This window comes from Trachurus japonicus, chromosome 1 (genome assembly GCF_045865225.1).
Source record: "Trachurus japonicus isolate A0001 chromosome 1, Traja_1.0".
NCBI lineage: Eukaryota > Metazoa > Chordata > Actinopteri > Carangiformes > Carangidae > Trachurus > Trachurus japonicus.
In genome coordinates this window covers 4,415,826-4,548,654 of record NC_140907.1, presented here as the reverse complement: position 1 = coordinate 4,548,654, position 132,829 = coordinate 4,415,826, and the positions used below count along the sequence as shown (strand labels likewise).

Sequence of the window (132,829 nt, the reverse complement as noted above, 5' to 3'; positions counted from 1 at the left end):
ATTACCACAACAAATGGACCAAAAGCATCACAAAACTGTTTTTTTTGTGTGAATTATATATTGACTGTTAATGATTATTGATATTTTTTAAATATTTCCTCTTCAATTGTCGGTAATTAAAAGTATCTAACTGACTCCATTTCCCATATGTTAAAGACCTGAGTCCAGAGGCGGTGCTACAGGGCAGGTAACCCAGGCAATTGCCAATTCTATTCAATTCAAAAAACTTTATTTATCCCAGAGGAGCAATTTAAGAGCCTAGGTAAGGCAAGGCAAGGCAATTTTATTTGTATAGGCCGTTTTTACAGTTTGTCTCAAAGGGCTTTACATGGCATCACAACAACATCCTCTGCCCTTAGACCCTCACATCCACTGAGGAAAAACTCCATGGAAAACCCTTTTAACAGGGAAAAATTGGAGAAACCTCAGGGTGAGCAACAGAGGAGGGATCCCTCACCAGTGTAAAGTATGCAGAATTGATTGGTTTTGGATTTTGGGATTCATTAACAGTTAATGTTTGTGGTCCTGGTTGAGGGGGTGGGGGGCCTCAAGTTGCCTCTTGTCTGGGGCCTCCATAGTCTCTAGAAACACCCCTGCCTGAGTCAGTTAAATGTTCAAGTCATGAGACAAGTCCTCAAACCTGACTCAACATTTAACGCGAGCAATGTATTTAATAATAAAAAAATATAATAATAAATAAAATAATATTGTTGTGTAGAATTCAACAAATGAATCACATTGATTGTTTGTTGTATTTGTGCACATGTGATCAATATGGATTCAGATTGGATTGACTGTAGGCTATGGTAGTTCAACCATTTGTCCATGTTTCATTACATTAAATAGAGATATTGCAGTATTAACACAATTCGACACCCATTTTACCTTGTAGGAGATCCAGTGGTGTCATCAGCCAGAGGTAGCACCAACATCAACAATGAGAAGATAAAAGGCTCGAAAGGTGTTTTCACACTGAAAATGTCTTTAGAGAAAAACACCTGAAGTCAGAAATAGATGTGAGGAGCCTCCCCTCGTTCTTCTAAACCTCTCAGTGTTTGCTGCTTGAACACAATATGCCACTGTACATCTGTGGACCGGGGTCCAGAGCCTGGCAGCCTCCAATATGTCTCTCCACCAGATGTCAGCTGCATCCCTCAGATATCCCTGAAGGGTTTAAAGCACAACTGTGGAGGAGAAGGGGAGATGGTGCAGCTCGCAAAACAAATAGAATACATTAATAAAGAAACAAGAGGTCTGTTGTTTGGCCCGCTTTGATATGGAGCGCCAGAGGCAGGGGAGGCGGGGGTGCAACTTGGTGGTGTCTCTGCGAAACCTTTTGTTGAACGTGTGAGACTCAAAATATCGTGGGCTACGTACGAAAACATGATGACACACGATGACATGCTCGTGTGTTGAATCTCGAGGATCTCAAAATCAAAGCCGATTGAACCGTTTGACCTGCTGCTGCAATAAAAGAGAGACTCTACTCACAGAAATATAATCATTGGCTCTTACAACTTAAACAATAATTTAAACTGGGTTTAAACCACATTTAGCTACATTTTAAAACAATTTAACCCTCCTGTTGTCCTTCTGGGTCAAAGTGACCCAATCTGTTCCCTTCCTCCATCCTTCCTTCCTTCCTTCCTTCCTTCCTTCCTTCCTTCCTTCCTTCCTTCCTTCCTTCCTTCCTTCCTTCCTTCCTTCCTTCTTCTTCCTCCCTCTTTTGATTCAATTGACCTGATCTGTTCCCTCCCTCCATCTTTCTTTCCTTCCCTTTCCCTTCCTTCTTTCCTCCCCTCTTTCCCTTCTTCCTTCCTTGAATGAATCTGTTCCTTCCCTCCAGTGTCCTTTTTTCCTTCCTTCTTTCCACAATGCTTCCTTCCTTCCTTCCTTCCTTCCTTTTTGACCCAATCTGTTCCTTCCCTCCTTCTATCTTTCCTTCCCTTTTCCCTTCCTTCTTTCCTCCCCTCTTTCCCTTCTTCCTTCCTTGAATGAATCTGTTCCTTCCCTCCAGTGTCCTTTTTTCTTTCCTTCTTTCCATAATCCTTTTTCCCTTCCTTCCTTCCTTCCTTCCTTCCTTCCTTCCTTCCTTCCTTCCTTCCTTCCTTCCTTCCTTCCTTCCTTCCTTCCTTCCTTCCTTCCTTTTTGATTGACCCAATCTGTTCCCTCCCTCCTTCTATCTTTCCTTCCTTTTTCCCTTCCTTCTTTCCTCCCTTCCTTCCTTCCCTCCTTTCTTCCTTCCTTCCTTCCTTGACCCAGGAGGGCAACAGGAAGACATAAAAAAGAAGAAGCATTAGTGTGATGTTCTGTTTTTTCCAGTGTTTTCCTCTTGTTAGAAAGTAGTCTCCATGCTAAACCAATATACAACTGTGGCCTGTTAATCTACTGCATATCATTAAAAGTAAATTATTATTATTATTATTATTACATTTTTAAAGTCTGGGGTAAATAGGGACACAACTAATGTGTTTCCCAGCTCTACTCAATTCACATTGATGTTTGCTCAGTCTGTGGACATAATCTCAGCCCCTCCAGTGATTCTCCTTGTGGCTGAGAAAGGAGCGAGCTGTGAGATGCTTTGCTCGCTCTCAGTGATCTTTCCCAGTGTGACGCCGATGGAGTTGGAGCAAAGCAATTCACTGCTGCAAATTCCTGGCAAGAAGAAAACATTTTGCAGTTGACGCCGAGGTGCTTGTGCAAACATCGCACCCATTACCACGGGAACAACTGAGGGACTGGCCATCAGAGTCTGGAAACTTATTAGCTTCTTGCCAGGGCGGCGGGTTCTTTTTTAAAAAATTTTTTTTTAGAGCGCCCACATTTTCAGACGGCGTGTGTGAGTGTGGGTCACAGATGGTGTTGTAAGGTCACCAGCAGCTTTTCTGCCTCCTCCGGCCCTGCAGTTCCTCTGGCCACCACTTGAGGGCAGTAGAAACATGTCTCATGTTGCATCCTCCCGCCCCCCCCCTCCTCTCCTCCGGTCCTGGTCCTCATACTGCATTCAGGCCAGAATGGTTGGCAAGCACCAAGACTAATTATGATTGATTCAGAGATAACAGAATTAATATTGGAATAGCAGTAAATGCATGAAACGTAGATTCATCCAAAAGAAATAAATTTATTTTTACCCCGCTGTACATTGTCGTCGGCTGCCATTAATCACTTAGTGGGTCACAGTGAAATGAGGGCGAAAACAAAGACAATTGGACAAGGAGGAGGGAATGTGCACGAGTGAATTGAGGCAATTTTTCGCCTATAAATTTATACATTAAATATACTTTTAATTACAAGATTCAAACAGAGTGGGGAACAAAGACTTGGATATTAAATCTGACTCGCTGACAGAATCTTTACAAAAGCTTTTTGAAGAAACAATACAGTTCATCAGAAAAGTCAGCGCTTTTTTCTTCAATTCAAAGGAGAGGAATTATTTCAACTTTGATCAACACCATCCTCTGTCACAACAAATCTGTGTTTACAGTGAGACTCAGAGAAATAAATAAGCATCAGGAACCAGAATAAAAAAAAATTACCCAACAACAACAACAACAACAACAACAAAAAACAACCTTTGAGTGTAAACAACAACATAAAAAGTGATTTTCGGTTTATAAGGTTACAGAGTTGGAGGCGAAGCTCCTTCTGCACAAACACATCTTGTTTATGTTAGCGTACTGGTGTTACAAGAGATCATATTCTGCATTCTACTTCCAGCCATGTGATTTATTCCACCACCCAACACGGCTCCAACAGACACCGTATCTACAAAGACCCGAGGAAATGCTGAAATAAATGGTGACCAGCTGAGAAGAAGATATGAAAATGTATCTTTTGTAGAGAGAAAGGGAGAGTTGGGGGGGGGGGGGTGTGCTGTCGTCCCCACCCCAATATGAATGAATGCACACATTCCAAGGAGAAATAGAGGGCTGTGCATTGTCATATGGTCATTTCACTGATACACTTATCTGGTGTTTTTCACTCTCTGCCCTATCTCTGTCTGTATGCCTTATTTACTAGGGCGAAGCGGGGACGTAGGAGTGGTGGTGCTGGTGCATTGGCGGCGCGGAGGAGTCTGGTGTGCATATGATGAATGAGATAGTTAGGAAACAGTGAATTTATGGCTGTGAATGCAGCCATCCATTCTGCCCTGCAGTCCCCGGCTGTCCCCAAGGGCATTCTGCTCCTCAGGGTCCCATCGTCAGCGCCTCACAGGGGGTCCCACAGCCACAGCCACAGCCACCACCACCACCACCAGTGCTGCTGCTGCTGCTGCTGCTGCTGTTGCTGTGGTGACGATGCCAGGGTCGTCCAAGTAAACGCCACGGCACTGCAGCCTCCTCCCCTCGTTCTATGTTAAGCAACGGTTAATTAGCAGGTAATAAACACAAGCTGCTAATGTACATATAATAACATGGAGGCCGAAAGGTGCCAGCCAGAGACTGTTATTAATTAGGCCTCTCATTTACCTGCTATAGATCACCTTGAGCATTATGGTACAGTTTTGTCTCATATGTGGACGATGCCCCGCAGTGTAGGAAGTGGTTACTGTTCAGGCTTAATAATTAATGATGAGTGAGTATGCAATGTTACTTAAAGGTTAAATATATATTATATATTTGAATCTTATATATATACAGCTCTGGAAAAAATTAAGAGACCACTCCCAAAATGATCAGTTTCTCTGGTTTTACTATTTATAGGTATGTGTTTGAGTAAAATTCATTTTTTGTTTTGTTTTATTCTATCAACTACCGACAACATTTCTCCCAAAATTGAAAAAAAAATATTGTCATTTAGAGCTTTTATTGGCTAATGACTAAACTAGTCTAAATAACAAAAATATCAAGTCTTTTCAGACCTTGAATAATAATAATAATGCAAAGAAAACATGTTCATATTTATTCCTAAAGAACACAGCAAGAATATTTTAACTCAGGAAAAGAAAAGAATGACTGTCATACATGTAGAGATGCTTTTAAGAAACATTTTGTGAAAGTGGTCTCTTATTTCGGAAAAAAAACAAGAGACCACTTATACAAATGTTTCTTAAAAGCATCTCTACATGTATGACAGTCATTCTTTTCTTTTCTTTTTTAAATACCAACACAAACACAACTCATTCTACTTAATGAGACACTGATGAGGTCATCACCTGAACCACATCTGATTTCATAGGAAGATTATAAAAACCACTGCTGGGATTAAACATTGACATTATCCCACAAAAACTGATTTATAAACTCTTCATGAGTTAAAATATTCTTGCTGTGTTCTTTAGGAATAAATATGAACATGTTTTCTTTGCATTATTATTATTATTCAAGGTCTGAAAAGACTTGATATTTTTGTTATTTAGACTAGTTTAGTCATTAGCCAATAAAAGCTCTAAATGACCTTTTTTTTTTTCTCAATTTTGGGAGAAATGTTGTCGGTAGGCTAGTTGATAGAATAAAAAAAAAAAATAAAAAAAAATAATTTTACTCAAACACATACCTATAATTAGTAAAACCAGAGAAACTGATCATTTTGGAAGTGGTCTCTTAATTTTTTCCAGAGCTGTATATATGTGTGTATTTATACATTTATGTAGCTTGTTATTTTTAGTTGTGGTTGCCAGGCAGGTCATGTGTACATATTAGTGTGTGAGTCCTGACCGTTGCCCATATGTAAGATGGCGCAGTGCAGCACACAATTTCCAGAATCACCTCCTCTGAAGGAATCACACTGAAACCATCACCAATGGTGTCGTTCCTTTGTATGAAGACAGTCTCATGATCTGATTGCATCCCCATTCCCTTTGTGTCTTATAGTCATAGTGTACTGAATCACACACACAGTGCCACCTCGTACGGCAACGCATCACATCATGTCATCGTTGCATATCGTTACATTGCCAAATAACATCGAACCAGTTTATTGTATTTTTTATTAATCTCATTATTATCTTCTTCATCTGTTCCTTACACCTCCTGTATGTGTCCTGAGCTCTGACTTGCATCGTGTACTTGACAGACATTCTCTGTGCAGTCACAGCTCCAGGCTCCATCTGCCAACATCCCAGTCAGTTTATTATTCGCAGGTGGTGAATCATCCTCTTTAAGGTTGTGTATTCCGTGTATCTCCAAAATAAAACACTTTTTTCTATTATGCCCCCCGAACATGAGCGTTTCCTTTACAAAGATTATGAGAATACGTATCGAAATAAAACAGAGCTGTGTGAAAGCCAAGGATTTTTACTAAACGTGTTAACAGTTTCAACGTGCCTCCAAGCATTTGGAGGATTCAGGGCCATTACAGAGTAAAATCCTCACTCAACATTCAGTCTTATCTTCAAATGCAAAGATAGGCAAATTCTTTTTTAGCTTGGCACCACTCGTTTATTTCACCAGGCTGTCTTATGTTTGCTTCAGAACAATCTGCCGTGGGTGCACTTGTTGCAGTTTTGGCATTTCCTGTATTCAGCAACAGTTAACTGTGAAATTAGTTTGTGTTTTTTTTGTCAACACTAAGTTATAGTGGTGTTCACTTTGATCATCGTCAGGCAGCTGATGGATATACATGATCTGTCTCAGTTTGGATGCTGCATGGCCTCTGCTCACTGACACGACACCCTCTCATCACCAAAGACTTTGTCCTCCCCCAGTTACATCATCACATCTTTGCAGGAGAGAGGAACACCAGAAACACCAAAGAAAAACTTTGACTTTTGGCTTAAAGTGAGATGACGTGTGACAGGATGCGTGCCGTGCACAAAACTGGAACTGGAAGGATCTTAGTGTTCTAGGGCGCATGTGATTCTTTGTACTTTTTGTGCGTGTGTGTTTTTTATTTTGCTTCATGCGAGTACATTTGAGTGTTTATGTATCTGTGTGTGTTTGACAAAGAGAGGGAGAGAGGTAGCAGCTGTAGGAGCCGTGGGGCCCCCCGGGCTCCAGAAGACGTCAGACCCAGCTGGGCGCCTGCGGGGGGGTCAGGGTGTGCTGACAGCTTCCCCAGGCAGATGAGAGAGCAGAAGTGGCTGTGCCTTTCATCTCCGGCGTACAGTATGTGGATGTTTCGGAAGATGGCACAACGCATCACATCAGGTTTCTCTGTAATTAACGCTTTTCAAGGGGGTTCGTTGTTGGAGGTTAAAGGACAATTCCGGGCAAATTCAACTTGGGGCTGTATTTTCCTAACATTTTAGGTCTAAAAGAAAGAATCTGAAGATTTTCAGTTTAATTGCTCCTGTTTTGCGGTAGTTGTGCCTGTCCCCGCATCGCCACGGCAGCGATGAATGGAAGCGGATGGAAGTTCCGCTGCTTAGCCTGTTTACATCCCTCAAAGCCGCAATTTTTTTCCACAGACAGTGTCAGATGGCAACTCAAACATGTACCCAGAAGTTTATTTATTTCAAGCAAGCCGACATACTGACTAGATGCCGCGTTCTGCTTCTCAGCGTATGTCAATAGCGCCGCCATCTTGGTCCGGGGTTCTGACCATAGACATAATATATGTCTGACAAGCAGTCAGACCCGGTCAGACCATTGTAGAACAAATTTCAGTGTATTTATGCATGTGGGTGTGTGTCTGAGTATCTACATAAAAAAAGAAAAATTATAAAAAAATTTCAAACATTTTTTTTGTTGTTGTTGTATCATAAATATATGTCTGACATTTATAATAAACCAAACGGCTTGAAAATCGGTTGAATATTCGGTGAGTTATGGCGATTTTAATGGTTGATAGACGTCTGCCTCTGTTGACTGATGCAGTAAGTAGACACGGCTTCCCCCGGAACAAGATGAGGGCCGCGTTGACGTATTCCACTCAATAGAGTTGCCTGGGAACGCGGCATCTAGTCAGTATATATATATCTATGGCAAGCCGACAAACATTGCGGCTTTGAGGGATGTAGCCCAAGCAGCGGAACTTGCATCCGCTCCATTGTGGGGACAGACACAACTACCGCAAAACAGGAGCAATTAAACAGAAAATCTTCAGATTCCTTCTTTTAGACCTAAAATTTTAGGAAAATACAGCCCTGAGTTGAATTTGCCCGGACTTGTCCTTTAAGTGCGCCCCGTGGAGGACAGAAAAGTGCGTGTGTGTGGCTGTGTGTCATCGATTCCCATGAAAAACAGCAGAATTTATTTGCAAAACTTGTGTGTATCCAGAGCAGATGTGCGTTCCTTACACTCTCCTCTCTGACGCCTCATTCGATTAGGAGCGCCCGTGGCGTTTATGCTCGCATGTGAAAAGTTACCAGTTGGACGCAGCTGCTATCAAAAAAAATCTTTTTCAACTCCACAGTTCCCCCTCATGCAAATGGACGCAAAAAGACAACATTTCTCAGCTCACAGGTTTTCCCTCTGTGTAGGCAGCTGGGTAATGCCAGATATCATTACCTCGACTGTCTCTGCATCGCTTCATCCTTCTCACACAAAAAAATATCTATAACCCTCCATTAGCAACTCAGGCCCTCATCACTTACAGCCTTGGAAAAAAAAAAGAAAAACAGGTGCAAAGGTCGGGGGCAGCTGTGATCCAGGCAGCCATCCTGCAATCTAGGTGCCTTCCTCTTCGCTTGGCAGCCTCCATATTGATTTGATTAGTTGCTAATTAAAACTTGGCAGGCTGGGCCGGGCACAAAGGAGATCGCTCAATTAGCAGGGTGTCAGAGAATCTAATTCTCTCTCTTTCACCCTCTCCCTCTGTCTTTCTGTCCCACTCTCCCTCCCTGCTCTATCACACATCTCCATTCTGTTTAATGAGTATAAAGGATGAGTGAAAAGGGAGGGAGGATAATTCTCGGAGGAAAGAGATCGAGCGCTCTCAAGGAGCTAAAAGCATCCGGCCCTGTAATCCTTAAGCTAATCTTTGCTTAAAGATGCAGTTTGTAAGTTGTAAAGAAAGCGCCGGCTGCCAGTGGACGTTTGTTGGGGCATGTTGCCTCCAGCACGCCTTGACGCTCGCTACCTTCCCCTTCTCCTGGCAAGACAACCAAGCAAACACACACAAGCCGCTGCAGTTTTTAGTGGCGCGCCTCTGGGAGAGGGAGTTATGAGCTTTAAGATCCTCTTTTTGTTGTTTGTCAAGACACCAGATTTTCAAAGCTCTGTAGATCAGAATAGTCGTCTATTATGAAGGCTGTTTCCGCAGAGGAGTTTTTTTTTTTTTTTTTCTCTCGCTGCTCATTTCATGGTGACATTTGAGATATTTCTCTCAACGTACATCTCGCAAACTGTGTCTTTGAGGAAACATCTGTGTTAGAATAACAAGCTGCTGCTGCCCCAGGTCCTTTGGGGTTGAATGTGCTCCTTGCTGAATTCATCCTTTTATCCAAAATGACTGCCTGCCTGCTCTCTTAGATCCTTGTCTGCCTCTGTCTGCAGCCTACAGAGAGGAGGAGGTAAACACTGTAATACCATTTTCATCAGAGAGATTCCTTCAAGGCAAATAAATCTGGTCAATTCAAAGCTGCTGCAGGTGGAGGCATTTCAGCATGTGTGGACGCTTTTGCATCGCTTCAAATACGCGTCCCATAATTTGCCCAATTTGTAAAAAACCACATACAGTGGCACATATGATGCAGAGAGGAAGTCAAGGGGGATGTTTAACTGGGACTATTTGTTTATGTTGTTATCAGTTAGCAGCAGGAGTCTTGGCTTTTCTGATTCTTCTTTGCTTCCAGCGACTGCATCTCCAGAGTCGGCTCCCACATGGACCCCGGCTTTTCAGTCAGCTCCCCACCAGCTTAACGGGGGGGAAAGTTATCACTGCCAAAAATGGATTTAGATACTGTATGTCACTGTTATGTATGTTGACAAATACAGTCGTACAGACTCGCCGGGGACGTCTTCTTCTATAGGAGCAGGAGCTGTTGGAGATTTCAAGAGGGATAAGGAGAAATTTTTGTGGCTGACGTCAAAAGCAATAAAAGAATCAGAGAGCAAAGGGCAGATGGATTTTTATAAATCATTCAACATATCTTGTTTATATAACACATGAACTTAGTTTTGCTCATTTTATAAGCCTGTAAGGCGGTAAATGAAGAACACCTCCCAAACTCACACCCACACGCACACAAATACATAACAGCTCTCCTAAATGTCTGTATTGTTAAGCCTGGCTGTCATCATCCTCCTGCTCCTGGCAAACTGGACAAGGCCTGCATTCATTAGTCAACTTCATACTCTTATATAATATTTACAAGCAGCAGTTTATGTGACTGCAGAGACCGGGCGCTTCCAGTGAAGCCCATGGTCGGGCCACGGCTGCAGGAGAGCTGGCTCACCTCGGACCCGATCGGCTGCAGGTTTTTTTTATACAGATCCTCCATTTTGCAGAGCAGCAGCGCAGTGTAGAATATCAGCAGTCGCCAGTTGCTTGTGCCAGTGACAATTGCTCATAGGCTGGCACAGATTACCTTTGAATAAGCCTGAATATCAACCTGGCCTGTGGTATACATAGTAGGCTATTGTGTGATGACTGGATGCACACTAGGAGGATATACCCCAGACATGCATGGATAATGTGGACAGATTAGTCCTATCATACACACAAAGGTATCCCTACAGATTATATTACTGCCATGAAGAGCCGAGAACAATATACTGCTAAAATGAGGAAACTGACTAATCTAGATTCCTCATTATTACTGTATGATATTGTGATGTAGTTTAAAGGGACAACGTGGAGTTTCTCCATCGGCAGAACAAAAAATTCCGCGACAATAAAAAAGTCTCATATTAATGTGGATGAATCTCCGCTACCCACACTTGTTAATGGCTCCATTTTCGATAAATATATAGTTTTGTCTCTATCGTTATTTTGTTATTATTAGCGGTGGCGGAAATGCTGTGCGAGCCGACCAGCGTTTCTTTACTTTCGGTTTCGCGGCGAGTCATGAGAATAACGCTGCCGAATCGCCGTTTATGGTCGGAACTACGACGGTATCTGATTGTCTTCGAACCTCTGACTTTAATTCTTGATGAATGAAAACATGAGTCTGTTTTGCGCCGGTCAAAGAATTTCACGGTGCGCGCGGAGGCTCATAAATGTAGTGTGAAAACGCTTTGCTTTTCCAAAACTCCTCGTTGTCCCTTTAAATTCAGCAGTTTATCCTTCTGTGTCTCTCTTTGGCTTATGACTCCAATGTGAAATTTGAACTGTTTTGGTCATTTCAGATGAGAGATTTGTGAATGAATTGAATGAATGAATGAATTTATATTTATTTACGTGTCGTGCACCAATTAAGGCGCCCAGCCTATGAGGGCTTACAAGACACATTATCATCATATTTAGACACCAAACAAAATCATCAGAGCACTGACAAAACCAAACAAAAACCACATGGAATTCACATAAATAATTCACTTTTTCTTTTTGACCAGGCACTTTTTATGAAAGTAGCTATAGTAAAGAATTCTTTTCTGAAGAACCATTCCAACTTTACCTCGTCATCAACCCAAAACAACTCAGGTTTCACATTTTGCATTTTCTGAAACAAAAACTTCCTGGCTTCGTCATATAATGGACAATGAAACACAAAATGCAGTTCGTCCTCAATTACATTTAAATTACATAATGTGCATAGTCTTTCATCTTCAGGTACTGAGTTAAACCTACTTCTATTGCCAGAGGGAGAATCCCAGCCCTCAACTGGGCACATAAAGATCTCTTGGATCTATCCAATGGCAAAGTCACATAGGGTTCTGACCAATATACATTTTTCAATTGGCAATAGGTTCTGAGCTTTGGTTTAAACCAGATATCATTAGCCCATTTTTCTTTATACTCAAGAAATAACTTATGTTTCACAAAATAAACATTACAACGCAAACCATTAGTGAAAATATGTTGTAGATCAGCCTCACTAAAAATAGCTTTCATGTCACGATACCAAGGATAGTTATGCGTTTTATCCCAGTTAAAGACTTTTTTGGCTATTCTATCCTCTGGCATAGAAGACAACCGATTCCAAAGCCTAAGCATTTCCCCTTTCTGTTTAATCAAACATGGTTCCCAGCCCATGTCACCCTGGAGAGCCAGAGCAGGAGTAAATTTATGCACACCTAGAAAACAACGAATAGCTCGACTTTGAATAGCATTCACCCTGGATGATTCCTTACTTCCCCATATTCCTGCTGCATATAGAAGAATCGGAGAAACACAGGCATCATAGAGCTTTGAGAAAGTAGCATACCCAAGGTTTTTACACTTCTTCATTTTCTGTGTTTTTTTGTCTGGTTTCTTGATGGTTGAGGGAGGGCGAGGCTCATTTGGAAAAAGGTGATGTCAGATTTCAGCATGGATATAGGAGCTGGATACCTGACACTAAAGATGGCACCTACCCAACCATCCTGCTCTGCCAAAAGACTGCACTCAAATGTTGTTGCGCACACACAAGTAGTTTCTTTCGGTGCTTTGCTGCTGTGAAAAATACTTTTATAATCTTAATTAGTTATAATCCTTATAATTTCCCCCCATCTTTAACTCTGATTGTTGCTTATTTGCTCCTGAATCATAAAGAAATACTTGAACAATGCTGTCAAATCCAGATTAATTAATTAGAAGCTGCCTCTTAATAATTTATTGCCTGAAATATCTCCTGAATCATCACCAAAAGATAAATACTTCACCATAACATTAAATGAACAGCCAAAGTTATTATTACTGTGACAATGTTGTCCATGTTGGCCAATCTGTATTACAACAGTTCAGTTCACCCAAGTTTAAATGAATAAAATGATCCATTAGTAACTATTATTTTAAAATAACAACCCTATTGAAATAAATGTCATCATCATTATGAAATAATAATGAAAAATAAATTAGTGGTTTAATCTCCTCATTAGAAACAATTTACCCAGGCTTTGGGATTTATGCTGTTAACCAATATGTAGTTTAGATGGAAAAAAAAGAAAATAAAAAAATACACTGAAACATTATCTCCACTCAGGAATTTCCCCAGAAAGCTATTTCAAGAAATTTCACTGGAACTCTGTTATCTGATCCAATGAAACCATAGACAGTGAGGACTTTTCTCTGGTCTGTTTTAGGTCAGCTGCATGTGTATAAATGTAACAGATCATAAAAACACAGATGAGAACACTGGAGCTGTAATGTTACTCTTGGTGCTCATCATCTTATTTGAAAAAGAGGATCTCATATAAAAAAAAGCCAGTGTGTGTGATAGAGACACGTGGAAGTGATTAAGAATAAGACCGTCTTTGTGTGTGTGCCGGAGATGACACGTGAAACAGCCATATACGAAAAGGGAAACTGAAAATGGACATGAAGCGAGACCCGTGTGTTTGTATGTGTGTGTGCGTGTGTCAGGTGACAGAGAGGGATGGGGACATGGGCAGGTCCTGGTAATGAAGGACTGATAAGTCCCTATTTCCTGGGCCTGGGTTAATTGTGCCCACAGATAAAGGGTAATAAATTGTCACAGGGTAATGGCAGGAGCCTGGGCTGGGCCCTGCTCCACATTCATCATGACTGACTGGGCCTGGAGCCTGGAGAGCAGCACTGAAAGACTGGTGCAGTCTGGGAGGCAGGGACAGCAGACAAGAGGGAGCAGAAACCTCACAGGGCTGAAAGCAGGCGGCGTTGTGATGGAGCAGAGACAGGAGACGACCCGGTAATGGAGCTCAGAGGAAAAGTGAGAGGAAGATATAACAAATACTGAGGCAGATCTGTGAAATATTCTGCCGTGAAAGGTTTAATAAAACCAAGTCTGAACTCTTATCCCAATGCCTACATTCACTAAGCACTCATTATTTTCTCAAGAAAACAATTACTAATTGTTAATTACTAATCAACTACATTAGTGTTAAAGGGATAGTTCAACCTTTTGGCAAATTGGCCCATTGCCATATAGTTTTAGCAGTAGGTTCGTTACCTTTAATTGTCAGTGCAAGCTATTTTTAGAACGGCGGAGCAGAGCTGTGAGCTGCTCAGAGCTACGCTATACGGAGGCTCATGGGATTTCTTGGTTTCCCTCATCAAACTCATCAAATACACAATCCAACAACTCCAAAACGCTCTGGTGGACAAGTTGTGACCTGCACATTCACCACGCTATGAAATAATAACAAAACGTTCCAGACAGAGTTGTTTTTAAGGCCAGGTCACAACTTGTCCACCAGAGCGTTTTGGAGTTGTTGGATTGTGTATTTGATGAGTTTGATGAGGGAAACCAAGAAATCCCATTAGCCTCTGTAGCGTAGGTCTGAGCAGCTCACGGCTCTGTTCTGCCGTTCTAAAAATAGCTTGCACCGACAATTAAAGGTAACAAACCTACTCATAAAACTATAGGGATTATGGCAATGGGCCAATTTGCCAAAAGGCTGAACTATCCTTTTAAAATAGAAAGGGTTGGGAGAAAGCAAGAAAATATGTTATATATCATTTTATTTTTTAAAGAGTTTATTCAGATCTACAACGTACTGTGATATAGGCCTACTGCTGCTGTGTATGCTCAGTACACTGTGACATGGTGACACACACAGATAAAGATGATGTGGCAATACTGTTTTATGATATTCAGCCAATATTATTTTCATTGAGCATGTTTTTTGGTATGTGCATTTAAATTGTTGTGGTGCATGCTGTTTTGTGTGTGTGTGTGTGTGTGCGCGTGTGTGTTTAGAGTATAAACCACAAAGATGCCGTCAGCTGAAAACCTTGTGCTTCCCAGTATCCATAATTGTTTTCAGATTTCCAGCTGTTGTAGGATTATGTGTGAGGAAATCATGTCACCCACTGGACTCATAAATGGATTTCCAAAAATTGATAGGATAACGCCAAACATGCATTTTCATTTTTTAATCAACTAACATCAAGCCAGATTCAACACACCCACACTCATGCATACACAGATACAAACTGCACACTGTATACACCAATCATCTAAAACCAATTAGTGGTTTTAATTGGTGTTTATTCAGAGCAAACAGCCACACGACATCGGTGAGATGTAGTTCATTACATAGAGAAACAACTTGACAGTGTAGGCTTCAGTGGGACTCAGTGTGCCACCTTGCCAGCATGACATATCACTTCTTCACACTGAGAGATTGTGGTGTTTGGAGGTTGGTGCAGCGGCTGATGAATGATGCATCCCACACATCATACAGCCGAGCTGCTCCCACAGAGGAAGTTGATGTCCCCTCCATGCGATGATGGCACTCGGTGCATCATGACATATGATGTGTGTACAAACAGTAAGCACATAGGCCGGAGCTATCGTTCCTTTTATGTGGGTCACACCCAGTATACCGGGGTGCAGTGAGGGAGAAAGGACGTTTTTCATGCATCCCATAAAGGAAGGAAAAACAATGCCCTTGAGACGTGACTTCATGTCTCTCAGGAGATCACCACACAGAGTTATGTGGTACACGTCCGTGACACTGAGCCACCAGAAAAGTTGTGCTTTTACGTTGTGCTCCTTCTTCTACCCTGCATTTAGTCACGTTTTCCCCCTGACTATTCCTTCCTCGTCCAATCTCATGTTGCTAACCAGGAATGTTAAAGAGGCATTTAATGAGGAGTAAAACTGTGTGTAAAACAAAGTGAATTTGCATTGCAAGTGCAAGCTTTGGATCGCCTGTCATGGTTTGTGTATCTCCCCAGGGGATAAATCAGGATTGGGAGAAACTGTAATTTGAGACAAGCTGTTGTCACAGCATCACTTTCATCGCTTGGAGTGAATCTCTTTAAAATGATGATGACCAGGAAAATTTTGGTGATTCATGAGAGACTAGCTTTTGAAAGAAAAAAAACATGGAGTGAAGCTAAAATTAAGAATAGAATCAGGTAAAAAGAACAAAAGCTGCTGAAATCCAAATTATAGTGCAGAGGGGGGAAAAACATGAGCAGAATGACTGTAAAATGAAGAGTGAGGGTGGACAGAGAGCTAGAGAGTCCGAAATGGAAAAAGCTTATTGACAGTGTGTCATCATCTAGTTTTCTACGACCATCTTCTGTCAGAGAATCCACTTCTCCATAGACGTCAAAGGTGTTGCAGTTGCCATCTTGGCACTGTCTGACTCTGCCTACCTACCAGCTAATCCATAATGCTCAAGAGGGTGGCGTGTGTGGAGCTGAGACCTCGGTGCTTGTTTTAATACCTGTGGTGAGCATATGCTCCTGTTAGCATCGATAGCACAACTGGGCATCGTCCTCAAAGGCTAACCCAGGGCTATTGCATTTAGAAGCCTACCTAATTAGCTAGGTGACAAGCTAAGCTAAGGTTTGGCCAGTGCAGTGCAGACACGAATACCGGTACATCTTAAATATTGCTAACATACATGATGATAAATAGAAAAATAGAAAAAATCCCCAAAATATGAAGAAAAAAAATAATATTGAAAAATATTGCTAGAATGTCTCTCACCAAAGGAAAGTAGAAAATTGCACCTTAGCAAAAAAAACCCCCAAAAACCTAACAGTTCAACGTAACTTGGTCCTTTTTTTCAGCAGCAATTAAGGGGGAAAACAAAAAAAAGCAACTTTTTTCTTACTTAGACTAAATAAAAACAAGGAGATACTGAGAAGAAAATAGAAAAAAGAGGGAAAAAACCTGAAACATAAGAAGAGGCAGAAAAAAAGACTTGAGAATTTCACAGTACAGAGGAGATGACAGTGGATATCTAGGGAAAGAGGAGGAGATGAAAGTAAAAGAAAAAAAGAAAAAAGGAAAGCGAGAAGATGGAGAGCCGATGAATGCTCAAATTCATTTGTTCTCCGCTTCTCTCTACCTGGTTGCACATACCTTCTCTCCGCTCCACCAGTCAGTGTTCACAGCTATAAATCTTGGAGTGACATCTTGGCCGGCGAGTCCCACGTAAACACGGCCGGCGAAATGTCAGTGCAGAAGGCAGACAAGCCTGACTTAGGAAGAGGGAGAGTAGAGGCAGTAATGTCACCACACTTTAACACACCCTCCATCAGTCTTCATGACATTTAAGAGATCTATCCCTCCATCCCTCTGGCCACGGCGCACAGAGGGAAAGTTTGGAGAGGAGGTTGTGAGGACCATGAGCCGGGGGCTTTAATGGGTAGATCTGATCAACAACAGGTTCTTGCCCTCACTCCGTCTATTGTTTCTTTACCAGTCAGCAGCTTTCCCAGCGCCACAACTTTCCCAGAGTTCCTAGTGTTTTCTCCTCCTCTTACAATGGTTTAAAATGTTTGATGAAAAGGACTTTTACAATTTTTTTAATCTAATCTAATCTTATTAATAGGCTATATTATATTATTATCTTATCTAATCTAATTAAAGTTATTTCTCAGTAGTTGTTTTTCTTACTGAACAAGCTAACCACAATAATGAGTTGATACAGATTTTTTGGTTGCACTGACTCCGGCAATCTTTTTCCTTGTCCACCTGTCTTTTGACACATTTTGAAGAAGGGGGTCTTTGTGTGAACTGGATATGGGTTAGGGTTAATAACACTGAATTTTTTTTTTTTTTTTTTTGTTTTAAATTATATTGTATTACACTAAACAATCTAGTGTTGAAACACAGAGAAACTTTCCTCTGATCCAGGAGAAAGTCAATCTCCATTAAAATACAGCAGCCAGACTCATTCAGACCCATTTTAGCATCTGTTCATTGACTTCCAGTAAATTTTTAAGATTTTATGGATGACTTTTAAGGCTCGCCCTGGAGTTGCACTTGAGTATATCTCAGACTTAATGACACCACATGTGCCCACTTGCAATCTGAGGTCCCCAGCCATGTCTGTCTGGAACAACCTCCCTGAGGAGATTGCACTGCCTCTGTTAAGGACATGTATTTATAGGTGTGCTTTCTCTGGGCTTGGAGGTCTGAATCCATCCATATTTTCATTCTATTATTATATTAAGTCATCATCCTCTTTCCTATCAAATAATTTAATTACTGTTTTATCTCATTTTTCCTGAACTTCATTGTCCTTGTCACTTGTTTAAACAGTTTTTGATAGATAAATAAAGCTTATCATTATGATTAGTATTATAAAATTAAACAATCAGGCTAGTCAGTGTACTGATATTTGTTTGGTGTATTTGTTCTGGAAATAGCAGTTGTTATCTTTATCATTTCACCATCATTGTGCACATGCAGAATAAGCCTCAACTCGACTGCATGTGAAAACTGGACTGTGGTGTTTTCCTTCTCTTGCTGCTGTTTGTTCCTTTCACCATGTGAAGTTGCCTGAAGCTGCTGTGAAAGCTGCCCTCAGGTTCACATGTTGTCATTTTGTTTTGTCCTTTTCTCCACTGCTTTGATCCTCTTTTCCTTCAAGATCACATCTGGACAAGTGACCCTGACGTTGCAGCTGCACTGGACAAAGACGATGACCACAACAAGATCCTAAATGACGAGCAAGAGAACTGGAGTAAGAACAGAGAAAAAACTGAAGCCTAAATAAACTATAGTTTTAGTCAGGATGTCTCTTCACACAGCTGGAGTCTGGAGACAATAAGAAGGAACTGAGTTCACTTTATTTTCTGCGTGTGAGAGATTCTGACATTTTGATGTCAAGTCTAACTTCATTTTGTGAGAATGTATTGAACTAAACAGATCTAACCTTTCTTTCCTCCTTCCCCCCACTCAAACTTAAAGTTTGGTATAATGTTTGTACATCTGGATGTGTTTTGGAACCACAAATAGTTCCTTCTTTCTGGTTATATTTCTTTTAGCATGCATGCACTATGAGAATGCAGACCATGGTGAAGCTCCAACCGCAGATGGAGAGGTCAAGGTGAAGGTCTGGTACCCCAAGTACAAAACTGTAAAGTACTCCCTCACCTTTGCAAAGAATAATCCCACATTAAACTCCATTTTTAAATACAGTTGGGTCAAAATATCCTCGACCACTTTCTCACTAATAAAATTTACACTAAAACACATGTAGCTTTCTGAACAGAACAAACAGCTGGCACTTGCAAATGCAAATGCAAAAGAAAGAAGAAAATCTGATGTTGAGGAGCAGCTTGTGAAATTTAGATGAGTGAGCCATCCCAAATGATCACTATACAGCAATCCTTTCTCCTTTGAGGATTCCTTGGGACTCCTTAACATGCTGCTGCTGCACCACAGTATTGTGGCGTACTCCAGCTGAAGGACCCATATGTTGAGGCACTCAGCTTCAAAACCAGGGTGCGATGAGTCCACCTCACACTTCCAGTACCTGTTTGAGAGCAGACAGACCGGCCGTTGACAACTCTTATGCACTTTTGCTCCGAGTGTTGGTTTCTAACCCTGACAGGGATGTTGAATGATGGATGCTGCTTTAAAGCTGCCATTCTAGGTCAACACAGATGAACACAAGAACACTACAAAGACCAACAGTTCAGGGAGATTTGTCAAACTCATACCAATCCGCCTAACCTCCCTATGGCACCAGCTCTTAGACCTTTAGGCAGAGACAGACGTTGTTATGACAGAGTGCAGGTTACATCTACAGTGAGTTACCTCCACATTAAAGGAGAATTCCGGCCATTTTCGTGATACGTGACAAAAACACACATTAACACTGCTCTCTCATATCAACAGAGTTATTCACACTAAGTGTTGTGTGGTAAGGAACTGGTGGATGTTGTAAAGCATTTGTAGTGATATTTTGAGCATCATATAGAGGCCAAAGTGGCAGTTAGAAGAACTGCCCCTCGGATATTTTCCTATGGTCACACTCAGCTGTAGAGCGTTACTTAAAGCAGAAGTAAGCGATCTGGTCGTTTTGGCTAATGCTGCGTTCCAGGCAGGCTTTTGAAACCGTAAATTACAGCTTCAAGTCACAACTTACGACTTTGTAGCGTTCCAGGCAACCCACTTGTGTTTTTCCGACCTGTTTTACCTGTGAAAGTCACTATAACGGCCACTCGTAACTTCCGACCCGTGAACTTGTACCAGATCGGACTGGTACGAGTTCACAGGTCGGAAATACACAAGTTACGAGTTGCCTTGAATGCACCACAACAGTCCTCGTCCCTACGTCACCGCATTCACGCGCATCCCTTGGCTGCACACACAGCCCTTCATGCCGTTCTCTCTCCTCATTGGATAAGAATTGTAGGATACGAGAAAAGTTTTCTCCTAGGCTCAGAACAGAGCAGAGTGACTGACAGACCCATGTTTCGGTCCAAACACTCTATGTAAGTGATTGCTGTCGGAAGATATAACTATTTAAGACTTATATTAACACAAAAATATCGCTTACTTCTGCTTTAAAGCAGCTTTAAAGCAGAAGTAAGCGATCCAGTCGTTTTGGCTAACTTCCTGTCAGCAGATGGAGTTAGCAGTCCCCGCCCTCGTCCCTACGTCACCACATTCACAAACATCCCTTGACTGCACACACAGAGAGGACCGCCCCTTTATGCCGTTCTCTCTCCTCATTGGATAAAGGTTGTAGGATACAAGGACAGTTTTCTCCTCGGCTTACAGCAGAGCAGAGTGACTGACAGACCCGTGTTTCGGACCAAACACTCTATATAAGTGATTGCTGTCGGAAGATATAACTATTTAAGACTTATATTAACACAAACATTCCGCTAACTTCTGCTTTAAAACAGCACTGAGCACAGCCTGACCTCTCAGGCCACAATATTCACACCCTTTATCTCATAACCCCATGGCTGTTTGGGAATCACAAACATCCAGAGATAAATAATTGATCACAAATTAAAAACAAAATCACTTGAAATCCTATCATCTAGCTCTTTCTCCTCTGACGTTTGTTTCTTTAACTTCCCTTGCTGCTGCACACGGGGTTGTATTGATTCCTAAATGAATAATTGAGAAAGTAGGCTTAACTGCCCTTTTCAGATCTCCCTGGCCTCCTTCTCTGATTCACTGCGCTCTGTGCCTCTCGTCTTTCCTCCCCTCTGATCTACAGTACGTCCTCCCCTTATCATGCCATCTCCTCCCTTCTCACCTATTCCTTTTATACCCTTTTCTCTCCTCCTCTGACCTTCGCCTTGCCTCCTTCTCCCTTTCTCATCTCTCTTTCCTTCCCTCTCCTCTCCTCCTCTTGCACTGCTGATGTGGATCCTATTCTGTGACAGGTTGTCCAGGAGGGAATGGGTTGCTCGCATGGCTGGCCAGCCGGCCTCTGCGTATCATCCGTCAGCAAGACACGTTGTTGTTTTAGAGTTCTGCTGGGAGCTGTCTCCTTGTCTCTGTCTCTTTCTCAGTTGCTTCCCTCCCCAAACACACACACACACACACGCACACATGCACACACACCCTTGTCTCTCTTTGTCTCCATCTCCACCTCCTTCTGAGACTCCCTCTGTTTCCCCTCCTGAGTTTTTTTCCACTGTACATCTTAACTAAAATATACAGCTGATCAGCATTTTAAAATCGACCTCAGGCTCTTTGCTCCCAGTGAATCAATGGCTGTGTTAGACTGAGACTGAATAAAACTAATATGTTAATTCAACAGAGTGGGCATGGGGAAATAGCTGTTTGGTGTTTGGATAAAAGCTGTTCAAAAAACAGGTGAACAGGTGTTTCAGCTTAATAAATGGCAGGATCTTTTACAAGTGAATTGATTCTTTTCAGCGTAATATTGTGTTGTTTTTGTGTTATCTACAGTACAGGAGGTTCAGACAACTTCCTCTGCCTCTCCTTTCAGTTATGGACTATAGTCTCTGGTCCACGATTAGGGACCAACTTAGATCTAGTGAGCTAAATATAACAAGTAGAACCTGAGTAAATCTGAACCTAAGATAACAGACTGTACTGATGTTAGAGGGCATCAAATCCTTCATGTAATATAAAAACCAAACCAAACCACATCACAACAAAATCTCATTACGGGGGCCAGTTGTACTTTGCAAAAATGACTGACTGGAGTGTGGCTGTTCTAGTACTGTTCAAGGGGGGAAGTCATATGAATGATTCAATTCAGAGTGAATAAAGCTTTGCATCTGTAGGACATCAGTGCGTCACTGTTGAAGAGGTCTATGATCTTTCTAATCCCTTTTTGTGACCACTGTTGGAACCCTATGTCATTCTTACCAGGTCTGAACTCTGTGTGTCCTCAGATTGGTGCAAGGCGAGACAAAGGTGGGACATCACCTACAACATTGTGCGCCCCATGCCATATGATCAAAGTGTTTCTAACAAATGGATTTAGAGTTTTTCATAGATTAGATTTATATTTACATTAAATTTCACTAATTAACTTTTTATTTTTGTCTCCATAAGCATACAGTAGTATTCCTAAAATAAGCATTGTTTTACAATAATACTATATTAAGTAATATTGATCAAAGAACAGTTGGAGTTTTGTTTTGCATAGAACATAGGCCTTACAGAAGTTACAAACTCAATAGCTTAGTGTGAGACAATAAGAATGGAACAATTTGCAATGCAATAACTTTGATTAAACATGTACTCTACTTTTGGATGATTTATTCACTGTATGACATCAAATAAATAATAAAACTGTACAACCATAGTTGATTATTTCTTTATCAATAAGTTATTGGGGAATTATTTTGTTTTTAGCATAGTCTCTCGTGGTTTTATATAATTGTTCTGTTCATCATGAGGAATAATAGATAAATTGTGCCTATTTTAAGCTAAAATGTTCAATTTTATACATTTGTGTTTACAGATATGCACCATATTCACATGGCAGTTGCAACAAGTTGTTGCATCTGTCCCCACTTGATAAGCCATGACAAAACATTATGTAATAGCTTCACACAACACTGACACATGCTAACCATGTCACCTCATAGCCAACAAAGCAGTGATTTAAACTAGATACGTTTGGATTCATTCATACAAACGTTCAGGACAGTACTGTATGACAAATATACAGCTCATGAAAAAAGCTACTTTCATGCCTCCAAAACAACTTTGTCTCAATACAAGCAACAGCAAATTCATAACCCCACCCCTCCAGACGCCTTGGACGAGACGTGAAGTGAAAGTGGACATGTCTGGGTAAAAGAGGACATTTGGTCACCCTACTTTACAGTAAACAGCCACTGTAGTTAACTGTATCCAGTGTGTTCCTGTCCTAAAAACTAAGGAAGAGTCATGAAGTCTCAAACTGACTCAGTACTTCCAGTTACACAATAATGTCCATGTGATGTTTGTTAACATTAGGTAATATTACCCACTCATGGCTTTAGGACACTTACCATTAGTATGTGGCTAGCTAGCTAATGATAAACCACAAAGCTGGATCACTTGGCTTTATAATTTTAGCAGTTATACTTACTGGAAATGGACTGTCAGTTTTCAGTATGGATATTTTTTTCCCATGTTAAAGAGTGACACAATTTTTCCAAGCCTGGAAATAACCCAAATACAACAGCTCCTAAAATAGCTCAGCAAAATATCACGTTGTGCATCAGTTGCTGTCCAGAGACATTTTTGTTCTTCTTAATGCAGCTTGCCATTACCCTTTAAAGTTGCACCATTAAATTAACCATTAAAGTTAACTGGCTTGATTCAAACCCAAGACCATTATGAAAGGAAGACTGTTCCTTATACTCTTAAGATGTACTGTGCTACAAGATGGCCTCCTTGAAATACTATGATGACAATCCAGCATCAGCTTTTAATCTATATTTAAGTGAGTGTGGGGCTAACACAGTTGAACCCTTATGGACACACAGAACTAACTCTGGTTGAAAGAAGAGGAAGTTAGAAAACAGAGGGAATCAAACTTCAATACTTGTGTTTTTATACTGGTTTCCCCACTGGTTTTACTGATTGAGGTCAGACTCTGAAATGTATGACTAGCACTGAACCAACCAGCATGATAATAAATGACAGTTGCTTGTATTTCTTCAGAGAAAATGGGATCTTTGTCCAACATCCATAAACCTTTGTGTGTGTGTATGTGTGTGTGTGTTTCGTGTCTGCTTGATGTACAGCAGATCTCTGCAGACACTTCCCATTCTTCTTCTCCATACATAAATTTATGAACACCGTGTATGAACTCACATTATTCTCAGCTGGGTATCCTTGCCTGTGGTCATGTTGTCTGTGAGAGTAAAAGCTTGTCTCTTCCTGCCTCTCTCCCGCTCACACGCACCTTGTACCAGCAGGTGTATAAGTGGATGCTCGGCGGATTCCTTCCCGCAGCCTCTCTGATCAATGTGCCATATGGCCTTGGCCCACTTCGCGCTCTCTTACCGTTCCTGGGGGTTGTAAAGCGTCCGATCGCTGATGTTTTCAGACACATCCTCATGTAACACTGGCACCGACCTGTCACCTCTCACTGTTGCTCCCACAGCGTCTGGCACCAAAGCCCTGCTGCATCTCCTGCTCCCTCACTCTATTTTTCACTGTCTGTGAGCTGTTATTGAAATATTTAGCACCCACTCCAGCTCACAAGCATGTACTGTCTTTCTTCTCCCTGGCTGGAAATATATTGGCTTGGCTGTCGAAGTTGGGGCTGTGTAGTGTGGAGGTGCTTCAAATCAGATTTGACTGTTAAGTATCATTTTCTCACGTTCATGCGGATGTGCCGCAGCTCTCCACAGAGTAGCAGGAGCATGATGGCCCTGAAAGATGATGTCATTATTTTGTCCACTGGAAAGAAGAGACGAGAGATAAGTGTCATTACCTACCAGCTGGTGATCAGAATCTAACCATTTCCATTTCGTTTAAATCTCTCGGTGGCTTGGGATAGTGGCTTCAGATGGTAGTTTCCCCAACCCACGGTTTCAGATCGATTCTCATTTCAACTTGAGTGTTTCACTGGCTCCTGTGTAGAAAAAGTAACGGGGAAACAACATTTTTTAGTGGTGGTGGTTGAAGAAGGAGCTGTTCATAAAGGCGTAACAGTGGGTAGAGACCATAACAAGCATGCAGAGAGAAAATCTGTGAAGCTCTTTGCATATAGAGTGTAGCTGATGAAATACATGCTGCTCCAGTCACAGATTCTTCAAACTGAATAAATGTCAGGGTCAGAGCGCATCAAGTGCCCCGAGAAAAGGAACCAGAGTTTGTTTGTTTGTTTGTTTTGGTGGAAAATCTGATTGGCAGCTTAATACAAAGTGTTGTTTCTGTGATTGGTCTACAATCACCATAGGGCTGATAAATGTTCATGTAGCCTATAGTGGAAAAACGATGTTAGTCAGGGGTGGACTGGCCATCTGTCCCGGTGGTGGCCGATGTCTAATATGGGCTGGTCAGCAGGGTCAGCGCCCCTGACCAAAGGCACTGGCTCATAATCTGGAGTTGGTCCCCGGGCGCTGCACTGCGGCTGCCCACTGCTCCTCAGGGATGGGTTAAATGCAGAGAAAGAATTTCACTGTACTAGCTGTATATGTGACTAATAAAGTACCTTTACCTTTACCTTACCTGTTATGTGGCTGACTGGCAAATCGACACATCCCATTGGTTCAGCGTCATTCGGTCAGGGATTGTCGTACTGGCTGGGCCGGGCTAATGACAGTGTCACGGTAAGGCTAATTAGCGAGCTAGGTGTCAGATGACGACATGGATAAACTGAAAAAACGCTCTGGTGGCGCTGAAAAGCAACGAATAAAAAAAAAAAATTAAGGGATAGTTCACCCAAAATTGAAATTTCACTCATTATCTACTCAGCCTCATGTCGACAAAGGGCTGGGAGAAGTTTCAGAGTTATCCGTGGCTTCTCTGAGTTACAGGGGGTCTCGGCGTAGCAGTGCATAATAACGTTTGCAAATGGATACCAACTGTCTTCGTAACAAAAAGACACACCAAAAAACATCCAAATACCTCCATGCTGCTCGTATGTAATGTCCGTCTTGTACTGAAGCCCCGAAATGCGAAATTGTCCGGAAAAAAATTAAATAAGTATATATTTCAAGCTTGTTTGTAGCGGAAGCTTCTCGAAGCTCCTCTTCCCGGTTTGTCCAATTCTGACGAACTGGGAAGAGGACGGACCCTCGTTTGTCCCGGGAAGAGGAGCTTCCGCTAAAAAATATATAAAATATAGACTTACGGACATTACATACGAACAGCATGGAGGTATTTGGATCTTTTTGTTACGAAGACAGTTGGTATCCATTTGCAACCGTTATGTGGACATGCACTGCTATGTCGAGACCCCCTGTAACTCAGAGAAGCCATGGATAACTCTGAAACTTCTCCTAGCCCTTAGTCGACATGAGGGTGAGTAGATAATAAGTGAAATTTCAATTTTGGGTGAACTATCCCTTTAAAGCATTGGTAGCGGTCAGAGGATAGTGTTGTGGACCAAAAATGCTGGGGCTGGTTTTTTCTCCAGTTCACACCTGATGTTATAGACCAGCATTTTCAAATATGAAACTGCCTTTTATTCTAAAAACATTGTATATTGTTTGCATTTGCATTTGTGTGTGTGTGTGTGTGTGTGTGTGTGTGTGTGTGTGTGTGTGTGTGTGTCAGTATATGTTAACCCTAACGTATTAGATACTACTTAATGTCATACATCTAGATTCCATGCAGTCCATGACCAAGGCTGTTGAATCACTGCAGCTAAATGCTAAAACCCCATAGTAACCTTTTGGTGAACAAATGACTTGAGTCACCAGCACAGAGTGCATACAGTATCCCTGCATGTTCACCTGCAACTGAACTGAGAATGGATTGTTTTAAGGAACTGGTTCAGTTGAGAACAAAATGTTCTTGAAAGCCAACACAAAGAGAGATCAACTCCTTTTCACATTTTTGAAAAAAAAAATCCCTCCAGAGCTCTTTACATAATACTCTGACCTGAATGTGTTCAGGATGTCGAAGCATGACCGAAGGCTCAATTCACAGGTTTGTTTAATTGTGTTAAAAGCTTTATGTATAAAAATGATAACATAACTGTAGCTGTTAGACCCGGTTAATAAGGTAGCGCTTATGTGCTTAAATGAAAGATTTAGAGCTTATTTTACATATTTACAGGCTGCAGACATTATGGTTCACTGCCGAGGAAAACACCAGTGCAAGATTCCTTAGGAGAGGCAGTTCAAACAACCAAACATCACTCAGATGGCTAGATGCTCAGCAGGAGCCAGAGTTGGAAGTGGGAATAAATAGTCCAAAGCTAATGTAATCAATCCACTAATGGGGCTGAAGGCAGGTCTTTAGATCACTGCAGTCCAGTCAGTCAGATAGGTACACCTACCCAGTGCTTTAAGGTGACTATGATGCAGCCTCAGAAAACAAATGCAAATGGATAAACATCATCATTGTGACAACACGCACGCTGTAAATAAACACAATTAAATAATGAGATACAGAAACAAACTCTTCTTCTCTTCTTTCGCCTTTACACTTCCCTCTCTCCGTTTCCTCCACCTACATTCTCAGTTTGGCTTTTCTGGCAGGTGAGGAGAGGAGTCTGAAGTTGTATCCTTCATCATGTAGGTCCTCCTCCGTCCTCATCACCTTCATCAACCTCCTCCTGCCCCCACTCTTCCTCCTCCACCTTCCAGTGTCCTGGCCCTGTGAATAGCAGGCGCTGCTTAAACAGTGTGTGGGAGAATAGAGTGAGTGCAGCATCAAAAAAAGTTTTCACAATAAGGTTGAAGCATTTCATAGAAACCCAGTCTGAACAGAAAGACAATGAACTCGCCTGTCAGTGTCAACTGGCTTTATTGCTGGTTTCTGCATGTTTTTTTTTTTAAACAGCTTATTTTCTCATCCTCAGTGTTTTCTTTGTTCATTCTTGGTATCGCTTTAGTGTTCCTGCATGTTCTTTTGGATTATCTGTGAGTAAAAAAAAACAAACTTTTTTCATTCTGTGATCTAAAATAGCTGCTTAAAAATTCAACAAATTTGATATTGGGGACATTCTTGCAACACATACAGTATAGCTGATAAAAATACAAATTACATTTATGAAGAAGAGAAGGGATGAGCCTCTGTGTCAGTGACCGATTCCCCCCCAATGCATCCTTCATGCCGGTCGGCTGCCATGTTCAGCATCACAATCCAAAATCAGTCACTTTTCTTGGCCCGCGGAGCTTAACTCTTGAAACCCGAAGCAATAAGATTTAGTGCAAAAATATATCCCAGGGGAAAAACTTAAACCAACTTAAAAGCTGTACTGGCTGAGTAAATAGATAAAGTAAACACCTACCTGTAGTAAAAGAGCATATTCGCTTCAAAGGCCAAGGTGCACTAGCCAGGCTAGCGCCGCCTACTGGTTCCGGCTAATTTCATTTGCCTCAACAATGTAGTCAGGACACTAGCAATACGTTTCGGTTACCAATCAGCGAACAGACGGGTAAGTGAAGGCGATGACGTTGAACTCAAGCGCTCAAGATTAACCTATGAGCTTAACCGGTGTATAGCACACGTGACCACCAAGCAGCAGCGATTAGTTGAAGCAAATGTAAGCAACCGCCTCCCGGAAGCAAACGAATCCCTATGGCTCGTGTTCAGACGCTATATGAAATGTAATGAAATAAGCGGCTGATGCATCAGGCTAAAGGTGCACATCCTTGTCCAACCTTGTTTGAGTGCAGATACTTAAAAGATGCTATTTAAAAGTTTTTTTTCTATTGCTGCATAACCTGTGTTAGCATTAACTGCCATCTGTATGACAGTCTTAGCAAGTGCTTTAGCCGTTACACAGGTTATAATACACCAGCAGCACTATTTCTATTAAAGTTTTACAGTCTTAGACAAAATATAAGGAACCATGACCAGCTTCAACAGCTGAGCATCAGCAATGATTTTTGAAGACAGTGTCAAATTCTTAATGTAAGCACAAAAAAAAAAGAAATTTTACATCACATCTTCATTTCATCTTTTCTGCTTTGACCAGACTTTCTGCACTATCCAAAGAGTCAGTCTGAACACAAAGAAAGAAGTCTCTCTCTCCCTCTCTCTCACCCAAAGGCTCCACTGCTAACAGGCTTGACTGTGTCAAAGTCACTCTTTCTCTGGTTTTCTCTGAGGAGAACTGCAGGCTGTGTGGGTCTAAATCAGACCCATGAAAGACAGAAAATATGTTATGTAATAAATGAATATATACACAACACAGAAAAGTATATAAAACAGGATTATAAAAAGGTGAGAGTGAAGTGAAGAAAAGCCTTGTTTTTAGCTTGCCAGCTCTGTTTTTCTCGCCTCATCTAATAGGTCTGAAAGGTTTTTACAGAGCACTGTGTGATACATTCAATTTAGGTTTGGCAACCTCCTTCAGTTACAAACAATATAACAACTGTAAAATTATGGGTTAGGGTGAGTCAACAATCCCAGAAAAATCACAGGGTGGATCAAAGCAAGTCCTTGTCCTAGAATATAGGGTAAGTATGTAAGTATATGTGTCTTAATAATTAATTAAAGTCAATTAGGACTAACACTTCATCGAAACGTCATTAAGATAATAATAATCTAATACTCGCTGTCCACATCACAGGCACTCTTAAAGACACCTAAAATGCTGTGGGAATAAAATCACATTTTCGTTTCCATCCATTAGGTCCCTATTTTTTTTTTACTAAATAAAAAAATAAAAAACATTGAATAAAACAGTGCAAGTGTTCAAAGAGTGGCGAGAGGATCCAAACCGTCTGACAGATAAACACCTACTGTGTACCTTGTGGAGAAGCTTTTTCAGTTTAGTTGGCAAATCCACAAAGTAGTGGGAGTTGACTAGTGGGAGCGTTGTTACATACGACCACTGACAGCATCTTTGAAGGTCGCAGTTGCTTTCAGAACAAACAGTGAAAAAAAAGAAGAACCTTTTAGTGCAGTCAAGGACTTAAAAGTCCAGTGTTTCAAACACCTATGAAGACAGGCTATGACTTTTTCCATCACATGACAGTCTGAGGAAATATTAACACATTAGTCTCTGCTTGTATTCTTCTAAAAATCACCTTTAAATGTTAGGCCTAATCTAAAAAACTCAAGTTTGTATGATAATTAGAGACTCTGAACAGAACATCTGAATCTTCTCTCTATGAATCACTTTACTTTTCCAACAAATTATGCACCCATATTTCACTTGACATTTTCAACAGTCGAAACTTTCAAATGTTCATCTCATGACTACAAAAGAGCTGATGCACTATTTTTTTTATAGTAAAGTAAAAGAGCTGTGTTCTAATCTGGAGAACATACTGTATACCTAAAAAGATGCAGAAGCAGAAAGAAAAGGCACTTTCCCCGATTCTGCATGTCTATGTATATTCAGACATCCCATCATGCGTTGACCTTGGAAAATCAGATTAACTCTAGAAAAGGTTGACGTCCTCTCTTCAGGATCTAGAAGCAGAGACAAAACTTTTTCTCTGTACTGTCTGTGAAGGTTCTCAGTCATCCAGGTCATTGTAGTTGACTATGTAAGAGTCCAAAAATGACTAAAACTCCAAATCTAATGCTTAAATCTTTCTGCCCAATATAATTAAAGGTCACATAAGGGGGCGAAGTTAGGTTTCAGTTTTCAAAATCACCAATAATGATTTTGAGTTTTAGTCATTGCAGGATTTCTTCGTTGTGCTGTTATAAGATACTCACACATTCAGTCATTTCAGTGAACACTTTTTTCACTCTCTATCGCACACCCACACTCTGTGGTATTCAATAATATCTCGCCCAAGGACAACTGGACATGTGGACTGGAGGAGGTGAACCATCCACCATAAATTAGTGGACAGGACAACTTACGGTACTCTACATCCTGAGCCACAGTCACCCCATATAATCTGTAGAGTCAGTAGGCAAGGCAAGGGCAAGGCAATTTTATTTGTGTAGCCCGTTTTTACAAACAGTTTGTCTCAAAGGGCTTTACATGGCATCTCAACAACATCCTCTGTCCTTAGACCCTCACATCCACTGAGGGAAAACTCCATAGAAAACCCTTTTAACAGGGAAAAATTGGAGAAACAGTAGAGATGTGCCTCCACTTGCACATTTTTAGTACGCCATTAGTCTGCATTTAAATCAATGAGTTATTGACTCTTCAAACACGGAAAAGCATCAGAAATTGGCCATCTGTGTTTTGGCACGCTGACCGGCACTGGTGGCCAGATGGACACTTGATGGTTTCTTGGATTGACACTTGACTGTGAGCGTCACTGTGAAATGGCCGAAAGCTCCTCTGATCAAGCCTTCATTGTTTCCAAATGCAAAGTGTCTTTTCAAAACGTGGACATCATGTAGAGCACAAGTCTGTAATGTAGTAGAGTCTGAGCACTGCCAGCCTCTCTTTTCTGTAAGTACATGCTTTTACAATTCACTGTGACATTCAGCTTGCAATGGTTTGTACAAGCTGCTGAACAATACATTTAACAAAAAAAAAAAAAAGTCCTCTGCAGACACTGTACTGTATACCTTTTAAGTGACATTCGTCTACTTTTTCATTTGCATCCGTTCATTTTTTTGTCTTTGTCTGGGCCTTGGAAATGCAATTTGTAATTGTCATGAGTTTTTGATATTTTGCACTCTGTTTACCAGGAGGACGCTGAGTTGGTTTGAAGATGGGTTTAACTGCAGAACAGCTTTACCAGCTGGAACGTGAAATGTTGACGCTCAGTATCTCAAAACTGCAGGCTGTACAGATAGAGGATGAGAGGTGAAATCAATCACAAGTATCTTTCTATTAGATGGAGAGTTTGTGACATTAAGTATAACCGAATGAATACTTATTACATTGTATTTTTTAAGTGTATTTCATATTATTAAAAGGAAAAGGAGTGATGCATCGGGGAGATAAATCTTCATGTAATGCAGTTGCTGAGACAAAAATCTTCAAGAGAGAATATATATATATATATAGATTATATAAAAGAGAAGGAAGAGAGGAGACATTGTCAGGTGTATACGTGACACTTTAAACTGATGTGCTTCATTCAGATCTACATGACGTGTTATTATTATACAAGTAATGCGTATGTTTTCATGTTAAATTGAAGTTGCACTTTCTTTTTGATAGGAAGATGTTACTTCAATGAGCTTACTGTTAAATCCCAATATCTGAGATCTTCACACACTGATAATTATAAGACCAAACAGAATACTCTGAGAGAGTATGCATTAAAAAAAATGAAATTTGAGAGCGTCAGGGGGTCTCCCACGAGTTATTACACAGTAGATTTAAAAAAATTAAAGACTGCTGATATATTTAGACTCATCCTTTAACCAGTTTGGAGAGAATCATAGCTTTTCTTTTCTTTTTTTTATGAATAAATGAATTGGCATTTTATTTTCACAGAGATAACATTTTAGCACTCAAATCCTTAAGGCTGTTAATATGATAAGTAAAATCATTTAATAAAGGTGCATTAATTTGACTGTGTGTGTATTCAGTGGAGACAAACATGCCTCCCCCTGCTCTGTGTGTGCAGATGGTCATGTCATAGTAGTGAGAAGCCAAATATCCCTGTTATTACAGTCTCTCTCTGTTTCAGAGGTGCTAATTAATCAAGCAGCATGTGTGTGTTGATGTGCTACAGTTAAAAGCTGAAAATGATCATCACAGTGGTGTTTATCTGCCATTAATCCGAGTCATTTCCTCCAAACATCAGTAGGATAGCTTACAGTCGTTCACCTCAAAGACGAACAAACACAACGCCAGTCGGCCTGCTGCAGGGAACGTTTCCCTTCATGTCCTCCTTAAAGTGCGCAAACCTGTGAGTTATGTGTTTTTTCTTTATTTTTTTTTGGCTTTCTCACTTTGTGACTCATGCAGTTGCTTATTAAGGAAACACACACACATAAATGTATAGCAGGACTAATTAGGCTGCCTGTTCCAAGTCTTATGGGACAGTAGATGAGATCTGTTGGCACAGTGCTGCCTTGTGAGAGAGAGAGCCTCTGGGGAACACACACACACACACACACACACACACACACACACACACACACACACACACACACACACACACACACACACACACACACACACACACACACACACATTTACTTTATCTATTGACAGTTCTCTGCCTTTGTTATCTGATGCTACAAGCAGAGCGAGTGTAACTCCACTTCAAAGCCGTATTTATGGGAACACAGTAGGATTTGGATTGTCCTGTATATAGGAGGCCATCATTCATTTGAAATGCTTCCACTTTTCCCATTAGAGAGCTCTGTTAAGATGTGGGTGTTGGGTGAGAATCTCAGCGAGAGGACAATTGTTGAAGCTAATTTGGTGGAAAACATATGGGAGCAACTAGCTGTACCCGCAGTTAATGATTCAACTGCCTCAGTTCGACTGAGGAAAATACTTAAGGCATGAAGTGATGGTTAAAGCCCCAAATGATTTCCAACTGTGAGGCGTACAGAGATCGGACTTCAGGGAACATCTCTCAAGTGTTAAGTTGAATAGAAATTGCTTTTGGCCATAATCCTCTGTGGAGTCATCACTCCAAGTTGCCAATTTCATGTTTAATGTAGGCATCTGATTAATTGTTAATACAAAAATGATGATTTGTGCGGCTTTTATCTATTTTGAGACATACAGTATAGAGCTAAAACTCCATTTCTTCAAAGTAATAACACGGGTGTTTATCTGAATTTAAAGGGACAACGAGGAGTTTTGGAAAAGCGAAGCGTTTTCACACTACATTTATGAGCCTCCGCGCGCACCGTGAAATTCTTTGACCGGCGCAAGACAGACTCATGTTTTCATTCATCAAGAATTAAAGTCAGAGGTTCGAAGACGATCACATACCGTCGTAGTTCCGACCGTAAACGGCGATTCGGCGGCGTTATTCTCATGACTCGCCGTGAAACCGAAAGTAAGGAAACGCTGGTCGGCTCACCCAGCATTTCCGCCACCACTAATAATAACAAAATAACGATAGAGACAAAACGATATATTTATCGAAAATGGGCCCATTAACAAGTGTGGGTAACGTAGATTCATCCACATTAATATGAAACTTTTTTATTGTCGCGGAATTTTTCGTTCTGCCAATGGAGAAACTCCTCGTTGTCCCTTTAAATGATTGGATAATATGATGGTTTTAATACAGTACATTTCTATTCATTCAAGTTTCATCTTATTCTGTTGAATGGACCAGTGCTACATTTGCAAAGCTACATGTATTTAATAAGCAACAGTGTAATGGTGGAAAGGTACTTCGGCAGGCTTATTGTTTTGTTATCAGCCACAACACACTCTGTAGTATATCACCGCTGTGGCAGAGAGTTCTCATGAGCTGTTTTCCAAAGAATTTTATTTCCAAAAAGCAGTCAGAGAAAAGTAAAACAAGCCAGTCAAGTACATCAAAACGTATCCCCCAATGGGAAGAAAAAATAAAAGGTAAAAGCTGATAAAGACAGAAGGCCTGATGATATATACAACAGCAGACATCTTTTTTGGTGTTGCAGTACCAGTGAATCACGTGACAGACTCATGGTATTCTTCACATCATGTCAAAACAAAATAACAAAGTAAGGGCTTTTCCTTTAATGGGCAGAGAAGGTTCTAAAAGTCAGCTAAGGCACACAGAGCCTCCCCGGAAACAAAATAAAAATAAAAATAACAGGGGAAACATCAGTCAGAGAAATTTGTGCAACAGTTGCTCGACAATACATTCCAGCAAGAACAACAACAATCTGGCATGTGATTTTCTCTGAGGCAAACAGGACAAGGCTGTTGTCCAAAAACACTGAAACAAGTTATGTACTTTGATCAATAAACACCATCGATTCACTCTTTGTGCCCAATTATTGACATTTTAAAAACTCTTAATAATTCAATGTAATTTTTTTTTTTACCACATCTGTATTTACATGTACAATACCTTTTTAAACAACATTTCAATACAAAATACCTATGTACATCTTCTTCATTTGTTAATCATTTTGTTACAAAATAGGACTTTCACATTGAGTTACATTTACTTAATTCACCGTTTTCCGAAACTGTCATTGAACTTACATAATAATATGTATTGTGTGAAGTAATTGTTCAGAGCACGGTGGCACTTTTAAGTTAAAAGATGGCAGCAGAAGTTGGCCAGTGGAAAACAAATTGTCCTTTACAAGCTAACCCCAGAAACAGTGTGGATTTGAGAGGGAAGGAGTGACAGCAATTATAATAGACACATCCGACAGAGAGGCAAGGTGAACTTGACATTAATGACCAGTAATGTCTCTTCATTAGCCAGTGCAAAAACACTCACTTAGCTTGTGTGATGGCTAAACAATGTTGACAATCACAGCTTGAACCCCTAATTGGCTTCAAATGAAACGCATTTCAAAGTAAGACAAATATGCGGTCCGTACCTCTTGTAGAAGACGTGTGGTGGTGGTACAGTGCTATCCTCAGTGGAATTACAACTTGTCTTAAATGTCCAGAGATTGTCGTGGTGGCAGAAAAAGGTACTTCAAATGTAGATCAGAGTTGAAAAGGTGCCATAGACCCGATCTCATAAATTACGCATTTTGCAATCAAGACACAATATAATATTCACTTGAAATTGTACATTATTGTCACAGCATGAAGATCACTACCACTCACTATCATCCAGAAACTGACAGGAACCATAGAACACCAAAAAAGTACAGTTTCTCCTTCGATCCAGACGTTGTCCAATGTGTTGGCTTGTGAGGAGTGTTTCTGTTCTCCTTCTCTGTTTGGTGAGGTTGTTAGGCAGCTGACCTCCGACCTCCGAGGTCAGGGAGGCTTTCTCTCGTGATGCACTTGGCAAACAGCCATATAGGAAACCAAGACAGGAAGATCTATTCAGACAGGACAACACTAACTAACACACAGGTGCGGGCCATAAAAAGGTACAGTATAAGTTTGGGGTGTTGGCCTTTGTAAATAAAGGCGGCTTTCTTTACAAAAAAATATTTATCATGCTGCCCAGGCAGCGTCGCAGTTATTTAGTCACTGACTAAAAATATCAGTATTAATATAAACTTATAAATAAATAGTGACTCATGGACTCACCCCCCACCCCCCATTCACACAATTTTTTGAGACTTCTTGTATAATTATGTACAACATAAAGTGTCACTGAAATGACTAAAAAAAAAAAGGATGACAAGGAATGCAAGGATGAGAATTTTAAGGTCAGCTTGAGATAAATGTATTTCAAGTTTGAGGCAGTTTGGTAAAAAAAAAAAGAAAGAAAGAAAGAAAGAAAGAAAGAAAGAAAATAGAAAAAAATGGACAAAACAGTTCTCTCTTTGTCCTCTGCCTGTCACAACATCTGGGTTTTGTTAAAGAAAACTACTCTATGTCAATGTTAAGTCTTAAAGTACTATTGTACAACAACCGCAAATGAATCATTTATGAATTTAGAACACTAATAAGTCTACATTGAATTTTCATTATAATCCAAATAGTTGTAGGCTAATTATGATGAGAAGGCCTCTGTATTTGCATTTCTCTTTTTTTCCCCCATATTTACCAAATGCGACTGCAGCAGATGGTGAGCCCAGCCACGACAGTTCCACATCCTGATCAGGCACTGAACTAAAGGAAGTTGTGCTGCTGTTACTGATTTACTTTGCTGATTTACAAACCGAGTCACTAAACTACCAGAAACTCGGGGCTTTGAAGTAATTGGCTAAAATATTAAAAGTTTGGGGAATTTGCTTTCAATGATGCTGCATTTGAGTGATATCAAAATAATCTTTATGCCTGTTCGGGGTTTATCTGAGCACTCAGATATCATCTCATTTTGTTTATGCTGACATAAACTTAAAGGAGGCACATTTAACTCAGTATCAGGCTACCTCCTCTAGTATTTCTTACAGCTAAGGCCTTAAATGCAGCAGATCTGGGTCTGCTACCAGTGTCGACAATCCGCACTCACATGACTGCTGTGCCCTTAGCAGGGCTTTAAAAGCTGACTTCATAATTCATTCAGCAGCAAAATAGATGCTCGAAAATTGCAACGTTTGATCACAGTAAAACTCAGCCATGAGAAGAAAAATAAATACACTGAGAAACTGAAATAGCAAAGCCAGCATAATCCCCTACAAGGAGGAACCCCGTGGGAGGATCTGAAAATCATTCTCCTTGCTTTCTGTCCAGACGCCCTCACCAACCTCCCCAAAAAATCCACTTCCTCTTTTCTTTTCTTCTCCTCCCGAGACAGAGGAAGAATACTTTTCCTTCCTCTCTCTGTAACAAACGCCTTAAATAAATAAAAATCGACAGTGACTCTCCTGTGCCGCGGCCTCCCGTCCAGCTGGAGGCCTCGCTGCTACCTGATGCGGCCGTCGGCGCGCGGCTCGCCCAGCTGGGACTTGGGGTCGGGGCTCAGGGAGCTCCAGGGGTTCTTGGAGCAGGCCTGCATGACGGGACAGGCGGTGGGGCCCACGGCGCAGACGTCGGCCGCCTCCCACAGCTCGCCCACCAGGCCGTCCACCCAGTGCTCCAGCTCCAGGCCGCTCAGCGCCGCGTTCCTCTTGGCCTGCTCCACGTAGCCCAGGCTGACCGGGATGTTGAGCACCGGGTTGAGGCCGTGGAAACTCTGCTCCATATAGCTGTTCTTGGCCGGCCCGTTGTGCAGCTTCAGGGCGTCCTCTGGGGAGGGAGGAAACAAAGAGAGACGGGAAGAGAGAGATGATGTGTGAAGAGTTGATAAGCAGTGGTCAGAGAGAGAAAGGGGGGGGGGAGAAGTTGACGGGAAAGGAAGAACAGGAAAAAAACAGACATGAATGGAAAAATATCAAAGCTGAACGTGATTTGCTTGATTACTATCTGAAAAGCTTAAACTGCTTGCTAATTTGCCTGGATTGATTCTTTTCTTTTTTTTCATTGGACGCCTAAAATCCCCGTCTTTGATGTGGTATGTCAAGTCACTGCAATGCTGACTTTTTCGGAAACAATCAGAAATACTCAGACGTGCCCTCATTCTTTCTTCCCATGACGGTCAAGCTCTGCAGGATGACAGAAAATGTAGACACAACTTTTTTTCTTAAGACTCCTTCTCCGCCCTGAACTCCAGTGAAGCTGTAAATTCCTCACAGGTCCTCTAACTGGGGCGCGAGCCATCCCTTCTAAAGCGTGGCTGTGGAACACTAACTCCCTCACACCCAGATGTTTTCAGACATCAGCGCTTTTCATGCGCTGGTGACAGAAAGATGCAGTCAGACATGAGGTGCTCCACCAGGCAGAGGCCATGTTCAACTCACGCCAGCGAGGTTCGCTCGGTAGCGGTGCGTGTTATGAAATCATCATGCATCACAGTTGTGCATGTGTTTGTGTATGCACGTGTCTGCTGCTGCCAGTGCTGGTGGATGGCCACGCCGTTAAGTTTTACTGGCACTGCATGTAGGAGGGAAACCTGGTGCCAGACATGCCAGTAAATTACGAGCGGCTGGTTGGAACAACAATGATTAAAGCGCACACAGACACACACACACTTGGCCGAGCACACATAACATTATTATATAATCATGTGGCCATACATTGTAAAATATGCTAAATGGATGTGATTTAACGTCAAGTCAGCCATTTCTTATGATGTGTGAATTAAAGGAAAGCGTTGCCCTAGCAGCCGAGGCTACAACCACACAAGGGTGTTCAAAAACATCAATAGGCCTACACTAAAATATTGCAATATCCATGAGGTAATATTGTATCAATTCTTTGAAGTGCTATCATCGATATTTTATCATGGTAACAGTGGTTTTACAGTATGTATGTATCTAAGCCTCTGACTGATGGTAATTCCTTTGCTCAGATTGCATGAAAAATAGTGTTACTGTATGTTGGATGTTGCAGCAACTATTAATAACATCACAAATGTAATTCTCAATGTTTATCTTACCCTTCCTGTATGCATGTTTTTTTTTTAGAGCAAATGTTAATTCTCTGTTCAGACTGCACAAAAATTACAGTATTTTCTATGATGTAGGATGTTATAGAGAATGAATGCATAAAAATAAACTGTGCATGTAACAGTATCTTTATTTATATAATAAGAGATTTTCTAAAAGTGCATTTAATATAGTGCTCATAGTGCCCAAGAATATCGCAATATCATCACCCCTCCTTTGTAGCGCCAAATTCTTGCCAATATACATAATAATCTAATAAATCTAATGTACGTAAGACTATATAACTTTGGCTTTCTGCAGATTCAAGCTATGTATTACTTTTAGTGTTATTGTAGCTGCTCCTAAAGACAGTGAACTGCCAGTCATAAAATAATATCTATATACTACTTGTATGTACTGTAGATATAGCCTACTCTCTGCTTTCTGCATAAGGCCTGGTCCAGAATTACAGGTGGATTAGCTTCCGGACCCAGTTTTTTCCTTTTTTCACTGAATACTGGGAAGCTAAAAATATTAACCATATCAGAGAATGAGTATATTGGACACTGATAATCTTATACCTGAGCTGTAACACTGCAGGGAGGACAGATTACAACAGAAAATCATGTGTTGGGTTGACACACAGTCTTTCCAACTATACCTTTAAAAGAGGCGAATCACAATTATGTATCGCAAACAAACCTCGGCAACCATAAACTAGTGATTAATATTTAATTCAGTGTTTCTCCCTCCCTCCACAGCCCCCACCCCTGAGACTCAGGTTAAAGACAAAAGCTGTAACTTTATGTGTTGTTCCTCCTCGTCATTAAAACGGCTCAGGGAGATTATTAAACAGAGAGAAAGACGTAATTATGCTGAAGCTAGCGCCTCAACTCTCATGTGACTTTCAGAGCAAACTGGCTGCTTATGGACTAGAACAATGCAGTCTTGCCCCTTATCCATGCTGGCTGATTGATTTAATTGTGTCATTGTTTTTGGAAGGCTAAGTGCGCTGTTGTTTAACACTCTGTTTAGTATGTATGAACAGCTCACTGGGTTATTAGGGGTGACTTGATGACAAACAAGCAGGGTCTGTTGAGGCCCAGAGGCTTGATTAGAAAGGGCATCACTGCAAATACAGGGCTGTGTGTGTGTGTGTGTGTGCAGACATTTTGGAACACCTAAACTGGCAATTGCTACTTCACAGTGAATGTTTCTCTGGCTGCTCGATAGCAAAATGTTGGTGTCAAACAGAAAACACAGAGAATGTAAAGTGAATATAGACTTTCTCTCAGTCTGTCAAACACAACCACGGCGAGTAGTCAAGCTCTGCATTTTCATTTTCAACATCCTGCGCATGAACTACTGCTAGATAAGGGGGGAACAGTTTTATGTGATTCAAAGCTAAAATGAACCCGACCATCATGAATCTATTACAAGTACTGGTCACCATGCAGTGGCTTACACTCTGCAATTATGAAACAAATCTCATCGTTTTATAAAGCTTAACATTTGAGCTGACAATGTGTCAGACAGATGTGTATTTGGGTCTCACTTTGCACAAACTTTACACATGTGCTGGAAGAAAAAGATATTATGCTCTCTGTAAAACAGTCCAATGCAATTCCAAGTTCTTCCACTTTTTTTGAAAATAATATAAACTGTCATCTAAATATAGTTTTGTAAAAGTCAGCATCAGAAAAGAGCAGCCACCTTCTCTGTGTAAAACACAGAGTCAACAAAGACAGGATTTATTGCAGGACCTTTGTATTAAATTGCTCTGTGCAGGTGTGTGTGTGTGTGTGTATGCAGCGAGGGGCTTCCACTAATCTAAGATGATTCATGACAGTGTTTGTTATTTAGAGCAACACCTGAGATACTTGTTTGACAAATGATGATCTGTTGTTAAGGAACAATGCAGCAGTGCAATAAGTCTGCCATGGCTATTTGTAGCTACAAAGAACACAATCAATAGTCATTTTGTGTTATGGTAAAAAAAAAAAAAAAAATGAAACAAATGGAAAGTTCTTGTCATATGTGAGCCTCGTGACAAGACAACCGGCTGTGTTAAAGGAATACGCCAACATTTTTTTTTTCGTGTCTTGCCTCACTCCCGAGTCCATGACAAGCAGATAGACACCATCTTTTCGACTGTGCGTGCAGTAACAAGGGAGATACGGACAGAGCTGGCGCAAATTAATTAGCCTAGCTCAAACGCTGGAAGAGCATAGGTAGTGTTAGCCTGCCTCCACCTAAAGTCATCAGAGAAACTCTTCAGCAACTCTAAACGGAAACCGGCGGGCCGATCTTCGTCTCAGAGCTGACAAAACTCTCCGGTAAGGCATCTTGAGCGGTCAAATGTCGGTAACGGGACGAGATCGGTCAAAACGCAGGGTTCAAGCAAAGATGGTTTATTTTGGTTCAAGCTAGCTACATCGAGGGTAGGCTAGCTTCCTATTTCAAAGTAAAAGCACAAATTCTATGTCATTGTTTTCTGTATGTAAAGGGCAACGGGTGTTTTATTTTGTGAAAATAACCGGAAGTGCGTTGGTCACAACGGCTAGCTTGAGTAGCGCCAAATTCGTCCGAACAAAATTGTAAACAGCTGGTATTTAGACAAATTAATGACACACTGCTGATCTAAACGGCTACTTTCTTGCCTAAAATGTTTGAAATGTCGATAAAGTGATATATTTACAGAGTTTAGAGCTAAAATGAAATCAGCTTCTGACTGCTGATTTCGGCTCGGGTAGGAGGCAGGCTAACACTACCCATACACTTCGAGCATTTGAGCTAAGCTAATTAGCGGTGCGCCTGCTCTGCCCGTATCTCCCTTGTTACTGCACGCACAGTGGAAAGGATGCTGTCTATCTGCTTGTCATGGACTCGGGAGTAAGGCAAGACACGAAAAAAAAAAAGTTGGAGTATCCCTTTAAGGAACAATGCAGCAGTGCAATAAGTCTAGCATGGCTATTTGTACAAAGAACAAATGGAAAGTTCTTGTCACATGTGAGCCTCGTGACAAACAGCCAGCTGTGTTAACGCTCTGTCTCACCTTGTCGTATGGGCTGGTGTTTATTGTAGGACAGCGGGGCGATGAGGAACTTCATCTCAGCCACGGGGCTCCAGTGGTGCAGGATGCGGACGCTCCACACCCCGGGTCGCAGGGGCTGGTTCAGCGGCGGGCGGTAATGGGTGAACTCGGCACTGGCATCGATCAGAATGTCGTAGGTGGCGGCGATGACGTTGGTGGGGTCGATCCACACGACCGTGACGGTGATGTTGGGCCCCTTGCTCCACTTCTGCATGCCCACCGTCTCCTCCATGGGGCCCATCAAGCCGCCAAAGTTTCTGAACATACGCTCTTTGGCATCCCACTCTGTGCCGATCTGACGGTGCGGGAGGAAGAATAGGGACGAGGAGAGAGAAGTGAGTGACAGAATGGGGTAAGAACCGAGACGAGAAGCAACACAAGAGATGAGCGTATATAAATCCAGTGCTGCTGCTGCACATGGCGCGCAGAGATCATAAATAAGTAACACAGTGTGTGCATGCACCAACATTTGACCATACTGTTAAGATAAGCCAATATGTACACTGAATTATCATGGGAAATCATCTTCAGTATGCATTTTTCATCAAAACCGCAGCACACTCCCAAGCCCAGCCCTCTACGCAGGCGTTATATAACACGATGAAGGAAGCCTGATTGTTTCGTCCTGCACCTTTGAGTCAATTTGTCCTGTTACTGGTGTTTCTTTAACAAGGATAATGAGAGCCAGGCTTATGACTAAAAAAAACAACCATATCCCCGTGGGGTGAGGATCAAATGCATCTCTGTTTGCTCTCCGGACACATTTCAGAGCGATGGGAAGAAGAGAGGTGGAAGCCAATGAACACCAGTATCCAGTGTGAGCTGAATTTGTCCTTAACTGGAGTGGAGAAGATAACAACCTGACATCTGTTAGGAAAAAAACCCAATAAGAGGAAGACGGTGATTATGTCTGACCACAGTTTTTATCAAAATAAAAAGGAGAAGACATACAAATGAGGCTCAAGTCTTTCATAAACACAGAGAAAGCTGCATTCTCTATGACAATTTTGAGATAAATAAACTGAATATAAAATTCTAACAGATAATACCAGAGTCAAATATATCTCTTGGTGTATTATGTGACATAAAGTGGAGTGCTGCTGGCTGCAGAACATGGACCTATCAGCCAGCCTGTAACACACTGGAGGACTGCCAGTGCAACAAGGAGCCTATTTAAGATCATTATATCTTGTAAGCTTACATAATAAACATTTAGTGGACTCTGGTTTGTTTGTTTGCCTGAGCTGAGAGTTTCAGGTCATGTTTCTGAACTTGTGAGCTGACAAACAGAAGACTGATTGGATCACAGAAAAAAAGAGAAAGAAGAGAGAAAGGGAATAAACGACAAGAACAGGGAAAGCTACAGTACCAGAGTTAAACTGCTCTTAATGTCGTCAATGTGGTCAAGACTGTGTAGACTGAAGAGGTGTGATTTCTTTGTGTGTGTGTTTAAATGCAGAGACTGCAAACCCGTGTGGGATGCAAAATAAGAGAGACCTGGAGAGATCAAGATTGATGGCAGAGAGAGGGTGATAAGGAGACACACACACACACACACACACACACACACACAAACACACACACGCGCCTATACACTGACAGTGAAAGATGTCTGGGTGAAAGAAATGTGAGAGGGACGGTGGCTTGAGGAAGCGCTCATCCTTACAATGGTAGCTGATTAACACAGCCTCACCCTGCTGGACGATCAATGGCTGACTGGAACTGACTCTGTATTACATCCTTTGAGGATTGAGATTGCGATGAACAGTATAAATAGACACAACTTGCATAAATGAGACACTCGGAGAAAGAGCGCGGGTGTCTCAGCCATCCGTAAAAGACACCTCCCTTTCATCTCAATTATTGGAATGACCTCTGCCATTTCAGCCCCTTGGACCTTGGTACTTTTCTCTTGAAATTACTAATCAACTCTCTTGTCTGGCACCTCGGTAGCTCATTACTTTATTCAAGGCTAACTTGCTGGAACACATTACATCCCCAATTGATTGGCAGCCAGCTCGTTCTAAGCCCCAGAAAGAAATGAAGGGAGTATTGACAGAGGAGTCTCACTGTAATCCACAGGGAGGGAGAGGCTGCAGACTGAAGTTAGAGTTGTGAGAGGGAGATTCAGACTATGTTCACATGTGGTGGGTAGGAGGGGACCAACCGCCTCTCTTCTGGTTCATGCAAGTCGTTTTTTCGGCAACATGCACCAACTAAGTGCAATATAAATTATGCACTGGTGCAGCTTTCCAAGTTCTTCTAACAGTTTCAGGCCAGATGAGTGGGCAGTTTCCACAGGCCCTTGGCTCTCTGCAACCAACACACGCATATGGTGCGCACACACAGGTTAATAAGGTGCACACACAACTTATTAAGCGGCTGTTTGTCTCACAATAATGATGATGATGAGTAATAATAACTTCAAGAAAAGCTATAAAAACACAATGAAATACAGGATATAAATAATAAAGAGGTTTTCATACCAGTAAATTATATGACAGCATAAAAAGCTGGACCAGTGAAACAGAATGCAGCTCCTCCATATGGTTTAGTGCTTCTCTGGGAAATATTTAAGAAATCAGAGTTAAAGGATCTGCACGATCTAGGAGGGGCATACCTCTCCACCATATCAGATAAATAGTCAGGAGCAGGTCCATTAAGAGATTTAGAAACAGTTTTATAGGCAATAAAACTGGAGTGACATGTTATCTACGTTTAGTTTGGTAAACAGAGATAAGATAAGATGGTGCTGCTGTATTTTAGATCATCTAAAGTTTGTTGTTTTCTTTAGGAAGCCTGAGAAGAGGGGAATATAAAAGTCAATTCTCCTTGAGAAAACCACATAAATGAGTCTGTTGGAAACTTCCTTCCAGAGGAGAGATATTAGTTTTGGAGATGGTAAAATGCATGGCCAAAGCTAAAACCTGGCCCTGGTCACTATAGAAATACTGGGTGGGAGAAGGTGCCATAAAGATGGAAGTTAAACACTTCCACTATATCACCCACACAAAGACTTCACACTGCATTGTTTTCTCATTGGCTAAAAGTTTGCTGGAATATTTTAACTACCCTTCACAAAGTTTAACACTTTTCTATGACTAAGTCTTATGGTAAAACTCAAGATGTATGTGGAGGAAACAAAGGGAGCCAGGAGTAGCAAGAAACTCTTTCTTCCAGTATGAAAGTGGGTCAAACACGGATTAACTTCTGGCCCATTTCAGCCTCAGCCTATAGCTTACCATGACCTCCACACTCAACCTGTCCCTTGCTGCTTCTACCCAATAAGCTTTGGCTTAAGACCTACACTCAATCAAGCCTTATGGTCGCTCACCGAGTCGGAAGCTTGACCTTCCTTTGCTTATAGCTATACTTAGAAGAACATGTTTTTGTGGAACTAATGCTGCCCGGCCCTCTCGTCTCACTGTGACCTCTACCTTCCACTTTTTTTTCAATTACCCCCCTTCTCTGTATTGTTCTGGCACTCGCATTGTTTACCAACTTTCCACTCACTTGAGTTAATTATTTAGATTTTCCATTCATCACCGACAATTACCAACAACTACCGTTTAATTCAGCAGATCAAATTAACCCTCACTTTGCTGTTGACCTGAAAAAACAAAAAGAAACTGGTAGGCCTACATCATTTCACACAGATTACTTTTTCCCACATGCACCTCATCATTCACGTCTTTTACCCATAATACTTTTTTTCATTCTGCTCAATCCGACATAATAGGAAACATTAAATGCTCACATCCATCTCATAATCCACCTCTAGGCTATTCCCTTTCTTCTTTCTGACCGAGTGACCCTACAAAACTTGTCTCTGTGTCACTGGCTTGCCGGCGCCGACAGTCTGACACCTCCATTAAATAAGATAGGTCAGTTTTATCAGGCAGTGGCGTGGACAGTCTCCGTCTCCATCTGGCCCCGCTTAAAACCACAGGACACGAATGCCCCTCAAAGCTCTGTTCAGAGGCTTATTAGTGCCACTTTTTGTGAGGGGTAATCAAACACAGGTGTTCATCACCATCATCTGAGGACTCCCCCGAGGCAGCAGTTACGCTACTGAGGGACTGTGGCTAAGACGGATGGATGGATGGATGCTTCCTAATAAAGATACACTGTGGAGCGATGGAACAAGGAAGGGAGGGAGGAGAGTGTTCAAGAACATTTTGTGCTAAACAGATAAAACACCATGTGGTAAAAGGTGAGAGATGTGTGATGCATCAAAACAGACATAAATAGTCTGAAAAATACAGCCTGGAGACTGGGAAATACATTCATTTGGTTCCTTGTCAAGAGTTTCATGAGAAGATTAATATCACTTTCGTATCTGTAGGATGCTGAGAGGCTAGAAGCAGCCTGTTAGCTTAGCTCAAGCCTGGAAAGAGGGAAGGAAGGAAGGAAGGGAGGAAGGAAGGAAGCTGCCTACTAACAAGCTCATTATTTAACCTCTTGTTTGTTTCATCAGTAAAAAAAAAAAGAAAAAAAAAAGCAAGAGATTGAATCCCCTTGATTCCTTGATTTCCAGTTTCTTCAGCTAAGCAAACTGGCTGTTAGCTTATCTACCGTACCAGCTAAAACAGGAGTATTTATTAAGCTATTGATAGAAATAATGGTAGCCTAAATGATCAGCATGTCTGTCAGTATTCTACCATGCATTAACCATACAGGACATAAGAAAGCCTATTTTCAAATAGAATAGAAGTGAGGTGATGACCCCCCAGTGCTCTTTTCTGCAAGGTTTATAAGAGACATGTGGGCGTCAGGTATCATATTTAAACTATGCTAATAAAACCGTCCTTTGAGGCTCAGCTCGATATTATGAGTCACATGAGAGTGCAATTTTTAGGCTTCCATTTTCTTAGTAAAGGAAACTATTACTTAGAAATAAAAGACTGTGGGGTGCCACAACTGTTTAAAAAACAATGACAAGTAGGGATGTCCCCAATCCGATCATATGATTGGAAATCTGGGTCGATCACGTAATTTTCAAAGGATCGGAATCAGGAGGAAAAGATCTGGATCACTTATGTATCAAAAATGTAATGTTACATTGTCCATAGGTCCATGTTGTAAATGCTACACATTTGTGGAAAGCGGAGAGTGGGCCCATAGAAATATACAGTTGACTAGTGCTAGTCGCATCATTAAGGCTCTATGGCGCATATTCAATGTCAACGAGTAGGTGACAAGGCTTCTAGTACTGTATACTATTTCTATGAGTGGATGTACCATTCAGGCAACGTGAGTGGCAGTGTGCTGAACTGTGAGCCAGTAGCTATAGTTTTTTTTACTGCATAGCCAAAGTATCAGATCAGGCCTCTATCGGCAGATACTCAAAATCAAATGACTTGGGGGCAATAAAATGTGATTGGGACATCCCTAATGACAATAAACCCGAAACATGTGGGAGCCTTGAAGTCGTCTCACAGGTCACGTATCTGGACACAGCACATGACCTCTTAAAATACAAAGGCTGGACAAACAGAGCAGCATGTAGCCTAGTATGAAAGAAAACATGCAGTGCTGTAATGGCTCTCTGAAGATGACAGTGTATTGCCTCTTCATTCTGTTCATTCAGACTGTTGACTCCACTTTTCTCTTTCTTTTCTCACTTCTGATGTTTCAGTTTGTGAAGCCGATGTACTGAACTAGATTATATGATCATGTGCTGCTGTTGTATACCCACAACCACAATATGCTAGTGTGTACTAAGCATTGTGGTAGAGCGAGGACTAAACCATCAGTCAAAGTCAGTCATCCTACTGTATAAGATTTATCCGACACCGTGTAATATACCTCTCAATGTCAAATCTGACTTGAGGTGAAATACTAATTTTAACTGTGCAGGCTGTAAGTGGTCCTACACTAAATCATGCTGTTAAAAGGCCTATAAAGCCAGCTGGGAGGCTGCGGTAGAAGAGTGAAAAGAAAGACATATCTGTCTTCCTTTATATCTAAAGGAGGACAGGGAACACATTGTTAAGCCAACCATATGGTTTATCTAGCAAACTCCAGCGTATAGCTTTAGTATAATGGGTCATATCTGCTAAGTTGACAAAAAGCACAGAGCTACTGCGGCTACGCTGCGCTGTCTTATTTAAGCTCTTTCTGCTCTCGTTTTAAATGACAGATGGACAGACTGACTGACTGACAGCCACTGCACAGCGCCAGGCAGTGAATGCTTTCTCGGGCTGAGCATCCAGATAAAAGCCACAGCTCACATCACTTCTCTGTCACTCACAGGTTTCATAGGCTAGACACACAAACGGGGGTTTTAGCGAGAGGGAGATGCACGGTGTCTACATGGCTCTGAGTTCACTGCCTGCAGTCAGGGTCAGACAGGTTCAAGGTGTGTGACTGTGGTCCACAAGCACAGACAAAGCAAACGTATTCACAAATTTGTTTGACATTTCTGCCTGCTGCAAAGCTGTGCATGATAAACCGGAGTGAAAAAAGGTCAATTTACATTCACTCAGTTAATTTTGTCCTTTTTAAAAAGACACTCTGTGGCTGTCACATCACAGCCGAGCGCCTGTGTCCTAAACAGGCATTGTGGTAAACAGAAACACTGATTAACATAACAAGACAATCAAGGGAAGCATTCCAGTGTGAAGGTGAGAAGACGTTCTATTAGGAAACAACAAATAAGCAGCACACGAAGCGCTCATCCCTATAAACTTAGATTAATTCAATCAATTTACATTTTACAAGGCCATTACAGGCACCAAAATGTGTGGCGATGCAGTGCTATGAGTCTTGGCAAGGTCGCCATAGCAATGAATATAAGGTCACCATGGCAATGAGCTGTATATCTCACCTCTAATTATACACTGAATAGCTGTGTTTTTCCTGTGTGGTGCTCAGGGTTTTAATGGAACTCATTTCCTGACACTGGCAACCGCTGACTGATTTGTGACTCATGCCAAACGAGTGACTTAGATGTAAATTAAAACTAAACGCTATACACCACATGAGCCAATATGCTGACTCACCTCTGCGAACTGCAACCTGCTGAATGTGCTGCTGGGAGGGGTGGTGAGCTTGAAGTTCTTCTTGGGCGCCACCCACGTCTCCATGGTCTCCAGCTTGCTGGTGGCCAGATTGGTGGCGTGGTGCTTGACCAGGTAGCCCTGGAACTGGTCTGACTGGAAGTAGAGATGCACTGACACCGGGTGGCCCATGGGGAAGTATCTGGCAGAGCACAGGGCGCAGAGAGAATCCATTAGTGAACCTGATAGCTGCTGACCTACCTGTTCTCATGGCCGGCGGTGTAAGAGGAGAAGAATATCTGGACTCATCTGGATGCTGATTGGAGGGGACCGGCCTTGGACATGCTAATGTGGCTTGATGCTAATGTATGCTTGCAGTGAAGGTTAGTGGGGAGTCAATGTGCTCTGCAAGTGTGTGACACACTAGACATTAATTCAATGACCTTTAACAGAAAACCAATTGGTCAAAGACACGTGGTGACCATGCTGATGATTCCCATTAGGAAGAGGTGGATTTTTTTATGCTTTTTATGCCTGCACATGACTTTACAGTACTCAGACCAGTAATGGTGCCAGTCAACACTTAATTAAAGAGCAAGTACATTTGAAAACTTTTACGTAAGTAAATAACACACCTCTTCCATACTAATTAGTCCCTTACAATGTGTTGGTTGTTACTAGGGCACTGGAAAAGAGAGTAACGACACGCATTGGTTCAATGGAAGCGCCTCCTGATGGTGGAATATGGGTATTGCAAAAGCGCCCAAGAACTGACAACTCTGCATTGGTGGTGAATGAGCAAGTGTGGTATTTTCAATAATTTAAGGACATTTATAGATCACTCACGTTAATAGCATCATTGAGGACCCTTTACAGATAAACATTAACACATAGGCGAGTAAAAAAAAAAAAAAATAGTTGTCTACATTAATTTTTCAATCTACATTTTGTAATAAACAAATTATAAGTATAATTTGATATGACCAAGACACCTAAAAACAAAAACACGGCCGTTTTCATCAATTTACAAGCAAGTGGGCAACACACACATACATTGGAGTGAATGGGTTTTCTTTTGCAATACCCATATCCTGCCACTAGGGGCACAAAACCCTTACCACGAGAGTCAATGGTGGTGTTGTTACTCTCTTTTCCAGTGCTCTAGTTGTTACAACATTTGCTCTGGAAGTTAAAGGGGAACTACAAGTCCGCTCGCTTTTCCTCTGTTTCGGCTACGCTCCTCTCGCCCATGTGCATCTGTTTACAACGAAGCCGGCGAAAAATCAATAAATGGAGCGGTGGATAACGTTACATAACATATACGATGTTACGGCGTGTGTTTGTGTAGTCTTAACGGTCATGAACAAAACATTACGGGTTACGGAGCGCGCTTGTGTGGCGGTGTGCAGAGAGAAGAGCTGGGACGACCAGGTACTACACTGATGTTGCAAGGTTGGTTTTCAGCCGTGAGACGCCAGGTGAAGACATAGAGCCTCCGTTCTCACTTGTAACAAGTCACAAGTCATGTAGTTAACTATCGCAATTACTCCAGAGCTTTTTAAATGTAGCATAGCCACAGGAGAAATCCTGCTTAGTTCCTCTTTAAAGAACAAGTACATTTGAAAACTTTTACGCAAGTAAATAACACACCTCTTCCATACTAATTAGTCCCTTACAATGTGTTGCTTGTGACAACATTTGCTCTGGAAGTTAAAGAAGACACGTGACAGTCAAGACCACAGCAGTGTGTGTGACAGAATAGTCATGGGCTGTACTGGCAGCAGATTCAGATTAGACAGAGCTCTGAACACACACACACACACACACACACACACACACACACACACACACACGATCAGACTAAACACATTACAAGTCTACATAACAAAGTTGAACTGGGTCATCTAGTCAGCTGAAGCCGAATGAAGGTCTTGCCCCTCTGATTAGTCTGTTGTTTGTTTGTGTGTGTCTCCATACGTGGCAGAGGGCCGGCCCTTGGGGCCTCGGGGCCCGCCAGCCCCAGTGACTTCTGGAAAAACAAAACATGGGCCAGGGTGGGCACTGCTGGGGAACACTCCACAGCTGCTCTCTGCACACTCCTTCTCGCCCACATTTGCCATCCTTTGTCTCTTCTGCTTCCTTAAACTGTTTTTTTTTCTTTTTTTTTTTACATGTGCCAGGGTGCACGCACACACGCACACATCCAGGGTGCACACAAGCACAGATTAACAGACACACACACCGTCTCTCCCTGCTCCCCTGTGCCCACGGCCTCATCAGTATTCTACTAAAGGACCAGGAGTCAACCCGTCCCAGTAAATGCTACCCTGACAAGCAGAACAGCAAATATTTACACCCACAAGGATAGCAGCACGCACTCCCCCCTCCCCTGCTCGCTCTCTCCCCCTCTCTATTCTCCCAACTGCCTTTTCCTCTCTGCTCCTCTTTCATCTTGCTTTCTGTCCGTGTCTCTCGGCTCTCACTCCTCTCTGCCCTGTCTTTCCCAAAAGAGTTGTGGTGTGGTGTGGATGCCAGTGTGAGAGCCAGTGAGAAGGGGCCGGGGCGTAGCCTGCACAGAAGCTCCATTCAGGCTTTTTACTCCACAGTCTCTCCAGTTGAGTCACAGCAGGCTTCTCAAAGAGCCAAATGCCTCTCTGTGGCCTTTTTTCCTCTCTACTGCTTCAGTCTCACACTGAGGCTGACCCATCCATCTGTTGGTAACACATCTGAATTCCACGTGCATGCTGAGCACACTCACTTGTTAGTTCATTAGGAACACCTAACTAACGCTGATTCAGTCTAATGCAACAGTCCTGCAGTAAATCCTCCTTCATGAAGGTTAGAATGTTTACACTCTGTCGACACTGTGTTGAATATGTTTGATCATTATAGAGGCTGCAGTGCGTGGTGCTGTTAAACTATATTGCATTATACGGTTAGGTGTGACTACCCTCATTGCCTTGAATGGGATAGACAAAATAATGGGAACATCTGTCAAAATAACACAGTAAAGTTTGACAGCACCCGAGACTACACCCTCGAAAATCATCACACAGTCGAATCAGCACCACTTTAATGCAGTTTCAACAATAACTGAGCAATATAACCTTCACAAAGGAACGATTTACTGCAGCACTGTTGGATTAGGCTGCATTTACTTTGGACAGGTGTTCCTAAAAAATACACACACCATATCAGGGCAGCCATGACACACCAGACACAAGAGCATGGGCTTCAGGCTGCAAAATGTTGACTCATTTTCTGTCGCTTGCTTTAATCTTGAAAGTAAAAAAACAAAACAAAAAAACTTGATTGGTTTTAATTTCTTGGCTTCATCTGTAAAATTCCAGATCAATAAAACATAAATAAGAAAGCTCCAGGCGCGTCTAGTGCAGTCACGCCACACAGAATGTATTCAATTATTAGGCTATAAACCAGAGTGTGGCTGAATTAAGAGAAAATCAACAGGCTCATTTCAGTTTTTATTTCTTTTTGTTCAGCCCAGTCTGAGCTCACTGCAGCAACGTGACTCACTGTTGATCATATACTTCATTAAGTAGAATAATACACTTGCTTAGAAACACATAGCACATTGTGTTTGTATCTCACACAGATGAATGAGAATTCATCACGTGATCAGGACAAAGCACACCATAATACTATATTATGACAGTGTAGCCTACCTAATGTTAGACAGCATTAAAAGATATGGAGCTTGGTTTGGGCCTCTCGTGTGTGTTTTTTCAACTCAGCAAAGTATCTCATTCTCTGAAGAACAAACACCTGACACTGTTTGTCACTTAGCTACATTTACTAGATCAGGGGTTCTCAACTAGTCTCACTCTGGGACCCACATTTTCCCATGGTCATTAAGTTGCGACCCACTTTTAGAGAATTCAAACCAAGATTTTTTTTTAAAGCCTTTAAAAACTCATTTTGCTTTTTATTGAGCAAAGTGCATTTCAAGACACATGAATGAAACTGAGGAGGACCATGACAACTGCATGTACGGAAGTGAATAAAATAATATCAAACTGCACAAAATGGAGACCAACAAAACAATATATTTGACTTCTAATGCATCTCTGCATTCAGAGCACATTCACAAAAGTGAATAAATATCAAATTGCACAAAATAAAGACCCACAAAACAAAACAAGGTATTTTCACTGCTTTCAGGCCACATTAATAATAAACCGATATCTTTGCATTCAGAGCAAATGGAGCAAATAATAAGAAACTGAGGAGGACCATTACAACTGCATGTGTTCACGTGTCTCGTGTGCCTTTCAAAATAAGTTATTTTTCAAAATAAAATACATGTCCAACATCAGATGTGCATTAAACAGAAGTAAGTGGAATATTTGTGTTAATATAAGTCTTAAATAGTTATATCTTCCGACAGCAATCACTTATATAGAGTGTTGGTCCGAAACACGGGTCTGTCAGTCACTCTGCTCTGCTGTAAGCTGAGGAGAAAACTTTCCTTGTATCCTACAACCTTTATCCAATGAGGAGAGAGAACGGCATAAAGGGGCGGTCCTCTCTGTGTGTTCAGCCAAGGGATGCGCGTGAATGTGGTGACGTAGGGACGAGGGCGGGGACTGCTCCGGGTGAGGGATCCCTCCTCTGTTGCTCACCCTGAGGTTTCTCCGATTTTTCCCTGTTAAAAGGGTTTCCATGGAGTTTTTCCTCAGTCGATGTGAGGGTCTAAGGACAGAGGATGTTGTTACGATGCCATGTAAAGCCCTTTGAGACAAACTGTTTGTAAAAACGGGCTATACAAATAAAATTGCCTTGCCTTGCCTTGCCTTGCCTTGCTAACTCCATCGGCTGACAGGAAGTTAGCCAAAACAACCGGATCGCTTACTTCTGCTTTAAATATTATTTACTTTTTTGACCAGCTGTCCGCGACCCATCCAGAACGGGTCTGCGACCCACTTTTGGGTCCTGACCCACCAATTGAGAACCACTGTACTAGATGGTATCTGAAGAATCCACTAGAAAAAGCGGTGTGAATGAGGTGTGAATGCTGAAAGCAGCTGAACACCATTGCTGAAGCAATGCTGAATGAGCTGAAGAAATTGTTGAAACAATGCTGATTTAGCTGAAGAAACTGCTGAAGCAATATGAGAAATGTTAGCCTGACAAGCCAGACTATATCATTAAAATGTCTAGTCTGGCAACGACCGGTAGACCTTGGCTCAATCCAGGGGGCGGGATGAAGGCTGTCTTTCAAACTGCCTCTGCACCAATAGGGTAGCGCTACGTCCAATCAGAGCAAAGAGCAGGATGACGTTAGCCTGAAAAGCCAATTAAAATGTATGTCGTCATTGCGTTAAGCCCGCCCAACGACTCTCTAAACAGACAGAGCGCTGTGATTGGTGAACACAAACGGTGTTCGAGACTCAAAAAGTTCCTATGGCTCGTTTCTAGACCCACCTACGGAGCAAATATATTTGCTGCCACTAGGGTGCAGCTAGATTTCTAGGCTAGAGAAATTTGTGTTTGTACCAGAATTCTATAGTGTTATGTATAAAAATATAAAATACTGGATGGAAACATCAGTATTCATCAGCTGATGTACAACTCAAATATATCTTTGAATTAGGAACAAGAGTAACTATTACAAGGAATGGGTTAAAGATGTTCACCTGGCACTTATTATTTTTGTTCAACAATCAGAATATTTTCTTTTTAAACGGTTGGAGAAAGGTAATTAATGTTAAAAACCAGGAACTTAGCTGAATGACTCAAATGTGTTGTTAATTGATGACTAATCAGCCAATTCATTTTCATATTGCTCAGTTAATCTTTTCCCATAGGCTCTGGTGACATCCTCACAGGTCTTGTTTCGACTGATGAACCATCAAAAATCTAAAATATTCAGTTTACTCTCATGTGTGATGCTGAAAAACATCAAATCTTCATATTAGAGATCTATTTTGAGAGAAAAGTAAGTAAAGTGAAAAAAGTTGCAGATTCAGTTGTTTGTTTTCAGTGATTTTACAAAATGCTGTTCTAAAGGTAACACAGTCACTGTTGAAGTATTACAGGTTTAAGTAAAAAAAAAAAAAAAAAAGAAGCATAAAGTAATAAGCATTTATTTAGTCCTAGGACTGTGTACTATTAAGCAATATCTATTTTTCATGTCATTCTGTGCTATTGATTTTATCATAAATCTCCAACCCAGATAAAATGCAATCAAAGCTTTTGGACTCAGCTAAGTAAAAGACTATAAACCAGTTTTGAAGGGAAACACTGAACTGCAGTAAAGGGGCCATCATTCAAGCCTGACTTGCAGTTTGTGTAGGACGACTTCACACTTGACCTGAACTTGACCCAAAAAGCTTAATATAACTCACACACATATGGTGATACTGTTAAAAGGAAGGAGCACACACGCATGTACACATCAACATGATCACTCATGAGTCACTTGCATAAACACACATGTACATAACTTACACTGCATACACACACATGCACATTTCTGTAGTTGTGTGTTTTCTTTCTCTGTGGCCTTTGCCCTCTCAGCCATTTCAAATGGTTACATGTAAATGTTAAATGCTGGTTCTGCTTATTTGCCCAGAGGAAATGCTTCTTTTCACAGGCTCATTTCCTGGCAGCGACAGAGGTCTAGAGACCCCCACTTTACATCTATCTTACACATGCAAATACACACACACACGCTCACACACACACACACACACACACACACACACACACACACACACACACACACACACACACACACACACACACACACACATGCAGCCACCTTGGTCTGCTCTTGATCTCTCTTTTAGCAGATGCAGTGTGTGAGTAGAAACAGCTGTGGATAGATGTTGCTGAGGTTTGACAGATGGAAACATGCTTTCTTTTTCTGCTTGGCTTTTACCGGCAGGACTCCCACAGAACACCCACAATGCAGCAGGGGGGGAAGGCAAGTGCGGACGTTATCAGTCACCCGAGGATTCGTGAAAATTTCCTGAGAAGAACAATTAGACTCAGCATGCTGGATCATTACCGAGAAAAAAACCTATAGCCCATCAGTACACGGTGTGTCATCACGTGTTGTTTAACAACTGTTTTTCTTCACACTGTGCTCAATTAAAATCGTCTCATCTTGTCTCACGAGGGCAAAAGTCACTATACTGTTTGTTGATGACATTAAGAAGAACATAAAGACGCCGTCTTACTGTAATGTTATTTCATGAGTGTACGTAGGTGTTGCATTTGTTTCCTTTATCTTTTGTTTCCAAGGAACGCTGCTTTTCATGAGATACAAAGAACTTTCTGTCACACAAATTGGCAATTTACACTTCTGCCTTCTGCTTTGATTCAACATTTTCAATTTGTCTTTTGTTTTTTTACACATTGTGTCTGGGTTTTATCACTGTACAACTAAACCAAAGGGACATTAACCTAAAAATGCTCATATACCAGATGGTACTGAAAGCATATGATGTCAAAATCCTACTGAAGTTCTGTTTGGCCATTAAATGAAATGAAAACACTCCCTTTTCATTTTAACCACATGTTTAACAGCGTTGTGGAATCCATACATGTCCACCACCAATACAAATACAGTGGCTTGAAGGGACAGCTTTCAATTCTATGACCTACATAGCCTCATTATCTCAGGGATAAATTGACAGAGTGAAAGATCGTGTTACAAAATGAAAAGCATTACCCAGAATTCTGAGCTACTGATTGGAACTATTCATTGTTGTCCTATTTCCAAGACATGTGATACCACACAGAGACAACAGAGAAACAAAAGCTTTTTTATGCATGTTGTGGTTTCTCATGCTAACATGGGTGTGGGTGGATTTCCAGAGCATAATTGAACGGCAGTGCACCTGTGGAAGCGGCTGCAGGTGCGCGATGATGCTGCGACGACGACGACGGGGTGTGTGTAGATGATGGAGCAGAACAAAAATAAAAACACCTATTTGCATAGGATGAATCTGCATGTGTTTGCAAAACAAACCTGCAGCTGTGATCCTTGGGGTTGCCCTGCAGCGAGGTGGCCGCCCTGGCCAGGCCCAGGCGTGAGAAGGAATGGTAGTACGTGAGCTGCGTGTCCGACAGGCTGGCCACGCCGTCTGGCTCGTCGTACACGTTCTCCCAGTAGGAGTTCAGCGCCGGCGTTCCTTGGGGAAGCGATCCAAACAGGTAGGCGTCCAGTTGATTCACTATCTCCTGGTTGACGCTGGCTTCAAACTTCCTGGCAAAGAAGGTGGGCCGCACCGTTTGCTGCAGAGGGAACAGGAGGGAGGGAGGGAAGGAGGGAGGGAGGGGAGCAGAACAGCAAAGCAGGGAGGGACGAGATAAAGAGGAGAAAAAAGGAGAAGATTAAGCCATTGTGGTGCGCCAGGATGGCAGGGGAACAGATGTGATGTGTGAGATGTATGTGAAAGTGACGTGTGGGCCCAGAAGAAAGGAGGTAAAGATAGAAGAGGGGTGGCAAAAAGGTTGACGAGAGAAAGGAGGGAAATCTTTTCTCAATGGTATAGTGAATTCATTTTCTTTACACATCAAATTAAAACTACTCTCTTCAGCCGCCCTCAAAGAGCCACAAGGAAAATCTGAGGTGATTAAAACAGGTACTCCTCGGATTTCACACTGCACTACTACGAATGGAAAGATAGACAGCTCAACAACAAAAAAAGAAACACAAAAAAAACACATATTTTTTATTTTCACACATTCCCCCTCCTCCATCAACTCTTCTGTAGGAGATTCAGGTTTCTTTTGGTGCTAGAAGAAGCTTATACTTCAGTATATATACAGTATATTTTTTAAAGATGTTTTATCTTTTTTTTTAAGTGGCTTTCTTTTTAGATTTTCACTGTTTCATTTTTTTCATTTTGAATTCAATATATTAAAAAATGTGTTTGTTATTCTACATAAAACATGAGAAACAAAATCCAACATGGTTGACATTACTCTGTTTTACGGTTTCAGTTTCTTAAAGACCACTGCACTGTGTAGTTCCCCTGGGGAATTAAGCATTATTCCAGTGACTCAACACAGTCACTGTTATATTTGAATTAACAAGGAAACTACCCATCTTAAATACCCTGTCTTAGGGAGGGGGAAGCACAGAGCAGAATTAAATGCTATTAAATGCTATTAAATGCTATTCTGGACACAGGGCAAATCTTGGGAGAAAACTTTTGGGAGCAAACAAATTATGTGGTGGGAGAGGTCTTTAAAACATAATGACATAACAATGCAGTTATTGATGAAGGGATTTGAGCTGAACTGGAGCGGCCAGTCACTGAGTATCCGTGTCCAACAGCCAGGCCAGCTACTGATGTAAGGCGTCTTCAGACAATGAAGAAAGGGAAGAAGACGCCTTACATCAGCAGCCGTATGGTTTCTCAGACTTTTCCTTTTCTGTATTTTTCCATCCATTCATCATCCACTCCATCAACAGTTCTTTGTACATGTCGCTCCCACTGGCCTCCTCCACTCCACCCATCTCTTTCTCACCCTCTCTGTCCCTGCCGCACTGTTGCTTGTGTGGTTGATGGTGCATCATGAAATCTTCCACCCCCACAGCTTGGCTTCCACACAAAGACATCTTTTCAGTCCCAGTCGCAAAACTATTTACTGATAGTTACCCAGCACCAAACACCTCGGTGCTACCTGCTAAAAAAAAAAAAAAAAAAAAGGAGAGCTAATGAAGCTGTGGCACATTTCTCAGACTTTGCCTTTTTTCTCAGGCTGCAGCGGCGACTGTGGGATGTTGCTGCTGTTTCACACGGAACCAGACGATTGGCCAGAGATATCAAATGCAACATGAAAGGGGGGGGGGGGGGATTGTGGTGTATCTACTCTTTCTCAGATCTTGTGCGTTCTGACATGCCCTCTGTGCAGTCATCTGAGAGTGCCAGCCTGTCACAGCCTGTCTTTCCAACAGACTTCCCAAACGCACCTCATTCTGAAACACATTACTAAACAATGATGCTCTAAGACAAAAGGCACAGCAGCGCACTCCTTCTCTCCAGAACAACTCCTCCCCCGGTGAGCGCGCCTCAAAAATCACGGTGTGAGAAACTCAACAGTTGTACCTTGAATTATTCCTCCTCTCATCTGCAAACCAAATTCAAGCCTACTTTAACTGTCATTATCTTCCCCTCTGCTGAGGTTCAAAGGGAAACTTGGATTGTGCGCTCAATGGGATATTAAGTCCCATTAATACCGGGCCTGGCTTCCTTATGGAAAGGCTGCTTTGTTCCCAGGGTTGGACTTGACTGATACCAGGGTGCCAACCAGACCCGGCAGCAGAGCCAAGGACCTGTGGTAATGCGCTGGCACCGGACTGCCAGAGTCTGAGGCCAGACAGACGGCAGTCGGGTCTGGTGGAGGGATAACTGAGGTCAGTGCGATGGCTCCGACTGCTACGTGAAGGACAGGAGAGATGAAGTGAGTCACAGTGTTTAAAGGATATTTAACCATGGCAGAGTGTTTTCACTTTGTACTGCGGTTTTTACTTTGTAGGATCACATTACAAGTCAAACTGTGGCACAGACTCTCTCCGGGGTCCCAGGGTTTACTGCCACTCATTCACTTTCATTTTAAAAAGCTAACTAACCCTCATACCCGATGCAGAGGAGGATCTAATTACTATTAATTTTTTTTCCCCCACTCCCTGGGTCACACTAATAAAGATGTCATTTTGCACATATTGATTGTGAAAGCTATGGGAGCCGGCTGGATGCTGAGGGCGAGAGGACAGACCTTGAGGGCAGAGAATTTGCAGATCGACTGCTGCTGATTTCCCACGATGCACTGAGGTGTGTGTGTGTGTGCTGAAAACATCCACCGCTGTGACGTATTCTTTTCATCCTCACTTTAGATTGACCAGATGTCTCTTATGAACTTCAGCGTGAAGTTAGGACCTTTTACATACAGTATAGCACTTAAAGCCTAAGGAATGTATCTGTATCTTAAAGCTGCTAAAAGTAAAAATATTACTCTCACATCAGAGACATCAGACCTTGGAATAAGAGCTATGTTTCAAATTTATTTTGACTTGAAATACTTGTAGGTTTGAAAGAGTTCAACACTTCATTGTAGTTGCTTAAGTGTAACTTTTTATGGTGCTAGATGGCTGTGACACACAGAGACAGTGAAGAAGCATATTTTACAGAATAGTAGAATTCTTTGGTAAATATGTTTTGACCCACCAGATGCAGATTCTAGTTGAATGTTATCCCCAAATTCACTTCTGTTTGTAGAAATTGTAAAAGTTTAAAGTAAAAGCACTTTAGCACATAGCACTTTAACTAGCACTGTAGCACTTTATAACTTCTCAGTAATCTTTTGGTCCCCTTACCCACTTTTTAACCGTCTATGGTCAGTTAACTGGTGGTTTATGTATGTCGTTCATATATGTTTTGTGTAAGATGTCAAGGTGTTTTGTTGTCCTAGTCCTGCCTCTTGTACTTTTTACCTTTTGTACTTTTTATTGTCATTGTTTTTTATGTCTAACATCAACCTGCCAATGGGACTGGGGATGGAAATTAGCCATTTGGCTATAATCCCACATATTTACATGTCAATGTCCATCAATATGTACTGTTCCCATTTTAAAAAAATAAAAAATAAATCTGAAATCTGAAATCTGAAAAGTACCAGAGCTACTGATAAACTTTTACAATCTAACTAAAAGTGTGTGTTGACATGGGCAACACAATACATAGATCTCAAAGTTTATACCTTATAAGCACACATACTTCTCCATTCATTTACAGTTGCTGTTCACTCATCCTTGGTTGGGATTACAGGCAAAAAAAAGAAGAATTCCTCTACATCGGTGCCGTGTGGTGCTGTTACCTGGAAACGATGGAAGTCTGCAGGCTTGAAATCATTTGGAGAACATCCGCACCAGTCCACGATGTGCTTGTACTGGCACTTACAGCCCAGTTTGCGATTCCAGTTGGTGATGCGCAGGTTGTTATCCACCATGCTCTCACAATGGGCGCTGTTCTCCAGCACTGTGTGGAAGAATGACTGGGAAGTGGGAAGGAGGATTGGACAGGCAGGGTGGGTGTAGGAGATAACATTTGGAAATTAGATTGATTTTGTTTCACTTTCCAACTCACTAACTCATGATAAACATCTGATCTGCAAATGAACTTTTTACACTTTCTTTTTATTTCATGTGCATCTTTTTCTTCTCCTGCACATCTAACACATGAAAGAGAACGAGCTCTGCTTCTGTAAACAACACAGTGTTTAGTGTACAAAGCAGCGCTCGCCTGTCAGTCAAAAGTTGGGAAACACTTGTGTGTGTGTGTTACCTCAGCGGGCAGCAGAGTGTAGGCGTAGAAGCGTTTCATGTTGGTGACCAGGTCATCCTTCGAGTTGATGACATATTCCACAAACATGCGGTTGAGAAGGAACCAGTCGGAGCCTCCGTCCACTGAGATCCCCTCTGGGATTTTACGATCGCCCAGTCTCCACATGTGGGTGTCACACTCGAAGAAGAGACGGTCCAGACCCTGCTTACGGATAAACCTGATAAACACGCAGAGAAGTGTGGTTAAACCTCCGACTGCTCACAAAATACGCAAACACTTAAGTCCAATTTAAGTGATTTACAAAAATGCCAAAATCCAGGTGAAAATCAGCCTTTCAAAAACACCATTTCCATAAAAACAAGCCCTCTGTGGCTTTTTGTTTTTCTACCCTTTGTGCTTCATCAGCAGCTTTTGCATTTTCTGCCTTTACTTCTCTTTACTTTCCATCAGTGGGAGATTTTTTCTGGGATGTGCTTGTAGCAAAAAGAACATTGTTTACTGTTAACTGAAGTGAGCACCATCTTTGCACAGGAGAAAACAACTTTTGGTTGCTTGTTACCACATACAGTACAGTACTGTAGGGGTGGGTGTGTGCATTATGTGCTCCGGGTATGTTCCCTTCCTTGGTGAATATAGGTAACACTGAAAGAGATGAGCTAAAAAGACCCGAGCACAGAGGGACAGTACACTCAGGAGGATGTAGAGCCTTAAAGGGATAGTTCACCCAAAATTCAAATTTCACTCATTATTTACTCACCCTCATGTCAACTAAGAGCTGTGAGAATTTTCAATACAAGAGGGACATTACAGACGAGCAGTATGGAGGTATTTGGATGTTTTTTGGTGTGTCTTTTTGGACAAAGAAAGTTGGTATCCATTGACAACCATTATAGACCACCTCAAAATTTGTGAGCTGTTTTCTTACTGTAAAATAGTCTCATATGTTTTTCACTTCTGAATTAATGGTAAAGATAAGAGTCACCCTCGCTCAGGCTATTGACTATCTTAACCATTCATTTCAATATTGGGACCAGTACAGGATCTGTGAATCTGTCTAGAACATGTAGGGTAACACACCTGCCATTGTCCTTGACATGTTGATAGTGTGTTTGGTTGTGGTTCAGCATTGTGTGGATCTGTGTTTGAGCAGAAATGAGGGTTTTCTATGGGTTGTGCAGTAGGTCTGACATGGTGGCAGGTTAGATCTAGGAAATTTTGTCGGTGACTGCAAAAGTTGTTAGTGTGGTACATTATGTGCCGCATGAACTGTAAAATTGTGCAGATTGTAAGAGTGATAAGGCTTCTGTTAACCCCCACCCTCGTAATTCGCACTCTGGCCTTAACTCCTACACTAGTTAAAGCTACAGTAGTGCTATAGCTAAACATTACATTTCCTTCGCATTATTGCAAAATGTGTCCCCTATCTTTGGCCTTAAATGACTTAAATGACATGTTGTTCACACTTGTCACTACACACTTTTATCAACAGCGAGAGAAATGACAGTCTGCATACATAATGGACGGTGTTACTCCTGCGAGTGTATCGAGTGTTAGACGGACGGAGTCAAATTGCGGGCAACCAGGTCAAATTGTTCCCTCTGTTCTCTGAACGGTGACAAAGACTGTTGACGTAATGACCTTGCGGCTCACAGGCACACGACGCACGCATCCGCTTAGATGACATTTTGGGAAACGTGCTCGGGCATTTTTGGAGCGTTTTAGTTTGTTTAAGCAGACTGAACGTATGCACATACTGGTGGATTACCCAGATCATTGCTGTTGTGAATAAAGAATTAAATCAGGCACAAAACCCATTCCATCAAACAGCACCGAATAAAATACTGTGACTGCAAACACAAAAAGGTACTGCTGAGTCACGCTGACTCATGCATCCATGCGGGGTGATTGTTATTTTTATTTTTTTTCTCATGTGTTTTGTTTTGTTTTGTTTTGTTTTTTTGGGGGGGTATTTTTGCTCACAGTGTCTGGCGGTGACTTGTTTGGCACCAGGGTGTGAATCGGCGGAAAGCAGAGACGGGCGTCCTGGCAGCGACCTCACAAGCTCAACCCATCAAGAAGGTTAATTAATGAAGCCACAGATGGGAGCTAATTGTATTATGATTCGGTGACCTCGCTGTGCTAGTTACTGTGTGTGTGTGTGTGTGTGTGTGTGTGTGAGAGAGAGAGAGACAGTAAGAAAGAGAAACAGAGACATCTAACCAGAGAGAGAGGGTGTGGTGCTGTGAGAAGAGCAAAATGAAGTTTGAGAAATCTGCACTTCACCTGGCGTTGTCCCTGCCGTGGGACTTGATGAAGTTCATGTCTCTGTATTTGGATAGGAAGGCCACCAGCTGGTTATTGGTCCTGGAATGAAAGAAAGTGACTTAATTTTGACAGCCAAACAAATGGTCGGCCTCAGCTAGAGGAGGAACATTGATTTAGCACAGCGGCTCCCAAACCCACTTCTACATCCCGATCAACATGACACACAAGAACAATAATGTGCAATAATACTGTAGGCCTATTGAGCGCTCACATTTAAAAAAAAAAAATAGGGAGAATAATGATATGAAAGTAAAAAGTACGCTTACTGCCCACAATTAACCAGCCTACAGGATACCCATCACCGCAGCAGTTATTAAAGGAAAATATAACAACAGCCATTTTAATCAAATTGCAACAAATACAGTACTAAACCACACAAATGAGAATGATAGTTTCCCTATTTTTTTAACCACTTCTGCTTCTTTGCACGCTAGCTGTCACAATGAGCTACTTGCAGTTCACAGCCGGAGTTAGGCGCTGGCAGGAAGTCAAGCATGTTTTGGGTACATTTTTTTATTATATACATCCCTGATTTAACATCACATGCGACAGGAGACAGTGCAATAAAATCACATCTGACCACTGTTATAAAAATCTTGTTTGATTTGTTTGATAGACATTTAAGGTTTTAATAGAATGCCACAAAGCTGGTTATGTTTTTATCCCCTTTTATATCCTCTGTTAAAGAAGCAGTTGGCATGCTTTTATTTCTTCTTGTCTTGATTATTGCAACAAGCTTTTTCCTTGTCTTAGCCAAATATCTACTGATTGATTCCAGACTGTGTAGAAGATCAGCTGCTGCATGGGCTTTTAACTAGAACCAACAGACATGACCAGTGCTCCCGTTTCAGCGTCTTTACACTGGCTGCAAGCACCATTTAGAATTGATTTTAAGATTTTACTGGTCACTTTTAAGTTTCTTATTTTTTTCTTCTCTTCCCAGTTACAGTTGACCTTTTAGCACCACAGGAGCCGGTGTGTTTTTTGAGATCCCAGGGGACAGGTCTCTTATCTGTTCCAGCGGCCTGGCTGAAAACTAAAGAGGACAGAGTGTTTTCATTCAGGAGCCCGAGGCTCTGGACCGACCTGCCTGAGGAAATCTGCCAGGCTGAGTCAGGAAGATCTCTTGAAACACTTTTTTGAAAAACTTTTATTGGAAAGCCTTTTCTTATGTTATTTGAGTTTTTCCTTTAGTTGACTTTTTTCTGTCTGTTTAAATCCCCTTTTTATGATTTCTTTGCTCTTTGTTGGTTTTATCTTGGGATTTTGGTTTATTTTAACCCTGGTTTCCTGCTAGGTGTGATAGACAGTGGGTATACCACATCACCCCAGGGGATTAAAAAAAAAAGTATGATTTATTTAGTCATTTGAACAACTTCAACAAAAATACAATCTCCCCAGCTGTATTTGTTTAGATGCGTCCAAGTAAAATCACTAAGGCAACATAAGGCAAACTGATGTGTTGTGTAGGACAGACTTCCTGTATGAACTTGATGTACACGTTGATTAGGACAAATAGGATGTGATCTAGAAGCAGAGAACATTGATAACGGTGTGTAGCTTGAAAGGCTACACTGTTTGCACCTAAAGATAAAAAAAAATGAAAGTTTGAGCTACACTCACTGTGCCTGCTCCTGTCCCATAACCTCAAGTAATTTCTATTCACTTCCTCAGTTTGAATTACTGTACATCATCATTATTCACCAGGACACAGAAACAATATAATTTTCACCCACTTCCTCCTTCACAATGTGTCCAGTCAGGAGTCTGTGTCACTTTTCAAGGGGACTCTCTGGGGAATTCCACAGTGGCTTTAACACTTCTCCTCCACTTCTCATCTGTCTCCATGTTGTACTTTACTCCTGAGTTTAACACTGCAATTGTAATGGAGCTTTGTCATCTGGGCTTTTAGCAATTTATTTTAAAAGCAGGACTGTTGTCAACGCCCTAGAACTGATAACAAGGCTGGTCTGGTTGTTACTTTTTCTTATAATTTTATAGTTTTAAACGTCATCCACACCTAGATAAGTGAGATGCATTAGTGATGTAATCACAATGTAAAGTCTGCAGGCAGGGCACTAATTGAGAGACGGGATCCAACACAAACATGAACACTGTATTTCCTGGCAAAGGTTTGGTTATTTCACATGAGAGATTTCTGTGTTATGTGTTTTTGTCTGTGATCCGTTGGAATAACAACGATCACAATGTAATGATCACTGAAGGGATCAGTGTTGATCAAATCTGATGAAACTGTTCCCACAGAGTCCCGATGAGAAAGAGGAACTGACTGTTTCAATGTTAAACTTTTGATAAATAAAAAGTAATGTTGTTTATTGTTCCAAGCTCAAACTTTGATTGTTGCATATTTAATCGTGAATATTTAAAAAAAAATCTCCAGACATGTTTGAAGACAGAAAATATTCGGCTTGGAATAAAATTGGTCTGGATATATTTTCTCAACTTAACGTCTGAACTTCAATAAACTCTCCAGACATTCCTAAAATTATTAACTTGCAGATATCACTCTTTTCAAAAGTTGACAGCTCAACACATGATGTCTCCCACTTCACTAAGGAGTCTGTCCGATCTGGCTGTGATCTAACAAAGTTCTTCTACATCTAAGTGTGAATTTGAGATTTAAGGTGAGAACAGAGAAACTTTCCCACATTGGCAGATAAATGACAAAGCAGCCTCTGGGTGTCAAACACATACACATCATTCTGCACGGTGAAGCTCAAACATTCAAGTAACAACAAGCTGAACAGGTTTCTGAGTGGAAGTGCACCTTAATGTTGCAGAGGAGCTGCTCTTTTCAGGGCTTGAAGCCACTTCCGATCAATTAAAGACCTCACCGTCTCTCTGTGTCAGCCCCTTAGTCCCTTCTAACTGTTAAAACTATTTAGGATGATACAAAAGATCTTGTCGTCCATGATTTTGATGAATGACTTCATGCTGCTCTCACATTGTAGAGCAGTCTACTCCTTCATACACAGGGCCAGACAGGCTAAAAGCTTTGCTCTGCAGGCTATGCCCCAGTCAATGGCTCTAACATTTCATCTGTGGTGGAGCCTTTCATGATGGCTTGGCTTGCCTTTCTAAAAGAGCAGCGAGGCTCTGGTAAAAAGCTCAAGGATCAGTGGGGGGAGGGACAAGCGCATATTAATGTCATTTTCTCTTGAAGGAGCAATTTCACAGCCTGGGGGGCTTATCTTAGGAGGTCCTGAGCCATAAAGCCTAACTGATGATGTGGTGTACAGACACATGCAGTCTTCTCTGTCTCTACTTCCCACACACACACACACACACACACACACACACACACACACACACACACACACACACACACACACACACACTGTCTAACTGCTAGTATGCGCACCGACAATACAATATACATGCACAGAAACACACAAATGCTTGTAGACACACACACACATACGGTCACACGCACACACACAGACAGACAGAGCAAGGGGAATTCATGTCAAGCTCCACATTTGCCACCTGAGTGGTCACCCCGTCCACGGGGTCTAGTTTGCTTACTGTCAGCCCTGTGGCTGCTCTGTCTCACAGTGGTATTCACACTCACATTAACACACACACACACACACACACACACACAAGCACACACACATTCACGCACTGCTGTGAGTTTCAAGCCCGTCTGGCACACACAAAATGTGCACCTTTTCAATATCATAGCCAATTAAACTTCATCATTATGCCACTGTTTCACTTCCATGGTCTTACCGTTAAATTCATAATGTGCCCTTTTTTATAAGAGGGACTTTAAATATAGGCTACCATCCCAGAGGGGAAGAGCTGAATGCCATGGCTGTCAGGTTGTGAACCCGCACTCCAACACTTAAACAGATGAGAGATTGATCATACATTCATCATCTCTGTCCTGGAAAAACCTTCCAAAAGTTCACTAAAGACACTATTTTAAATATCTCGCTTGCATTCTTCAACAGGGTTTTGTAGATTTGAAGAATTACGTATTTAAAACACTTGGCTCAGTTCTAATGGGTTGTAAAGTATTTTTTTCACAGTGGGAAATGGCACCTATCACTTAAGGAACAAAGCTCGAATATGAGATGCAACACTTTTCCCTGACGCAGATGACAAAGTGAGAGATTAGAAGACATGACGCCTGCAGTCAGTCATTGTCTCACAAAGCTCAGACGTCTTAAAAGCTGCTGTAAAGTCTATGAAAGGGGCTTTGAAGAAAAAAAACACAGGTAAAAGCAAGGAGACAGTAGATAAAAGCTGGGAAAGAGCATTGTACTCTCTGACAAAGCAAGCGTATAACTCATCCTCTGGCCTCTCTCTCTGGACACACAGACACACGCGTGCGCGCGCACACACATGCACACACACACAGTATATCTCCCCCTGGACACACTGCCCCTCTGCTGGTGTGAGGGGCTCTGGATTTGCCTTTGAGAGCCATCCATGCGGCAGGACAGACATTATCAGGGAATTAGAGGGGAAATAATGCTTGTCTCCAGTTCCACTGATAACAACAGCAGTAGTCAGGGCAGCGTGGGGCAGGGGAGCCCCCCGCATTCCTGACTGCACCATCGCAGTATGGTCACAGAGAGACAAGTGTCATTTGGAACTATAGCCTGTGACCAAATAAGATTGTAGACGTAAGAAAGCAGCGGTGCAGGTTGGACAGTTTTAGCTGGATAAATGTAATAGGATCAGGATAAGTAACGGGTTAAAAGCTTGTAATGAATTGACTAAAAGTGGGGTTTGTAAGTCGGGCAAGAGTGGGGCTTCTGCTTATGCCAACATGTTTTTCTGCGCTATAGTAAGTCCATAGTGATAATGTAATGCTGATGTGTTTATTTCTGAGGAAGAACGTCTCTTTTCACTTGATCCTCTTCCCAAAGAGATCAGAAAGGATTGTCAGGGACTGAATGGGTTTCGGTTTCTCGCTCGAGGACACTCGAGTGGCACGGATGCTCACTTTAACAAGGGCTTGAACCCGGGCTTGCCACTTTAAAGGACCACATTTGCAAGTTTCAGTCAGTATATATGCGGTGTGCAGACTTGGTCAAATCCAAGCTGCGGTAACAAATGCACTTGGTAAGCAAAGATACACGAGTGCAATTTCCATATTTTCATATTGCATGGATCTGAGACATGCAGTTCCCTCTCGTTCCCCTTCCCTAACTGCTTATTCTCGCTCCCTCGCCTCACCCTGTCATTTGTGCCTCTCGGCTCCCACTTTCGCTCCATCAATCGTTTCGTCTCCCAACAGATGGGGCTTAAAACCTCCACTGTCAGCCCTTTTTCTCAACAACATCACCCTCATGCAAATGAGGAGGCGAAAGATGAGAAGAAAACAGTGCCTCAGCGCATGCACTTGCAAATACCTTTAGTGCACTGATTGACAAATAGGAAAATGGTGCGCACGCATGTACACAGACAGGTGCTGAGACACGCTCAAAAGACACCGTACTCACATGTGCACCACACCGGTGCACATGAAACACACGTACGGACAAACGAGCACAGACAGCATGTCAGCAGCATTCATCAATATGGTGAAAACAGCTAAACACAACAAGACTGAACCTGTCCATGAACAACATCCACATTTGTCCTTTCATCCTGGCTCCAGCTGTGGAAACATCAGATCCAGCTTCTTTTTACCCAGTGGCCATTACAGCTTGTCTAAATTCAACTGGTGGACATCTGGCTGTGAAGAGGAGATAACTCTCCACTTAATAGGAGGATTTTAATTGGCTGCTGCAGAGCTACATCAAAAACCCAGCAGACCCCGAACTCCCAAGAGGACTATAAACGCACAGAAAAAAAAAAACAGTACAAGTCACAGAAATTTCTCGCCCAATAGCCTATTTCCATGACTATATGTCCGGTTCACGTAGACTTTGTGGCTTTTAATTACCTTTTAGAGCCTATTAAAAGGAGTGCTTTTGAGTGGAGAGATGACTTTTGGACCGTACAGTGCACAACAGGCCCGGGAAGTCAATAGGTATTGACCCCGGGCAATTAAACTGTAATCAGTTCACCATGTAACCCATTCAATGGAGTGAGAGCGAGGAAGCAGTAACTTGGAAGAGAAGATGTGAACAAATAGCGTTTGAGAAAAGCAGACCTTCTACTTCATTGATCTGTTTGGTTTTGAGTGACTCTGTATTTAAAGCTCACAGTTAACCACAGAAGCCCAGACGGGTGTGTATTGAATTCCTTCCATATTGGCTGGGAGCTGTCTACTACGGTTGTACATGCACAGGGACAGTGTTACTGTAGTCCAGTCATTTTATGAAAAAAGGTTGAACAAATTGCAACAGAAGCAAACTCAACTGATTTTGTATCCTCAACATGTCTTGAGTGAAGGAAAAAATCCCAGAAGAATCTCATTGGGGGAAAGTTTAGAAAAAGACCAAAATATAGCCCATTCATACGCCTATTCATTATTTTTCTCACGTGAATATGGTCAAATTTTTAACCTTTAGATACAGTATCTCCATGAAAATTACTGAGTTGATTATTTCCATTATTACATTATTTACATTGTCCCTTGCTGCAAGTCCTTCCATCTCTCCATCCCCCTTTCACAAATATCTCTCTATCCATCATTAAAGGTGAAAATGCCAAGAATATATTTTTTAAAGAACGGTTAGATCAAAACAACCATCAGAAGATAAGTGTCCTTCTCCTGGAGCTCCCTGATCTCAGCAGCTGTCACCTCCTTAAGAAAGGAGCATGTCATACCTGCTCCACTAAGGTGGCAGTCATCTTGAAAAATTGCAGCCATCTTGAAATTTCAATTGATTTCCTGTTGAGTGACCGATGGAGTCAACTCATCCCAATTTTCATGCTGGTACCACCACAGCACCTTCGTATATACCCGTACAGTCAAAACTGTGGAATTCATGCAAATTTATGCAAATGTGCATAACAAAGAATTTCAAAAAACTTGTAATACATTTTTTGTTTGTCTTAATGTAAGTAATCAACTCAGTAATCTTCATGGAGATATCTAAAAAATAGGCGTATGAATGGGCTATATTTTGGTCTTTTTCAAAATCAGTTGAGTTTGCTTCTGTTGCAAATGGGTTGACCCCCATTTTGTCTTAAAATGACTGGACTATGTATCCACCTCACAGATTTGTCTTTAATCTTAGAGGCTGTCATCTTAATAACCGTTATTTCTTTACAGGACAACCATTAAAGAAATGACCACTCTGGTCTACTGCTATACCTGATGGGGTAGTCAGCAGCACTGAGGTTGATGAAGAAATCCCAGCTCCAGTCCCTCATGGCCAGCAGGTCGGCCATGCTGCGGAGATACATGGTGAGCAGGCTGGCACCGCCCCAGATGGTGGCCATGCGCCAGGGTGTCACCCTCACATTGGGATACTGGACAGCCAAGGCCTGCACCTGCCTGTGCAGGTAGTTGGAGCGCTGAGACAAAGGAAATTAACCAAAAATTGATTAATATTCAGTCCGTATGTCCTCATTTGAACTCATATTACTGTCGTATATCCTCTCTGTGGGCTCACCTGGTCAACATGTATGTAGTAGTAGTGCGAGGTGTGGTAGATGGCTTTGAAGAGGCGGTGAAACTGGCGAGAGGCTCGTCCGTGGACCACCAGGACAAATGCTATTCTCACTGGTTGTACTGGAAAACTCTCAGCAGAGTCCTCATCCCACTGGACATTCACATTGGCTTTACCTGTGCAGATATAAAGACAACACACTGTCAATATTCATGTACATCATCAAATCATTTCTCCTGCATCTAATTCACACAGCACTGCATTGATTCTTCGTCAGCAGCATAATCAGCGTCTGTCTGCATGTCTGATTACAAAATCACATCTGCTGTGTATTTGATAAGCTGTAAGAGGCTGGTCTGTCTGTCATTACAGGATGGTGAACGTCTATAAATATATTCAAGGGACAAAGAATGCAAAATCAAAACCATAATGAATATAGTCGGTAATGAAAATTAAATGCTATTCTTTTATTAAACAATAAACAGAAATAGCAAAACAACAAGGTTGCTTAGCAACACAGTAAGTAGCAGTCTGAATAGTGATTAGCGTATTGAAAATAATTAGCTGCTATGCCACAATTCAGTGACATTGTCTGAATGTGACTTGGTCTGAACAGAGTAATTTCCTGTTTTATATGAAAGCAATCATCTTGAAGATACTCTATATATTAAGACTGTAATACCAACAGGGTGTATTGGAAAAATAACTTCACTCACTTGTGTGTCATTAAAATACACCAGATAGCCTATTCTCAGGAGGCCAAATTGGTCACGATCATGCACAGGGAAGCACAGCATATATTTAGGCCCTGCTGTGGAACAAAAACACGGTACCACAGAGCCTTGGCTCACTCATCCATTTTCTTATGTGATTGAATTGGAACTATGACAATTTCAACCAGACAATACATACACTGTAACTACTATCCTCTTTCAGACAGGAATCCTATAAGTGATTCCTCTGGGGCTTCCGGGGTGGAGTGCAGTTTGACAAAGTGCTATCATTCCTCTCAGACAAAACTCCCAATAGATGCTTTGGATTTCACGCAAATGACAACAATAAGCATGCAGGGAAGCACCGCTCTGGTCATGGCCTGCCAAGCCACTATCAAATTAAGCAATTCCAACAATCTCTAGAGAGCCATTGGTAAGCTCACATAGCTTCATTGTTGGTTTTGCACCACCCTTAACCGCTTAAAAACAAACACTTGCACTTCAAATCAAAAAAGGGAAAACCTTCCTCGAAGCAGTTCTGCACCATCAAGTCCCCTGAACATTAACGCAGACACTGTTTGTTTTTGAATCTGCAGTTATTACAGCAAATGTGCACATGCAGCTTATGAGACATGTTTGTTCACAGAATGTGCCTTAAGGAGATTAATGACTATAATTTGGGACTTCAGTTCCCAAGAGTCTATCTGTGATAGAAGTAGAGAGAGCTGAGGGAATAGTAAGATGGGGCGTTTATTCCTCTGAGGTGACATTTTGGGGAAAAAAAAGCCCCACCCAACTCTTCTAACTATCTGGTCATAGGGTAATTACTCAAAATGTAAGGGTAAGTGTCTGACATATCTTGTCCTTATGAGTTGACGGGGAGGGGGCTGAGGGCCTGGTCCCTCTTGTTCAACTCATTTTGTCCGTTCTAATTTAAAGCCAGGTGAACAACACAGGTTTATTGAAAGGTTTGACCACCAGGGGTGAGGTTAATGACATGCTCCCTGGGCTCCAATTGGCCGTGGCTCCTGTCAGTCACTCATACTGACTTCTTGCTGCTCTTTCTCTATCTTGCTCTGCATATGTGTGTGTGTATGTGTGTATGTGTGACTAGCTCAGGGGGGAAATCTGCTGTGGGCCATATCAGATTGAATGGTAATTGGTGGCCAGCTAAGAAGGTTCACTGGTTTGCTTTGCACACGGATAATTGGCCAGCCGCTTCACAAAGCACTTTGAATGTGTGCTATGCTAGCTAGCTGAACTAATGAGCAGTGCTGTGTGCGTGTGTGTGTGTGTGTGTGTGAGAGTGTGTGAGTGAACTTAAATGTTGTTTTTTTTTCTTTTTTCTGTTAAACATGAGTGTTGCTCTGCAGGAGAGCTTCATTCTGACCTGCACCTGAACATGACTGCAGGCCTGTCTAGAAATAAGAAAAAAAAACTGAAGCCCTCCTCTTGAATTCATCAGTCTTCATCATGCTCCCCTCATCATCAATCTTTTAAACTGCCTCTCCCTCATCTGCTATCACCCCACTCTTCCTCCATCATCTTGTGTAACTTCGGGCTCTTACCCACCCTCCATATGAGAGGTTAGAACAGGAGCTGATCTACAGTATATCCCAAAGGGCTTGTACCAAATTGCATTTGAAAATGTCTCGGGGATTATGTCTGCTCCTGGAAACCATCCACAAAGTCAGGTTTGTAGACATATCATATCAATGTTTTGATTTATAGGTCTACTATTTGGTTTAAAACCATGGCTGCTTGGAGGGCAGAGCAAGCACAACACTGACATCACCTTTTAAGCTGATATGGCTTGTTAACAGGCATCATTGCATAGCACAAACATAGAGTTGGCTAGCAGCAACCAGAAAGCAACACTCAAACTGCTCAACCCACAAATAAACAACCAAACTCTCCTGTCTACCACATTACAAGATACCAGTATCACTGCCAGCTAACATCACACAGAACCCAAATGTCTACCACACCACCAGCTAAGTGAAGTACTGAGCTTCTAAGCTGCCCAACATCTACTTCTTGGATCATCAGCTAATCATCTAATGGCCATCATGCTGTTTGGGTCTGGGCAGGAAGCATACATCAGAGCTGCTGAAAACAGCACAATGCTGTGGACGCAAACCACGCTATAAGCATGAGCCACAACAGTGAAGTTACAGGCGCCTGAAAACCAAAACAATGAGCTAAAAGGGGGGCCTCATGCCCCTTCTTTTAGCTCATTCATTTAGCTGATAGTTTGTTTTAATGTGCCTGTAACTTTGCCTGCACCACCTGCAGAGTCGTGTGATAGTTCTTTGAAGATGTTTGACCTCTTTCACTCATAAAGTAAAGAAGTTGAGATCCTCCAAAGATGGTGGAGTTGGGTTGGTCATACCCTTTGCTATACCTGCATCATAACGGGATCATCCCTATTTTCCCTGGGTCCTATGTTCCCCACTTTGTATGGGACCGGGGAACATAGAACTCTTTTTTTTTTAAAAGGGTCCTATGTTCCCCACTTTTTTCCAAAAGGACCCGGGGAACATGCAATTTTTGGTCCCATACCATGGAAGTGCAGTTGTGACTTTGCCCTATTTTTTTGCCCGATTTTTGCCCTATTTCTGAATGAGAAGTTGAGTTGTGACTTTGAGCGAGAAGTGGAATTGTCCCATTGGTTGGGTTTAGGCAATAAAGAAAGGAGTTGGTTAAGTTTAGTAAAAAGACCAGGTAGCGGCTAGACAGGCCAGATAGATAGACAGAGCCCATCGACGAGCAACAGCAGGGAACATAGGACCCTTTTTGGGAAAAATGGGGAACATAGGTATGCTCCCCATCATAAATATGCCCTCTTCTGGAATCCACAAGGGAAAAAGGATAAACAAATGACATGACATGGACAAAGATGTGAAGAAGTCTGGCCATACATGGGGACAGTTGGAGGAATTGGTCCAGGACTGGGATGCCTGAAGGGCTCTTTTATGTGGCCTATTCCCAAAGTTTGGCAGCAGACGTTACTACGTCAGTCATAAATACTATGGCATCTTTAATTGACAATCGAATCTCACTTCAGGAAAACTAATGCTACACGTATGGATTCAAGGTCACCGTTCAACACCTCATACGTCTGCTGGAGCAACACAGCAGTCACATCAATGATTAGCCAAGTTTACATATTGGAGGTAACCCCTAGTGAACATGTTCCTCCTGTATTTATTGATGCTAATTCCAGTGCTAACACGATTGCAAATCTAGCCGAGGTCTCAAGGACAGAATACTGATCAAATCAAATTGGACATTTCTCTGCTAACAAGGTTATAGGCTTGAATTGGGATGGGAACAGAGGGAAGGGAAGAGGGAAAGAGAGAAAGAGATAACACATTGGCAGGCAGCAGACAGGCAGACGGAGAGTAAGAAAGAAAAGTGATTTAATTTAGCTGTCGTGTTGTTACAGCCCAGCCACCAGGGGAAAGCCCTTTTCAATTTCTTTGTCTCTTTTGATCAAACTGTCAGTTTGAGTGGGATGGTGAGTAGCTGTGTGAGATGACAGGAGCTTGAGCTCAGACAAACGATACTCCTGCTCTTGGGACGGGGGAATGTACAGAAGTTGCTAAGTCACTGTGCCTCTAGATCTAATAACGTGAGCCAGGGCCAGGAAGGTATCTGACGAGAACAGACAGGATGTATAATAGTTTTCTCCTCCTCTCCTGCTGTCCATACTGCACTCAGTCCACTCCCATGTGTGTGAATGTATCCTGTGTGTATGTGCTGTTCACTTAAACAAGGTTGCTGATGCGTGTTGCTCACCGTTTGCTGCAGCCACAACAGATTTTGTTTACAGAGCCCACGACCAGACTCCAGCTGTCTATAAATTCTTAGGGAAAAATGTGTGTGTGTGTGTGTAGACAAGACAGGAAAACCTGTGTTCTGTGGCCAGCTTTGACAAAACAAATGAAAATTGGAAACCAATTTGGAGAGAATACAAGCAGCATCCCCATTTTCTCCAACAATTTACCTCACCAATTACACAAAAGTGAAAAAGACATTTCTTGCCTTTGACGAGAATTCCAATTGCAAGCACAGGCAATATTTTACCAATGTACCGGCCCAAATGGTCAGAGTAGACTGTTTGTTCTTAGCTTTGTGGGTATCATTATTTTTTACTATAATTATATTTTCATATTATTGTTATTGTTGCTGTGAAAAAAACTGTGCCACAGAGGGTTACAGGAAATAATGTGGAAAAACAAATGACAAACTATGCCAAGAAAGACACTGACAACCTGTCAGCATCACTTCAAGGTTTCACTTTGTGTTGTGTGCTGCTAGTAAACCAAGAAATCTCAAGTAGCTTGTTGATATCCTGAAGTGACTCTAAGAATAATTATTTAAAGAGCACTGCACAATATGGTCACTCCTCCTCATCTATTTCCACGCATTAACATGGTCCATTTGGAAGATACATTAATTTCTAAATTAATGTATTAATTGTGATTATATTGTGATATTTTTTTTTTCTTAGGCTATATCACAAAACATAGGAGTGACTCCCATCAAAAACACACATGGAAATATTTGTTGATATAGTGATATGATACCAACATTTCAATATATTATAGAACAACTGACATCTTTCACTGTTTCAGTCTCTAAAATTGATATGAATGTGACACAAACATGAAAATGAAAAAAACATGTATTTTTTTTACCATTTGGGCTACTGCATGGAGAGACAGATGACACTTGATGGTCACGGTAGAAACTCACGTGTTGATCACAATTGTGTTAATAATTCAACAGGTGAAGAGCAGCATTTCACGGGTGCGCACTTCCTCTCTCTTGTGTGTGCGCCTTGCCCTGAATAAGGGCGAGCAAAAGTCAAGGCAAACTGTATGTAGAGAGACAGAGCGAGCAGCAGTAGACAGTGTGCCTGATGCCATTTCGTCTCTGAATCAATCCGTCTGCCTCCATCTTCAGCTACCGTTTCCAAAGTAGATATACAAACACACAAACTTCCTCACCTAGGTCAGTTTTCTGGAGGGGCAGGTTTGGTGTGTTTGCAAAATGTCAAACAGAATTTCATGCCACCATGTTCAAATGTGAAAACATGTTCATGATATTGTCAATTGTTGCTACTCATGTGGAACAAGCTGCAGAACAGTGAGTATATTCATATATTGCCCTCTTGTATTTATGTATCTATGAACACATACTGGATCAAACAGCATTAAAGGGATAGTAGCATTTTTTTTAAAGTGGGGTTGTATGATGTACAAATAGCCCCTAAGTACTTTAATTGCAGTAGAAGACTCTCTGCGCTCCTCCCGTTAGCAACGCCAGCCCATAGCCCTGCCCAGAGATTTACAACATACAGTGTTGTGAACAGACCCAAAGAAACGGCCTATTTTCGCGGCCTAAAAGAGGTTTTACCTGAAAAAAATACACAGTTCCATTGTTCGCTATAATATAATTTTTTCCAGCCCCTCAAAGTGCAGGAAAAACGCAGTTTTTATTTGGACCTAACCAACTGCTGATCGGCGGGCGCTAACCCTGGGCGGAGAGGGATACGTGAGTTGGTTAGATAAAAAACCAACTCACGTTGGTAAAGATAAAAAATTATATTATAGCGAACAATGGAACTGTGTATTTTTTTTCAGGCAAAACCTCTTTTAGGCCGTGAAAATAGGCCGTTTCTTTGGGTCTGTTCACAACACTGTATGTTGTAAATCTCTGGGCAGGGCTATGGGCTGGCGTTGCTAACAGGAGGAGTGCAGAGAGTCTTCTACTGCAATTAAAGTACTTAGGGGCTATTTGTAGATCATACAACCCCACTTTAAAAAAATGCTACTATCTCTTTAAGGAATATGTGAATGAAAATGTGATGACTTCCATCACTCAAATCTGATAAACCCTAACAGACCTGATTGTTACAGAAGTTTTCAGGGATTTGAAGGTCTCAATGTGGCATCTGACATCGTACAATGCATAACACGACTGACTGGAGCTCAACACTCTCTGTGTTCCCACATAGTTAACCTTGATGGATATTGACCCGTTCAATGAGAGGATTTTTGTGCAGAATACAAAGTGACTACCTAACCTCCACAGGCATAACAATCTGAACGAACTAGAATCAAATAATCGATCAGTGTAATTACAGTGATGGACTTACCCTCAAGGGGGCAGTAGCGAGTGACCTTCTCAGGCATGAGCTGCCCTTCCTTGTGTCTGCAGTACACCTCTGCAATCTGTTGCCGGCATTCCTTGCTCTTGGCCCTTGAGAGAGCTGAGATGGCTTCCTTCCCGCTGATCTCGCACTTGGGCGGCTGGTCGTAGGTCACCTCTAGCGGCGCCGCGGTGGCCGGCCTCCTGTGGGGGTGCTGATGTCTGTGCTGGGATTGGGCCTGCTGGACCTGTGAGGCACGGTATTGCTGCCGCGAAACTCCCGCGACGCCCTGACCGCCCGGGTAGGAGGCGTTGTTGCCGATGGCCAGCGGCTGGTGGCCCACGGGCAGCACTTCATTGGAGCTGCGGCCCAGGCTCGGGGAGTTGTCCCGCCAGGCCTGCTGCTGCTGGGCGTGGGCTTTCTCCTGCAGATGCTCCCGCTGCTGCTTGCTGCTGGTGGCCCCCACGGACTGCCGGTGTGGCTGAGAGCGTGCGCCAAAGTTGCTATTGTCTATGTTTTCAAAGTCTTTGGGCACAGAGTTCTCGTTGTTGCTGTCGACTCTACTTTTCTCCTTTGGCCGGTGGGAATAATATCCATCCTGGGTGGAGAGAGAGGGAAGGGGAGGAGAAGGACAAGGGAAGCATTGGGAGGGGAGTTGGGAAACAGAGGGGGTGGGGTGGGGAAGGGGCACAAACAAGAAAAACAAGATCAGAATTGAGTGAGCACGGTGCATATCAAATGTCGGATTAACAATCAATGTGGCATGTATGAGTGGGCAGCGCTGTATTGAACCGTGAGGCATGAAATGAAGTAGCAAGGTATTGAGTGTGAGGACTAGAAGGTGCAGCCTAACCGGAGGTGATGCAGGGCCGTGCCATCATCAGATTAGCCCCGGTTTCAATTAAATTCTCCCAAAAATGGGCCCAGCACTCGGTAAACAGATTATCAAGAGGGGATAAAGGGCCAGAATATTACTGAGTCTGTGCGGGTGCTAATGTTCATGTGTGTGTGCGCATGCATGTGTACAATTGCTTTTTCACTGGAGCCACATGAGAGTGTGAAGAAATTGTAGTGGTGAGACGTGTGACTGGAAAAGGCTGCACTTGTCAGCGCAGTGTGTCTGCATACATGAGATAGTGTGTGCGCGCACGCGTGTGTGAAGGTCTGAATGTACAATTTACCTATCTTTCCAGCAGAATAGGCTAAAAGCGAAGGAGGGGCACAGGGGATAGCAGAGGGGAAAAAAGGGGTACTGAGTGAAAGTGGGGAGGACGAGTGCTGACACGAGTCATGAGTTCTCCTCCCAGGAAGTAGCTGGCTCGTTGCAGTGAAATGTGCCACTATGCATCAAACAGCAAAGTAAGAAAGCCGCCTGGTTGCCACGCCGCTGTTGCACATCTCGCTAGACACACGAGAGAAGAGAGGCACAGCGAGAGGGAACAGAATGACAAACAGCAGCCGAGGAAAGATAGAGCTCATAACAACAGGGATCCCCGATGTGTTTCTCCATTTACAAGAGGAGAGAAAGGAGGGGTGGAGGAGAGGAGGGGAGGAGAGGCGGAGCAGAAAGCGAGCGGGAGATGTTGGGAGACACAAGGGAGGCGAGAGCGAGATGCTATTGTGAGCCAGGTGCTCAGCATGGAAATGTCTTTCCACCCCTACAGCCAGGGCCTGTTATCAGCCCATCAAGCCTCTCTCTCTCTGCAAACACCTTGTACCAGCACAATTACAAAGGTGGCTGGATGACACACTTTCACACTCACAGAGACAGGAGAGGGATGATATTATACAAGTGAAACAAGAAACAAAAAAAAGACTGGATGAAAAACAGTGGGGGAACAATATTCTCATTGTCAGCTCCTTTTAAGCTTTCTTGGCAGAGGTCTGATTCTCACAACACTGGATACCTTTAAGCTTTCTCTCCTCTCCTCTCCTCCTCCTCCTCCTCCTCCTTCACTCACTTTTCTCCATGCATCTCTGACTTCTCCTGGCTCTTTGCCTCTCTTTCCCTTCACACTTCTCTTCACACATCCTGACTCCACTCTTCTGCTCTGCTCCTTTCACCTCTCATTCCTTCTGCTCCACATCTCACTCTCCTTCTCTTATCATCTGCTCCTCATTTCGCGTCTCTCGCACCTCCTTTTCTCCCTCCTCTCTCTATCTTTCCCCCCTTTATTACCGACTTCATCTCAGCTCCCGCCTATCATAACCTCTCTCCCATTCCCCTCCCCTCCTGTCTTTCTCTACTTTCTTCACTCTGCCAGTTTAAACAGACCATGTTGTCTGAATGGCAGAACCTGCTAATCCTGCGTGTAACAGCTGCTTAGGGCAGTGATCACCTAAAAAGAAATCCCTACTTGCCGAGTTTCAAAGGGAATGCTTTAGGAGGCTAATCCATGCAGTGCAAGTCACTGGATGTTTGCAGAGGTAAAATTAGTCAGTGTGCATTCACGATGATGTGTGTACACTGCTTCCTCTGGATTCTTCCCCCCCAAAAGCTTTCACTTGCGTGTGTGTGCTTAAAGGGAGACAGAAACAGCAAGTAAAGTAGGGACGGCATATGTTCGCCTCGGAGAGACGGATACTCCCACTTTGAGTCCCACTGTGATGAGACATGAGACAATAAGGGACAGAACTGTGCAACCATTACGCAGAATGTCCCTTAAAGGGGAACTATGCAAGTCCGGTCTATAGAGCTCCCCCTACAGTTTCGGAGTGCATATCATAAAAACTCACCGCTAACCCTCTCCCTCCCCCCTGGCCATGTGAATTTGTTTTTAACAAAGCCGGCGCGAAGGCAATCTATGGAGCGATGTCTACCGAGGTGGGTGATGTTAAAGGGATAGTAGCATTTTTTTAAAGTGGGGTTGTATGATCTACAAATAGCCCCTAAGTACTGTAATTGCAGTAGAAGACTCTTTGCACTCCTCCCGTTAGCAACGCCAGCCCATAGCCCTGCCCAGAGATTTACAACATACAGTGTTGTGAATGGACCCAAAGAAATGGCCTATTTTCGTGGCCTAAAAGAGGTTTTACCTGAAAAAAAATACACAGTTCCATTGTTCACTATAATATAATTTTTTCCAGCCCCTCAAAGTGCAGGAAAAACACAGTTTTTATTTGGACCTAACCAACTGCTGATCGGCGGGCGCTAACTCTGGGCGGAGGGGTATGTGAGTTGGTTAGGTCCAAATAAAAACTACGTTTTTCCTGCACTTTGAGGGGCTGGAAAAAATTATATTATAGTGAACAATGGAACTGTGTATTTTTTTTCAGGAAAAACCTCTTTTAGGCCGCAAAAATAGTCCGTTTCTTTGGGTCCATTCACAACACTGTATGTTGTAAATCTCTGGGGCTGGTGTTGCTAACGGGAGGGGTGCAGAGAGTCTTCTACTGCAATTAAAGTACTTAGGGGCTATTTGTAGATCATACAACCCCACTTTAAAAAAATGCTACTATCCCTTTAACAAGAGATCACGGATTATCAAGCATGTTTGTGTCATAGAGCTGTAAAGCAGTCCATGTTTCTCGCGAGACACCGGGTCGGTGTTGCAAGATTCACAATTTCTGAGAAGCTGTTAAATTAAGGTGCAAATCTTCTTGATGGAACAAATCCACCCCATTCAGATACCACATGCAGGCAGTACACAAATGATTATTTATCTCAGTTGTGTTGATAATCAATTAATCATTTAGGTCTGTTGGGGCTAAAATGCCAAATGAATTGACACCTGTCTCTCTAATGTGAATAACTTTTTCTGATATACATAATATAAGATATTACATAATTAGTATATTCAGTTAATTCAGATACTTTTAAATTTGCGTTTTGGAAAATAACAGTGTGCATTTCTTTACTGAAGATATCTGACAGAAAACTGGCGATGGAAATAAGTTAACTCACATTCTCTATTCTGTCTTCCTTGACTTTTTTGACTCATCAATATCAGAAAAAATCACCTGAAATAAGGTAATCCTCCACCAAGATCAGAAAAAAATATTTAATTTCTATCAAATCCAACATTGGATTTAATACAGGACTAGTCTGACATTAGAGGCAATAAGCCTATTCACTTTCTGGTGACACTTCAGAGCGATTAGATGGTTAACTTTGCATATAGACCTTAGATGGGGAAACAGGAACATGAGACCTGGGTCTGTCTGAAAGATAGAACATCTTTCTTTTATTCATCAACTTATTAAATGAAATAAATAATTGTGTAGGATAAGCAAAACCAACAAACCCTGTCATTTGAGAGGCTTCCAAATGTTTGTCATTTTTGTTATCCTACAATTATCCTTAAACTAGTTCTGGATTCATTTTGACAAAACTAGCTCGGTAATTTCAGCATGAAATCACTGCACTTCTTTGAATGCAGCCCAGCTTGCTACAATTGTGTGTATAGTTTTCTTTGGCGGGGGACAAAAAAATATGCAAAAGAGCATCACAAAGACGTTGATTTGTTGCAAATTAATTGACATGGACAAGATTCAGAAGAGGGTTAGCCCCATGTGGCCCTGAAGTGGAAATGAATAGTATTTGTGAGCTGGCGGTGAGGAGATTCCTCTGGATAAACAATCTTCACACTGTGCCCCCTTCTCCTTCCTCCTCCCCCTCCTCCTCCTCCTCCTCCTCCTGCGAGCAAAGGACTCCAGTAGCTGTGCTGCTCTTTAATCTCAGGGACCGGGCTGTAAGCAGGAAGCGGTGGGGCACAGAATTAATAGTAGTGGCAGCCACTGGAGATAGGAGCTGTGTTGGACTGCAGATGGGGCTGGGAGCTGGGGGTAGGTATCGATTGTTGCAGGGGATATGTTTTCTGCTCCCTGGGAGTGTCGGAGAGGCCAAGCCAGGATTGCCTGGCATGCGCTACGCTGGCTGCACACACGCACACACACACACACACACACACACACAGACAAACAGTGAGCTCCCTGAGCTCTGCTGAGGAGTAAGGAAAAAGCAGAGGGGGTAAACGTTAATATCATCCATCACTGGTAGGTACGTTTAGAGAGAGGCCTGTGGGGCTGGGAGCATCAGCACCCCTTCCGGGAATGGTTTAGTCCATCCCTCAATACAGAGTTGGCCCTTTCCACTTTCCCTCATTTCCTCTGCCACAGGGGGAAATATTTCACCTGTCCTTTTTCTCTCTCCCTCCCTTTCTCTCCATTCCTCCCAATCTCCTGTGCAGCAGAGAAAAAAGAGCACATATCTCTCTCTCAGCACCTGTCCAGCTTCGCCCCCTCTCTTCCTCCACCTCCTCCCCAGCCCCACGTATCATCCCCTCGCTCCGGGAAGGAAAGCAGTTCATCTGCTCCGCCCCCCCCTCCCCTCCTCCCCTCCTCCCTAATGCCATCATTTACTGTTGCAGTCCCATGGTGGATGTGAGGGAGAGCAAGCTAGCAGCACATATCAGTTTCACCCCTCCCTCCCGGCCCGCTCACTTTAAAGACATCATTCCTATGGGGGCCGAGGCCGAGATAAGCTACTGCGTGTGCCAGCAGCGCGTACTCTGTCAACACAAGCTGGTGTACGGACAGCATGCAGAAAATGTACTAACATATACTCTATATACTTGTAAAGAACAGACTACCCACAGACTATATGCATGAGTAGGTGGGTAGTTGAGTCACCTCGGCAGCGTGCGGGACAGATTCTGTGACGACCTGCCTGCCATGTGGCTAACAAGCTCAGATTAATTACCTGGACTGAATCCCTGCAATACTCTGAGCAAGATGTGGCATCTGGCATGACACGGCAGACTGATACACTGACAGACTTTAGTTCACAGCTGCTCCAGCACCTCAGGACACCTCGGGTAGAGATGAGCGGGGGTAGAGTGGGGATGACCTAAATGCTTAGTGACTTCTTAGAAGTCGTACTTATCGTAGCTTATCAGCTGTGGAGTTTGGGGGCGAGAACACTTGTTCTTTTCTACATTCTTAGATTCACACTTTAGGTATCAAACACTCTTATCCAGGAGGATTTTAACAGTATGGCGAAGAAGACTGAGCCTCACTTCAGTTCAATAACAAATAGCCTACAGCAAAGAGTTTCAAAGGGTCTAAACTGTCTAAACTGACAATGAGAAAGATCACACCGGAAACACAGTGGAAGAAACACACGGATGAGTCACGGAGAGACGGATTTGATGCTGCAATCAAGTGGAATTTAGAAGAAATGTTGTGCTTGTGTTCGCTATCTAGGTTTTTAGTTGTATTCTGTCTTCTAGTTATGAATATTTTGCTGTTACCTTTCTCTTCCTTTTTCTCTTCCATCAATCTCCTTCTTTTCCAGAGGCTAAAACTGGAGGAATGCAAGTCACATGTAATGTAGGTGTGTATGCGTGTGTGTACACATAACTCACACACACATTAAGTGACTGCTCTGAATGAACAGTATGGATTTGCTTTGTACAGAAGCCTCTTGTTTTGGGCCACAAAAAAAAAAAGTGGTGAAAAGTGTGTGCGTGTGTGTGTTTGAATGAATGAAATGAAATTTGGAGAAAGAAAACTGCATTATCTGAATAGATGATATATCCTTTGGGGATCTCCTCTGGGGGTCGTCTTAAACACACAAATCATTGCAAGTGGCCACTTCAGACTGAAACCACTGAAAAAAGATCAAAGTTTCCCAGATACCAAGATCCAAGGGTTTGAGACTGCTGGGTATTCACTCGGGCCAGAGGGCAGAGGGGAACTCACAAACTGCTGTTGAATTTCCACTCCTTTCTGGTGGATATTCTTGTGTTGCAATTATATGGCTTCACTGACTACATTTGCATGCATGGATTTCAACCGGGCAAGGACACAAAAAGACCAGACCTCTGTGCTTAGAACCACAGAAACGAGGAAGAGGGAGTTTCTATTCCTAAAAACCCTTTTAAATACAGCAAAGCTCTGCATGAAAAACCACTAAGACATATGAAGAAAAGTATAAACTGAAAGAGGCTGCAGTGGAATTAAAAAATACTTTGGCTTCCCTAACAATATATTTGCATTCCATTGCAATATTTCTGTGATCTCCCGCAATAGTTTTTCCCCCAAAGCTCCACTTGTGTACACATAATGCCCAGCCCACTCAAAGCACTGATGTTCACCTGTGCAGTCTCGTACAAAATGTCTCAGGATATTACAGACAGGATATTACACGCTCACGGTAAACGCACACAGGTGATTGGACTTTTCTGAGGGCCGTGTGGGGGCGTGCACAGACTCTCTGCTCGATTAACATCTCTATCACTCTCCTGTTTGCTTTGTTGCACCTGTCTCGGCAAGATCAATAATAATAAGAACGGAGAAAACATTTGGAATTATGAATAAGATACATTAAATGTTAAAATGATAAAAAAGGAGAAAGTAAATGTAAATTTTTCCTTCTCCCCAGGCACTTGTTTCACAGCAGCTTGATTCAGTGCCACCTCACGACATGTTTAATACAGCCACTTATATGTTTAATTAGCTTCCTCCTGCAGCACAGAAACCTTTGTTCTTTTATCCACTGTTACAATATTTCATGTAGCACGAGATCACACATTAGTATTCTACGCTCATCCTTGACCATTAAAATCCTTTCTCTTGGCTGTTTTGAGCATCTGAAATCCAGCAACTCGAGCTAATTCATCTTTTGCACTTACTATAAGTCACTCTGGATAAGAGCATCAGATAAATGCTTGAAACGTAAATGACTCACTTAATGGGCATAATTTAATTTAGAATCTACTCATTGATGTGGAAATGAACTGAGGCTAATGTTACAGTGGGAAAATAAGAAAATACCATAAATGTGTTGATATCAAGATTATTCTCCTCTGGAACTTTCCCCCCGAAATTGGATTAAGGAGAAATAGGGTTGAGGGACGACCTCAAATAACTCTGAGTGTGTGTGTATCAACAACAAGGAAACTCACACTGAGAACAATGTTAGAGCTCAAATCCCCAAAGCTTGTGGCAAAAGCAAAGCCAGCCTGCCTGAGTCTCACGAGGGCTGCTTCGCCTTCTCCCCTCAAAAATCTTTACTCTGCATCCCAGCAGCTTACATAGATGGATTACTCAACACACGCACACACACACACACACACACGCACCTGTGTTACGTGAACTGAGTACTGTTTCTAACACACAAATCTGCAGACTCACACCAGTCACTTGTGAGACTGCTTTAGTGCAAGTCACATTTATCCTGGGGCCTGTGTGTGTTTAATGTGTGTGTGTGTGTGTGCGCGCGCGTGTGGAGTAATGTATGATTTCTTAGCTGTGGAGGAGGTACAGTGGAAGCCAGGAGCCGAACAGCGTATTGAGTCTGAGCTGTGAGTGCCTCAGCTCAGTGTATATATAACAGTTTGAAGGTAAGTAAGTTACTAAGGAAGTAGGTAAGTGACTAGGTAAGTAAGTGAGTAGGTAAGTAAGTATAATTACGGTCAGAAGCATGAAGAGAGCAGTTTATATACGACTAAGATTCTTGGTAACACTTTACAATAAGGCTCCTTTAATTAATGTTAGTTAGTACATTATTAAGCATTAATTAACTGTTTACAGATATATTAACAATCATTATTAGGTATTACTTAGGATTAGGAAACACATTAATTAATGTAGCCTATTAGTAAGCTGTTAATTCATGTTTACTACTCAAAGTTAGATAATAAATTATTAAGTAACAATAACAGTTGAATAATGTAATTAGTTATCATTATGTATGCATTACTCAGCATTACTTAACATTAGTTTATATATTAATGCTTAATAATGTACGTAATAATGTAAGTAACGTTAATTAAGGGACCCTTATTGTAAAGTGTTACCAGCTTCTTTTCTATTAGAAGTGAGTAACAAGCAAAAACAAGAATATAGCATAACAAGTATTGTAATAGTAGTTGTTCGTCCATCACATATGAATACATTTGGAAAAAATTGATTCGATTAATAAATATTAATGTCTACTTAAATAATTGCTATATAATCATTATGTTTGCTTAGCATGGACAGAATGTACTGTTGTAACTAGCGTTAAACAGATGTGTGTATTCCTGAAAGAGCAATTTACAGGCAGTAAAGACTGGTCAAAGGTGAGGGTAATTTTTGTATAAACAAAAACACTGTTATGTAACTCTACAGCTCCCATGTGTTGACGCAAAGGCATCATGATAAGAAGAGAGTCCAAATCCACTGTCGTGTCTATTACATTAGGAGATTTCAGACGTAGCTCCAGAGGTGCAGTATGGTATCAAAGCTAACAACACTTCCTGAATCTATATTGACAACATTAGTCAGCAAGCCAAACCTGGTACAATGAGTGAAAATAAAAAAAAGTGAACCATTCTAATGTTAGGTTTGGAAATGAGAGAGTGAGAAGTCATTATAGTTTCATAAGTAGAGAAATGTATTTGATGTTGGTTGACTGGCTGTGGTCTAAATGTGAGAGTGCAGGTGACCTGAGCGTTTTGCAGTGCTGCTTCCTGACAAGGTCGGACACAGTTCTGACTTTAGAGTAACTGTGTTTCAATCTGGCAACCACAGCGGTTACCGTCTGAGGTCTGCAACTCAATACAGTCAGTGACCACAAGACAGAGCTGAAAAAATTCCCTCTAACCTCATTACTTTTGTAGTCACTATCCTTTTGTCGAGTAGGCTACGGTGAAACTGTACGCCCTCTGAAACATCCTCTTTTCTCCTCAGCTACTTCCTGTCCTCTGTCACCCCCACTACCCCCCACACCCCCCCACCCAACCCCACCTCCACTGCCTCCCTGCTGGGTGAACCCTGGGAGTTTCCAGATGACAACAGGAATCTAAATCATACGTCTTACATGCAGTATATTAGGTCTATAACTCTCAAGGGCATGAAAGCCCTTTAACAAGCCATGAGAAGATACTGGCAATTCCCCTACTGTGCCCCCCACCCCCCCTCTCTTATACCAGCCTCTTATTTTACTCTGTGAATAAAGCCCAGAACTTTACATCTCCAGCTCTGAATGGGGCCCATCAGGCGATTTCTGAGCCATATCTCACAAGGGCATGAAAAAGTCTCGCCAACCCCCCACCCCCCTCCATCTCTCCTCTCCGCACACCTCCCTGTTCAGCCATGAAATGACACCCCTATTTAATCAATTGTGAATCATGAAATTTTGCACAAGAGACCCCTTTTCTTTGCACTTGACAGTGATTGAACTGCACAGCCATGCAATTCCATTCACCACGGCGATGAGAAGAAAAGGGAGCGGGGGAGGAGCCGCGTCGCTGTGCAGCGGGTGTGTATATGTGTGTATGTGTCAGATGAAGGCGATTTCCCAGTGACATCATCATGGGCCTCGGCTGAATGGCACCGCAACAGAGGGTCCCTTCTGTGCATTGAGCCCACGTGGTCGGATGGCGCAGTGGGATCCTGCAGCTGATCTATAGGGGTGCAAAGTAGGTGTGTGTGCATATGTGTGTGTGTGTGCCAGAGATGGAGAACCCCCTCCTCAGCCTTTTCAATGTGGCCCCCAAAAGACCCAGGGTTAAAGGGATATGCCAACATTTTTTTTTTGTGTCTTGCCTCACTCCCGAGTCCATGACCAGCAGATAGACACCATCCTTTCCACTGTGCGTGCAGTAACAAGGGAGATACGGGCAGAGCTGGCGCACCGCTAATTAGCTCAGCTCAAACGCTGGAAGTGCATAGGTAGTGTTAGCCTGCCTCCTACCCAAGCCGAAATCAGCAGTCAGAAGCTGATTTCATTTTAGCTGTAAACTCTGTAAATATATCACTTTATCGACATTTCAAACATTTTAAGGTGAGAAAGTAGCCGTTTAGATCAGCAGTGTGTCGTTAATTTGTCTAAATACCACGAATTTGGCGCTACTCAAGCTAGCCGTTGTGACCAACGCACTTCTGGTTACTTTCACAAAATAAAACACCTGTTGCCCTTTACATACAGAAAACCATGACGATATAATTTGTGCTTTTACGTTGAAATAGGAAGCTAACCTACCCTCGATGTAGCTAGCTTGAACCAAAATAAACCGTCTTTGCTTGAACCCTCCGTTTTGACCGATCTCGTCCCGTTACCGGCATTTGACCGCTCAAGATGCCTTACCGGTGGAGGCAGGCTAACATTACCTATACACTTCCAGCGTTTGAGCTATGCTAATTAGCGGTGCGCCAGCTCTGCCCGTATCTCCCTTGTTACTGCACGCACAGTGGAAAGGATGGTGTCTATCTGATGGTCATGGACTCAGGAGTGAGGCAAGACACGAAAAAAAAATGTTGGCGTATCCCTTTAAGAATATGAACAGATACACCCTAACCCTAACGCCTAAAAAGGCTGAGAGAGGGATTACAAGTAGATGAGGGTGGAGGGGACACACAAAGACTGAGAGAGAAGTGGAGTAGAGGAGGAGAACAACAGAGAGAGAGAGAGACAAGAGATGAATAGACCACTGATGGTAAAGGACCCCCACCCCCCTTTTCCTCTTCTGCATGAATGGGCTGGTGGGAACGACATGTTAACATATGATGTAAGGTCTGTGCTGAGTGTGTCAGGGAACATAACTGACATTCCAGGCATCTGTGTGACATAGCAGTGACACGGCATGACCCCAGAGCGACCCCCAGCGCAGAGGTCAGCAGATTTCACTGTGTGGTTCAACCCCTTCAAGTCACTGCAAAACCAAAAAATATTTTAAAAAATGGGGGGAAAAATGGAAAGCTCTGGGTTTCTGCAAGATTCATTCACACACTGAATCCTTCTTAAACAGGATTAATAGCAGAAGGAAAAAAGGAAAAGTCCCTATGCGTGCATGAACGTTTGACCCCCGTGTCTGCACTTCAGACAAGCATGCTAATTATGTGTAAACATATCACAGAGATGAGAACTTTTGGTTACACTTCCACAGTCTAGATGCTAAATAAGGTGACATGAAGAAGCTGGACTTTCATCAGGAGCTTCATTTCATTTATTGTTGTAAAAAAAAAGAAGGACTTGATGAGTGTGACATTCAATTTATCATCCAGTTATAAGGGCTGTGGTCCTCCCTTGACTTTTCATCTAATAATATCATCAGATTAAAATTCAATTTGTCCAAAATTTTTGATTCATGTAAAGCGTATTAGTAAAATGAGCTTGTGAAACAAACTCAACAGCCAAAATGATCTGCTTCTGAAAAATACTCAGTACAACTTCAGTACACAAATTCAAAGAACAGTACATAGATACAACTTAAGATCCACTTGCTGCTTGTTACAGAGCTTTCAACCACATTACACACTCTCATGTCCTGCTGATGAAATATGATAATGTGCCTGAGAGTTTCAGGTTGTTTTGTCAACTGTTTCCAAGATTGATAATAAACTGTCAAGTTCAGTGTTTCTGAAACATTCTGCCTTCTGATAAGAAACAGGAAATATTATCTTCCCGTCAAAGCTAATAATAGGCCTGGGGATTGCTTTAATTGGTTTTGATATTACCTATAATATCTCCGCTCTCATGTGAACAAAAGGCACCTCTTAATCACATTTATTAATTATGTTTTAGTTTCCTGTTAGGTCTGGTGACTCAAACGTGCAACATAGGCCTACATCTCAACGCTTCTCAGCATGGGCTCAAAAGAAACTCTTTTCTTGTTAAACATCATCCCTGTCTACCTCATCTGTATGCAGTGTTAAGAGGTAGCTCTGAAAAAGAGCACTACATGACTACATCAGGACCAGACTATAATGAGAGCCATTTTTCAGGGGCACAATTTTGCAAATGGCATAAATTGCCGGTGACCCATGTCACCCTAACAATACAAAGAGAACACATACTGTACACCGGGGTCAGTACTATGTCTGCTCTGTTTACACCTGCAGAGGAAATGAATTTCTGTGCACTGACAGACTGATGTTGGAGTGAAAAACACGATGAAAAGATGGAGGAGAGACAGAGGCAGCCTTAATCACCCCAGGCTTATGTGTGTGTGTGTGTGTGTGTGTGTGTGTGTGTGTGGGGGGCTTCAACTTGCCAACTGTACACACAGCTGCAGGTCACATACAAGAAAGCTACATACTACAAAGAATTAGGAGTTAAGAGGACACAGAAAAGAGAAACATTTAGCTGAGATTAGATGGGATACTGATAGCCCGGTTGAAGAGGGAGTTTTAAGTTTCTGTGAGATTCAGTGTTGAGCTCCTCTGATAGACTGAGAGCTCAGTCTGAGCTCAGTTGGCTCCATGTACTTTAGTCTTAGTGGGGAGGAGGCTATGGCTTCAGATGTCATCATGGATGTCTCTGATCTGATTTCTATGGAACTTAATGAGTGACACAAGTTTTTTTTTTTAAACATAAAAAAAAAAAGATCTTCTCTGACTCAATCAGATAAGTAAACATGTTCATAGCTGTTACTGTTACACATGTCCCCACATGAGTGCAGGATGAAAGATTAAATCAAATTTGACAACGAGTAGTTTTGGAAAAGCGAAATGTTTTCACACTACATTTATGAGCCTCCGCGCACCGTGAAATTCTTTGACCGGCACAAGACGGACTCATGTTTTCATTCATCAAGAATTAAAGTCAGAGGTTCGAAGACGATCACATACCGTCGTAGTTCCGACCATAAACGGCGATTCGGCGGTGTTATTCTCATAACTCGCCACAAAACCGAAAGTAAAGAAACGCTGGTCGGCTCGACTAGCATCTCCGCCACCCCTAATAATAACAAAATAACGATAGAGACAAAACTATATATTTATCAAAAATGGGCCCATTAACAAGTGTGGGTAGCGTAGATTCATCCACATTAACGTGAGATTTTTTTATAACCAAATAGAAACTCCTCGTTGTCCCTTTAACAAGCACTGACTGACGTGGGGCCAGAGGACCAGACAGGGGATTCTGGTGCTGATACTTTAAAGTACATTTGGACCTTGCAAAAAGAAGTTAAGCCATTATCAGTGGTAAAACAAAAGAATCTAAGGTTTATCCCACATTTTCCCTTCTGTCTGTCTATATATCTCACAAAGCAGGCAGTAACTCTCTAGGATGTAGCTGGTCCAAAAGGCAGAAGGAGGATCAGAGGGAGCCAGGTCTTTAGCTATATGGGACTGTGCAGTGTTTGGCCAATGCTGAATCATTCACATAGAGCATTGCACAGCCGTATCAGAGCCAGGACGAAGGAATGTATGCTTAAATGCATGATGCATAACACTGTAACTGAGGACCCCACTGGGACTTCAATTATGTCCAGGCGGGATATTTTGTGTCTGGTCACAGTCTTGTAATCTCCTCTTGTCTATCAGACAGAAACGGCTCAGACTGTGTCACAGCACTGAGAGTAGCCTGTGGAGACAGTTTCTGGTGGGTAAGAGAATTGGTGGTGGAAATCTGTCAGGGTGCAGCATGAAGTTAACTGAAGCAGAAATACATACAAAAATTACTTTTTCTAAAGTGTGAATGGTCCAGTTGTTGCATTTACATTTGCTTAATGCATTTTGCATGCTGAGCAGTTAAACATTTTGTCTTGAGTATAATTTTCGAAATGATTATAATCAATTCATTTGGAAGTCACATCATGTGGTCAGATTTTCATTCACACAACAAATGCAGGCGACTAATGACTTTTCTCCAAGCAGCTGTGAGTCTCTCATTGGTTTATACAGTGCGACATGTTGCCGGTCATGCTTGGCCAACACAAAATGATCGAAAAAAAGTAAGTAAGTAAACTTTACAGTTTCAGGGATATGATGAGTTGATAACTTTCTGAAGTCGCAAAAGTCTGCAGAGTTATCAGTCTGATGGAATGACAAGGAGATAAAGATCAGAGAGGAAAACAGGGAGAGCAGGGGGAGGGGAGAGAGAGTGAAGGTGAGGAGTTAAGCACCTAAGCTTAAGGAGGGGAGAGGCAGCTGATGCGATCTTTCGGTCTGACACCCAGATCATTAAAAAAAACTTCTGAATGACTGTCCGGCACAGCAAACCCTGAATCAGACAGGATTTCAGACTCTGGGCTGTTTTCATAGTTTTTAAGGACCTCAAATGGATGCAAGATAAAAAACAACAGTCTTATGATAACATTTACATGGTGAACATTTTGTGCACTGGTTATACTAACAAGGCAAAATGAGTCTTAAGTCCCTTTGTGACAGAATTAGTTTCCCTGTGGCAGCAATTACAGTAACAGTATTTATCAAAGGAGCTAATGCTTAATTATAATCCGGTTTGGAACGACACTGCTGCAACTGGTTTTCCTGCCTTGCCCGAGTTTTAAATCTGTCATCACATTCCTCAAGTTCCTCTACAACTCAAGTCTTTGTTTAAAGTCTTACATATGATGGATATTGTGGAGGTGGTTGGATGAGGGTGTTCTCTCAGAGACCAGAGTTTCTATCATGACTCTTAATCTCCTGGCAGCCAACAAGTGGCTTTTTACTAATGCCAAAATTGGCAAAGTGGATTGTGTTCATTAACCAGTGGGTCACATGTTAGTTGTTTGACCAGGGGAGAGGAATACAAGCACACTGCTTCTGTAATTAACAGCAGCATGATAGACAATGGGATACTGCTGCAAACACTGACAAAATAAAGGCGTGGTGCCCTTTTTCAGCATCGCCTGCTTGTCATCACCAGGGATAATCTGTTAAATTCAGGTTCTAGCTCATCTCAATCTTGTGATTAAAACACACCAATTAATAATTGACAGGATAAAACATGCCTCCCTATGTAGCAGCTCTTCTAGCTAACCACTGATACCACCGAGGTGCTGGAGAACAACCAGCACTGTGTTTCTCTGTTCATTGTTGATTTTCCAACTCTAATCCCACCTCAGAACAGCATGGGGTCTCTCCAAAATCCAAGCACACCTTTTAACCCTGACATCAAAAGCTATTTGTTGCCAGCAGGGGCTGCCGGACCAGGCCACACCCCAAACAAGTCGCAACACAATCTGGTCAAATTACAATGTTCACCTCCCCCATTTCTATCCTTAAAGGGCACCTTAATATCCCCTCCGCCACCTGGCTGGCATCAAAGCCCAGAAACCCCAGCGCTTAGCAGGGGAGACACATCAGCAACATTTTTTTTTTTTTTTGGCTTTCATTTCCTTCTCCACAGCAGGAGTGCACGGGGGACATACTACTACGTGGCCCTGGCTCTGAGTAAAAGAGGCAAAGACGGAGGTAGACAGAGAGTCAGGCTAATGTCTGTAATTTGTCCACAGATTGAGGAGAGAGAGGAGACAAAGAAAAGGCCCTCAGACACCACTCATTCAGCTGGAAGCACTTTTATGCACTTGTGTGTGTGGGTATGTGTAATTAGCAGCAGTGTGTTACAGCCATCTTGCTTGGCTGCGGGGTTACTGGACACCAGGACTCCTTCTTCTTCTCCTCCTCCTCCTCCTCCTCCTCCTCTTCCTCTGTTGCCATCTACCCCCACCTCTCCCAAAACCTCCATCCAGCTGCAGATGTAGTGTTGTGTGCATTGGCACAACAATGAACAAAACACACAAATGGACAGATGTTTCCACACACACACACACACACACACACACACACACACACTGATACACACAGATGGATACATGATGTAAATCGGCACTGAATATGATACCACGCTCACAATACCACACACATGCTGTCTCTTCACTGTCTCTCCTCCAGTCTGGCCTGCTGGCCCTGTATGGCCTCTCCACACCCACCATATGCTAACTGCTGGAAGAGAGCTGTAATTTGTAAATGATTTAACCTTTTAATAGAGAAAAGATGAGGTTGGCTCCAGCTAAGTCCCTCTGGATGTGAAGCCAGAGAAGAAAAATAAGGGTTGAAGCTGTGATTTAGACATCATTTAATTGTACTGTCCAATTATCTGTGCGTTCCATGTACTGAAGTGATTTGTCTGTTGCGTGTGTGTCTGTGTGCACTTGTTGTTGGATTCTTACTTGAGGATAAATGTGTGTGCATGCAAGTGTGTGTGTGTGTGTGTGTGTGTGGTTTTCAAAACAAGCTGGTGCCAAGGCTTAGCTGATAGGCTAATTAAGCTCACCACAGGGAATAAATGTTTCCTCTCTGCCTGCCATTTGTCACACCTGGCACGGAAATGTCACTAAGAAAAGGAACACACACGTGCACGCATACACACAATCATTAGGCGTAGCAGACACACACAGTAGGAGAAGTGCTGAGGCGACAGAGCTACTGTATGAAGGTAAGTGGAAGTCGAAAAAAATTAAGAAGGAAATAGAAAAGAGACAAATGAGACACAGAGATATAGGAAATGGTTCGGAGAAATGTGCCAATGAGAAATGATGACTAAAAATACTAGTGAGAGAAGGAAGTGAAATTAGTGAGACAAGCAACAGCGTCTCATGTGCTGCTGTGGCACATTAGAATAAAACCTCTGCTAAAAAAAAGGTTGCTGTCACCACAGCTGTGAGTACAGTAAGGATGACATAATGTTTAACTTAATTAAACGTGCACCAGTAACTCTGATAAATCATGACATTTTATCACTGATTTAGATGTTTCTTTATGAATGGAATGTTTCTGGGAGGTGGAACGACATGAAACCAACTCGTCTGGACTCGAAACAGTTGTAGTAGCAGTCCCAACTCAACGCTCCATACTTTCTCTTCTTTATTTTTGCCTTTTCTGTTCTTCTTTGTTTCCAGTAGAAACAAGAGCATATCCTGCAATGCTAAGGTTTTTTTAAAATCACATTTTCTCTTTTTTCGATGTCTTAATTTTTCCACACAACGCAAGGACATCTTAACAATATTATTTCTTCGTAAAAGCAAAAAAAGAAGAAGCTAATACAAGGCTTGAGCAGTCTGTGCACATAGGCCCAAGATAGGGTAGTTTGTTTTTTTTTGTTTGCGAATGTTTATGGTTGGGACTTAAAGATGGATCGACTTTCTTGGGGAGGCCCTCAATCTCATTGGAAAGCCTCCTTTTAGCACCAGTTGCACTATTTTGCTAATCTTTTACAAGGGTTCACTTCACATACAGTGATCACCCACTTACATTTGAGTATAGAGACAGAGCCTAAACGGAAGCAGGATGTAGTGTCGCCAAGCTTATCATTTAATCAAAATTGAGAGGTAACAATGGCCCGTGAGGCACCAAGTTCAACTTTATAGTCTCTGCTCTTTTTTTTCTCTATGAAACTCACACACACCAGCAAATGAGCTGTTTCACACTGAAATCTACTGTTCATTACAGGCGTGACAGCTTAAATAGAGTGTAGCCCCACAGCTATAGCTAACACCGTCGCCAGTAGCCACACGGGCACAGACCTGCTGCTGCACGGCCCTGCACAGGAGAGCAGAGCAGAGCAGAGCAGAGCGGTCCACGGGAGATTTCAGGCTGCTATAAGGAAGGATGACAGAAATTATGTAAAGCCTCCTCCAGCTGACGCAAGGTTTTTGAGAGAAAAGAAACATCCTCCACTCTTGCTACCATCTCTTGTTAGATTGAAACAAATGACCTGCTGTTGTTGCTGCGCTGAAACAGACGCCTTCTGAACAAACACTACACACCTGGATTATACAGTGTGGGTCTGGCTGCTGGAGTGTGGCATGAAAGCATTGGGGGGCAATTGCCTTTCATTTCTGCTCGCTCGAAAATGTAAACTGAAACCGCTGTTCATTTGCAAGTGATTATTCTCCAATAGATTAGATATAACATCCTCTTCAGTGCAGAAGTTTTTCATTGTTAAAACTTTGATGAAATCCAACTTTCTGAATTGATTGCAATTGAAAGTAAAGTGAGTGCTTATTGCACATAAAGTGTGACGGCGCACGCTGGTGCAATGTTGTCAAAGCATGCGGAAAATGCGGCGGCTCCGCGAGTCGACGATGACTGTGAAGCTTCGACATTAGTGATGCCACACCAGACTGGATTTTTTCCATCCAGTGCCGAAATTCATGCATGCCACATGGTGTTATTTCCATGGATCACTTCAAAGGGAAGTGGAATCAAAGATCTTGTACTTTACTGAAGCGCACTGGCATCACAGACTCACTGATACTTGCCTTTTTCATCTTTGTTCCACAGAGTCGTCTTATCTGTCTCTTGTCACCATGTCACTTAGTCATCCTTAACTAACACCACTCTTGGTACCAGCTGTCCTTTCTTCCCTCTCCTCCCTTCCTCCTCCTCCTCCTTCCCTCTCATTGTTCAGCCCATCTCCTTCCTGCTCTGTGTTGACAATCAACACTTGCTATGTCTGTCATCTGCTCTAATACACACACTGGGTCCATATACATGCAGCCCGACAGCATCCGTATGGTCTCATCCTGCCCAGCACGGCAGGAACATGTTGGCCCCATATGGAGCTCCTCCACAGGGGAATATATCTGGGACGGCTGTTGGAAGTCAGTGCGGATGTTGGCTATAGATGATGATAATAGTCTTTCACAGTGTTCCTGTACAGTAATGATGTGGAAACCTTAAGCTGCTTAAACTGCTAGGTGGGACTATTTTGATGGAACTCTGTAGTTTCCTGCCTCTCTCCTCCTTTTTTATTCTCCGATTTCCATTTTCATTTCACAGCTTCCTCAGGAAGTTTAAAGAACAGAGCGTCGGTGTGTCAGACGAGTTATAGCCTGTTCAACTTTTTTTTTTTCTAAGTTTAAAACTTTCTCAACCTGCAACATCATTCCTTTTCTTTTCACGTGTCTCCAAACGCCCCACATGCACCCCTCAAATGGTTAATACTCGAGCAACACCAGAGCGCTGTGTTGTTGTTAAAGACCAATGTTCCCATGCAGCAGCGATAAAAGAGAAGAAGAGCAGAAATCAGACAGTGTTGGAGCTTGCGCCTCTTAATCTCCCCTCCTCCGGCTCAGCCTAACTGACATTTTCTTAATTTATTCCTCTCAGGATTCCAACATTTTAATTAGGTCACTCCAAATCTACTCCCACGCAGCGTTATTCCGAAAAACTTTTCTATTTCATCATGTTTGTCATTTGCCTCCTTCGTCTCTCATTCTCTCTCCTTCTTTCTTTTTCTTTTGCACTTGTCAGTTTTGCTCAACGGGTTATTTTACTAATGATGTGCTCTGGTTGTTCCGACCAAATCCTGCTGCTGCCAAAAGGAGACACTGCAGAGGTAAATACATAATTGAATGGTAGAATTAAATAAATGAGTAGGTTTAAATAAAGAAATCTTCATTCAGTGTCTCCATGGTGGAAGAAATGGTGAAATTTAACCAAAATGCAACAAAAAAAAGAAACTAGCTGTCAGCATCTATACTGGATTTGCATAATGTATGTTTATATTGAGTGTTCCTCAGACCTTATGTAAAGTTCCATCTTCTTATAGTATGTCTAGTTTGTATGTGTGTGTGTAAGAGCTTGTTTGTTCTCTACTATAAGAGAAGGTGTATAATCTGTAAATTGCTCCTTAGTATACCAGGAGTCCTGGCTTATCTCCAGCTTCAATGGAAACAAGAGGAAATTACTTTTCTACAAAGCGTCTGACAAGCAAAATCTTTTGCACGCTCTCCATCGGCACAGCAGGACATTTACTATGACTTAAGTGCTTTGCTGAGGGGGTCTAACACACAACAAGGTGATACCTTTCTGGATGCAATTCTCTTTTATGGTCGGTGTAAGTCAAAGACACAACGCGCTCACTGCTGGGCGCCTTTAGGTCGTGTGGTTATATATTTTAGTCAGTGCCTTTAATCCAGGCGAATTCAACTCGGGGGTGTATTTTCCTATCATTTTAGGTCTAAAAGAATGAATCTGAAGATTTTCAGTTTAATCGCTCCTGTTTTGCAGTAGCTGCGTCTGTCCCTGCATCGCCACGGCAGCAATGAATGGGAGTGGATGTAAGTTCCGCTGTTTAGGCTGTTTCCATTCCTCAAAGCCGCAATTTTTTTCCACAGACAGCATCAGATGGCTACTCAAACATGCACCGAGAAGTTTATTTACTTCAAGCAAGCCGACATGTTTGTAAAACTAGATCTAATTCAAAGTCTCCCGGAGTCTCGCGCGAGACCCAGTTGCCGTGCGCGGTGTGTTCACATGCAGTGGGAAAAGCTACCGTTTGTGTCATAAACACAGGAATATCAACTCTTGACTTGCTTCAAGTAAAAAAAACTTCTCGGCGCATCTTTGAGTAGCCACCTGACGCTGTCTGTGGAAAAAAATGTACACTTCAAGCAAGTAAACAGTTGATATTCCTGTGTTTATGACACAAGCGGTAGCTCCGACTGCGCCTGAATACACCAGCACTGCAACTTCGGGCTCGCGCGAGACTCCGGGAGACTTTGAATTAGATCTAGTTTTACAAACATGTCGACTTGCTTGAAGTAAATAAACTTCTCGGTGCATGTTTGAGTCTCCATCTGACGCTCTCTGTGGAAAAAAATTGCGGCTTTGAGGGCTGTAAACAGCCTAAACAGCGGAACTTACATCCACTCCCATTCATTGCTGCCGTGGCGATGCAGGGACAGACGCAGCTACCGCAAAACAGGAGCGATTAAACTGAAAATCTTCAGATTCATTCTTTTAGACCTAAAATGATATGAAAATACACCCCCGAGTTGAATTCGCCTGGAATTGTCCTTTAAAGTCAGCAAAGCATTGACGTCGACGATGAACTAATGAGAAGCTGAAAGGGAAGGAAGTAAGAAGTGTTAGTGTCACTTCATACTGCTTTTGACAAGTGTGACAAGTTTGCTTCACCACATAATCACACCAGACTACAGTCCACTATGCTGTATTTTTTCAAAAGAAAAAAAGAAAAATCTATTTTGTATTTTAAATGATAATTAAACGTATTCATCTTCTATGATGAAAATAATTACTAGTTGCAGCCTTAAATGAGTACGTCTTTGAGATATTGTATCCTTATTCTCTCTACTCATGAAAGGTTAATAATAAACAGAAAAAAGAAGAAATGAAAGATCGCAAACAACTAAACCAATAAATATGGTCGACTGAGATAGATGCAATCTTGTGCAAATTCTATTGTTTCTACAGAAACTCCTCATCACAGTTTAACTCAGAGATGTCATTAATCCAAAATTGAGGTCAGAAGCTCTATTGAATCTTTCAGTGTGATGCCAGTGCAGGTTATTTGAACCTTTAGTTTAAAGGGGTGGGCTACTCCACCACAGTATTTTAAACATTCTCTGATGTGCGGGGTTTGTCTGTCTGACAGAGAAACACAAAGATCAGCAAAGATGGAGAAGAAAAGGATGACTGAAATTACAGGGGGAAAAACAATTTATTTAGCTGAAACACTAATCCAGTTATTTTAGATCTGACATTCTTGACAGTCCCGCTGTTACTCTCTGATGAACAATTCAGGAAAAAACATAAGATGGAGGAAGCCCCCATGTTTCGTGAATGAGTGCACTGAGACGGTCAATTTAAGTGTTTCCTGGCTGAGTTTTGTCTGCTTTTTTCTTTTTCCTGTTGTGAGGACGGGATGTAGCCGGGGGAAATTCATGTCATCCACTCTCATATACATTCTCTATATGCTATTTAGGTATGAGAAAGAGACAGACACACCTGTCATTCCCACACACACACCCCAATAAACATATTCATTAACTTCTTCCGTCTGGTGTCCTCTGCTTCTCTGGTTTAGAGAACAGAGTGACTCTCCAGTCCTCCAGAGGAATGCCTATAAGATCCCGTTCCACCGCAGCCCGACCTACACCGATCAGACTTTCCTACCACAACTCTGAGCAGTTCATACGGCGATACTGGTTTGTTAACTGTGCTTGATGCTGATCCATAAGAATGACTCAGAGCTAGGCTACATTGCTACAAGGCCCAAGGATTGCTAATCCATGACCTTCTGAGAAAGATAAGCCGAGAATGTCGGCTCTATCTCCACCAACACTGCAGCGAGGGTTATGAGGGCTGAGCTCTAGCCTTTTGCAGTCTCATGTGCTCCAGGGTTTTGGGCTAAAGCGGCTCTTTGCAACTGCGGGATCATGCTTCTGCGCTGCATCGAGGAGAGATTCGGCCAGATGAGTGCAGTAATTATGTGGTTAGCCTTGGCAAGTGGTGGAGGCTCGCTGATTATTGGTATAGCTGAAGGCCTGGAAGATGAAGGCACGGCTAGCTGGCTACAGTGGTGCACTGTGTGGCAAACCGAAACCCGGCTGGGGCTAAACTCTCTCTGTCTGAGAGGAAACTGTTAAAGAGCCACACAGAGCCTCCACTGTGTATATGTGTGTGTGTGTGGAAGAGAGAGTGTGTGTGATGCAGCGAGGAGGAGTACCTTTACTGGGGAGTGCAGGGATAGCTGAGGTTCATTGGGTTGAGTCACACTGTGAATATGTAGACTTTGCTTTGTGTGTATGTACGTGTTTAGCAGTGTGTATGTGTGTGGGGGAGTGTGTGAGATTACGCTCAAGAGTGCAGCGCTGTAATATAACAAAAAAAAGTAATAGGTTATATGTTAAGGGGAGACACTACAAGTGAATAGGGTAAAGATTTTAACTAACATATATCACCATGAAACTTCCCAAGTTTATCACTTATATTCAGACAAATATTTTTTGTATTGCAAGTTGTGTCAAATTTTATGTTTAAATATGTAAATGAGGCAATATCTGATGAAATATGAGCTAATTTGCATACATTTCCAGAACCAAAATCTGAAAAATGGATAAAGCCTCTTTCAAAATTCTTGTTTTATTTTGTTGACATATTAGAATCTGAAGTTTTTACAGAGGGGATTTTGGATATCTCTTTTTATCACTTTGTAAATGAGAAAATACTGTCACCAGCCCAAAAAAAATCCAATTTTGCCATGTTTTTAGGAATAAAATGTTGTATAAATCAGGCTTTGAATGATATATCAACAATCCCCTCAGTAAAAACCTTCAGAATATAGACAGGAGTAAAACTGGAAGGTTTGGTGTCTCTAAGTGCTGCTGAAGTGGAGATTACAGGCCCAGAGTCTGAGGAAAAATTCATTTTGAGAAAACGGCCTTTGACTTATACTGTAAAATTCCATAGACTGTTAATATAAATCATTCTTTTACGATTGGTTGAGGATACAGAGGAGATGACAATTCTTGGAGCCTACATCATTGTTGAGGAGAGAGAGAGCTTTACAATGATACCTGACATGACATGGGTCAAGACAACTGGCACAGCTCAGTATGTCACAGCAGCTGTTAACTTTTGGTGAATTTAGGAGAAATCTACTGATGAAAGAGACAAAATGAAGTAAAATAACCACCTTAATGTGGAAGTTCTACCATTTCGTTTGACTTTCTGAGAGAATACATGTTAAGGAAAATCTCAAAATTGATCAGTGCGTGAAAAAACTGTGTTTTTCCCTGTAGTTCTCAGTCATGTACAACCACATATGACTCAAACTCAGAACCTTTCCACTCTTTCAGTGCATTGTGTGAAAGATGTAATGAACATTTTGCCATGTAAAACAAATTCTAATACAAAGTGACAGATCAAGCCTAATGCTTACTAGTACATGCGCAAACCATATGGGCTTGTCATCATAGTATGACTGCTGCTGTGCTAATCACTCCGACATAGCAGATGCACAGACTGAGGCATTATTGGCAAAATTAAAGCTATTTCCCCTGCTTTTCACAGTGTGAAACAGCTGTCCAAAATTTGAGAGAGTGAGAGAGAGAAAAGAGGAGAGAAGGTGTGTGTGTGTGTGTGTGTGTGTGTGTGTAGGGTGGGGTTGGGGAATGGAGAAATGGCCAATAGTCAGACCCCGCGGTGACTCAGATCAGATCCCCCAGAGTTGGGGATTAGGTTTTTGATCCAGATTTTAGGCTGGATTTGGGCCTTTTTCCTCGAGCTGGGTCCATCTGAAATTCTGGGTTTACTCGGTGATGTCACATTGTTCGTATGTGTGCATGCGCGTGAATGTGTGTGTGTGGGGAACAGAGAGACACAGAAAAGTGTTCACAGCCATCACTTAAGTTGGTATTCAGAGCATGTAGTGGACGGTGCCCGGCCACAGAAGGAACAGTTAGCCAGTCCGGCAGTATCAATTTGTCAGCATATCCCAGCAAAAAAAAAAAATAAATAAAAAATCCTCTGAGGCCCCTGGGAGCCAAAGCAGGGCACTGGCAAGAGCGCAGAGGGCCTGAGGTGACCCAGCAGCTGCTAAGTACACACAGCTGTACACTGATATGAAAAACACACAACCACGAGCGTATCATTTAAAATGAGCACAGACTAATAATGGCCAGTGCACAACAAAACATACATATTCAGCCCCCATTGACCCCCCACCCCCATCACCACAAAACTACAACATCAACAAACACACAGCTGCAGCGCCAGAACCACGGCTGCAGCAGAGAGGGGTCAAAGACAGTCCATGTCATACAGCCTGTGTCCTCTGAATCATCGGACTCGCTGCAGGCTGAGAGGCCATGTGGAGCACCACACACACACACACACACACACACACACAAAGCTATCACCTTCGATGACCTTTTATGTAGTTTTACAATGCACCATGCACATATCTCATCAACCCCACTTCTACACAAACGCACACACAGCCACATAAATATTGTGTCCAGCCATCGGCCGTTACAAACTCACAACCCCTCATCCATTAAGGGGAGACACTACAGATGAATAGGTAAAGATTTTAACTAACAGATATCACCATGAAACTTCCAAAGTTTATCACTTACTGTACATTAAGACAAATATTTTTTGTATTACAAGCTTTGTCAAATTTTATGTTTAAATATAAATGAGGCAATATCTGATGAAATATGCGCTAATTTGCATACATTTCCAGAACCGAAATCTGAAAAATGGATAAAGCCTCTTTCAAAATTCTTGTTTTATTTTGTTGACATATTAGAGTCAGAAGTTTTTACAGAGGGGATTTTGGATATCTCTTTTTATCACTTTGTAAATGAGAAAATACTGTCACCAGCCCAAAAAAAATCCAATTCCACCATGTTTTTAGGGATAAAATGTTGTATAAATCAGGCTTTGAATGATATATCAACAATCCCCTCTGTAAAAACCTTCAGAATATAGACAGGAATAAAACTGGAAGGTTTGGTGTCTCTGCTGAAGTTGAGATTTCGGGTTCAGAGTCTGAGGAAAAACACATTTTGAGAAAACTGCCTTTAAAGACTTGTACTGTAAAATTCCATAGATTGTTATTGTCAATTGTACTTTTACGATTGGTTACGAATATGGAGAAAATGGGTCAGATAACAAGCACAGCTCAGTATGTCACAGTAGCTGTTAACTGTTGGTGAATTTAGGAGAAATCTACTGACGAAAGAGACAAATGAAGTAAAATAAAAACCTTAATGTGGATGTTCTACCATTTCTTTTGACTTTTCTGAAAGAATACATTTTCAGGAAGAAAAATAGCCAAAAATCTCAAAATTGATCAGTGCATGAAAAAACTGTGTTTTTGCCTGTAGTGTCTACTGTACATGTAGCCTAATGTTGCATTGAGCTACTTTTTTTTTTTTTTGAGATCAAACAGTTTGATCTCTGGGATCTCTGACACTCAATACACACTGCATCTATAATTCAGCAGACACTGTACAGTACAAAGGAATGTAAAGGAATCCGCCTGGTGTCAATAGTGTGTACTGACAGACAGTACGGTGGAGAGAGACCACCTTCCAGGAATAATAAAGTGCCCTAGGACCTTTTGGTCCCCAGTGAACACACTGTAGAGTGGGAAAACATGATTAGTGTGACTGTGCACACAGAGAAAGCATGACATGGAATAAGAGTTCAGTATGATTGAGGGAAGCAGTGGAACTGGACACTCTGTGCCAACAACAATAATAAATAATGTATTTTTACTATACATGAGGACAATACAGAAATATATTATTTATATGAAACCAATCCTCATCCTATGGTGCTCGGTATAATGGAGGGTTATAATATCTATCATCAAGTAATATGGCTGAAAGCACTAGAACATGCAGCTAAACTAGGTGTTAAAGGGATAGTTCAACATTTTGGCAAATTGGCCCATTGCCATAATCCCTATAGTCATTGCAGTAGGTTTGTTACCTTTATTTGTCGGTGTGAGCTACTTTTAGAACGGCGGAGCAGAGCCGTGAGCTGCTCAGAGCTACGCTACAGAGGCTCATGGAATTTCTTGGTTTCCCTCATCAAACTCATCAAATACAAAATCCCAAAACTCCAAAACGCTTTCGTGGACAAGTTGTGACCTGCACATTCACCACGCTATGAGATAATAATGGAACGTTACGAAACTGAGCTGTTTTCGAGGTAAATACAGGGTAAATACAGAGACTGCTAGCTGAAAAACTGTCCCTGAACGCAACGCGCATCAGCGGTTTTGCATGAATTTACCTCTAAAACAACTCGTAACGTTCCGTTATTATCTCATAGCGTGGTGAATGTGCAGCTCACAACTTGTCTACGACAGCGTTTTTGAGTTGTTGGATTGTGTATTTGATGAGTTTGATGAGGGAAACCAAGAAATTCCCTTAGCCTCCATAGCGTAGCTCTGAGCAGCCTGCCGCTCCGCTCCGCCATTCTAAAAATAGCTTACACCGACAATTAAAGGTAACGAACCTACTGCTATGACTATAGCGATTATGGCAATGCCAATTTGCCAAAATGTTGAACTATCCCTTTAATAGTTTTAAGAGATAGCCATCTGAGTGATCAAGGTGTGACCCGTGCTCAACTCCCGTCACAGAGGCGTGACGACGTGGACTACACAATGACGACGCTCACTGAAATAGAAGACCCACACTGGTAATATGGGGGATGAGTTTTATCACTCCGAGTGCTCATCTCACATTGCCAGTGATGAGATAAAGAAGCCAAATCCAGCAGAGTGGCGAAAGCTTCAATGTCCAGGCAGCCAGAACCAAAGGAGGGTTTATCCTCAACTGCTGGAGTTCAGTCAGGCAGCACAGACTCAAAGACACAGACGCTCGATAACCTGGATGATCACAAAATCATGTCATAGTCAGGTTTCTCTGTGCTCTCGGGAAATGTCACATCGAAAATATGATCAGACAGACACAGGTGAATGTTATGTTGTGTACAGGAACTCCTTTAACCAGCTAAATGTACATGCACTAACTGTCGGTGCTTTTCTATATGTGACGGTACATACATCCACTGCTAATGGAGGAGGCATCAGGCACCATCACAACCACCCACCTCCTCGTCAGGTATCAAATGGAATCATTTCAGCCGACATAAATAAGCTAGAGTCTATTAAGGACAAACGGAAGAAAAACAAGAATGAGAAAGGTAGCTGAATAATTCTGAGAAGCTAATAAACCTCCTCATTAATCTCCATTGCTGCCACTGGACATAATGCCAGCGAAAATATAGTCCCATTCCTTTGATTATTCTTCCCACCTTAGAGCAACACGCTCACATCAGGCAAACAGTTACCAACTCATTACAGTCCTCCTCTATTGCTGTTAAATTGCAGTCATTTGTGTCTCTTAGGCAAATAGACTGAGTGCTAAGCAAGCAGACATGCCCTGGCTGAATTATAATTGCCTTGACCAAATCTCTCTCTCAGCAGTTAAGACAATTATGTCTGCATACAACTATATGCCTCTGGAAGACTTTTGTATATGTGCAGCAGGCCATTTAATGTTAATATACACACCAACATGGCCACACAGCGAGCTGCGTCCATGCAGATTATACATCAGTTTACAGGTATGGTGCGTGGTCGGTGCATTCACATTTGAACCCCACAGAGATAAGTAGGTACTGAAGGAGAGCTGTGAGAGCTACTTGGAAAAAATAAGACATATTCATCTATTGAGTGGATAAACTGAGAGTTACATAAAAAGATTGTTGTCCAGTAGGCCTATTTTCTGGAGTAAAACGGATTTTACTCCCAAGCAGTTAAAGGGAGAAGTTGAGGACAAAGAGAGAAGTAAAACAAAAAAAAAAACCCAACCCCCCAAAAACAGCTAGAGTGGCCATTCAGAGGGGAGAGAGACTGAGTGAAAAAAAGAAAGTATTGTTCTTTGTTCAAGATCTCTCTTTCTTTCTCATTTTCTCTCTCTCACTCACACATACCAGTTTCACTATCCCTGTGGGTTCACCCATTCTGGTAATGCATTCCTTACACACCCTTTGTCTAACCTTAACCATCACAGCTGAATGTCTAAAACCAAGTCTTCACCCTCCAATAGCAGTCTCTGCCCTCCCTCCGTTTGTGTCCCCGCAGTGACACCGCTCCCCGTGGCTTTAGTGTGTACACACACACAAATACACACACAGACACAAATAGAGTGCTGACACCAATAAGCAGTCAATGATTTTCCTAATGGTTCTCTTCTTCAATTCTCATGAGAATGGTTAAGGCACTGAAAGCCATGTGTAAACGCTCCCTCTGTTAGTATCTCTCTTACACTCGCACACACACACACACAATCACACACACATGCTCAGTCTAAAACCCATCTTGGCATCCCATCTTGCTTTCCTTTAACCTATTTTTCTCTTTACATCTGAGTGTGTGTGTGTGTGTCTGTGTGTGTGTGTGTGTGTGTGTGTGTGTGTGCCTCTGAGTCTATCAACCCTCTGTCTCCAATTTTTTCCCCCTTTCTGCCACAAGACTATTTTTTTTCTGCTTGTCATAAGTTAACCATATTTCCGATATTGCTCAGCCACAGTTTCAGTGTCTCTGCTCTCTTACATGAACACGCACACATGATCTTTCACTTTTAACACGCTGTCAAAGGAAACACAGAGGCCTTTATGCCAACGCACACACGTGTTTGAGTCAGAGTGTTTTGCAACAGAATCAAGAGCAAAAAGAGAGACAGAGAGGACTTGGGGGTTAAATTCAAATCATCTAAAAAAAAAAAAAAGCTGTAGCGCAAAATGCTTCCCCGCTTTCCGACCATGGGAGCATGAATGCCTTAAGTACATAGCAAAAAGGCATTTGACATTGTGATCACACAATCACCCGTTCTAATTATCTCCTCTTCTTCTGCCCCCCCCTCTCCCCTCCCCTCCTCGCCCATCCCTCCCTCCCTGAACACACACAAGGTTTTTTTTCTCCGTACATTGTAATTTCTGTATACCTCTGAGGCATACTGCCCGATGAAATGGAACAGAAACTGGAAGGATGGTTGGAGACAGATGAGAGGAGCGGGAAGTGGCGAGGATGGAGCGGGAGGAAAAGTGAACGAGAGAGGAAATGGGAATAAAATAAGTGGAACGGCAGCAATTGACGAGAGAAAGAGAGAAAGAGAGAAAGAGAGAAAGAGGGAGAGAACTGAGCGAAGGAGCAGGTCAACTACGGTGGCGGCGGCGTGGAAGCGTCTGCCGAGCGTTGCTGATGTGATGGCACGATGATGATGGCGCTGATGATTCACCGCTGGTAAGAAATCAGAGAGAAGAACGTATTATTATCACGCAGCTCAATTACAGCGCAATTTCTCCCCGGCGGCGACGGCCTCTGCAGGGCTCCTCATTGAGGCTGATTTGGGAGGCCTGCGGCGTCTTGGAGGACCAGTCAGCCACTCAGCGGTGCGGTGAGACATCCCCACTTGAGATGGGAGAAGAAGAAGAAGACGACGAGGCAGGAGAGGACGACTGTGGAGACGAGTGTCGGCGGAGGAGGAGGGGTGGGGGGGGGGGCAATAAGTGCCAGGAAGTAATGGAGGAGAGGGGTGCAAACGTCGGGACAGGGAGGACAGACGAGAAGTAAATGCACCGCTGACAGAGGAAACACCTGTTCAGCAATGTAGTAATGAGGATGCTCCTGGTGCTTATATAGAAATATCATCCACTGCAAAAACTCAAAATCTTTCCAAGAATATTTGTCTTCTTTCTTGTCAAAATGTCTCAATTTTAGTCAAAACTAATCTCTTTCCACTTAAAATAAGACTCATCACCTAAAAATTAACTTGTTTTTAGACAGTTTTCACTTGTTTCAAACTAGTTTTCAATTGAAATAAATAGAAAAATCTGCCTGTGAAAGCAAGTTTTTTGTGCTTGTAATAAGGAATAAAAACTTGATCCACTGTCTGAATATTGTTTTAAAATAATTTTTGGTGTACTTGTTGTACTTGTAGATGAAATGGATTTAACTGATGCATATTTGCCATCTTGTATTTGTGTCTTTCTCTAATAATTCCCCAAAAATTCTAAATACTTTTTAAGATACTTTTCTTGGGAACATTTGTTGAATATTTGCCAAATACTTGTTATTTATCTATTTGTATTTGTGTGTTTATTGTTTTCTATTTATTGGCTCATTTCCCCTAAACAGCCTCAGATTACCGTATTGATCCGAATATAAGACGACCCTGAATATAAGACGATTTTCAGACAAAATCAAAGAAAAAATTAATATGTTGTAATTGACTGTTGTGTGTCTTTGGGTTGCCTCACCTGAGTTGCATCCCAGGTTTGATTTGGGGGTGGGACCTACTGCCTATATGAACAAAATGTTTCCTTTGTCTCTTATCCTGACGAAGATCCATTGGGTTTGAAACGTTGATCTAATAAACACTGGAGGAGCTTTACACAGTGTGCGGACTTCACTCTTTTCTTCTTAGTCAATTTTGTTTTTTAGTCCTGCACCTGTCACACGTTTGGATGTGCGTGCTTTACCCCACCTTTGTGCTCCTGGTGCTTTAACATGAATACTGAGGAGTAGATATTCATGTGGCGCACTGTGTTTTAGAATTTTATTTACTCTCAGTCTCAGTGTATGGATGTTGTGCATGAGCCACAGGGAGAGGGAGAATATAGAGGCCTGTATGTGTGTGTGTGTGTGTGTGTGTGTGTGTGTGTGTGTGTGTTTGAGAGGGAGATTGTGTGGGTGAGTGTTTTTTTGTGATGCAGGAAGAAGTGTATTTTTTGATTTTATGCATTCTGTAGGTGTGCGCCTTTCAGCACGGAGGGGACTCTGAAGAGTGTGTGGGTGAGCGCATGGACGCGTCAGCCTCTGTGTGGATGTTTGCAGGTGTGTGAGCTTGTACATTTAAATGGAACATCCCAGCTGTCTCTTGTGTAGCTTCCAAACAGCGCGTATACGGCGGCTGCCCTGAGGCCAAGGCAGCCTCGGCTGAACCGCTTGGTTGACCTGACGACGCTGGGGGATTCACTAGCACGACCTTGACCGTGAACCTCCACCTTGATTCTCTCACCTACAATACACATGGTCACTGTGTCATGAGTGTGTAATGGGCGGAATATGAGATGATTCTCTGGTGATCAGATGCTGGGTCAAACAGCAGCTGTCTGCTTAAATACCACAGTATTTTCCACACAAATACCAATCTTAGCAATGTTTTCTTTAGATATGCATCTTTAAAGCGCCAGTGTGTAACTTATTTGGCTTTTTATTAGCAAAAATATGTCTTTCATAAATACGTATTTCACTGAAGTGGAATCACACCTGCATACAAATGAAAGCTTTCTGGTCCCCAGGGTTTCCCGTAGCGCTTTCCTGTTAAGGCGGCCGCCTTAACAACAAAGAGCTGCCGCCTAAACTAACGTCTTAAAAAAAAAAAAAAATAGCAATATTCGCCGCCGCCGACCCCCGACAGAGAAGCGCGCATGCATAACAGCAGCGCGTGTTGAAAGCGAAACTTAATACGGCACGGCGCAGTGCGCAGTGCGCCCCCCCTCTGGGGGAAACACTGTGGTACCTTAGAATGAGTTGTTGCAAGTCGTTACAAATACATAAGTGGGCTACGCTCCGAACCGAGGCGGCCATGTTGCATCGGCATTTTTTACGTTGAGTGGCAGCGTGACCGTAGGTAACCACGGAAACTCAGCAGAGCTGTCGGCTCAGGGAGAAAGTTTTCCAGGTGGCGCCTGTTAAAGCTGTCACCACTGTGTAGTGTGAGGAAGGACGGAGGCACTGGTGTTGCATTCAGGTGCAGTCAGGCAGACGGCCGTCGGCAAACCAACCGGATGTCATTTTACTCAACGAGAGAAAGACGGTAAAACGTGGGTAAGGTAAACAATACCACATCACCATGACAACATATTGTCACGCCTCTATTGTTTTGCCTCGTGCTGGTGGACCACTTGTTTATCCTGTTACATGCAGCGTCTGTTGTCTGTCTGACGTCTGCCCGATTTCACGTGAACGCAACATCAAGAATACGTTCCGATATGCAGCCGCACCGCTAGGGTAACTCCTACATATTATACCTTCAAAGCAGAACTTTTCAATATTTTATATAAATGACGTATCAATGTGAAAGATGAAAGCAGTGTTACCTAACTCAGCCCCTCCACCCCCACCCCAGCTCTATGAAACATTTCAGGATCTTTCAGCTCTCTGTTTTGGTTTCCTATCACATATTTGCAGTTTTCATTTTAGTCATTTTTGTAATAAATAATTATGTTATTCCATTCCTCCTCATCATGTTGCCATGGCCCTGAGCCAGGTCATGACATGTGAATGAACCTTCACAGTGTCACACTTACCTGTAAAATGCTAAAAGGAAACATCACCTAATGTAGCTTTAAATTTGAAAAAAGATTATACCAAATTTTCAAAGCCAACGTGTAATAGTTTGATATTCAGTGGTGTGGGCACATTTCAGTCAGCACCAAAAAAAGCTGTGAGGTTCAACTCCCAGTGATAAATAATGTTACTTCAAAGGGAAATTTGAATATATGCCTTTTGCATATTTTTATAAACATTTATCTATATTTATGGATGACACATTTGTCATGTTTAAAAATCTTAAGATTCTGGGTTATAAAGAACAGCATCACTGGCCTGTCCGGGAGTCTGCAGTGTTGAGTAATTTCATGAATCATAACAAAAGTTCTCCTTGTTTAAAAGCACGAGCCGCGCTGCAGCATGTCATCCAGATGTGGACAATACAAAGAAAGAGTGCGTCAGGAGTGTGTATCCATCAGGGTGAATGATGAAACCAATGGAATCACAACCTGTTTCAGTTGGCAATTGAGAACTGGGATTATTGGGCAGATTTGCTAAACCATGGCTCATCAGTATAATCCTGAATGAGAGCTCTGATTTAGAGATGCTTGATAAAACCAGCTTGATCAGTGTCTTCACATCAGCTTACCTCTAAATCCTAAACTTCTCCAACAGAGGGGAAAATTACAGACCTGATCCCTGCATGTGTGGAGGCCATTTGGACTCAGGTTAGTTTCCAGAAATGGTCTGCAACCACACAGTCTGTGCCAGCCAGGCCCGAGCTACACTAACAAGCCTTCAAACCAAACCGGGTTCCCCTAAGGATTATGCTGGGATTTGAGTCGACGTCGGATTTGTAGAAGGGATGAGACGTTTATCTTTTCTTTTTTCACCCCCCCCCCCAACATTTCTTCCTCCAGCTTTCCTCTGTCTTGCATATCTGTCTCTCTTTCTGTGCCAGTTTCGATCTCTCTTTCTTTCTTTCGTTCTCCTCCTATACGTCTCTTAATCACATATAGAGACAAGTCTGCTGGGCTGTTGGCATTCAGCTCCAGTAGTGAGAAAAAAGTAAAAAGAAAGAGGAGGAGGAGAAGGCGGAGGAAGAAATAAGTGCGACTGTCAGTTCCTCTCCTCTTGCTCCACAGGACTGGAAGGACAAAAGCTCTCCCTGACAGGCCCGATCGCCCCATCTCTACCCGACCGACGACGTGTCATCACCCTGTGTCTTCACCATACTGCCACGCACTCCTTTCTCTTCACGTCACAAACCCGCTGTCTTATTAGAATAATACAATACATGGGGATTAGTGTATGGTGTGTTGAGGAGGAGATAGCAAGGCGGTAGCTCATGCTCAGTGTCATTAGTCTGTGTGGGTGTGATTACATGTTCATGTGCATTTGCGTGTTACATGTGGACGAGTGTGTTGCATGTCAATGCAGCAGCGCTGCAGCGATTTCAGAGAAGTGCGCAATCTGCCGAGTGCTTTCCTCCAACAACGAGGCTGTCAAGTGCCTTTCAATGCAGCGTGACTATTACGGTTGAGAGACAAACTCACTCCATACCGTCTGATGATCCCATATAGAAGTCTATTCATGGTGAATGCTGCGGGGGCTACAATGTAGATGGCGCAGATACGATTCACACTCTGATTAAGGCTGAGCCATCAGCAGCAGTAAGGAGATGCAAGAGGAGTTCAACTGAGAGCAACTGGACTTGGTTGTCGATAACTGAAGATGTCTGACCCTTCATCCGAGAGAGCCCTCTTCACTTCTTCTCCATCTATGTCTGTTGCTACAGGCGATTTGACCTGATGGGGATGAGTTCAAGCAGCTTCTCATCTTGTCACACTTTAGGGCACAACAGCAACAACACAAACGGAAAATCCATTTATGTTCCATTGTAGAGAAAATAAATGCAACTTACTAAAATAAAGAATTTGTAATTTTGTTAAAACACAATCAATCAATAAAATATTCCACTTTTTGTCTTACCCCAGACTGTGTCTCGGGAATAAATAAAGATCGGTATCAGGAGTGATTTTTATTTTAGCCGGAGTAACTTCCCTCTTTCAAGCTCATTAGGTATTGTTGAATTCTAAAAGTGCACTAGTCGAATATGTCTTCGAAACATGAATTTGTATAAAGGCATAATTAGAGATTAAATTAGAGTAAGTAAGAGTAAGCTCTTAAAAACTCAACAAAACTCAACAATTTAGTAGGGACAGGTTCATCTATGCAGCAGAGTTTGCGATTTTCTGATGGTGCCCAAAATACAGAGATGCCCACATTTCCCAAAATGCAGCAGGACAGAGACACTCCTTATCCAGTAAACGTGAAAAACACAAGCTTCTTTGTGAAGCTAACATTTTAAGTCTCCAGCCTAATGGCATCACTATGACATCATTAGCATTACTTTCTATCAATAAAGCTGCTGTGGTAAAACAGGAGACGAGACACCACACAAATGTTTTCATATTTGGAAAACTGGTGACGTTCTCCTATATGGCATATTAAATGTAAAATAAGATGAAATAAAAATTTTAAATATTAAAATGTGTAAAATAAATCCAATGTGAATTATAAAATTAGGAAAATCATTCTCTTTGATTATCTTAAGAGTTAAACATTCAGAAGCTCAGCTCATCATGTGGTGTGGCTTCATTTGATTTGACTGACAGTCTTGGCCCAAATGAACAACCTCACCACCATCATCAGACTTTGATTCAAATGTTGCTAAATCATGATTGGTGCGCACTGCGCAGAGATATGCGAAGAAAAAAAAAACACCCAGAGAGAAGATCAAGAGTGAAAACAGCAATTTCATGAAACTGCTTTAACTTTGTCAGATTATTTAATGTTCATGTGGAGAAGTTTCCAGGGGTTTAAAGTTCAGTTTTCTTACTTCAAAAGGAGCTTTTCTTCACCAGTCTGGACTGAGCTGTGAGACACACGCTGCGTAACCCCTACGGCTCCTGAAAACCAGAACCACTGCTTTCTAGTTCATTTTTAAAATAACGTTTCTTTTTTTATTGAGACGTTTCATGCGATCGTCATTAATCATGATCTTTGCAACATTATGTAAGTCAGCTACAGTGCCTTACAGTAGCTCATCTCTTTTTATAAAATACAGTAGATCTATTTAAAGGGATAATCCTGAAACTCCTAAACAGTAGGAGAGTTGAGCTATTAGTCTAATAACCTCTCCATATGGTGATGGTCTGGCCCAAACCTGTGCGTGTGTGTGTGTGTGTGTGTGTGTGTGTGTGTGTGTGTGCGTGCGTGCATGTGTGCGTGTGTGTGTGTGTGGCCATTTGCTAAATATCAACATTGTCCCGGCTTCAGATAAAACTAATTCAGCCCCACCCTCCCCACCCCTTCCAGCCTTGTCTTCCTATCTCTCTCTATGTCTCTCTCTCTATTCCTCTCACTGGGCTGTCTGCTAAGCCTCTTACCTATGGGATTATTGGCAACGCTAGGTATTATATAGCTTCATTCATCTGAATGATGCGTTATTAATGTGTTGGGGAATAAAACCATCTGTAACAGCAGCTGAGGATGATGGGGGGTGGTGGGGGGGTGGGGGGTTGGGGGTGGGACTGGAGTTGACACAGAGTGACACAACTCTAATTGGTGGTAATGGTGACATTTGTTTGAATAGACTTGACAGGAGAGGGATGAACAGTAATCATGATCTTTGATTTTGCAGTTTTACAGATGAGGCATGCAGAGGCATCAAGCTGAGCACAAAGCAGAGAGGAGAGTAAGTTGTGTGTTTGTTAAACCCGTCTCAGACACACACACACATCACTCGGTAAATGCGCTGTTACAAATGACTCAGGGTTAATTTTCTTTGAAGGTCGCTCTGTAAATTTCCCGACTTTGCCCCTATTAAACACAACATCTTTGTTCAAATTGCATCCGTCTAAGTAGTGGGTTTTAGTGTTCACATAATAGATAGGTGACAACATGTCCAAATGAATGAAAAATGAATGAGTGAATGGAGAAACAAGGCTGGTGCTACGTATCTATGCTTCGGTCTTCACAGTCACCACATCTCAACTGAACTGAAAACCTATAGGAGATTGTGTTAGGAGAAGCTCTCTATTGCCAAAGCAGCAAGTGAGTGAATATCCTTGTGAAGAAATGTGTTGATCCTCCCTGTGGAGTTCTCCAGACATGGAGAACAGAATCAGAACAGATGGTGCAGTACTATCTGTGCATCTTAAGTTATTTTAATTAATCCATAGTTAAGTCCATAAGATACCAAAATACTTGCAATAGTATGTGGTTGGACTGTGTTTCTGACTATTTGCGTTCTGCCTACTGTCAGCTGGTTTCAGTGCTTTCCATCTTTTATCTCTTTTCTTATATCAATTTTTCTCTGTGTTTGTAAATACATTATTATAAGATAAGATTAGATAACACACCCCAATTCCAAATAAAGCTGCTCTCACTTACATGTTATTTTTTAATCTAATATAACATAGTGACTGGAAAGTGGCCCAAGTCATTTCCAAGCTGCTGCTAAAATCCTGACTTTATCACCACACTGTCATCTGACAAAAATCACCAAACACACAAGTTAGAAACAAATACCGCTGCGATTTCAACTGTTTACTTTTAAATGATCACTCAGACAAAAAGTCAGATGCTCATTAGCCTACTGTCTATGTCAGCTAGCGCACTGTTAGTATAAGTGATGTGCACAGACAGTTCATCACACTATATCGATCTGCTTTTTGATATTTTTTTCAACACAAGTTATTTTCCTACAGAAAAACAAGTAATTCCACCCACTTGACCACAAATATTTTGATGTAAATCTACATGCACACCAGGAATCACTATGAGGCAACAACACTTTCGCCTCCATCAAAGCCACGCTGCCTTCATAATGCAATGTTCAAAGTAAAGCATCTGTTGAATAAGTATAAATTATATGCTTTTAGCCACGTCGTATGGTCAAATAAGGCCTTACAATACCTTTTTGGGGGCTGATTAATCTGTAACCATGGCATCTGATCTGGCTAGTGGGGCAAATCTGCTTGGCTTGTTGAGCTGAGACTACTTTAGAGATTGGGTTGTTAAAGGCTAAAAACACGAGACAGCAGAGGACAGACACATTACATGGATACAGCACTGAGGAGACCTGCAGCACATTTAGCACCTGTGCTAGTAGGAGTGTTTAGCAGGGAAGTGTCTGTGTGTGATGTTTGAGCTGCCATGGATACCCAAACTTCTGCAGTCTACCAACTGTACATAGTCTGAAGTTTTAGGATTCCATACCAACACTGATATTTTGCATATGAGTGGGATCGGCTTAGTGAAATAACATGACAAGGTTTTAACGGCACACTGCATTATGATAATAATGAAATGTTTTTTGTTTTTTTTTTGTTGCTGGTTTTGAAGAAGGATGGTGTCATGTATACAAATTACACTTCAACATCAAAGTGTCTTGGGTTTTCGATGTGTCTCTTTCAAGTCTGAGGTGCGCACTTCTTCCCTCAGATCTGAATATGTTCCCAACTCTCTCTGAGACTACCGGCACTTGAAAAAGAAGCTCTCTCTCTCTCTCTCTCTCTCTATCAGTGTGTGTGTGTGTGTGTGTGTGTGTGTGTGTGTGTGAAATCAAAACGACAGATGGATGGACTGATAGGCAGGCTGTATTTTACTTTTCCCTCATTACAGGTTTTACAGAGTAACACTTTCCTGATGTAATGATTTGAATGTTTGAAATTCTAAATAACACAGTGCATCTTCTGGGTGTCTCTGGACTGCAATTATGTATATTCAGAGGTCTGTTTAAAGCAAAATAGCTCACACTCCAAGACGATTTACTTTCCTGGGGTGCCAATTTATCTGCCAATTACCACTGCTAAAGCGTCTTTGCTTTGGTTGGAAATTCGTCACTGACAGTGACTTGCACATGAAAAAAACACCGGAACAAACTGTATGTGAGAAAGGTGTGAGAAAGGCCACTTTGTTACAATGTGAATAGAAAAGAAGTGAAATATGAGAAAGCTGACCCTAAAAAAAATGTCAAACCACACAGTAGCATAAAAGCTACTACTTCTGGCATAGTCACCATACAAAAAGAATCAGAAGTGGAGATCTGGGAATTAGAGGGATAGTTCACCCAAAATTCAAATTTCACTCATTATCTACTCACCCTCGTGTCGACTAAGAGCTGTGAGAATTTTCAGAGTCCTCCGGCCCTTCTCTGAGTTACGGGGGGGTCAGCGCAGCAATATTTGTCCTTATAATGGTTGTGAATGGATACCAGCTTTCTTTGTCCAAAAAGACACACCAAAAAACATCCAAATACCTCCATACTGCTCGTCTGTAATGTCCCTCTTGTATTGAAGCCCCGACATGAGAAATTGTTCCGAAAAAAATTTAATAAGTCTATATTTTAAGCTTGTTTGTAGCGGAAGCTCCCAGTGTCTCGGTTCACTGCTCTTCCTGTGTCAGTGCACAATGTGCAACAATTTCTCATGTTGGGGCTTCAATACAAGAGGGAGATTACAGACGAGCAGTATGGAGGTATTTGGATTTTTTTTGGTGTGTCTTTTTGGACGAAGAAAGTTGGTATCCATTGACAACCATTATATGGACAAATACTGCTGCGCGGACCCCCCTGTAACTCAGAGAAGGAACGGAGGACTCTGAAAATTCTCACAGCTCTTAGTCGACATGAGGGTGAGTAGATAATGAGTGAAATTTGAATTTTGGGTGAACTATCCCTTTAACACGTGAACTGTTCATATGGAATCTAACACAACTTGACAACACATAATCCTGAACTGGTGTATTTTAAACATAGCCACACACGCACATACAGACACACACTCAGAGACCTGGAAGCTACGGATGTGTCACCCATGACTGTACGCTCCTGCGTCACAGCACTACTGTATGTGCCCTGTCCGGAAAATGGAACAGTGAAAATGATGGCTCTCATATCGTTTGTGTATATGAATGTGAGTGTGTTAGTAGTGTATGTGGGTGTGTTTGTGTGTAGCTGCTTCTCTGCCATCCACGTAGATACATAATTTTGGATGTTTGTGTGAGGTTCGTTGTGTGTGTGTGAGTCAACGCTGTGATCATGGACACAGTGGGATGATTCACGTTGTGGTTGTGGTGTTGGTTTGAGAAAAGACTGGTAGCAGCAACGGATTTCAGCACAGCTCCCAAATGCAAAACACACGTATATGTAAAGAGCATTGTACCGCACAGGATCATAATTCAAATGGAAATCCCGGCACCACTGAAGTGTTCACCAAGTCATTTCATACCCAGCCCCTTTCATGTTAATTCTTCTTAAAAAACAAATGTCTGAGATGCATTCTTCTCCTCCAAAGCCGAACATTAAAGTAGCCACTACTACATAGGAACAAGAAGCACTTCAAAAAACAAAACAAAAACTTCGATGAGAACACTAATAACAGGCAATTTGTGGTCCCATATGGGAACCCCCACGGAGCCGATCGGCACGAGTTGAAGACGAGCTTCCATTTTTTTGCTTCCCTAATTTTTTTTTTCCCTCTCAGACACAAAATGAACAAGATCTTCTGTCAGTTACAATCTATTCAAGTGAAATATCTGCTGGCACTTGTTCCTTTGTATAAATTAGGTCTGCAGCAGAGCTAGGAGTACCACTGTCAGGGAAATAAATGTGGATTAATAAAATGTAATGTATAATATTCTGTGGTTAAGCCTGTCATGTATGTACAGCGCTATCATAATACTGTGGAAGAACGGAGAAAGAAGTGAGGTCAGTGTGCATTTTCTGATGATTTGTAATGCCATCTTCGCCATAGGAAACCATTAGGAAAACTCTGTGCGAAGGGAAAAAGTGTACATCAGAGCTAATGTTTCGTGTATTACCATGACTAACAGGAAAACTCTTTACAACATGTGTGAGCACCCGCTGGGCACATGGGGGATCATGACACTATATGACTACAACAGCAGATGGAAAGAAAACGCTGACGACCAGATGTGGAGCTGGAGGCAGACGCTTTTTTTTTTTTTTTTTTTAAAGCTTTGCTCAGTCTCAAGCCGAAGGTAGACTGGTTTAATTCTGGCACATTAACAGTTTTTCACATCCATTACCAGGACCGCCTTAATAAGCACTTATTAATAATTATTGTGAGGCTATCTCCTGTAATAAACTGATGTCAGCCAAAACAAGACAGACTAATTAATAAGTAGAGATTTCTGACTGGGGGAGGGGTGTGTGTGTGTGTGTATGTGTGTGTGTGTGCAACAGGTAGCCACAGTCTGTGTGGAGAGACTTAACCCCTCGCAGCTATTATCATTCACGTGATTACATCCAGATACATACGGCGGTGGGGATGAGAACAACAAGCTGTGGTGTCTGTTGAGCAACAACAGAAAACGCCTCTGCTCTCTGTCACCATTTCCTCAAGAGACACAACAGGAGACAACCACTAATGACAACTGCAGCTCCTGCCTGCTGGGATGACACACTGAAAGCTATGCATAATGTTTCCATCCAACACGAGTTATCAACACGCAAGAAATTCTGCCATTGTCATCCCGTAGCTTCTGGCTGGCTCTGTTCTGGATCAAAGTGCTGCTGCGCTCCGCTCTCACAGGCGCCGTGCCTCATATAGCATCAGTTGGCGCTTGATGCGTCATCCTAAGGCTGGACATGCCTTGCCAAACCACACACACACATACACACACACACGTACCACCCACAAGGGAGAGAAAGAATGAAAATGCAGTGATTAACCAGTTGAGGGAACATATGAGGCCAAGGGCGACCAATTGAATGTTCAGGGTCCGGGGGCCACAGAAATGCAGAGACAGTCTGGCAGGCTGGCAGCAGGCGAGCTGACTGACTGGTGGACTGACTGGCGTGCAGGCTGTGCCAAGCGCCTGGAGGTGATGGGGAGGAAAGCCCTTCTTTAAAAAAGGTCATGGCTGGAGATCCCAGCTCCAGTATGTAACTTATTTGGCTTTTTATTAGCAAAAATCAAATATTGCTTTAATAAATACATATTTCACTGAAGTGGAATCACACCCGCATACAAATGAAAGCTTTCTCGTACCTTAGAATGAGTTGTTACAAGTCGTTACAAATACATAAGTGGCCGACGCACCGAACCGAGGCGGCCATGTTGCATCGCCATTTTTTACGTTCAGGTGCAGTCAGGCAGACGGCCGTTGGCAAACCAACCGGATTTCTCGACGAGAGAAAGACGGTAAAACGTGGGTCAAGACATCACCATGACAACATATTGTCACGCCTGTATTGTTTTGCCTCGTGCTGGCGGACCGCTTGTTTATCCTGTTACATGCAGCGTCTGTTGTCTGTCTGACGTCTGCCCGATTTCACGTGAATGCAACATCAAGAATAGCCTACGTTCCGATATGCAACCGCACTGGTAGATGGGGGGAATTCCTATTATACCTTTAATAGTGAAACACATTCAAGGCAATTTGGTGTAGACACAGTGTGAACAGGTTTCGACACAACTGAGCCACAGTCTCTTATGTACCCTGCTAATAATATCCTGAAGTGCTCTAATGTTAACCCACACACGAGGACCACAGCATCAAGTCCCAGCAGGACCATTACAGGGATAAAATATTAGGGATGTTTTGTTGGATTGCTCTCAATAGTGTCAAAATATAGATAAGTGCCTCAAATACAAGCCGTCCTTGGCATGACTTTGCACTGTGGAGATGCCGGCAGGTGGGACAAACAGTGCTACCAGATGAAGTGAGTGAGTCAGTGTAGAATCAGCGGAGGAGACAGATGATACAGCGCTCGGCTCTGAGTGACTGACTGTGCGTGGAGGCCACAGTGTATCACACTACATCAGAGCTGGTTATCTACTGGTTGCATGGCGGCTGAAGAGTAAGGCTGCAGTTGAATGGCTGGCATGAAGCTTTATGAAGGGAAAAATGCTGAACACTTGCCAGGAACAACTGCGTCCAATTTCTTTAGGGCAGCCTTACTGCTTGAGAGACCATGCGAGCAAGAAGCTCAATTTTCGAGAATTTAATTCCAGACATCAGGTTGTGAAAATTAATCACATGCTGCGCGGAAGCACTGTACAAATACAAAAGCTTCTCGGTGTGTAAGCCTCTGGGGCACGGAGAGCAGTCAGTGGAGTCTCCAAATAAACATTTGGATTTCGGGGGTGCAGTTTTTTATTCTTTCTGTTTCTTACATTTCCAGTGTGCAGAGCATGGCATTAGTCTCTCTGCCTCTGAATGGGCACAGTCCCACGGGCTATCTTTAATTTAATTTATTCATTTTGAGAACAAGTTGTTCATTATGCAGGCCTGCATGTGCGCTTTTGGCTCCACAATCATATCTATCTTGACCTTTGTGTTTTATGTTGCCACTACCAATAAAACCGCTTGTATCCTAGCAAACAGCAGATGACTGTAATCTTTGTACACTCATCAAAAGCAACCCAGCAAATTAGGTTATGTTTCAATTTGGCCTTGCTCAGACAGTGCTGCTGAGCCATGCAGCTGCTGTGTTTGATTTTTAAAATACCAAATAGACCGTGACAGGTATTTTGCTACAACCCCAGTCAGTGACTCTGCTATTCAGGCACCTCCACAGCAATATACTATCTCATGAAAGGATTTGCCCTGCCATGCTATCATTCTGCCCCGGAGTGAACTACACGCTGACTTCAGATTTCATACTCAGCTCTGGTATTTTTTTTTTTTTTGTAAACTGGAGTCTGGGGCTGGAGTGCGTTCATTCAATCGGCGCATTGTTGGTTGTTGTCCTCAGTGAGCTCTCAGCTGAGGATGCCCGCGTCTCCACGCATCGGGAGGAGTGGAGAGAGGGCTCGTTTGCATCTGTCTCGCTTCTTCAGACATCCTATCATTTCCCTGCGAGGCAGCGTTCAAGTGACAACAATCAAACACTCATTCATTCTGAGGCCCGGCCGTGTGCTTGTCTCCCAAAAGCGCAGACAGGAGATGTTTTGACCTGCCTGCCAGTGCCAACCCCTGCGGGCTTCATCCCCGGCGACACACTGTCTCTCTTTTTTTCCCCCTTCTTTTTAGTGGGGGTAAAGATACGGATGCATCGGCAGTGCCACTGTCTTACCGGCTGCTGTATGTGACGAGACGTCCCCCTCCCAGGCGGAGGAAGATGCTGCTGCCGCTGCCGCTGCTGCTGCTGTTGGACCCCGTGCTGGAAATAGTCGCTGCCAGCGGCTTTGTTGCCCGCGACCCGGTCCCTCTTCTCCCGCACGTTGGAGCCTCCGTTTTCCCGGTCTTCGCCGGAGTCGAGGCTGCTGAAGTTCCACACAATCAGCGTCTGCACCAGCAGCACCGTGAGGGCTGCGATCAGGGCGGACCGAGACCGGCGGGCCAACCTGCGAGCACACAAGCCGCCAACCATCTTCACACCGGGGCTGCACGGAGCTGGAGGACCGTCTGTGGCTGTGCGCAGCGCGACGGGAGGAAGGAGTGGAAGTAGAGGGAGGAGGAGGAGGAGGAGGAGGTGGTGGTGGTGGTGGAAGAGGAGGAGGAGGGGGGAGAAGGAGGGAGGGAGGCGAGGAGCGTCGAGAAGGAGAGGCACAGGGCCACCGTGTGGTCAGAGCCGGTGAGAGGGTGTCGTGAGGAAGAAATTATAGACTGTATTTTCCTGAGAAAAGATTCTGACAATGACCAAACCTGCAAATGCTGAAATTAGCATCGCCCGATATCATTAGTCCATTACAAGACAGAGAACAGCAGTTATTACTGAGGCTCCAGGGGTTTGTGACAGACACTAACTGATCCCAACAGGGGTGTAGCTATAGGAACCGAGTCCCCTGATGTATTATTTCCGCGGGCACCTTTTGACTAATTCATACAACCCAGTGGAATTTCTGTCTTTGCCTCTGTGTTTTGGAAAGATTATCTCCATTTTACACCCCACTTGCTGGACCCCAGCTGGAATCCAGCAGGAAAATTAACTTTTTTCCCCCTGCTTTCCAGGAGGTATGTTACAGCTGGGCTGTGGAGCTGGTTAGAATTAAGTGCTTCGCCTGAAGACACTTCAGCATGTGGGTTGGTCATCTGACTGATCTTTCCCCCCATTTGGACAAAAATGCCACCCAGTTGGTTACCCTAATCGTTCCCCGAATAAGGTCAGGATGGGCCATATTTATGAGAAAATCTAAGTAATCAATAAAAACCTTTTAGGCACAGGGATACATTACCTTTATCTTATAGGAGTGCATGGTCTCAGACTTCTGGAGCCCATGCATCTCCATCAAAAACTCCAATTCAAGACCCCCCTCCAATGAAAATCAAGGTTTGACCTTGTTACAGTACTGTAAGTGCATAGATGCTTGTTTTTATCTTTTTTTCCCCCTGTGATTTAAGAAATATCACATGATCAGTCAACACCATGACCAATCACCGTCTCATAAAAACAGGTTCAGATAACCAGGAGTTAACATGTCAGACGACTTAAGGAAAGCAATCCCATCAACTTGCAGGGACAGGGGAACAGGCCAAATAAACCAGGCCACCTTAAATATAGTCAAGAGAGTTTGCATCAGCACACTGTGTCAGCCAGCATTACAAGCTAAATAAAAAACAACTATACTTGCCTTTCCAATATGGCAATTTTGGTGCACAACAAACTCCTCAAAACCTCAAGTCCAGGTTTGAAACTCGAACATGTGGCCAAGTGCCTCCAATGTTCCCTCTGAAAATTATATAGCCTAGATTGTATGCTGTTTCACCTGCCAACAGGCAGCAGTGGCAGGGCATATCCAGATTTGTCAATAGGGAAATAAAAGGAGACGTGCTTTTATATGGGAAACCCCCGTTGAACATCAATCATAGCAGAGTAGTCAAACATTGTTTTACACCTTTTTTTTTGTCATTTTACATTTGTAAAGGCCAATATTACAAGGTTTTCAAGATTAGCATGAACATGTAGCTCAGATGAAGTTACCATCTCCTGTGATTTGACATTAGAAGTAATGCAGATTCAAGAGCACTGCTATACAGATTATAAATCTTATGATATGAATTAACGTCTAAGTTATTGATTGCATTAAAACATCAATTGAGTGATGTAATGGCCTCACAATGCTGTGCCTGCAACCAAATTATTGCAATTTAGGCTGAAAGGAAATACATCCACAACTGCAGCACATTGGCTCCCTCACAGCTGTGATTGGGTTTATTGCACCTTGGAGCTCCATCGGTACTACTCCTATTCAGTCATTTCTCTGCCACTTAACATGATTAAAAAAGATGCTACTGAAACTGGTGGCCTCCTTGGATCAGTTACGGAATCACTCACACAAAGTCATTTCAGTAGCACAGAGGAAAACACCTTGCAAAATGAATGCACTTTAACATTCAATTCTGACTTCTTTTAGTAACTAAAAGAGAAGAAATCCTGCCCGCATAAAGTCTAGATACAGTATGCAGATAAGACTGTTGGTGTATGGTAATTATTAAGAAAATCTACAAGACGTCTCAGAATGATGATTTCATTCATGCTCACAGGAGACTGTCTGCCGCATGCTGAGAGTTTGTGTAGGAAGCTTCATAAATAAGTTAAACTTCTACTCTGCGGTGGGAATATTTTTAGTCCAATCAAACAGCTCGATTCTTAAGTGTGATTCAGAGATGTTTTCTTAGACACATTTTTTCTGAGCTCTATATAGACCACTAACATGAGTAACAGAGTGGGAAAAGTTTTTGTGGCAGACACACAGCCCTGTACTTCACCTACAACATTTTCCTTGGTGTGTAGGGTGACATTCATGCTTCATTCAAACTGTAGACCTTGGCTAGTTACAAAATGAATGTGAAATACTCCCTGAGGATTATCTCAAACTTTGACTCACAAATAAAGACATTCCTCTTTATATTCAGATATGCTAAACATAAACATTCCAATGTCAAGTGACTCAAGCGCTCAAGTGACTCCTGAGTGCTGTTAGAAAAATAGGGAGATACCTGAAATGCTGTCTCTAACACTGAATGAACCAATCACGAGCCAGCCCTGCATTTATCATGGTGTGGTGCACCTCCGACATACAATTATCATGTTTCATATTAAATGTATTTAATGTGTCGAGGTATCAGAAAGTTTATATTGTCCAATTAGATATTTGCCCATGAGAACAATTATGCAGATTACACATTTTGAATAATACTCATATGAATTAACTTCGTCAGTGAAGGATATACACAGTTGCCCATAAAGCCAGAATAAAATATTTTTTTAGCCTCGTCTCATGAAATGATTGTGAAAATGGGATTTATTCTTGATAGATACAGTGTATGTCTTCTGAAAACTTTATTTATCAATACAGTATCTTCCAAACATATCACTGTGAAACTGAAACCACAATTAACCTTTATAATAGGAATAAAAGGAGGAATGTGTCTGAAAACAAAATTATTCCAACTTTATAGGCAACCGTGTGTACAGTATAAGCATGCATGTGTTCTTTTGCATTGTCATAATTCTTGATTTCATAGTCATGACATAAGCCATAGGAAGGTTTTGTGTCACTATGATACATTGTGTATTCTACAAGTGTAATGTAGGTATGGACACCCTTCTTTCTGTAGTTGTTCTCTAGTTGTTCTCTATTTTGTGTTTTGATTATTGTGGTGGAGAGTTGTTGATGGAACATTCCCCACAGGTGTTTAGCTGGGTTGGGGTCTGGTGGATTCAGCTTCTCTGGTGGCACAGGAACACCACTACTGGTTTTAGGTCCAATTATCTATCTTTTATCAGCTTCACATTTTGATATATTTCCAAAACATCCGGAACTGCATTAGAACACTTTTCTTTTTCTTTGTTTAGACATAATTTAGAGGCTGAGGGCAAGTCTTAAGATTTAAAAATGTTGATATGTGTTATGTGCTCTTAATTGGAGTAAGATTCAAATTATGTCATAATAAGATTACACAAGACTATAATTACTTGTATGCATAGTGACCCATGAAATAAAACTCACCCCACAATGAAGCTGCAAGGCTGACAACAACACTGGTGGTGTCACCAAGAATATAAGAAACTCTGCAGCAGCTTCAGTTTCTGTTGCCGCACTTCAGGACAGTGAATAATGAAATTCCTTTGATTTCTACCCACCATTTATTTCCTGAATTGTCCTGTGGCTGTAACTCACAGGATACTGGTCACCCACTGTTGCCCATAAAGTTGGAATAATTTTGTTTTCAGACACATTCCTCTTATACACATCAGTTATCACCTTTGCCCAGGTGCAATGATTACATACTGAGTCCCAGTTACCAGTTTTGAGAAGATATTTATCTATCAAGAATACATCACATTGTCACAATCATTTCATGAGAAGAGGTAAAAAAAAAAAAAAAAAGAAGGCAAACAGTGCATTTGTCATGGCTCTCCATCCATCCATCCATCCATCCATTATCTATCTGACTGACAGCTGAGCTGACGTATGGACGAGGGCAGACACGAGGGCTTGGAGCCAAAGGGGCGTAAGTGGCTATTGACAAACTTTACAGGAGAGACAAAACAAAATTTTGACCTCACTTCAATCAACTGTATTCATTAACCTTAAACCACAATATTGCAACCACAGACTTATATGAATGAGTATTTATGTAATAAACTCATGGCATATTAACACAATGAACATGTTCTAAAACATTTTAAAATCAAAAAAATATGGCAAAAACGTCAGATACGCCTTTTTGGCGCCAAACATTTCCTAGTGTTCTATGGACATATTGGGCGTATCTGCTGAACAATGCATTGAATTGATTGAATAATTAACACTTAAATAACACTTGAATAAGTAATACATTTTCATTTAACTCATTCATTAATTATTTTAAAAGGGTCCTATGTTCCCCGCTGTTGCCGGTCGATGTACTCTCTCTACTTACAGTATCTGGACTCTCTGTCTAGCCTCTACCTGGTCTTTTTACTGTATTAAACTTAACCAACTCCTTTCTTCATTGCCTAAACCCAACCAATGGGACAATTCCACTTCCCACTCAAAGTCACAACTGAACTTCTCACTCAAAAATAGGCAAAAATCTGCAAAGTCACAACTCCACTGCAGGTATGGGATCAAAAACTGCATGTTCTCCTGGTCCTTTTGAGGAAAAGTGGGGAACATAGAACCCTTTTTTAGAAAAAGGGTTCTATGTTCCACACACAAAGCAGCTACATAGGACCCGGGGAACATAGGGATGATCCCAGTAAGGCTCTCAAGGCATGATTCTGTCTTACTGTCATCACTCTTGTGAGGGCATACATTCAAAAACGACTCTGACTCATCTTCAACTTCTTCAATATAGGACTCATCAGTTTGTTTCATAATATTCATCAAAATCTTTTCTGCCTCAGACAGTTCCATGTCTGCAGTTTTCTCAGCCATTCTGAATGCTGTTTAAGGGCAACAACTACAAGTACACTTACGCCCTTCTGGCTCTGAACAAACATGTGGGTCCTACATGTATTTACATGTATTTTTCAGGGCCAGAAGGGCTTAAAGGGATAGTTCACCCAAAATTGAAATTTCACTCATTATCTACTCACCCTCATGTCGACTAAGGGCTGGGAGAAGTTTCAGAGTCCTCCGTGGCTTCTCTGAGTTACAGGGGGCCTCGGCGTAGCAGTGCATGTCAATATAACGGTTGCAAATGGATACCAACTGTCTTCGTAACAAAAAGACACACCAAAAAACATCAAAATACCTCCATGCTGCTCGTATGTAATGTCCATCTTGTATTGAAGACCCGAAATGCGAAATTGTCCCGAAAAAAATTAAATACTGTAAGTCTATATTTCAAGCTCGTTTGTAGCGGAAGCTCCTCTTCCCAGTTCGTCCAAATTTGATGAACCGGGAAGAGGAGCTTCGAGAAGCTTCCGCTACGAAACAAGCTTGAAATATAGACTTATTTAATTTTTTCGCATTTCAGGGCTTCAATACAAGACGGACATTACATACGAGCAGCATGGAGGTGTTGGGATGTTTTTTGGTGTGTCTTTTTGTTACGAAGACAGTTGGTATCCATTTGCAACCGTTATATGGACATGCACTGCTACGCCAAGATCCCCTGTAACTCAGAGAAGCCGCGGATAACTCTGAAACTTCTCCCAGCCCTTAGTCGACATGAGGGTGAGTAGATAATGAGTGAAATTTCAATTTTGGGTGAACTATCCCTTTAAGTCCACTTATGCCCTTCTGGCTCCAAACATTAGTCACACTTTTGTGTTAGGTCTTTATTGTTTTGTTGCTTTAGTCAGTACAGTTTGATCTCAGATAGGTCTTTTTGTTTTGATACTATATAAGTCATATTCGCCCAAAATGCCACTTCCGCCCCTTTGGCTCCAAGCCCTCGTAGGTACAGTACACAGACTCACATTCATCCCCCAGGAATGGAACCAACAACCTACTTGATGGGAGGCGAACACTTTACCACCGTGCCACCCCGCTCTATCCAACAGCTGAACAGACAAACCAGTGCTTGACTCTTTTTTTTGCCAGCGTGGGCCAGTGGAACCAGAAGCATGACAAGCACATATTTGACCTTATAAAGCAGCAAAATTGTTAGCCGACATTTCCGCTACTAGCAGACCCAGAATGACATTAGCATTCATTTGGTTTGGCTTTGGTCTGCTTAATTGCCGAATGCAATCATGTGTTGACTCACTAGTTGCTAACTTTGTCAGCTGTTTGGATCAGGTTCATCAAAGCGTTCTCACTGAAAATATCTGGCTGCTGTGGCTGGAAATAGAGTTGATGAGCAGGTTGAAAGAGGCGAAAAATGCTCCAGAGACCTGAGAGAAACTTTAGAGTTGCGTGAAAAATCTCTGTGGGAAAAACACTGTCACATTACATGTAGTCGATCCATTGATTCAGTTGCTTTTATAAAAGTATTGACTGGTTCAGCTTTAAAGACGAAACAGACTCCAGATTGACTCGATGAAGAAGCTGTAGTTACCCCCACCCTCAGTGACAACCGACACTTGCGATAAACAAGATTCATCGATCTAAATGTTTTGAGCTTGCTGTTGTTAAAGCTCCACCAGATGTAACGTCATTTCACTTGATCACTCCAAACATAACAGCCTAACTGTGTTTGATGTAAAGGTTAGATTTTCTCCTAAAAGTTGCACATGGCATAAATGACTAACATGCATTTTTGTCTAAAGCCAAGTTTTAAAAGGTCTGTTTTAACTACGGAATAAAAGGTGAGCGTTTATGTGCTCTCTTTTTGTTTTGTTTTTTTTACTTTACAGACTGATCCTCTCTCAGTTCTGTGCTAATTGCAAACCAAGGCCAAGGAAGCTTTTAGCATTACGATATTACTAAATATTAAAGAAATAAAATACACTTTACACATATGGAGAGTCTCATGAAAGCCATTTACGGTCATTCTGGTCTCAGTTTCAGTGCAACAAACCACTGAGGTGAGTAAGATTGCAGACCTGGCACAGACAGCAGCTTTGTGACAAATTGATGGCTGGTTAGATGTTGAATGAAAGGCAATGTAACATAATTGGGGGAAGAAAACACGAAAATTGCTAGATGCAAATTGTGACACCAGACTAAAGTGTTGCATATATCAAGCCTTGGATTGGGAAGTGAATTATGTACTGCGGTGGCTGCTGAAACACAGACAAAGAAGTTATCATTTTGTGCACCACAGTGTGGTTTTCATCTTCAGGAATGCCTTGACTGACATGAAGACTAAACATAATATGCAAAGCCCAAAACAACAACTCTCAAGGAGCCACAAGAAGATATTTCTCTTGCGAGCTGCTGACCTTGTGGTTGTTAAATTCACGAGACAATTAGACATTCCTGCCATTTTCAGAATTGCATGTGGGCTTTTTACAATAGCGGTTCATACTCAGCCGAACTGTTTCTTATCCCTATATGCACTTCTGTGGTAGCCTATAGTGCACAGCTGGAACAAAGAGGCAATTGAACATGTCTGTCCAAGCTCAAGCGAAATGAGGAGAAACAGTTTGTTCATGTCACCCACTATGCAGGGCATCATCCAGCTACGTAGGCAGGGATATAATGCTGTTGGATTGCCGCACTTGTGACAAAGAAGAGTCGCTTAAGTATTCTGTCATTCACGATTAAGTGTTTAATCTGTATTCTCATCATACTTCTTTCTCAAAGTATTTTAGCATTTGAATAGCAGCGCAAATTATTAACTTGGTGGTATTTCTGCAGGCAAACAGAGTCAATGCTACACAGATAAGGCTGCAGACCACAGACAGATAAATATTGCGGTGAATTTCAAAATGTCTTTATACACTCCAAAAATATTTGAGCATCTTATAAATGTTAATTCTTCCTCCATCAAGGAGAATGAGAGAAAGGAGAGCGAGAGAGCGAGACAGAGAGTGGCTGCAAACGAAAGAAATGTAAAGTTGTTAATTATGATGGAGATGAGAAATAAGAAGAGAGAGGGGGGGTGGGGGGTGGAGGAGTTGCACTCAGTGGCATAAATGAGATCAAAATGAAAGAACAGCGAGATGAAGAATGGTTATGAAGACAAAAATAGATGTAATTGGAAAGTAGGGGTGAAGTTAGAAAACACAATCAAAGCACTGCAAGCACGCCTATAGGTCCACTGAATTGGTAAAGGGCAGCAGAGAGATAGATAAGGGGAGAGTCAGAGGAAGTCAGAGAGCAGAAAAACAAAAGCATTTATGAGCACAATGTAAAGACATGAAAGACAGAGAGAAGGGAGAATAACATGAGACAGAGAACAGCTCATGCTCCTCTGGCAGCAGAGCCACGTCTTCCCCTCTCATTAGCTGCAACTCTGTTGCTTTGGGGACAGAGTGGGCCGGCTGTCGCCACGACGATGGTTACCATTCCCTGCGGCAACAAATGCTGATTTTAATTAGAGCCGACCTCTTTGTCACTCAGAGAGACAGACAGACACACACACACACATCGAATGACCAGAGTAACTCGCTGGAAGATCCAAGCGTCTCAACCCGTCCTCACAGACACACGCGTCTCCCTCCTCCTCCTCCTCCTCCTCCTCATGTCTTCTGAGGTGCAAACAGCAGAGAGACAGAGAGGAAGAGAGGGACAGATGAGCAGCCAGCTGGTGGAGCGAGCCCGGGACAGGAGGGAGAAAAAGTGGGGTGGGTGCTGCACAACACGACTGGTGAAGCCTCAGGCATCCTGCTGTAGGACACTCTCATGCATTCAGTGTTTTATGTAATCCGACAGCGTGCTGACTAGAGTGCAGTAGAACACAGAGGAACACAGCAGCAGACAGGTGTCCTTGACAGCGATGCCCCGGGGGACCAGAGGGAGCCTTTTTTCTCCCACTGTGATACAAGCAGAGTAAAGGAGCAGATGTGGTCGGTACATGTCTGATGCTACTGTACAGGCAGCAGGACTAAAGGTTTTGTTGACTTTTTTTTTTATGTAACTGCAAAGAGCTGTGAAAAAGTTCATGCAATATTTAAGCTGTTTTATAAGATGGCCCAGGGCACAACTCATCTGTACCTGTGTCAGAGCCTGACCATGTCATAGCCCTGTTTCTATTGGCTGTAGGCTACCAGTGATTGTCCAATTACAGTTTATCTCAGCAAAGAATATTTTCCTCCATGTCAAAACGGTTTACACTGAACGCTAATAAGAGTGATGATACAGTGTCTAAAGAGTTTGGAGCGTGACGTCTATTTCTGAGCCTCTCAAAGCTAAAACCACACAAGCATAGGCTAAGTATGAGGATGGATTAAACTCTGTTTAAAATTTGTTGCCTGTAAATTTTAACATGCGTGGATCAACACCTTGCTACCTACGGTATTACAGCATCGCTATCTGAGTCATTTTTTAAATTTGCCTTTTGGGTGTTTATATTCCGCTTGCTAAACCCATTGGTTATTCCTCATGGACACATTTTCTTCTCTTGAAAATATAAATTTAAACATGAATCAAACATCAGTGCTGCTTCTCACATTACATGTCAATCACATCATGATACTAAGACAAGCTAGATTTTCACTGAAATACCTGAAAAATCCTGTTTTTTTCCTCCTATGGATTATCAGCAGGTGAAAACACAGACTTATTTACTACATATTATGTATTTATTATCCATCATAAGGTTGTTTTTTTTAACTGTGTTCTTGTCAGCTAACTGAAGTTTACAACCAGCTGAATGAGCTTTAGCATTGGCATCAGCACACACAGTTAACATTTCAGCTAACACAATCCACAGTTGTCTGCTAGAAATAAGAAGCTGTCTTTTTTTTTTAACCTGAGAAATAAAGAACGTATTCTCACTATTGTAAACCATACAAGACTCGAATGAAAATCTTTAAATGTAGTAGCAACATTTAAGGTCTGGGACTTAGCAAAACGTCAGTAAGAAGACGTGCAGACAGCAGGACAAGCTAAGATTAAAGCAGATAACAGCGGCACGGCCGTTTCGGCTAATGCTGTGTTCAAGGCAGGCTTTTGAAACCGTAAGTTACAGCTTCAAGTCACAGCTACGACTTGGTAGCGTTCCAGGTAACCCGTAGCTCGTGTTTTTACCGTCCTGTTGTCTGTGAAAGTTCCCTATAACGGCCACTCGTAACTTCCGACCCGTGAACTCGTACCAGATCGAACTGGTATGACTTCACAGGAAGGAAAAACACAAAGTACGAGTTTCCTTGAACGCACCATGAGTTAGC

At 42.2% G+C, this 132,829-nt stretch overlaps 1 protein-coding gene across 1 annotated transcript; it reads right to left on the bottom strand.

Annotated features, from left to right (window-relative positions):
* Nucleotides 1-34,081: 34,081 nt before the first annotated feature.
* xylt1 (xylosyltransferase I) lies at nucleotides 34,082-122,655 on the bottom strand. The gene is made up of 11 exons (XM_085792796.1): nucleotides 122,249-122,655; nucleotides 77,808-78,399; nucleotides 70,932-71,104; nucleotides 70,631-70,833; nucleotides 63,346-63,426; nucleotides 61,063-61,279; nucleotides 60,596-60,772; nucleotides 56,739-57,004; nucleotides 48,746-48,944; nucleotides 41,703-42,036; nucleotides 34,082-37,409 (listed from the first exon to the last, which is right to left on the bottom strand). The coding sequence occupies exons 1-11, from the start codon at nucleotides 122,543-122,545 to the stop codon at nucleotides 37,087-37,089; spliced, it is 2,862 nt and encodes a 953-aa protein (XP_085648922.1). The 5' UTR covers nucleotides 122,546-122,655; the 3' UTR covers nucleotides 34,082-37,086.
* Nucleotides 122,656-132,829: the final 10,174 nt, after the last annotated feature.

Excerpts from the sequence above, each read along its gene's own strand:
- xylt1 (XM_085792796.1), bottom strand. The coding sequence starts at position 122,545 with ATGGTTGGCGGCTTGTGTGCTCGCAGGTTGGCCCGCCGGTCTCGGTCC. Across the intron at positions 63,427-70,630 it reads GCTGCTGACTACCCCATCAG|GACCAATAACCAGCTGGTGG; the intron begins GTATAGCAGTAG and ends CTTTCATTCCAG. Across the intron at positions 61,280-63,345 it reads CACGGCAGGGACAACGCCAG|GTTTATCCGTAAGCAGGGTC; the intron begins GTGAAGTGCAGA and ends CGTGTTTATCAG.